The sequence below is a fragment of the Artibeus jamaicensis genome, unplaced genomic scaffold, assembly GCF_021234435.1.
Source record: "Artibeus jamaicensis isolate MK-2021 breed Jamaican fruit bat unplaced genomic scaffold, CSHL_Jam_final contig_414, whole genome shotgun sequence".
Classification (NCBI taxonomy): Eukaryota; Metazoa; Chordata; class Mammalia; order Chiroptera; family Phyllostomidae; genus Artibeus; species Artibeus jamaicensis.
The window spans coordinates 2,149,528-2,253,227 of NW_026521822.1; the positions used below are offsets into that span (position 1 = coordinate 2,149,528).

Sequence of the window (103,700 nt, forward strand, 5' to 3'; positions counted from 1 at the left end):
ACTGGACCCACCAGTTCTCCCATGCTTTGCCAATGGTCAAAATGTGGAAGGAAAAATGGACACAACAGAAAGAGACACCCTCCCTCTATGCCTTGCAGTGTTCCTCCAGCACCCAACAAAGCCTAATATTGCACCAGCTGCCAGAGGCGATGTGTTTTCAGGGCCCAGCTCCGGAATCTCAATGTAGGGCCCCAAAAAAGTGGATTTGGAGCACATAGGCGATAAACCAGTAGCCAGCACAGAGATCGTCCTCCTCGCTCCAGCACTATATTAAGGCATGGAAAATCACACACACACACACACACACACACACACACACACACACACACACGCTTCATGGGGAGCCTGGCCAAGGTGAAAGCTGTTGAGTGATACACAGCCAGTCCAGGACTCTACCACAGCAGTGGAGGCTGAACCAACTCTTTCTGCTTCGAAAAAACAATGCATCTGTGATGCTTCCTGTTCTTATACCTCTGCTCCTCCAGCCTGTCTGTTCCCCAGGCCCGCATTTCCTTCCCATAAAGCCATTCCTGCTCCCATTAGACAATGATGTCTTCTGTTGCTTGTTCTCAAGGACCCTGATAGACGCAGAAGATGACTAGTGAGGGTTTGGGCAGGAGTTGATTGTGACGGCCACATGTACCACAGGAGTTAAAGTTTTATATTCTGAAACCAAGAGGAGGGAGAGTGTTAAACAGACTGGGCTCTTATAGTAAAGATATTTCAATATTCCAAACAAGGATATTGAAAACAAGGGCCTTGACTCAGGGAAGGGCACTGGAAATACAGAGAAGGGGAGGAAATAAAGAACTATGTAAGATAGGAAATAGGTAGGACTGGGTAGCACTAGGACAGGGTAGGGAAGACTACATGACTTGGGCAACAGAGTGGATTCTTTCATTCATTCAGCAAAAGCTAAGTACCTACTGCAGGCACTGTTCTAGGCGCTAGATATTCGGCAACAAACAAAGCAAAGGTCCTGCCATGCCCTTAAAGTCTGGGTTGGGGGAAGAAAAAAAAAACATATAAGCAAAATATCTCGTGTTGCACAAAGACAAGTAAGCCACGTGAGGGGAATAAAAATTGCTGGGGATTGGGGGTCCCTAAAGTATACATACAGCAGGTTTTGTAGTAGAAAATTATTTGTTGTGGGAGACTGTCCTGTGAATTGTAAGATATTTAGCAGTTCTGGTTGACTTCTACCAACTAGGAGCCAGTAATACCCACAAACAGACTAGTCATAACAACCAAATATATCTTTAGATGTTACCTTGTCCCGTAGTGGGGAGAAAGGGAAGGTCATTCCATGCTGAGAACTACTGATGTTAGGTCAGGTTTGGGTTTATGTCCCAGTATATGTCTACCTTGGAAAATGTTTCATATTACTTCAAAAGGATATATTCTGCTATTGTTAGGTATTCTGAACTTAATGAGGAAACTCAAGCATGTCCAGACTGTAGGTTATTCTATAACTAGGTTACACTTAAATAAAATGCAATGCCATGAAAACAAGAAAACAAAACCTTAAGAGTTATCAAAATTAAAAGGGCTAAAGAGCCCTGGCCACTTGTGGTTCAGTTGGTTGGAATGTTGTCCAGTAAACCAAAAGGCTGCAAGTACGATTCCCCATCAGGGCAATCAAACTTATGCTTTCTACTTAGCTGCTTCCATCAAGTCAGGGAGTGCCCGAGAGGCAACCAAACAGTGTTTCTCTCTCATATTGATATTTCTCTCCCTCTCTCCTTCCCTTCCCCTCTAAAGATAAATAAAATCTTTGAAAAGATTCGAGACTTCTGGCCAAGATGGAGGCGTAGATAGACAGACATACTGTGCCTCCTCCAACCACCAAAATAAAGACAATTCAGAAACAAAGTAACAACCAAAACTGACAGAAAATTGAACTGTATGGAAGTCCGACAACCAAGGAGTTAAAATAGACACATTCATTCAGACCCATAGGTGGGGCGGAGTTGGACTGCAAGCAGAGAGAGGGCACAGCACAGGGAGCCGTGACACCGGGCATGCAAGGCACTCCGCGGACCCCAGGCAGCACCGGGCAGACCTTGGGCACCCAGGCAGTGGCTGGCAGACCCTGGGCGTGGGGTGGCAACGGGCAGACCCAGCAAGGCAGCAATTGAGAAGCAGGGCATCATGCACGAGGTGGCTGGCTGACCAGGCAGCAGTCCCGCATTCGCACACAGATAACTGGGGAGCGAGACAGATCGCGCAACCCAGGGTCCTAGCATCGGGAAATAAAGCCTCAAAACATCGATTGAAAACACTTGTGGGGGTTGAGGCACAAAGAGAGACTCCCACCCTCACAGGAAAGTTTGTTGGAGAAACCCACAGGGTCCTAGAATGCACACAAGCCCACCCACACAGGAATCAGCACCAGAAAGGCCCAGTTTGCTTGGAGGAAGTGGTGGAAGGGACTGAGGTGCAACAGAGAGCAAAGAGCCATTTTTTCCCTCTCGGGAAAAAATGTAAGTGGGGAAAATTTTTTCCCCGCCCCCACATATAGCGTCACAAACCAGCGACCTGAGTTGACCCACCCTGGTGCACGCCTAAGGCTCTGCCCCTCATACATAATAAATGCAAACAGACCAAAACATTATGGCTCAAGCAGAAAAACAGCTCAAAGCCCCAGAGCCAATACTTCTAAGAGACAAAGAGCCAACCTATCAGATGCACAGTTCAAAACACTGGTGATCAGGATGCTCACAGAACTGGTGAATTTTAATCACAAATTATATGAACAAATGAAGGCTAAACTAAGTGAAATGAAGGAAAATGCACAGGGAACCAATAGTGATGGGAAGGAAACTGGTACTCAAATCAATGGAGTGGACTAGAAAAAAGAAAGAAACATTAACCCAGAACAGAATGAAGAAACAAGAATTCAAAACAATGAGGAGAGGCTTAGGAACATCCAGGACATCTTTAAACATTCCAACATCCAAATTATAGGAGCACCAGAAGAGGAAGAGGAAGAGCCACAAGTGAAAAAGTTATTTGAACAAATAATAAAGGAGAACTTCCCCAATCTGGTAAAGGAAATAGACTTCCAGGAAGTCCAGGAAGCTCAGAAAGTCCCAAAAAAGTTGGACCCAAAGAGGAATACAGTAAGGCACATCATAATCACATTAGCCAAGATTAAAATGAAGGGGAGAATCCTGGAAGCAGCAAGAGATAAGGGGACAGTCACCTACAAAGGAGTTCCCATCAGACTGTCAGCTAATATCTCAAAAGAGACCTTATAGGCAAGAAGGGGTTGGAAAGAAGTATTCCAAGTCATCAAAGGCAAGGACCTACATCCAAGATTGCTCTATTCAGCAAAGATTTCATTTAGAATGGAAGGACAGATAAAGTGCTTCTCAGATAAGGTCAAGTTGAAGGAGTTCATCATCAGCAAGCCCTTATTTTATGAAATCTTAAAGGGACTTACTTAAGAAAAAGAAGGTAAAAAACATGTATACTAAAATGACAGCACACTCACAAATACTAACAACCACACCTAAAATAAAAACAAACTAAGTAAACGACTAGAACAGGAACAGAACCACAGAAATGAAGATTACATGGCAGTTTAGCAACAGGGGGTAGGAGAAGGGGGGGAGGTACAGCGAATAAATAGCATAGATGGCAGGCAGAAAATAGACAGGGGGAGGGCAAGAATAGTATGGGAAATGTAAAAGCTAAAAAACTTAAAACACATGGACATGACTAAAGGGGGGGAATGTGGGAGGGAGAGAGTGTGCAGAATGGAGAGGAATGAAGGGGGTAAATGGGACAACTGTAATAGCATAATCAATAAAATATATTTTAAAGATTATTTTTAAAAAATAAAATAAAATATTAACTACATATTAGATATTACTGAAATTTTTATGTATGAGCATAATATTAAAGTTATGTAGGAGAATGTCCTTAGTGTTTGGATATGTAAAAGTATTTCAGGATAAGTGTCCTGATGTCTTCAACTTACTTTCAAATCATTTATGTGTGCATGTATAACACACTGATACTAAACCCATTTGACTAAATGTATGTGAAAGAGTCTGATTTTCTAAGAAAAACTATTTTAGAATATACATAGAAAAGTGCAGAAGCTATATGCCAAATATTTAATAGTACTTTACCTTTCTGGGTTCATTTATGAAAGACTTGCACAGTCTTTTTTAAATATATTTTATTGATTATGCTGTTACAGTTGCCCCATTTCCCCCCTTCATTCCCCTCCACCCTGCATACCCCTCCTCCAAATTCCCCTTTAGTTCATGTCCATATGTCACATTTAGTTTCTACATTTCCCATATTATTCTTGCCCTCCCCCTGTCTATTTTCTACCTACCATGTATGCTACTTATTCTTTGCACCTTCTCCCCCCCTTCTCCTCCTCCCACTCCCCTGTTGCTAACCCTCCATGTGATCTCCATTTCTATGGTTCTGCTCCTGATTTTAAGTATGGTTGTTAATAACTGTGAGTTTGCTGTCCTTTCACTGTTCATCTTTTTTGAAAGATGTTCATCTTTTTTGAGAGGGAACAATAGCGCTTGCTCCCACTCTGTCGGATTTCAGTCCCTTCCACCACTTCCCCCAAGCAAACTGGGTCTTTCTGGTGCTGATTTCCATGTGGAGGCTTGTGTGCATTGGAGGACCCTGTTGGTCTCTCCAACGAACTCCCCTGTGAGGCTGGGAGTCTCTCCCTGCGCCTCAACCCCTCACCGCCTCGCTGGGTCAGCCCACTGCCATCTGTGCACCTAGGGTTTGTCAGCTGCTGCCTTGTGCACCCAATGCCACCACTTTTTTTTGCCCCCGAAACCCCTCTCCACCCTGCTGCCCTACTCCCCCCCTCCTAACAGTCTGGATGAATGTATCTATTTTAACTCCTTGGTTGTTGGACTTCCATACAGTTCAACCTTCTGTCAGTTCTGGTTCTTATTTTGTTTCTCAATTGTTGTCTTTATTTTGGTTGCTCGAGGAAGCACAGTTTGTCTATCTATGCCTCCACCTTGGCCAGAAACCAGATTTTCACATTTTATGTTAAAATTCAAACACTACAGAAATGTCTAATAGTTAACATTTTTTATAATCATAAAAAATTTTAAAACCTTTTCCTTCTAAAAGGAAAAATATATATTTACCAGATCACTATTTAGTGGATGCCACTATTTTTAAGTTTCCAGCAGCTGCTGGGCTGGGTGCTGAGAGGGTAAGACAGACAAACCAGTCAGAAGAGTGCTCCAGAAAGGAAGCGATGATGTTAGCTCCTCCTTTTGAGTAATGTTCTCTCATCAACGTACCTGGGTTCCTTTAATGAATGGCCCCTTGTGACAGAGTAAGGCTGACTATTCTTTCCCACTGCCAAGGTTATAGCAGAGGAGGACTGAAAGATACAGAGTTGTTAAAACAGGGAAAAATACAAATTTGTTTTTATTGCTACTTCACTAACACTAAATTTCAGCACAACTCTTTGTGCTGACAGTATTTAGGAAATTGGCAGTTTTGTAAACAACAACAAAAAATTAAATTCTTCCAACTAGCGGGGCATTAAGATACCTCAGAAGTGTCTTTCCACGGAAATTATCTTGCCAAAAGAATCCAGAGTGCAGGTAAAACTGGAACAATCTGAATAGAATTGGCAGAATGCACCAATGTCAATATCCTGCTTATCAAAATGTGTTACAGTTTGCAAGATATTACCACTGGAAGAAACTAAATATAGGTACAAGGGATCTCTCTGTATTTTTTCTTACAACTGCATATAAATCTACAAATTGGAGCAATAAAAATTTCATTTACAACATTTTTTAAAAAGAATCCACACACATAACAGACATGTAAAGACAAAGTAGGAAGCAAAAGTCTTTATTTTTTAAAAAATTCACATTTATTAAAAACAGCAATTTCTAGGCAAATAATACAAAGCTTTTTAAGTTATTTGAAAGTATGTACACTCTTTATATGAGTAAACACTTGAAACTGTACAGATATAAACAAATACTCATTTAGCAAATAAGTTGGACCACTATCACCTACTCAGCACTTTGTAAGGTATTTGAGTGTTTCAGAAATAAAAGATTCAACACAAGGCCAAGTGCTGTCAAATATTTTTCTCCCTAAGAACACACTCTGCTCCATACATCATATTAAATCAATCATACTATAGTACAATAATCATACCCTCACGTCTTTGGAAAGGCCTCTTAAAAATCAAATATACAATATAATACACCAAAATGGGTATTCTACAGTTTCATTAAACTTGCATTTTAAATACTAGGTGGAAGTAAATCCAATATTTCTATTTCATTTGTTTCATGTCAATGAATGAGTATAAACCCTCTCTTTACCTTCCACCTTCCCAAAATAGAGTATTAAGCTCTATCAAACAACATCCAACACCAATTTAAAGTGATCTGAAAAGCAAGTGACCTGTTTAAAATGAGACATGTAACCCGTCTACACACTCAGGGTCTGCTTTAAGGGGATGAGAAAAGCTGCAAGTCACATAGAATGAGGTCTGCTGGCTACATTTCAGAACACTCACCAATGTTCCCTCTCTAGGTTAGTGTTGGAATTACTCAAAATTCCTTTTGAACCAAAAACCAAGTTACATTTTTAATGATGTCAGAGGCAAAACCAACCCAATCAGGAAATAGCTATTTGTACGACAACTCACAGAAATGCATAATTTATTTGGTGATCCCGAATATAGTTTAGGGGTGGGCCATCTTCATTTTCCTTGACTTTCTTAGTAAAATTTATTCACTGTAGCAGGCACACAGCATAGCCACTGAATATACAGGACTTGAAAGTGTTTGCTCTTCAAAGAACTACTAAAACTGAAGGCAGTGTACAGAAGGCTGGCAACCCTGACCTTCACACAGGAGATATACTAGTTATCAGGTTTCCTTCTCTCCTTTATGTACCAGATTAACACACCTTAACTGGTACTTTCCAATCACAAACACCAACTGCAGCACCATGAAGATTCTTACTAGACACTGCCCATGAAGAGGTTGCAGCTTCCTGCTCTTAAACATTCTATAACTAAACAATTCAAAAAAATACAGACACTGGGAATACAGTATCTGTATTCCTTGGGAACTTTACATGAAGTCCTTGCATCTTGAAACTAACTCACATCAAAAAAAAAAAAACAAAAAACAGGAAATAGAGGTTGGGGGAAGTAGAAGAGGGCAAAAGGGGGATAAATGGTGGCAAAAAGGGACCTCATTTTGGGTGGTGAGAACACAATGCAGTTTGCAGATATATTACAGAACTGCATACTTGAAACCTATTATTAACCATTGTCACCCCGATATATCCAAACAATAATAAAATAAATGTTTTAAAGACACAGGAAGATAACACCCCAAATTCCCAGGAAGCCAGAATGTGTTCTCAAAAGTATCCAATCTACTCCAAACTAAACTTCAAAGTGATAGGAGAAACATTATATTGAGTGTAAAAATAACATTTCTGGAAGTAAAAAAACAGTCACTGGGGAATGCTTGCTCAGTGGTTAGAAGTGTTACAGTGTTGTATACTTTAACAAACCTTACTCGAGAACCTTTCTAATTAACTGTGTTTCCATAAAATTTTCTGCTCTACCTACCGCAACTTATTTTCATTGCACATCTTTTACTAAGAACCATCTCACTGCATGCTCACCAAAGTTACCTTTTAGAAACTTACATTTCTTGAAACCATTTAATGAGGCAGTTATTGCTGCTCATACATTGATCTTTGGCATTTTGATGTTTTAAAAGCGAAACACCAATTTTTTAACACTCTCTTTATATTTCATTCTGCATTCATTCAGCAACGAGTAGCACACTTGTGTGGTTCTCAGGGACATTCCTACATACAAGTCCTCAAGTGTCCTGCAGGTCGCATGACTTTTCAGCCACTCCTGCCAGACAGACCATTTTCAAGCACTGCCTGACTGGCCTGGTTATTTAGAAACTGATAGCAGGAGGTTCACCTGAAAAGCAATGTGAAAAGCTATGTTAGTTCTGCTGTGGAATACCATAAGAAAAGTTGTTTATCTTAAACACAGAATGAGAGGAAAGTCTAAGATCTTTAGGAGACCCAGGAAACATGACATAAACTGGACCCACAATGCTGATCTGATTTCTGAAGCTGCCACTGGGCAGTGAGTTTTGTGGAGGCCTGTGGAAGGGTACTTACTACACTCCATTATGTAATCTAGACCTTTAAGTCATCTGGAATCCAATGAGGATAACAGAAAAAAACTATATACCAACACAAATAAAAGACAGAACTACATCTAAATAATCAATTTTACCTTTTTCTATGTAGAGTGTGTTTTGAGAAAAGTTGTAAGTCAGTCCAATTTTTAAATGACTCTTAAAAGCATAAGAACAGGCATGACAAGGGAATTTCAGCTCACACACTCTAACTGAACCCAGGGCCACCCTCACTCAGTAGAGAAGTTGTGACACAGAGCCAGCCAGAAAACCAGAGCAACCCACCATGGTGACAAGGGTGGGGGAAATGGCAGCCTGCACACCACAAATTATTACCCAGGCCCTAGAAAGATTTGCAGTTAAATAAAGATGACAGTGAGCCCTTCTATAAAATACAAACCATTTTGATAATAAAAATAACCACCTCATAACCTCCTTTATCAATTTATACTTCCAGTAAGAGGGATACAAAATCACCTTTGTTTTCCCTGGCCAAAACACGAAACCTAGATCTAGTGATAAGAAAAAAGACAACTCCAAATTGAGGGACAGTCTACAAAACAACTGGCCTGTCAAAGTAAAAAAAGCCCAAAAAAGGCTGAAGAACTTCTCCAGAGTAAAAGAAACTAGAGATGTGACATTTAACAGTAGCTCCAGGACTGGATCCTGGCCTGGGGAAATGTTATCTACCTGTAAAGGACACTAATGGGAAAATTAAGGAAATTTAAATATAGACTGTCGATTAGGTAATAGTGACAATGTTACCCTTCCTGTTTAGATAATTGTGCTGGCGTACAATAACAGAATTCCTTGTTCTCAGGAAGTACACCAAAATATTTCTAAGGAGTGGGGCATAAGTTTCTCCCAACTTCCTTTCAAATAACTTAAAAGAAGGGCAGGGAGGGAGAAGAAAGGGAGAAAGGAACAAAATGGGGCAATCATAATTAAAATGCCAAAGCTTTTAAAGACAAAAAGAGAATTTTAAAAGCAGGAAGGAAAAAGCAGTAAGTTACCTACAAGGGAGCTCTCATAAGACTGTCAGCTGACTTCTCAAAAGAAACTTTGCAGGCTAGAAGAGACTGGCAAGAAACATTCAAAGTGATGTAAAGCAGGGACTTACAACCAAGAATATTCCACCCCACGAAGCTATCATTTAAAATCAAATGACAGATAAGAGCTTCCCAAACAAGAAAAAGTTAAAGGAGTTCATTACCACCAAACCAGTATTATATGAAATGTTAAAGGGTCTTCTTTAAGAAGATCAAAACTATGAACAATAAAATGACAATGCATATCTACCAACACTTGAGTGTTCATAAATAAACAAGCACAACAGTAACAGAATCATAGATACAAAGTTTTGATGGTTGCCAAATGGGAAGGGGATGGGGAGGTTGGGTGAAAAAGGTGAAGGGATTAAGAGTACAAATTGGTTACAAAAGAGTCACAGAGATGTAAGTACAGAATAGGGAATAAAGTAGCCAAAGAACATACCGTATTTTGCTGTGTATAATGAATACCCATATTTTTGGCCCAAACAGTCAGAAAAAAACATTTCATTTTAATTTTTTCATTCCATTTTTTAATTATTTACTTTTAGAAACAAAACTGATTAACATATTACAGGATAATATTTTATATATGGATATAATTATTGCTTTCTAGAGCTATACTTTTAACACATAAGCATAAATGAAAGAATTAAAAACATTTATGCAGATACAGTGTTAGTACTACCCATGAATAATGTGTATCCTTATCTTTCCCTCAAAAATTTGGGCAACAAAGTGTGCAGCAAAATATGATGTATGCAGGACCAATGGACATGGACAACAGTGTGGGGATTGACTGAGGGAGTTTGTGGGGAGCTGGGTGGAGGGGAGTTAAAGGGGAAAAATGAAACACTTGTAACAGCATAACAATAAAATATAATTTTTAAAAAAATTCCAACTATAGTTTCTCCTGAATGCATATTACTTGCACACTATCATGAAGCCAAACCTTTATAAGTCAGAACTCATCTGTATTGCCATATATTGGATCTTAAGAAACTGGTTCATTGAAAGGAGACTTGACTTGGGATGATAAACACGCAATACAATATACAGTTGACGTCTTATAAAGCTGTACACCTGAAACCTATATAATTTCATTAACCAATGTTACCCCAATAAATTCAATATTAAAAAAAAAAAAAGAAAATGAGTCACAAACACTCACTTTCCAGGAAAATTTAAAATGGAAGAGAAATCCATGAAGTGGAAATACAAGATTCTGGTTCCTACCATATAGCTGTTGGCAAAGTGACTTAAATAACTCTCAAGGCCACAGTGAGGCCACAGTTTCTTCATCAGTAAAATGGCACAAATATAGAAGGGTCAAGTGAAGACTGAGTGAGATAAGCCCTGGCTGGTGTGGCTCAGTGGCCTGAGTGCTGGCTCATGAATCAAAAGGTCACTGGTCCAAATCCCAGTCAGGGCACATGCCTGGGTTGCCCTCCAGGTACCCAGGAGGGGGTGCACGAGAGGCAATCACACATTGATATTTCTCTTCCCTCTATTTCTCCCTACCTTCCCCCCTCTCTAAAAATAAATAAAATCTTTTAAAAAAAGAGCGAGTGAGATGATACATGTCAAATGCTTAGAAGAGCACTCGGCAGCAGTGAATAATACCAGCTATTACTATTTAGAAAATGTAACAGTTCTAAAAGATATTCAAGGCACAGAAAGAATGATGTTGTCTGTTAGTATTTCTCTTATTTTTTATATTTTATTGCTATGCTATTACAGTTGTGCCAATTTTTTCCCCTTTACCACCCTCCACCCAGGACCCCCTTTTCAGGCAATCCACACATTTTTCATGTACATGAAGCATGTGTATAAATTCTTTGGCTACTCCATTTCCCATACTGTACTTTACATCCTCATGGCTATTTTGTAACTACATATTTGTATTTCTTAATCCTCTCACTTCTTCACCCATTGCACCATTCACCCATTAAAAACACTCTCCATGATTATGTCTCTGTTCTTGTTTGCTTAGGTTTTTAGATTAAGTTGTTGACAGATATGTATTTATTGCCACTTTATTGTTCACAGTTTTGATCTTCTTTTTCTTAAGTCCCTTTAACATTTCATATAATAATTTCATGACAATGAACTCCTCAGTTTTTTCTTATCTGAGAAGTTCTTTATTGCTCTTTGATTCTAAGTGACAGCTTTGCTGGGTAGAGCAATCTTGGCTGTAGGTCGCTGCTTTTCATGACTTTGAACATTTCTTGCCAATCCCTTCTAGCCTGCAAAGATTCTTTTGAGCAATCAACTGACAATCTTATGGTAACTCACCCATAGGTAACTAACTGCTTTTCTCTTGCTGCTTTTAAGATTCTCTCTTTATCTTTAACCTTCACCATTTTAAGTATGATGTGTCTTGAATGGGCCCCTTTGCATCTGTCCTGTTTGGGACTTTCTGTGTTTCCTGGATTCGCATGACTGTTTCCTTCACCAAATTAGGGAAGTTTCCTTTAATTATTTTTTCTAATAGTTTTCCAATGTCTTACTCTTTCTCTTCTCCTTCTGGCACACCTATAATGTGAATGCTGGTATGCTTGAAATTGTCCCAGAAACTGCCAACATTACCCTGGTTTTTTTGGATTCTTTTTTCTCTTGTGGTTCTAAATGGTTGTTTTTTGCTTCCTCATGTTCTAATTCATTGATTTCATTCTTGGCTTCATTCGCTGTACTGTTGATGTCCTGTAAATTGTTCTTTATTTCAATTAATATATCCTTCATTTCTGACTAGATCTTTTTTACACTGTTGAGGTTCCTGCTAACTTCCCTGAGCATCCTTATAACCAGTGTTTTCAACTCTGTATCTGATGAAATGCTCATCTCCCTTTTGTTTAGTTACTTTTCTGCAGTTTTGATCTATTCTTTCATTTGGACCTTTTTTTTCCTTTTAAATGTATTTTATTATGTTATTACAGTTGTCCCTTTCTCCTCCTCTGCCCTGCAACCCCCTCCCAGCTGCTTAGTTCAGGGTCCATGATTCATACATGTAAGTTCTTTGACTTCTACATTTTCTATACTATTCTTAATCTTCCCCTGTCTATTTTGTATCTACCAATTATGCTTATTTCCTGTGGGCCATGTTTCTTGTCTTTTCATTTTGGCAGCCTCCCTTTGTTTGTTTCTATGTATTAGGTACAGATGCTATGATTCCCTGTCTTGGTAGCACAGCCTAACGAGGTAGGCGTCCTCACGATCCAGTGGCACAGCCTCCACTTTCACCCAAGCTGGGTTCTTGAGGTGCTCCCTTTGTAGGAGCTGAGTACGTCCTCTTCTACTTGAAGCTTGATTATTGTTGAGAGATCATTGGGTGGTATTTACACAGGCCAGTAAGCTGCACTGACTGGCTAGGACACTGACCACCAATCTCCACCCTCTGTGGCAGATCAGCTGTGCAGTGGCAGTGTGGTGGTGCTCTGACGTGGTCTGTAGCTATCAACTGGTGTGCAGGCTCTTCAGTTTCTGGGTTGGTACAGGCCAAGGTCAGCCCCTACCTGTGTTCTGCCTTGGGCCACCCTGCATGAGCTACAAAGCAATCTGTGATGGCTGCTACTTTTGCTGGACTTGAAAATTCCCAGGTGAAGCCGAGCTGTGAATTTAGATTGGCTGCTGCTAGTGCCGGGCCTGGGGCCACTTAGCAAGAGCTACTGGGGCTGGGGGCTCACTGAGGCTGGCTGTTGCTTGTTTGAGAGAATTTAGGAAATTGCGAAGCATGAGCCAAGACCAGCCATTCATATGGAAAAGCCATGTTACAGTTCAGGTGGGCCTGCATGTTGGGTGGGACAGAGTCTGAGGGGATCTCCAAGGCAGGGCAAACAGTGTCAGCGAGGTTGATGGAGTCTTTGATGTGGCACCCGCCTTCTGGTTCTGTGGGTCTTTGGGAAGAGGGTTCAGACAAGGGGCAGTGGTCTCTCTTGCCTCTCTGTCTAGGAGGGAGAAAGCTAGCCCCCAGTTCTCACCTGGATGTCAGATGCTTCAGTTCCTCAATGTATGCCACTGCTGCCTTTCAAGCTGCTACTGCAGTGCTTGAGCTCCGTGGGAGTGAGTCTGTAAGTATGTGTGGGGTTGTTTATGAAGAACTGCTTGGGACGTCAGCAGTTTTTTCTACTGATTCAATCTGTGCTGGGTTTTGCGGCTAGAAGTTATGGGGTGCCTGGTGTGAGCCTGAGACTCCTCTGTACTGAGATATTCCTCCTATATTTTATCCACCACACATGGATTTGGGCCCAGCCTGTTCTACATCTCTGCCCCTCCTATCAGTCTGGATGAATGTGGTTTCTTTAATTCTACAGTTGTCAGACTTCCATTCAGCTTGATTCCTGATGGTTCTGAGTGATGATTGTTCTTCAGTTGTAATTTTGATGTGGTTGTGTGAGGAAGTGAACTGTGTTTACCTATGCCCCCATCTTGACTGGCTCTACTAGCATTTTTTCAAAGTGTAGGTTGCAACCCATTGGTACATCAAGAAAATAATTAGTGGTTCAGAAGAACAAAGAACAGAAACACAAAGCAAAGCAACTTTGTTGCACATACTATAAACCTTTTAAGTTACAGATCTATATCTTTATGCACATACACAGACATTCAGCAAAATATGTATCTCCCTAGCAACAGTCAAGTTGGAGCTCTGAAACTCTGCCCTACCTAGGCAGAGTAAGCCCTACCCTGCTATTCATGCAACTTACTATGACTGGAGAAAAAAATTAGACAAGTATGTTGAATGATCTTTCTTGGATTGTAATCACTGAACTCACTGATATGAGCCTTCCTCCTCATATCAGTAGCAACTTTTCACTTTCAGTGATGACCTTCCTTCCTGTTTCATTCACATATGTGAAGGAGGCTAATGACAGCTTCTATGAGCTCTCATCACATTCACTACCTCCCCTCATGGGTGCCCCCCACTCAGCTCTCACTCCTTTTCCATAACTGAACCACCATACACCAACCAAAGGCTCCACCCTCAAACTGTTCCTGAGATTCTATCCCCCTTCTGTACTCCAGGATATTTTTCCAGCGTCAATTTTTCCCATTCTTTGAATCTTCCCCTTGAACATACAAAAATGCATTTTCTGCCTATCTTTAAAAATAAAAAAGAGGGTAATAGCAATCACAAATAAAAAGTTATCTATAATCCAGTGACAAAAATTGTTATCTCTCCCTGTAGGGAGAGAACTGTAATGAGAAAAAAGACATCTCAGAAAATGGGTAAATCTAGTTCTAAATTTTGAAAATAAACCTAAGTATATTATAGTTAACAGCATGATCACAGAATACAATTACTTCAAATGACTTATTAAAAAGTCTATTAACTGTACAACCCTAGAACTACAGGGATATCTTTTTAAAGTATGACACATATAGCCATACAAATGATTATATACAGCCATAAAAAAAGAACATGGATAAGCTTTTGAACACATTATGCTATGAGAAAAAAGCCAGTCTTAAAAGGCCAATGTTAGAGATTCCATATAACAAAATATTCAGAATAGGCAAATCCACAGAGACATAAAGTAGATTAGTAGACAAGTGGAGAATGGAGAATCTACTAATGGGTATGGGATTTCTTTTGGGGGGGAATTAAAATATTCTGGAATTAGACAGTGGTGATGCTTGCATAATTTAGTGAATATACTAAAAACCAATGAACTATCCACTTTCAATGGTGGATTTTATGGCCTATGAATTATATCCCAATAAAAACACGACTCATTTCTCCTCCAGCTAACACTCCATCTTTTCTCTCCACATATAGAAAAACCCTTCAAAAGACTTAGCCACACTCTCTACCTCAAGTATCTCTTGTCCCACTCTCCACTCCTTCTAATTAGGCTCTCATCAACCTTATCACTTTTCCCCAAATTCTCTAGTTCTGACCATATACTAAACTTAAATATTACCCATAGCACCAGCCTACTTACTCATAATACATAATAGGTTCTCATAAAAGCCTGCTGACTGAATTGAATTAATTAATAATATTAAACACAAACTGAGCTCTATATTCAGTGTTTTACACTTAGGAAGAAGAGAGAACACTAACACTTCTAACATCTTATCTCTAAAATAACTCTTTTTTTTTCATTTGAAATGTGGGCCTCAAATCATGCATTTTTCAGCAACCTAAACACCATTATTTGAATCTTTCAAACAGTTTTTTCATCTTAAACACAGCAACCTGCAATATTAGAAAAAATTAAAATGCAAGTACAAATTCTAAAACCATCACCAAAAATTTGACAAAGTTTGAATATCAGAATACAATATTGTACAATTTTTTTAATTAAAACTAAAAATATAATTACTCAAATACATTACTCAAGTAAAATAAGAGGTTATAAAAGTAACAAGGATCTTAAGACTATGGATTACCTGTTCCATAGTAGGACAAGCAATAATGTGGATATCTTCAGGACTGAACTCTTCCTTTAACAAAACATGGAACTTCTGGAAGACTTGCTGAACATTATTCTTAGAAAGAGAAGAGGCAATCATATTAAATGAGCCACTAAAAACATATGCAGTCACCTTAAACATGAAGCATTAAGAATGTTAAATCATAATAACTGACAAAACAAGTGGAGGAAATGTATCTTTCATGGGATTACCAAAGACATATATAGTTTGCACTTAATATTTCACATGCTAGCAAAACCCAACTAAGACTCACACAACACTTCCTGGAAAAACCAAACCACGGCAAGCCCTGCCTCACCAGAAAGTCTTCAGCCACACAAAAGATAATTAAGTTTCTAGATACATAAAATGTACTTTTAAAAAATCAACCAACACTTTAGGTAAGGATGTGAGCTCAACACAGAGTTGAAAGTTATAAGTTCTAAATTTGCTCTGACATTTAATACTTTAGTGGCTGCTACGAGCCATTTATTTCCACTACTCACCAGGAATACTCTACAGGGTGTAATTCCTGAAATGCTAGTCTCTCAAGTGTTGGGCCACAAATCCAATGCCAGGGTCTAACTATTAATTTATTTACTAATTTCTACTTTTACATATAAGATAACTTAGTGCCAAAGGCATTTAAGACAAAGTGAGGGTGGCGAAAAAGGTGCAATCAGACAAATGCCGGGTTTATAAGCCTTTCAAGAATAACAATGACTATCAGCCAAGTTCACTAGAATAGTATAGCAACAGAGAGAGGTGTATAATTTTTAAATATCCGTAGGAAAAGTAAGATGATAGACAAGGTCAGATTAGTTGAAGAGGATGGCAAACATTCAAATAAATTATCATGATACTTACCCTAACAGGTTTAAACAAGATGAACTCGGTATCTTTATTGGATAGGTATAATGACATACTTCTCAAAGTCAGAGGCAGCTTTACTTTTATTGTCTTATAGACATTTGTCACAAGGTCACTGACCTTTGCTGGAAAGAAATTAACCTCATCAGTGTCACAAAGAAAGAGAAGAAACATTTCCATTTTAATTCAGAGGGGAATAAAGAGAGAGGAAAAACAGCAAAAGAAAAGACTATTTCCCCAAAGAATTCTTTCACTTTATTTATTTATTTATTCAAGTTTAATAACAAGCTCTATAAACCAGTATCTTCTAAATACAAAATTCTAATCCCTAGGGCTAAGGCAGAAAAAAGAATTCCCCCGCATGCTTCAGAACATTCACTGGGCCTTTAATGTGGTTCGTGCCTTTGAAATTTGGAGATAAGTGTTAAGGTAAACTAAAAAACCATTTGCAGAGAGACATTGGTAAGAATTACTTCACAATGATTGAGCTTATTCATTTGCAGAAATGGCTCTCAGCACGAGATGCCTCACAAGATCATTCAGAAAATATCCAAACATATTTAATGGGAACTAAAAATTCATTTGTTACATTCTTATACTGTATCATCAGGAAAGAAATCGAATTCCAAAAGACTGTAACTGAAATAATTCTGTAGCCCAAATGTAGTGTCTGAAAAGAAGATAAAAATGAAAAATAGTAGTAATCTGTATTAAGTATTTAAAAGGAAAATACCTAAAAAACTACAAAGGGAAAGACTGATTAATAATTTTAAAGATGTTCAACCTCACTCATAATTAAAGGCATATTAAGATATTTTCAGATTGGCAAAAATTATTAAGATTGTAAATATCCATACTTGACAGGGGTATAGAGACCTCATCCACTGATGATGGAAGTACAAATTGGTTCAACTTCTTTGGAAGGGTATTAGGCAATGTCTAGTGAAATCGAAAATATACATACTCTTTTACTTAACATTTCTACTGCTAGAAATTTACTTTGATGTACTCACAAAACACCAAAATATGGGTGTACAGGGACATTTATTAAAGTGTATGGACTTCTGGCCAAGAAGGAGGTGTTGGTAGACACACTGTGCCTCCTCGCACAACCAAGATAAGAACAACAAAAATTTAGATACAAAATAACAACCAGAACCGACAGAAAATTGAACTGTATGGAAGGTACAGCCAAGGAGCTGAAATAGACACATTCATCCAGACCGGTTGGCAGGGTGGGGGCAGGCAGCAAAGCAGAGAGGGGTTGCGGCACAAGAAGCAGTGACACCCGGCACACCAGGCACCCGGGAGCACAGGAAGGCACTGGGCAGACCCTGGGTACCCAAGCAGCGGTTAGAAGATCCCAGGTGCAGGGTGGCAACAGGCAAACCCAGCAAGGGGGCAAGTGTGAAGCGAGGCACTGAGCTCAAGACAGCTGGCTGACAGGGCGGTCCCGTATTTGCACACATATAACTGGGGAGCAAGACGGACCAAGCAACCCAGGGTCCCAGCACCAGGAAATAAAGCCTCAAACACCGACTGAAAACACCTGTGGGGGTTGAAATGCAGGGACAGACTCCCAGCCGCACAGGAGAGTTTGTTGGAGAGACCCACAGGGTCCTAGAACATACACAAGCCCATGCACCCAGGAACCAGCACCAGAAAGACCCCGTTTGCTTGGAGGAAGCAGTGGAGGGGACTGAGATCCACCAGAGTAGAGTAAGTGCCATTGTTCCCTCTCTGACCCTGCCCCCACATACAGCCTCACAACACAGGGACTGGGTTGATCCACCCTGTGAATACCTAAGGCTCCATCCACCATTCTCTATGTAACAGGCGGGACAAGACAAAAAAAATAGCCGAAACAGAAGAACAGATCAAAGCTCCAGAAATAATACAACTAAGCAATGAAGAGATAGCCAACCTATCAGATGCACAGTTCAAAGCACTGGTGATCAGGATGCTCACAGAATTGGTTGAATCTGGTCACAAATTTTAGATGAAAAAAATGAAGGCTACACTAAGTGAAATGAAGGAAAATGCACAGGGAACCAATACTAATGGGACGAAAACTGGGACTCAAATCAACAGTGTGGACCAGAAGGAAGAAAGAAACAACCAAACAGAAAAGAATGAAGAAACAAGAATTCAAAAAAATGAGGAGAGGCTTAGGAACCTCCAGGACATCTTTAAACATTCCAACATCCAAATTATAGGGGTACCACAAGGGGAACAGGAAGAGCCACAAGTGGAAAAGTTATCTGAACAAATAATAAAGGAGAACTTCCCCAATCTGGCAAAGGAAATAGACTTCCAGGAAGTCCAGGAAGCTCAGAGTCCCAAACAAAGTGGACCCAAGGAGGAATACACCAAGGCACATCATCATTACATTAGCCAAGATTAAAATGAAGGAGAGAATCCTACAAGCAGCAAGAGATAAGGGGACAGTCACCTACAAAGGAGTTCCCATCAGACTGTCAGCTGATTTCTCAAAAGAGACCTTACAGGCAAGAAGGGGCTGGAAAGAAGTATTCCAAGTCATCAAAGGCAAGGACCTACATCCGAGATTGCTCTATCCAGCAAAGATTTCATTTAGAATGGAAGGACAGATAAAGTGCTTCTCAGAATAAGGTCAAGTTGAAGGAGTTCATCATCACCAAGCCCTTATTTTATGAAATGTTAAAGGGACTTACCTAAGAAAAAGAAGATAAAAAAACATGTATAGTAAAATGACAGCAAACTCAAAATTATTAACAACCACAACTAAAACAAAAACAAACTAGGCAAACCACTAGAACGGGAACAGAACCATAGAAATGGAGATCACATGGAGGGTTAGCAACAGGGGAGTGGGAAGAGGAGAGAGGGGGAAAGGTACAGAGAATAAGTAGCATATATGGTAGGTAGAAAATGGAGGGCAAGAATAGTATGGGAAATATAAACACTAAAGTACTTAAGACACATGGCCATGAACTAAAGGTGGGGAATGTGGGGGGAGGGGTATACAGGGTGGAGTGGAATGAAGGGGGGGAAATGGGACAACAGTAATAGCATAATCAATAAAATACATTTTTAAAAAGTATATGGAAAACAAAAACTAGAAATAATTCAAATATCATTAGTAAAATGACTATATGAAATAGTAATTTTAGAAATATATTCTATGCATCTATTGAACAGAATGGGTACACCTGGATAGGCTAGTACAGAAAGGACTCGAAGATACAGAATAAAGTTTAAAAAGGGAGGACTTCAGTATAATCTTATTTGTACCACCTGTTTTAAGTCCATATATGCTGCTAGATACATAAATAATTTGGGGAGAGAAACCATTACTAGCGGTTACCTTTGAAAGAACTAGTTCTGAAGTGGAGAATGGAATTACCTTTCATTTTATACTTTTTCGCAATTCAAATTTTATATCATGTTAAAAAAACTTTTATTTTAATTGAGGAGAGATGTGGTACAGCAGGGTAAGACAGTGCCAATGCTCTCAAGAAGACGGAACAAATAATACAGAAATTGCTTACTTTTCATAAAATGCATGAAAGTGCCTTTAAGACAATTAATTCTATAGGCTTTAGTTCTATCATCACTAACACACTTCAAGAATCAGTAAGACAGTTTTCAGAGCCCTTGATCACCAAAAGGTGTGTGCAGAGACCAATAAAAAAAAGTACACTAATCCTCCCTTATCCAAGGTTTTACTTTCCACAGTTTTAGCTACCCCTAGTCAACCTCAGTCCAAAAATATTAAAGGAAAGAATCCAAAAATAAATAATTCATAACTTTTAAATTGTACACCATTTTGTGTGATAAACTCTCACCATTGTAGCCAGGAAGTGAACCATCCCTTTGTCCCCTGTATTCACTTGTCAGTTACTTAGTAGCCATCCCAATTATCAATTTGACTACTGCAGTATCACAATGCTCATATTCAAGTAACCTTTATTTTATCTAATAATGAATGGCCTGAAAGCACGAGAGCAGTGATGCTGGCAATTCAGATATACTAAAGAGGAGCCATAAGTGCATGTATATGTAGGAAAAGCATAGTATTTACAGGGTTTAGTACCATCCTCGGTTTCAGGCATCTACTGGGCAAGGGTTGGGAGTCTTGCACTGTATCCCCTGTGGGTAAAGAGGACTGCTATCTCCTCTAATTCCTGAAAAGACATATTTCCCAGAGTAAAATAACAAAATGGCATCCATATTTTAACTCAATCTCCTGTGAGTTTATCATGAAATAACCCCCAGAAACCTGATCAAATCTGCAAGAACCAGTAACCCTGAGTTTCTAGAGGCCCAATATAAGTTTCTCAATTGTTTTTGATGTTCTCACCTCAAAAGCCCAAAAATCTCTCTGATATTACATGGGGGCTTCTTTTTTTTTTTTTAAGTACTTGCCCAAGGATATGTTCATTGATTTTTAGAGAAAGAGAGGAAGAGGGAAAGAGAAAGAGAGAGAACCATTGATATGAGAGAGAAACATCAACTGGTTGCCTCCTGGATGCATCCTGATCAAGGACTGAACTTGCAGCCTATGTCTGTGTCCTGACCAGGAATCGAACCTGCAACCTTTTGGTTGCATGGAACAACACTCCAACCAACTGAGCAACGTGGCCAGGGCCAAGTTGTGGGTCTGCTATATTACAGATCAAGAAAAAGCAGCTCCACAGGCCCAACCAGTTAAGCAGAAAATACAAGTAGGTAAACCGAAGTGCCATCACCAAGATCTTCTTAGTTACAAAAAAAAAAATGAGTTAAGTAAGAAAACAGCAAGCCCTATCTCAATCTGTCCTTTTGTTAATTTCCTTTCATCTTTACTAACAATTCTAGTAATGCTTATGAGCACAACACACCCAACACTGGGTGTTCTATTAGGGTTCCACTTGAACCCTAATATTTTATTTTAAGTGAAAGAGGATCTTTCCAAAGGGCCAATATGCATCAAGGCCCTGGGCTTAGCTGTACTAAATATAAATATGCCCATGCCTATTTGTTGGTTACTACCTATTTTAAGAAAGATTATACCCACGAGTTTCATTTACATAACATTCAAAATAAAATCAGCTCCTATTTCTAAATAAGCTTTATAAGACTAAAATGTTGAGCCCAAGGCCCAATTAACCCAAAGATGATTCGAATTCTTTCTGGAACCATGCTGAATTATGAACATAAAGTCTGCTCCTAACTTTAAGGGATCAAATCAGTGATCATCACCAAGCCAGTATTGTCAGTAAAAGAATCTGGTTTTCTGTATTCTGATAGAATGTACTACAGCAACAAGTATGTTCTCTGTCCTTTAGTAAGGTGGCAAAGATTCCAATCTCATACAGTAAACAAAAGGCCTAAAGCGTGCATGTCGCAAAGTTACTTCCAATAAAGCAAATCAATGCAAACCTATATTGACATCAACAAAGTTCACATGACAAATTTTTGAAATAAAATCCTGCCTTCCTTTCAAATACAACTGATAATTCTCTGCATTTACAAATTTTTCTAAGACATACAGAGCTACTCTTTCAACTTCTTAGTTCTAATTCAACTTCAAATTAACATGAGGCGTTAAATAATCACTAAAAATTTTAGAATGGCATCAATTCTTTCTCCCAAAAGAAATACCTGACAGATATAACATTCTTTTATATGGAAAACCGATCACATTAGAAACTTAATTTCAGATTACATGCCTATCAACAGTTAATTTTTTACTAATGCTAAGCCAGAATCATCCTTTGGATCTCCTTCACTATCAGCAAAAAGCTTCCCTACCAACTTGGACACAGCTTACTCACACTAAATTAAAACACTGATTCTTTCACCATTTTGCCCAAATTAGTTTCAGAGAATCATGACCACAATATGAGTCAGGAGAAGGCCAAAAATACCAATCTAACAAAACTATTTATTCTTGGTTTAATGGCAACTTAAAATGTCACAAAATGTACCTAAATAACCCACAAAGTTAGTCATGATTTTAAAGGCCTAACGTCTAAAGCTAAAGCCAAAAAAAAAAAAAAAAAAAAACCAAACCCCTTTGCCCTGGCTGGAATGGCTCAGTGGATTGAGTGCTGACCTGAGAACCACAGGGTCGTCAGTTCAATTTCCAGTCAGGGCACATTCCTGGGTTGCAGGCTAGGTCCCAGTTGGGGGCATGCAAGATGCAACTGACTGATTCATCTCACACATCAATGTTTCTCTCTTTCTTTCTCCCTCCCTTCCCCTCTCTCTAAAAATAAACAAAAATTTTTTTAAATAAAAACTTTTTAGCACACAAAAAAACATATACTTAGGAAAGAGTAAGACTGGGAACATCTTACGCATATCTGCCAATGAGACAATAATACTACCTGCCCACTCCAAACTGACACCACAGTTTTTATAACTTTTTTCAAACACTCTAAAACATTAAACAGAGGGTTTAATTTACATAAAATGAGGAACAAATAATGTACAATATCCCTTTATATAATACTTGAAAATAGTAGCATTCTCTCCATATGATACAAATACTCATATACAGTATGTATCAAAGCCATGTAACAGTGAAAAGCGGGTATACAGAAACCAGCAGCCTCAAAGTGTTTCCATCTAAGCCACATTTTAACTGTGTGTGTATTTTTAAAATGCTTCTGTTGTTGAAATTCAAGTAGTGTTGGCCAATAAAGACCTGCCAGCTCCAAACTGCATCTTGTACCAACCCAAAACACAGTTAAGAGTAGAAAACCAATTCCAACCTGTCAGAGCAAGGTTCCTAATTGATTAATTAGAAAATTAATCAATATCCTAATAAAAGAAATGCCAAGTAGTAAAATGTGAATACCTGGTTGTGCCCAAGGCTGCTGTGAGAGACTGTACTTGGGTCCTCCCTGACTGGCCATTGTTTTTAATGCTGAAACCTAGTAGAAGAGACAAAAAGTTTCATTTCACTGATGACATATTAAATGAGTACTTCTCTCAAGATACATACCATCATTTGAACCTACTAAAACATAATGATAATCATACAATGCTAAAAGAAAGTACATCATATCTCATAGTCCTTTACAACTAATAAAACATTTTAGCAAAACTTCTTTTGTGATTTCAAGGCATATATTATCTTGAAAAAAATCATAATAATATCCTGGGACATCCAACCAAAAACTCTGAGACAAAAATGAGAATGTAGAAAAATGTTAACACAAAACAAGCCTCTCTTTTAAGTGGAATGATGTTAATATTAAATGATTATCATATGTTGTTAGAAAAATGTCAAGAGCTGGACAAAATCTCCTTATATACCAAGAGGATCCTTTCTTTATTACATCACAGGCAGAGAAAGTATTATTTAAAAGAATAAGATTTTCAAATGGCATCGAAAGGCACACTTAACCAATTAGTGTTACAGGTACAGAGTTGGATGCCCACCCTCTCTTCATCTCTCTTTTCATTCCTCAGCAACAGTATACAGAAGCAAAACCAAAAAAAGTAGTTAGCTTCCTGGACAAGACTGTTCTTAAGATGGCAAATTATGGTGGGGCTAAGGTGTAGCTGGGAAGGGTGAAGGGCAGAAACTGCATAAAATATTTCTTAATAAATAGATTGTTACACGTCAAGGTCCAGGCCATGACCATGACATTACATAATCTCAGAAAAATGTGAGCACCAACTCTTTACATTTCTCATACAGGGCACAAATATTTAGGCAGAGGATAAACACAGACAGCCTATAAATGTTAGCTCAGAGCTCTCCAGCCTTCTATTTCTACCAAGTTCCTATTTTCTTTGCTCATACTGCCTTAAATATAAAATCATCCCTTTCCTACCATTATTCAACTTTTCTTCATGTCTTTACTTTTCATTTTGAGATGTGACTTTAAAAGTCACAGCCAGCTTGGTCTTGGTTTGGGCTGCTATTTCAGATTTGACTGTTAGATCATTATGACCATGTAATCTTGGAGAGGCCGTATAGTGACTACTTGTGGTCTCCTGAGCTTGCCTCTGGAAAGGCTAAAGTAAGGTGATGTGCATATAAACTATGCAGTTGACTACCTCAAAAAAAATCTACATATGATTATAGATTAGACAATGCTAAGAGAAAAACATGATTGTGTTTAATGCTGGTATAGGGGTTCATATGAAAACATTTGGGTCAGATATTTTCTCTCAAACTCAAAAACCCATCCTTGTTGTTGCAAATGGCAAGATTTCATTCTTTTTTAAACTGCTGTGTAATATTCCATTGTAAATACATACCACATCTTCTTTATTCTTCATCCATTCATCAATCAATGAACACCTATGTTGTTTTCCTATCTTGGCTATTGTAAATAATGCTGTAATGAATGTAGAGGTACACATATCTTTTTAAATTACTGTTTTCATTTTCTTTGGATAAATACCCAGAATTGGAATTGCTGGGTCATGTGTAGACCCATTTTTAGTTTTTTAAGGAATACCCACACTGTTTTCCATAGGAGCGGTACCATTTGCAGTCTTTTTTTTTTTTTTGCAGTCATCTTGAGACAAACTTTTAAGAAGGACTTGGATGGTCAGGGGTATAACAGAAGAATACAGCATTTTGAGTCAGGAAAACTGAGCTCTGGACCCCTCTGACTGAAACAGTAATAAGCAAGTCACTGAGTTTTTAGCACTGCTCCCAAGAAATTTCAAACATAAATATATAAACATACTGATCTGTATACACTTACAAAATAGAAACACAGTGCTCTGAAAACTTTTACCCCATTTAAATATAAATTCTAGACATTTTTCTGTATCCAACAGTTATCTTTTAACAGTAATGGCTGCCTGTTATTGCACTGATTATTCCAGAATTTAACCAATTTCATAGTGACTTTGTAAATTATTTGTATATTAAAAACAAATACAAACATGTATAGGCATCTCTATTTACTATCTAATTAATGTACTTCTCTTTACATTAAACCTCAAGGAATATTTTCTTCAAAAGTTTTCCCCAATTACCCCTATCTTTAACAAATAAAACCCTACAGGATGAACACAGGCCTGTTGTCTCACAATGGCACTGCTGTAGACATCTTAATACTTACATATTTTCTACCCTGATTTCCCATTAGGTTATAACTCCTGGAGAAAAGGAATTAAGTTTATTGGTCAAATTCTATTGAACACACCACACCAAGAAAAACATTTTAATTTATAGTCTTGCTGAGGAAATTAAAAACACTTCAGAAGGAATATTAAAAATAAACTTGCAATACTTCAGCAAATTGCTTGAAAAATTAGTATTGCTAAAAACAAATCTGTGTTTTTAGTATAAACTGGTTTCTAAAACACCCACAACCAGTCTGAGTCCTACTTAGTTTCTTTTTTTTTTTTAATTTAATTTATTTATCTTTAGAGAGGAAGGGAAGGAGAGAAATATCAATGTATGGTTGCCTCTCATATGTCCCCTGCTGGGAACTGGCCTGCAACTCAGGCATGTGCCCTGACTGGGAATCAAACCATGATTGTGTGGTTCACAGGCCTGCGCTCAATCCACTGAGCTACACCAGCCAGGGCCTACTTAGTTTCTTTTAAACAATATTCGATATGATGAAATTCTAGAACACTAAAAAAGTACCAACAGTTTGTGAGTTTGAGAAAAAATATCTGACCCAAATGTTTTTGTATGAACCTCTATCCCGAACACTTAGAACAATATTACATTCCCTAGGGCCATATACTTAAGAGAAAAGATTGTTTTCCGAGGATAGAAAATGAGGCAATAGAGCATGTATGTTCTCCTAGAACTTACTCTACTTTTCTCAAGAAATTTCATGAATTTTATCCCCAAATCAGGGTGTTTATACTAGACATATAAAGTCTGTCCAGAAAAATTCCAGCCATTGTTCACATAACAAGAATGGTTTAAGCAACATCAGTGTAACCTGGCAGCCAAGGAGAGTGGACTAGAAAGCACGTGTGTGAACAATGATGACCTCACTGTACTAGTCAGTGGGGGTAGTATACACTGTTGAGCTAGCATGTCTACTGTGTAGCTATCACATCCAAAGTGATTAAGAGAGCAAGATGCACTCACAGGAGTGGGGACAGTGACTCAGGCAATCCTGTCTGGAGGCACATTTCTTACAGGGGCAGTGTACCAACCACACGGAACAAGTTTTCACGGACAAGCTAAATTGGAATTCAAGAGCAAGGTTCCTGGCTTCAAGTTTAATATGGCAAAGTAGGAAGATCCAAAGCTCACCTCCCTCTCATTAACACCAAAAATACAACTACATATAGAGCGGCTATCTCTGAGAACCAACTGAAGACTAGGAAAACAGATTTTCTACAACTACAGATATAAAGTAAAAGCCACACTGTAAAGGGTAGGAAGAGCAGAGACAAAGCCTAGTCAGCACCTACCTTACTCCTTACTCCTCATGCAGTGACTCACAAGTGGAAGGGTTATCGTGCCTGCAGAGGTCGTCCCTGAAGACCAAAGGGCTTAAACTCTACCTGGTAGATCTGAACCAGGAAGTAGAGCCCTCATAACATCTGTCTTAAAAAACCACCAAGGCTTAAGTCTGGGAGAGCCAAAGGGCTGTAGGAAACCCAGGTTGCTCTCTTTCTGAGTTCTGGCACAGAGGGAATACTTTGAAAAGCAGCTAGGTCATACATGAAGGTGATACATTTACTAATTTTAGGGTGTGTGCTGGAGGGACAGGGATCTGTTGGAACTTGCTCGTGCCACAGGTGCTGGTGGGTACTGTTTTCCCCCTTCCTTTAACCTGACTGGTCTGACACCATCCACTAACCTTGCTAACACTGTTTGCCCCACCCTGGCATTTCCCTGAGGACCTAGCCATGGTAGCACCCCTCCAAAGCACCTCTTGCCCTGTCACACCCAGTGGGTGGCATCACTCAGCACCAACACACAGCACTGTGTCTGTAACAGTGGGGGTGAGCTTTGTAGCTAGCCACATCAAAGCCTTGTCCTGCATTCCAGTGACCCTGCAACAGTTGTAGCCAGGCTTCACAGCTAGCAGGCCACATACCAGCCTCGCCTGCTGGTGTATCCATAGAAGTTTTGGCCCAGCCATAACAGGAGGCTACCCTCTAGAGCACCTGGCTCTGGTGACAAGGGGGACATAGGAATAAGGGTCCCACAGGAAAGTAAGGCCACTATTTCAAGACCAGGAGATTTAGCTTACCTACCTAATATAATACAAAGAAAAAAACAAGCAAGATGAGGATAGAAAAGAATATGTTCCAAATAAAAACCCCAGGTTTTTAAGGACAAAACCCCAGAAAAAGAATTAAATGAAACTGAAGTGAGTTGTCTACTAGACCAGTAATCAGGAAAACAGGATAGTGGAAGTCACCCAACTGGAAGATCAAAAAGAAAAAACAATTAAAAAGAATGAAGATAGCATAAGGTCCCTTATGGGAACAACATCAATCATACTAACATTAGAATCATAGGGGTCCCAGAAGGAGAAGAGGGAGAAATAGACAGAAAATCTATTTGAAGAAACAATGGCTGAAAACCAGACAAAGAAAACAGACATACAAGTCCAGGAAGCACAGACAAGATGAACCCAAAGAGACCCACACCATGACACATTATAATTAAGTTGTTGAACGTTAAAGATAAAAAGAGAATCTTAAAAGCAGCAAGAGAAAAACAACTAGTTACATATAAGGGTATTCCCATAAGACTGTCAGCTAACTTTTCAACAGAAACTTTGCAGGCCAGAAGGGAGTGGCATGATATAATAGATATAATGAAAGAAAAAAACTTACAACAAAGAATACTCTACCCAGCAAGGTTATCATTCAGAATTGAGAGATCAAGATTTTCTTAGACAAACAACAGTTAAAGGGGTTCATCACCACTAAACCAGCATTATAAGAAATGTTAAAGGGGAGACTTCTGCCAAGATGGAGGCGTAGGTGGAAGCACTGACCTTCTCACACAACCAAGTTTAAAAACAACAAAGTTTTAGCAACAAAAACGCAGCCAAACCACAGAAAATTGAACTATATGGAAGTCTGACAATAATCAACCCTTCAGCCAAACCGGTAAGAGGGGCAGAGCCAGCAGCAGAGCAGGGTCAGGCAGGAAAGATCCACCAGACTTACCTGGGCGGGCAACCCAGGTACACAGGCAGCCGTGGGCGGATCCCAGGTGTGGACTAGCAGCGGGCAGACCCACTGAGAGCTGACGGAGGTCATACATTCGCGCACAGATAAATCGGTGGAGGAGCGACCAGTGAGATGGAATGTGCAGGCCCCAGTGGCAGGAAGCAGTAGAAGGGACCGCCACTGTCCCTCTCTGACCCTGCCCCCACATACAGTGTCATAAACCAGCAACCTGGGTAGTCTCTCTCTGACCCACCCCCACATACAGCATCACAAACCAGGGACTGGGTCACCCCGCCCTGGTGAAGAACTAAGGCTCCGCTTCTCATATGTAACAGGCATAAACAGATCAAAACATGGCTCAAGAACAACTCAGAGCCCCAGAGCCCATAAATCTAAGTGATGAAGAAATAGCAAAACTTTCAGATGCACAGTTCAAAACACTGGTGATCAGGATCCTCACAGAACTGGTTGATTTTAGTCACAAATTAGAGGAACATATGAAGGCCAAACTACCTGAAGTGAATGGAAATGCACAGGAAACCAAAAGTAGTGGAAAGGAAACTGGGACTCAAATCAAAGGAGTGGACCAGAAAGAGGAAAAAAATGACCAAACAGAAAAGAATGAAGAAACAAGAATTCAAAACAATGAGGAGAAGCTTAGGAACCTTCAGGACATCTTGAAACGTTCCAACATCCGAATTATAGGGGTACCAGAAGGGGAAGAGGAACAGCCATGAGTGGAAAACTTATTTGAACAAATAATAAAGGAGAATTTCCCCAATCTGGCAAAGGAAATAGACTTCCAGGAAATCCAGGAAGCTCAGAGAGTCCCAAAGAAGTTGGACCCAAGAAGGAACACACCAAGGCACATCATCATTACATTAGCCAAGATGAAAATGAAGAAGAGAATCCTGGAAGCAGCAAGAGATAAGGGGACAGTCACCTACAAAGGAGTTCCCATCAGACTGTCAGCTGGTTTCTCAAAAGAGACCTTACAGGCAACAAGGGGCTGCAAAGAAGTATTCCAAGTCATGAAGTCCAAAGACCTACATCCAAGATTGCTCTATCCAGCAAAGCTTTCATTTAGAATGGAAGGGCAGATAAAGTGCTTCTCAGATAAGATCAAGTTCAAAGAGTTCATCATCACCAAGCTGCAGATAAAGTGCTTCTCAGATAAGATCAAGTTCAAAGAGTTCATCATCACGAAGCCCTTATTATATGAAATGATAAAGGGACTTACCTTAGAAAAAGAAGATAAAAAAGATGAACAATGAAAGGACAGCAAACTCAGAGTTATTAACAACCACACCTAAAACAAAAGCAAACTAAGAGGACAGCTAGATCAGGAGCAGAACCATAGAAATAAAGATCACATGGAGGGTCAGCAACAGGGGAGTGGGAGAAGGAGAAGGCGGGGGAGGTACAGAAAATAAGTAGCATAGAAAATGGTAGGTAGAAAATCGATAGGGGGAGGGCAAGAATAGTATGGGAAATATAGAATCTAAAGAACTTGAGACAAGTGGTCATAAACTAAAGGGGGGGAATGGTGGGGGAGGGGGTGTGCAGGGTGGAGAGGAAGGAAGGGGGGAAATAGAACTGTAATGGAATAATCAATAAAATGTATTTTTTTAAAAAAAGAAATGTTAAAGGTAATTCTTTAAGTGGAAAGGGCCAAAACTAGAAATAAGATGAAAAAATATGTCACTGGTAAAGGCAAACATACAGTAAAGATAACAGACCAACCACTTTTAATGTAGTATGAAAACAATTAAAATGGCAATAAGCACATACCTATCAATAATTACTTCAACTGAAGTTGACTAAGTGCTCCATTGCAAAAGCAGGATAACTAAAGTGTTAAAAAAAAATGACCCCTACATATACTGCCTACATGAGACTCCAGATTCAAAGACCCACAGAGGCTGCAAATAAATAAATGGAAAAAATATTTCATGCAAATGGAAATTAAAAAAAAGAGAAGCTGGGATAGCAATACTTGTATCAGACAAAAAAACACTTTAAAACAAAGGCTATATAATGAGAGACAAAGAAGGACCCAGCAAGTGTTTTCTTCAGATAAGCCCCCAGAAGTCGAACGATTCAAAAAGATATATGCACCTCGATGTTAACTGCTGCATCATCCACAATAGCCAAGTTATTGAAGCAACCCAGGGGTTCATCACTAGATGAATGGATAAAGAAGTGGATGAGTAGAGGATTCCACTTCCCCCCACACATGGGAGAAAAACCTGGCCGATCTGAGGAGGAACTCAGCAAATAGCCAACAGTGCCCCAGCATATAGGAAAATAGAAGTCTAGAAATTTTAGTGGACACTGAAAGACCAGACGTGCTACACATCAGAGGCCTGGGCCGGGTATGCTGCAGACTCTTTGGGAGCCGAGGGCCAGCAGCAGGGTCCTTGGGAGAGCTGGGTCATCAGCTCCCTCCCTACCCAGCCAGGTGCTGTTTGAAAAACACTGGGAGAGACCTATTTGCTTGAAGTATCAGAGAGAGAGGAATGGGCACTAGGAGGCAAACATGGGGGCCTTGATTACCCATGGAGTCTGTGGTTGCAGGCTTGGGAGAATTGAAAGTCTTGGTGTTGGGCTCTGACCCCAACTGTAACCAATCTGGCTGGAGAATTGGCTGAGCTGTGCGGCAGGACTGAGTGGGAGAAATTTCTTTAAAAGTAAACTGCCTACTACCCACCTAGCCTGGCACAGTTCCTGAGGTTATAGGCGGAAGGTCTTACATTCCCCCAAAGAACTGGGACAAGTTCCCGCCCAAGCCTGCGGGACCAGAAAAGCTTGGCCAGGCCCACGCACCCACACCCGAGCCAACGGAGGTAACTCCCAGGAAAAGAGTGCTCTGAAGAGGACGTGGGGCGCTGCGGAGATTCGCCAGTCTGGATTTGGGGAGACTGCTCGTGACACTAACTGAGTAGACCGAGAAGGGAGAAAGGCCACACCAACTGCCCCTCAGCTGCTGCAACCAGTGAGACCAGAAAACTCAGTATGGCCAGCTGAAAAACCAACAAGAAGTTTGGTTTTTTTTTTTAAGTAATCTTTAATTTTTTTAACTTTATTGTTGTTTTATCTTTTAATACCTTTTTCCTCTTTCCTTCTTTCTTCTTTTATTCCTTCTTCCTTTCTTTCCAAACTTATCACTTTTTCCTCCCTTCTGCTGCCTTCCCCCGCCCCACAAGTGAGACAAAACAACTTGAAACTGCAAGAAGAACAGAGTTGGACCCAAAGAGGGAGAATCCCAACAGTACAGACAGAGAGACAAATTTCACTTTGTTATAGCAAAGAAACTACAAGTTACTGCATATTAGTCCTATTTTTTTCATTATTCTTACATCTTTTATTTTCATAGTATCTTTCCATTCCTCCTCTTTCTGTATAATCTTCTTTGCCATGGCCGGTTATATTGTATCATTTGACAGGTTTCCCCTGTACTCTCATTCATAGTGTACTGCTAATTTACTGTCCTTTGCTTCACCTGTCCTCCATTAGCACACTATTGAAGGTCCAATACAGCCTATTATTGATATCTCATAGATTCTCTCATATGATTGTTGCTCTAGTATTATTGTAAATAATAGCTGTTCCATACTGTTGTAAACATTACACAATACTCTTCCTGGATCTTAATCCACTTCACAGTTTCCTGAACAATATCACTGTAGTGGTTAACTCTCTTCTCTCTCACACTACACCTATTTACCATCCTTTATTCTCACCTTACTTGAGAATCTGACCTCCCACAACCTCACTGCTTTCTAGATCCAACTCACAAACCTTCCCTCCCAAACAAGATTCTTATATTCTGTCCAGCATTTCTAAAAAGTGGCTAGTTGGGTGGAAGATCACAGTTAAAACTATACATAGCCAAAGGATCTCCTATCTCTTCTCTACCGACTACTACTGTAAATATCATAGAATACTCTCCTGCTGTCATAAATCATTTTGCCTTCTCTTCTAACTGATCACAAAAACAAAAAGAGTAGTTGGAAGCAGTTAACACCAGGATACCCACTGGAAGAGGAAACCCAACAACAAAGGAACCACCAACAGATAACAGAAGAAGGTGAAGGAGGAAGGGGAAACCACACAAACGTCCATCCAAGACCTATGTGTAAATAAAACTAAATAGTGGAGAAACCTACCCAATGCAAACAACTGAACAGGAGCAAAACACAATCCTCAAAACCTTGCACACACAGAAGAACTAACTTCAACACAACCTGCCCTCACAAGCACAACAAATTAACATGGGTGGTGAACAGAGGGACCTCAGTTCACCAGCTGGTAGGAAGGACCCACAAAAGAAAGACCCCAAAACAATCAAAGCCTAAAGACAAACTCGAAGCCAATGTAAACGACAGCCCGAGACCAGTGAGCTGGGGAGATCAAGGAGACTACACAACTGAATCTCAAAGATATTATACTACAGAAGTTCACACCATAAACCCAAGAAGCCAGAATAAATCAATTTCAGAAACTGAAGCTAACAAGAAGAGTCTCACAAACAGCGAGACAAACATGGGAAGAAAAAAAAACAATCCCAAAACGAAACAAAAGGAGGAAGCCTCAGAAAGACCGCTAGATGAAATACAGGCAAGTCAGCTACCAGATATTGAATTCAAAGCACTTGTTATAAGGAAGTTCAAAGAGCTCACAATGAGCTACCAGAAACTACAGGGGAATTACAATGAATTCACTGCAAACTATATCAACATGAAATAGGAAACAGAAATTATCAGCAAGGGCAAAGAGGAAATGAAAAAGACAATTTCTGAACTGAAGAACACAATGGAAGGAATCAAAAGCAGAATCAATGAAGCAGAAGATCAGATCAGCGAGTTAGAGGACAAAGTAGGAAAAAACTGCCAGGAAGAACAAGAAAAGGAAAAGAGGCTCAGAAAGAATGAAGAGGAATTAAGAGAAATGCAAGACAATATGAAATGTAATAATATCCAAATAATAGGGATACCAGAATGAGGAGAAGAAGAAGAGCAAGGAACAGAAAACCTATTTGAAAAAGTAATGATGGAAAACTTCCCTAATTTGATTAGAGAAAAAGGCAAACAAATCCAGGAAACACAGAGAGTCCCAATCAACAGGAACCCAAAGAGGCCCACTTCAAGACACATCATCATTAAAATGGCAAAATTCCAAGACAAAGAGAGAATCTTAAAGGCAGCAAGGGAGAAAAAGAAAGTAATATGCAAAGGAGCCCCAATAAAGTCAACTATTGACTTCTCAATGTAAAGGCTCCAAGCAAGAAGACAATGGCAAGAAATATTTCAAGTAATGAGAACCAGAGGCCTGCAACCAAGGCTACTTTATTCAGCAAGGCGCTTAATCAAGATACAAGGCCAAATAAATAGCTTCCAAGGCAAAAGAAATCTAAAAGAATACACCTCCACCAAACCACCTCTATAAGAAATACTAAAAGGACTGCTTTAAGGAAAGAAAGAAAAAAGAGAGAGACAAAGAGAACCACAGGTAGAAAAATGGTAATGAATAAGTACCCATCGATCATAACCTTAAATGTAAATGGGTTAAATGCTCCAATCAAAAGACATAGAATAGCTGAATTGATAAGAAAGCATGACCCTCATATATGCTGCCTACAAGAGACCCACCTCAAGACAAAAGACCTACAGAGACTAAAAGTGAAAGGCTGGAAACAAATTTTCCAAGCAAACAAACAAGAAAAAAAAGCCAGGGCAGCAATCCTCATATGTGACAAAACAGACTTCAGAAAAAGGGCCATAAAGAGAAACCCAGGAGGTCACTTCATAATACTCAAGGGAAGAATCCACCAAAAAGACATAAACATTGTAAATATATAAGCACCCAACACAGGAACACCCAAACACACAAAGAAAATCTTAGAGGACTTCAAGAAAGATATTGACAGCAACACAATTATAGTAGGGGATTTTAACACCCCACTGTCAAGAATGGACAGATCTTCCAGCCAAAATACCAACAAAGATACTGTGGCATTGAACAACGTCCTAGATGAAATGGACTTAACTGATATATAGAGACCCCTTCATCCCAAAAAAGCTAAATACACATTCTTTTCAAATGCACATGAAACATTTTCAAAGATAGACCACATGATAGGACACAAAACAAGCCTCAACAAATTCAAGAAAATTCAAATCATACCAAGCACTTTCTCTGACCACAAGGGACTGAATCTGGAAACCAATCCCCCCCCCAAAAAAACCCCAAACACTCAAAATCATGGACATTGAATATCATGCTCTTAAACAACAAATGGGTCAAGAATCAAATTAGGGAAGAAATCAAAAAGTTTCTGGAAACAAATGAAAATGAAGTCATGAAAACCCAAAATTTATGGGACATAGCGAAGGCAGTCCTGAGAGGGAAGTTCATAGCCATACAGGACTACATAAATCAGATATAAACATTTAAAACTAACACCTTAACCTTATGCCTACAAAAACTGGAAGAACAACAGACAGCCCAGAGCAAGTAGAAGAAAGGAAATAACCAAGATCAGAGCAGAATTAAATGACAGAGACAAAAAGCACAATTGTAAGGATCAATGAATCCAGGAGCTGTTTTTTTGAAAAGATAAACAAAATAGACAAGCCTTTAAGCAGGCTCATCAAGAAGAGAGAGGACCCAAGTAAACACAATCAGAAATGAAAGAGGAGAGATTACAACTGACACCACATAAATAGAAGAAATTGTAAGAAATTACTATGAAGAAATGTATAACAAGAAATTTGAAAACCTAGGAAAAATGGACACATTTCTAGAAAAATATAATCTTCCAAAACTCACTGAAGAAGCAGAAAGCCTGAACAGACCAGTAACAGCAGATGAAATTGAAGCAGTAATAAAAAAATTCCCATCACACAAAAGCCCTGCACCAGATGGTTTCAAAGAATTCTACAAAGCATTTAAGGAAGAGCTAACCCCTATTCCCCACAGACTATTCCAAAAAATCCAGAAGGATGGAAAATTCCCAAATTCTTTTTATGAAGCCAGCATCATCCTAATTCCAAAACAGAGATGACTTCCGCCAAGATGGAGGCATAGCTGGAGAGGCCATGCTTCCTCACACAACCAAGTTTAGAGACAACTACATCATAGCAACAGAAAACACAGCCAGAACACAGAAAATTGAACATTTCGGAAGTATGATAACAACAAATTCTCCAGCCTGACCGGTAAGAGAGGTGAAACCAGCAGCTGGCAGAGCAGGGTTGCACAGGAAAACTCGGTAGGACGGACTCAGGCACGCGGAACCCAGGCCCAGGGTTGGACCTAGTGAGCAACCCAGCAAGCGACCGTGGGGAAACAGCGAGGGAGCACGGCTGCGGGTTGACTGTGGTCACGCATTTGTGTGTGGATAGACAAGCGAGGGAGTGGCCGACTGGACGAGAGCCAGCAGCCTCAGCGGCAAGCAGAGGCGGAGGGCGCCGCCATCTCCCTGCTCTGACCCCGTCTCCACATACAGCGTCATAATCCAGCGACCTAAGTGGCCCTGCCTGGGTGAACCACCTAAGGTTCTGAACCTCACCCAGCTGGGAGAAACGACAGAGGGGGCCCCCATTTCCCCGCTCTGACCATGCCCCCACATACAGAGTCACAACCCAGCGACCTGGGAGTCCAAGGCTCCGCTCCTCAGACTTAACAGGCGCAAACAGACCAAAAATGGCTCAAGAAGATCTCAAAGCCCCAGAGCCTATAAATCTCAGTGATGAAGAAATAGCAAAACTCTCAGATGCACAGTTTAAAACACTGGTGATCAGAATCTTCACAGAACTGGTTGATTATAGCAACAAATTAGACAAACACATGAAGGCGAAACTAATTGGAATGAAGGGAACTGCACAGGAAACCAATAGCAATGAAAAGGAAACTGGGACTCAAATAAATGGAGTGGACAAGAAGAAAGCAAATAATGGCCAAACAGAAAAGAGTCAAGAAGCAAGAATTCAAAGAAATGAGGAGAGTCTTAGGAACCTCCAGGACATCTTTAAACGCTCCAACATCCGAATTATAGGGGTACCAGAAGGGGGAAAGGCACAGCCACCAGTGGAAAACTTATTTGAACAAATAATAAAGGAGAATTTCCCCAATCTGGCAAAGGAAATAGACTTCCAGGAAATCCAGGAACCTCAGAGAGTCCCAAAGAAGTTGGACCCATGAAGGAACACACCAAGGCACATCATCATTACATTAACCAAGATTCAAATGAAGGAGAGAATCCTAGAAGCAGCAAGAGATAAGGGGACTGTCACCTACAAAGGAGTTCCCATTAGACTGTCAGCTGATATATCAAAAGAGACCTTACAGGCAAGAAGGGGCTGGAAAGAGGTATTCCAAGTCATGAAATCCAAAGACCTACAACCAAGATTGCTCTATCCAGCAAATCTTTCATTTAGAATGGAAGGACAGATAAAGTGCTTCTCAGATAAGATCAAATTCAAGGAGTTCATCATCACCAAGCCCTTATTATATGAAATGTTAAAGGGACTTATCTAAGAAAAAGAAGTTAAAGAAACATGAACAGTGAAAGGACAGCACACTCACAGTTATTAACAACCACACCTAAAACGAAAGCAAACTAAAAGGACAGCTAGATCAGGAGTGGAAACATAGAAATGAAGATCTCAAGGAGGGTTAGCAACAGGGGAGTGGGAGGAGGAGAAGGGGGGAGAAGATACAGAAAATAAGTAGCATAGACGATAGATAGAAAATAGATGGGGGGCAAGAATTGTATGGGAAATATAGAATCTAAAGAACTGGAGACACATGGTCATAAACTAAAGGTGGGGTAATGGTGGGGACGAGGGGGTTGGGTGGAGGGGAATGAAGGGGGGAATAGAACAACTGTAACAGCATAATCAATAAAAAAATAAATTAAAAAAAAAAAAACAGAGAGAGACACAACAAAGAAAGAAAACTTCAGGCCAATATCACTGATGTACATAGACACTTAAATCCTCAACAAAATATTGGCAAATTGCATCCAACAATACATTAAAAAAATCATACACCATGACCAGGGATGCAAGGATGGTTCAACATTCACAAATCAGTAAATGTAATATGCCACATAAACAAAAGCAAAGACAAAAATCACATGATCATATCAATAGATGCGGAAATAGCTTTTGATAAAGTACAACACCCATTTATGTTAAAACACTCAGCAAAGTGGGAATAGAGGAAGCATTCCTCAATATAATTAAGGCCATATATGAGAGACCTACAGCCAACGTCATACTCAATGGGCAAAAACTGAAATCTTTTCCACTAAGATCAGGAACAAGACAAGGGTGTCCACTCTCACCACTCCTATTCAATACAGTATTGGAAGTTTTAGCCACAGCGATCAGACAAGAAAAGGAAATAAAATGCATCCAAATCAGAAAGAAGGAAACAAAACCGTCACTGTTTGCGGATAACATGATAGTGTACATAGAAAATCCTATAGACTCTAACCAAAAACTGCTCGACCTAATAAATGAATTTGGCAAAACAGCGGGATACAAAGTCAACATCCAGAAATCAAAGGCATTTTTGTATACCAACAGTGAAACAGCAGAAGCAGAAATCAAGAAAAAAACCCCATTCAATATAGCAAAAAGAAAAACTAAATACCTAGAAAGAAATCTAACCAAGGAGGTAAAAGACCTGTATGCAGAAAACTACACAACACTGAAAAAAAAAAATCACGGAAGACACAAACAAATGGAAACAAACATATACTGTGTTCATGGATTGGAAGAATTAACATCATCAAAATGTCCATACTACCCAAAGCAATTTACAGATTCAATACAATACCTATTAAAATACCAATGATATATTTCACAGACATAAAACAAACACTTCAAAAATTTATGTGGAACTATAAGCGACCCTGAATAGCAGCTGCAATTTTGAGAAAGAAGAGCAAAGTAGGAGGGATCACAATACCTGATATCAAACTGTATTACAAGGCCACTGTAATCAAAACAGCCTGGTACTGGCATAAAAACAGGCACATAGACCAATGGAACAGAACAGAGAGCCCAGAAATAAACCCAAGTCTCTATAGTCAATTAATATTCGACAAAGGGAGAAGCAACATAAAATGGACTAAAAATAGCCTCTTCAACAAATGGTGTTGGGAGAACTGGACAACTACATGCAAAAAAATGAAACTCAAGCACCAACTTACAACATACACCAAAATAAATTCAAGGTTGATAAAAGACTTAAATATAAGCCGTGACACCATTAAAATCCTAGTGGAGAACATTGGCAGGAAAATCTCAGATATCTCACGCTGCAACATTTTTACTGATATGTCCCCTAGAGCAAGGGACATAAAGGAAAGAATAAACAAATGGAATCTTGTCAAAATTAAAAGCTTGGCCTTGGCTGGTGTAGCTCAGTGGATTGAGCATGGGCCTGTGAAGCAAAGGGTCACTGGTTCAATTCCACTCAGGGCACATGCCTGGGTTGCAGGCCAATTCCCTAGTAGGGGAAACATGAGAGGCAACCACACACTGATTTTTCTCTCCCACTCTTTCTCCTTCCCTTCCCCTCTCTCTAAAAATAAGTAAGTATTTTTTTTAATTTAAAAGCTTGTGCATGGTTAAAAAAAAACAGTATTAAAATAAAAAGAGAACCAACTATATGGGAAAACATATTTGCCAATGATATCTCAGAGAAGGGTTTAATCTCCAAAATACACAAAGAACTTAAACGACTCCACTCTAAGAAAACAAGCAACCCAATTAAAAAATGGGCAAAGGACTTGAACAGACATTTCTCCAAGGAGGACATACGGAAGATCCAAAGACACATGAGAAGATGCTCAATATCGCTAGCTATCGGAGAGATGCAACTTAAAACCACAAATTAAAACTGGTCACAATGGCCATCATAAACAAAGCAACAAACAACAAATGTTGGAGAGCTGTGGAGAAAGGGGGACCCTAATCCATTGTTGGTGGGATTGCAGACTGGTACAACCACTATGGAAAACAGTATGGAATTTTCTCAGAAAAGTAAAAATGAATCTGCCTTTTGACCCAGCAATTCCACTGTTAGAATTATACCCTAAGAACCCTGAAACACCAATCCAAAGCAACTTATGCACTCTAATGTTTATAGCAGCACAATTTACAATAGCCAAGAGTTGGAAGCAACCTAGGTGCCCAGCAGTAAATGAATGGATCCAAAAACATATACACAATGGAATTCTATCCAGCAGAGAAAAGGAAGGAGCTCCTACTACCCTTTGCAACAGCATGGATGGAACTGGAAAGCATTATGCTAATTGAAATAAGCCAGGTGTTGAAAGACAAATACCATATGATCTCACCTTTAACAGGAAACTAAACAACTAAACAAACAAGCAAGCAAAATATAACCAAAGACACTGAAATAAAGAACAGGCAGACAGTGACCGGAGGGGAGAGGGGAGGGAATTTCTGGGGAAAAGGGGAAGGATTTACAGGAATTAGTGTAAAGAACACATGGACAACAACTAAGGGGGGTGGAAATGGGAGGGAGGTGGGGAGCACTGGGGGTAAGGGGTGGGATGGGAGTAAAAGACAGAAAATTGTCTTTCACTTAGGGGTGGAATCGAAAAAAGTAAAATGAACAAACAAAACAAACTCACCCAGAGATACAGAAAAACTGCTAATTTACAGAGAGTTGGGCAATAGGGGTATGGGCAAAAAGGCTAAGGGGATTAGGAGGTGCAAACTTATAAATAAGTCATGAGGATGTAAAGTACAACATAGGGAATATTAATATCAGTATCACAATAACTTTGTATGGTGACAAATGGATAGTGGACTTTTTGTGGTGATCACTTTGTAAGGTATGTAAATGTGAAATCTCACTATGTTCTAAACCTGAAACAAACACAATATTGTATGTCAACTGTACTTTAATTCAGAAAAGCTTTATATTTCAGAATAAAAATCAGACATGGAAAAAAACGACTGAGCAAGTAGAGCAAGAAATCTACATAAAATTTTGCGTAAAGCTTGACCATTCCTCCATGGAAACTATTCAGATGATTCAGAAGGCTTTCGGGGATGATGCAATGAGTGCAGCACAAATAAAAGTGTGGCACAAATGCTTCAAAGATGGTTGAGAATCTGTTGAAAGTGATCCATGTTCTAGAAGGCCTGCAACAAACAGAACATCTGAGAACACTGAATGTGTGCAGGCCACAATCAATGAACATCGACAACTGATAGTTGGAGAACCAGAAGCTGATCTGTGGATTCCAAAAACGACTGTGTCTGAGATTTTGACACAGGATCTTGGCCTGAAACATGTCATGGCAAAATCTGTTCCATGGTTTCTGCTACCAGAGTAGAAGGATCATCGTGGTGCAGTTGCTAATGACTTGATTCAAACTGCTACCAATGAACCAGATTTGGCACCCTGTGACTTCTGGCTTTTCCCAAAACTAAAATCACCTTGAATGGGAAAATATTTTAGAGTCTCAATGAGATACAGAAAAATATGATGGAACAGGTGATAGCAATTTCAACAAAGAATTTTGCAGAGTGTTTTGAACCGTAGAAGATATGCTGGGAGAACTGTGGGAGGTCCCAGAGTGCCTACTTTGAAAGGGACTGAGGCATCACTGTCCTATGTCCAATGTTTCTTATATCTTCTTCAATAAATGTCTCTATTTTTCATATTACATGGCTGGATACCTTCTAAAAAGACCTCATATTAAGATGAAAAATGTTTATCTCATGTATGCTAGGTCATTCTGCAAAACTTTAGGTCCTTGATCTGTGAAATGAAGTTGTACTTTACTCCAGGTGCCAAGGATGTAATGGGAATTAATGAAAAGGAAGCATTTCAACAAGAGCCCAAAGGAGGAGCTTCATAAACAAAAGAGCCAATTTACAACATGAGACAGGGGATCACATTCAAACCCTGAGTCTTTAGGTTCAAAACAAGAGTTCTGACAACCTAAGAATGTTCTCTACACACTCAGAGTTTGCTTGACTATGCAAACCCATATATATTTACCAAATCAGTCCAAACTTAGAAACAAGCTGAGGACATTCTGTTGATGAGACTTACATCCAAATGGTAAATACTAAGATCTATAAGCATACATGTAAATGAAAGATAGAATACTATTTCTTTTCTGTATCTATGGAGGCTGTTTTACTTAGAATCATCTATCAAGGTATAAGCACTGGTTGCCAATATAAAATGCCAACTGTAATAAAAGAGGCACAAGATTCTGTACTTGCAGATTTACCTTTAAAAAAATCACTTTAAAGTTTTTAAATCCTTTATCCTGTCTCTTCTATTCAGAAAAGTAGTAACATTCACCAGGAAAAAGTGAAAATGTTTGGTCCACAAATTCTGAGGAGCCATGTCTTAAAAGATCATATATATCTCTATGAACTCTAGTGATTACAACATGTGCTTGCGCATGTATGGGCACAGTACGTATCTTTGTCTCTGACTCACTCTAGGCTCCATAAATAAAAGGGATGCTCAGTCCTCTACTAAATACATTGCCTGCAAACTCAATGAGAAGTAGTGAAGGACCAGGGGTGAAAAAGTAAAAATGAGGCAACTGATTTCTCAGTGCCGATTAGAGGGCCTTTCCCTCACCAATCCCACAGTGAGGGGAGAATAAAAGAAATGCATGAACAGCTTAGCCCTACATAGATGCCTACTAGAGACATGTAGCATGTTCATGTTATTTAATTATATATAAGAACAGTTACATAATTCACACTTGGAATACATATTTTCTACATATGCCTCTAAATTTTAAAAAATGTTCATAGCATCCAGTGTTCCAAAATGCACAATTGTACCATTCTACCAGATTTATCTACTTATATAAGGTCAGCTTGGACAAGTATATCAGTAAATTTTCATTCTGTTGATTTTTAAGGAAACTGTGCTTTTCTGGAAAAACCTTTTAATCCTAGATTTCATTATCGACTTGTTTCTACAGGAAGTTTCACTCTGCTGCTCTGTTACTGCAAAATATGATGCTACAATATGTCTCAACAACATTAATATGGATGCTGTCCCAAAAATACAGGGTGGGGCGAAAGTAGGCTTATAGTTGTAAGTACACAAAACACAGAGGTTATTCTTGTATGATTATTTATTAATGATTGTATTATTTTCCCTGTGAACAACTGTAAACCTACTTTTCTTCCACCTTGTACATACTATAATCTACAAGCTGGTTTTCCATCAGTAAAAACTATGATAAATGAATAATAAATAACAAAGTATCAATATCTGTACCATTTTTAAAAATTAAAATCTGGGAGAAAACATTTCTACCACCCTCTTTTAAAATTTATGTAGTAGGAAAAAAACATATAAGCACACTCTAAATATATATTGACATGAATAGGCTAAAATCCACTAAACAATTAATACAATCCAATAACATTTCTGTACTTGCTTTTCTGATATTTTATTATTTAAAACTGATACATTCCACTTTCATCACAGGCTTCTGGTATTAGTATTGTTGGACCCAGCAACAAGTTACAAATGAACAATTTGCTTATCTCCCCAGTTAAGACTTAGATAAGTACATTTGAGAAAAAGGTCTCTGATATGTTTAATCTTTTTATAATGTCTTCTAATACAAGTCTACACAAGCAGTAGAGGTTTAATAAATTAAAGTTAATTTCAAGATTTTTTAAATTAAACATCTTTATTAGAAAAGTCCTTAGTAACAACATGTAAATTTTTTTAATGATTAGTTTGGAAAAGGAAAGTCAAAATAACCATGATCTGTATTTTTCTTGTTTTTTAAAGATTTTATTTATTTAGTTTTAGACAGTAGGCAAGGGAGGGAGAAAGTGAGGAACAGAGACATCAGTGTGTGGTTGCTTCTCACGCACCTCCTACTGGGGACCTGGTCCAAAACCCAGGCATGCGCCCTGACTAGGAAACCGATGACCTTTGGGTTTGCAGGATGACACCGAACCCACTAAGCCACACTAGTCAGGGCAAGTTTTTGTCTTTTTTTTTAATCCTCACTAAAAGATATGTTTGTATTAATTTGAGAGACAGAGAGAGAGACACACACACACACAGATTCATTTGAGTGAGAAACATTGATCAGTTGCCTCACATATGCGCACAACCTTTTGCTGTATATGATAATGCTCCAACCAATTGACCCGCCTGGCCAGGTTTTTGCCAGAGTTTTCACATGACAGTAATTAACTGAAAAGAAAATCCAGGGAAAAATTCAAAATCACTTTACCAAATATGCACCAAGGTCTGTACCTTTGTTATGAACTCCTCCAGCTGTTCTACAAACTGCTTAGTCTGCTGCTGAATAAACTGCTCACAGGCCAATTTCAGATGACGGTCCACATCTTTTTTGGAGTCAAGAAAATGTTCTCTTATCTCAGGAGTACCCTAAAAAAGACGACAATTTCCTCCCGTTTTTACATGCATAACAATTACCAGACATGTACAGAATATAGTTTACCTCCCACCACCAATGAAAAGGATTTCTTCTCACCTCCAACAAGAACTCTATCAAGGCATTGTTGCTATTCAGCCTAAAAAATCTTGGAACAGTCATAGGGTTCAGGATTTTAAATGCTGCATCTGTGAAACAAAATTACTCATCCAATAAAAATGGACAGTTGCAACAGAAAAGCTGAGTCACTATTTCAGTGTGTTAACATATACTAGTTTTGTATTACCACAAAGCAAGAACAGTTTCATTTCAGCAACTCATCTCCATGATAGTGAGATCTGTGCCAAGAAGGCCACAGCACCCGGTTACTTTCTAAAAGTAAGAACTGCAAAGTGACTACTAAACATAATTATTCACTTATAGAAAAAATGACAAATAATAATTGATACCTTAAAATTTCATGGTTTTACTTTTTCGCTAGTTTTTTTAAATATTCATATACTTACCCAGTTTCTTTTGTTAAGATCCCAGCTGGCACAGAAATTTATTCATTTAAAGCAGAGTGTATAAACTAATGTGTCAGCCAGAAAGAAAACACCAAAAGGACATATTTACCCCTTAACCTCCAGACTAACTAGAATCTATGTAAGTTATTAATTGAGGTCTCATTGATGTTCAAATGCAATAAGATATAACATTAGTCATGAGAAGTTAGAACTTAAAAGTTAAGACAAGTATTATTATGGATAGTCAGAAAAGCCCATTTCTTCACTTTGCTTTGCTTTGCCTTGCCAGACTGGAGAAAACAAAGCATGCAAGGCTTTCAACCCTGGTTTTACCACAAGAGTACTTACTGACCTGACCCTGATCTTACTGAAAAAGAACCTCACTATCAGACTCAGTGTTCTGAGTAAGGCTTTAGTAAATGGCTCTCTGCTTTTGTTCTCTTTTCTACAAAATACCTGAAAGAGTGTCTAGTAAGATTACAGAGGATAATGTTTTAGGGAAAATATACTTTAAACCAGTATTTGCCAAAATTTTAGGTATTTCATTTTCTCACACCTCAGTGGAGCTATACTAGAACCTAACAGCAACAAATTATGAATTTTTGAAAAACGGAAAGAAAGTAGATCAGCCCTGCTTTATCCCATCAATAAAATAAAGGACTATCAGCACCTGGCATGCTTCAAGGGTAAGACCAATAGTCTCATTCCAACTGAAAAGAAAGAAGAAAATCAACTAGAATGGTTAAAAGAGAGAAGCCTCTGATGGGAATGAACTCTAAAAGAAATTATGCATTCTCTCAGGTCAAAAGCCAGGAAATCTGGCTACTGTTAAAATCACTAAGTATATGAATAACACGTAAGTTTACTATCCAAATTCCAACAGAACCAAAAAGCATTCTCTGTGGTGGAAAGAAGAAAGCATTAGGAAAAGAAGAAGAGCAGAGTGTTTTCATATGACTCATGATGAGACCATGTTGGCTCTCAGGTAAGTTACATCAAGTCTACTAATTTATAGGCACAGTCATTAGGGAACAACATACTACCCCTGGAAATCCTCTATTTGGAGTTTCACTGAACCACAGAATACAGAAAATGTAATTTGAGTAACTATGAGTTTTCTCAATTCTCCCAAGATATGAGATAGTTTTTCATTACACAAATGAATGACTTAAGTCCTCAGAATTTAATTCTCTTGAAAATGATTAAATAAAGTTTTAGATAATTTTGTTAAATACTTAAGAAAAATGAGGGGTATTTGTGGTATACTCTTCACTGCTTAAGATTAGTATCTTAGAAAATAACTACTTTGATCTTTTCAAATCATTAGAACAGATAAGTATCTTTCCCAAAATGATCTTACATCTATTACCAACTCAAAGACACTATCTATCTACATGATCACCTAACCACCAACATAATACACTTACATTCACTGACACACCTTAAGTTTACAAAGCACTTTAACATACATTTTCATTCTTAATTGATCTTGGTAACACCCATCCAAGATCACACAAGAGCCAAGAAATGGTAAGCCAGGAATAGACAGACTTTTTCAGACTGTAAAGTACTCTTCCCCTTTCACCCAACTGGCTTTCTAAATTTTCATGAACTGACAAACTGAATGTTTAAAACCATCGCAGCTAGCTAACACTGTAAGTAGTTGGTATGCTGATTTTTCATTTTTTAACTGGTTATGGTAATATGTGGTAGAGTCTAAGAGAGGTGATGCTATATTACAAATTGAAATGCTCCGATAAAGTTCCTTCCATAAAGAAAATACAGCAAGTTAGATGTAATAAGATGCTGACAGCTCAGCTTAGTAGAAACAAGTAACATGCTTAGCAGGCACAGCATGCAAAAAAAAATTGCAGATGAACATAAAATAAACCTGTAACCTGTGCTGACACATTTGGACAGGTCCAACACACCCAACTGTGCCAGCCAGGAAAATAAAGTACCTCTAGTTTTCTTGAGGTCCAGGGAAATTTCCTTAATGGTGAATTCAGTGTGAAATGGAGCAATCTGTTCACGAAGAATCAAAAGATGCTTTATTAAGAAAAGTTGTCCATCAATCTGAGTCTAAATGATAAGAAAGAAAAATGAATATTGTCAAAGATTAAACATATGTATGAACATATAGAACACATACATTATTAATCAACATTAAGTTTATGATGCCTGAACCTTTTTTTACTCTTAACATAACTTTATGGCACCAACACTCCCCTTTGGTGTGAATTCTTCCCATATTATCCAGATGAGAATTATCTGAAAAAAATCTTGCTTCAAACTCTTACTAACACTGTCACCTTAGTAAATCTAAGAAAATGAATCAGACAAAAGGTTGCAAAGCAACACAGAAAGAGAAAGCAAATCAACTTTAACTTGGTGCAAAAGCAGAAGACAGCATGCGGCCTAACATCGGCACAGAGAAGGAAGTAAAAGATGTTCAAAGTGTGAGCATGATTCTGACTTCTCGTGCCTTCGTAGTTTCTCTTGAGTAACACAGTTTTAGCTATTTGGTCAAAGTGGTTTCAAAATCCAGAATATCTGATATATTCATATTTACATAAAAGTACAAAAGGAATCTCCAAGTGTACAATTATTTAGGCTTACTATTTTGGATCATCCTGCCACCAACAGAGCACTAGCCACCTATACCTCTGAGAGTCTCTGTATTTCTTTGTGCCCTCTCATGACCCATCCATAAAAGTCTTGTGATTTAAGCTTAGTTCTCATAGTTCTGACCCAAACAGTGAATAATCATAACTCCCATTTTGGAAGAGTCTATATATTAACAAAAACAAAGCTGTTTATTTGCTCCTTCTACCTTGAACATATTTCAAATGAATTATACTACATTAGGAAAAGAATAAAAAGGCTATGAAACAAAGTGACTACTCTCTGGCCTCTCCCTATTTTCTAAATAAACACATAATCAATACATAAGAGGCTGATGGAAACTAACTTTGCATTCTGGATCACAGAGCATTAGGTAAGTACGGAATGCTATACATTTTGAATACTTACTCTGCTTTTAACAGAACTAGCAACTCCAATAGGCAAAACAGTATAACGTAGATTCAATTTACTTTACTAAAGCTGTTATGATCCAGCAAATAGTATCATTTCAGTTTAATGATATACTAGGTGCTCAATTTAAGTATGTAAGAACTATTTCTTGCCTTAAAAAAGCCTCTAAAACATTGAGTAATTATTTTCATGGATCACTTTTTTAAATGTAGAGGAAGCATTTGAGATTAGTTTCCAGGCACATGTTATCAGTTTGGCTAAAATAAACACATATAAAAATTCTCTACAAGTATGGACATTTTTACATCAACATCTATTTGATGTAGTCCACAGGATTTTCAAAGTCCACCCAGGACTCTCTGTAGACCTATACCCAGTGCTGGGTACATCATGCCCTGCCTAGCTTCCCACTGTGTACTGGCTGAACTTGGGTGAGTTTGTCTCAGAATTCTGGGCCTCCTTGTTTCAAGCAGCGGGCCATGACTTTATTTGAGTTGTTCTTAGAAACAATTTGAGGTGGATAAAGGTTGAGATAATCCAGAGAAAGGAGGGGGAAAATGAGTAACTGCTTTTAATCTCATTCATCTATCTATCTATCTATCTATCTATCTATCTATCTATCTATCTATCTATCTAGGAAGGGAAAGAGAAAGAAAGGGAGAGAAACATCAATGTGTGGTTGCTTCTCATGCACCTCCTACTGGGGACCCAGGCAGCAACCCAGGCATGTGTCCTGACTGGGAATCAAACCTGAGATCCTTTGGTTCACGGGTCAACACTCAATCCACTGAGCCACACCAGGCAGGGGTAATCAGCTTTTTCACTGGATTGCTAACTGAGTATCTGAACAAAATCTTTCCTGGTTAAATGAGTGACTGAACTCCCTTTAGTTCCAAAAGAGAAAGGGCACTTACTTCCTTAACCCAAATAGCCAATGGGGTAACAATGGTTGCTCAGATCCCCAAATTTGGAGTGGTGGAGATGAGTACCAGGAGTCATCCAGTGCAGTAGTGTAGCTTATCCCAGAGATGCCAATGGAAGCCCTGGGGAGAAGGGCAGGACACCCTGCAATGGGTTCAACCTGAGAGAGGAGACTTGAGAAAGGGGCTTATGTCTAAGAAAGAGTCCCTCCCTGTTATGGTGGCATCTGGTAAGCTCTCTCTGGCCCTTGATCAGAATATTCTTAGGTGACTAAGAAATTCTGTGGGTTTGCCTGAGGAAAATTTCCTCTAAGGCAGTAATTTTGAACCTTTTTTATCTCGTGGCACACATAAACTATTTATTACTAAAATTCTGCAGCATAAAATATATATTTTTTGCTGACCAGACAAAAAATAGGTATAATTTTGATTCACTCACACCAGATGGCTAATATTGTACTGGCTGTTCTCATTTTTTTTATTTGACAATCTAAGGGAAGACAGGTCAGTACTTCTGACTAAATAGTCAGGTATTGCATGTTTAAAAAATTCTTGTGGCACACTGGTTGAAAATCGCTGCTCTAGAGTATAGAGCAGTCCTACAAGGATATTTACTGCATTTGGCTCATATGGAAATGTGTACATAAGGACTGGCTTTTCCTAGAATACACACCTCAAGATTAATAAGGGAAATCATGTCTTTGAGACCATCAAGGCCCACAATAGTCAGCCTCCGGTTAATGCTAAGATAACCAAGATGAGAATCCTGTGATACTTCTAAATTAATCTTTTGTGCACACAATTAGAAAAAAAAGGGCTATAATATAAGGAAGAAAGAAAAGCACATTTAATTAGTTTCTTGAAGCTTCAAAATGAGGATTTACACACAAGGGGGCACACAAAAAAAAACTGAATTATCTTCTGGAGGGTGGGTCCCTTGTTACTACAAGCTTCCTTCGCTGAGTGTTCTAAGAGCCCATGTGTCTATCTGCAACAGTGGACCACATGGCACCGTTGTGAGGGGATGTGTCCAGCTTCAGTAAATTTTTTTGAAGACTCTTTCAACATGTTTGCCCATTTCATGATGGGTGACTATGTTGAGTGTTCAGTAGTTTTTGACCAAAAATGGCATGACCCTGATGCCCCACCCTCCCTATTCACACAATCCAGCCCTGAGTGACTTTTTTTTTGTTTGTTTCCCTGGATAAAAAAAGTCCTCAAAGCGAAATGTGGGAGGTGAAACAAAAGCAACCAAAGTACTAAAAGGCATCAAAATCAATGAGTTCAAAAACTGTTTTGAGCAGTGGAAAAAAAATGTCTCAACAGGTGTACTTATTCAAATGGCGAGTACTCTGAATGTGACTGAAGTTTAAACATGTAAAAATAAATATACAATTTTTTATAAATAAATTCTGGTTATTTTTGAGGCTCCCCTATAAATGGATCAACCTATGATGTTGTTTAGGTGTCAACCCAATCCTCTGACATATTAAAACTACCTGTCCTTTTTTAAAAAAGGGAAGGTCATTTGGATCTTAAGTTGTTAAGGACAGCTACAAATTGTAAATTTCTCCAAAACAAAATTTGGATCCAACTGTTCTCTATTTGTGTCTGTCTTTGTATGTCTATATAGATATGTTGTAAATGTTAGATAATTTTCTACCTCTGAATGGTACTGTTAAAATAAATTTAAAGACAAGTGCTTGTAAGGATTTTAGAATTCTCAGAAATACAGAAACTAACTCAAATGCCTTTCAAATTCACAGGATCAAAGATTAATCCTTAATAAATAAAACTAATTTGTTGGCTTACTTAAGCAAAACAGACATACCTTTATTTTACCTAAGTTTTACAAAATTAAATCCATATTAATAACTGACATTGATGTCTATGAAATATGTTTCTAGGTTATAAAATATCTTCATAAATCTACCAAGTTAAAGAATTCAAATTGTTTTTTTCATACTTTTCATTAGAAATTGAGGTTTTAAGGGTTAAAATCTCAATATATGTAGGAATAATTTCATGGTATTCCAGAAGGGATCCTGGAACACCTCAAAAGGATTTGTTCTTTATGCTAAAATGCATAAGAAACATTGTAAAATAAATGATGAAAAGTTTCTAGGGTATATTATAAGGGTAAACAATGACTAATGTAAATATTTAGGACTACAGGAAGCCCACAATGGCTGCTTGGTTCTTTTCCTGGCTCCCTGGTGAACTCATTTTTTGGTTTTTACATTCCTTTATGCATCATAGTGCATTTAAACTGAACTTAGATGAAGGAACTTATGAGCTGAACTTACGAACTTATGGACATTATTGAAAGAAGGCATCTTACACTATTGCTGAAGTCTGATAGAATCATTTAAAGAAAATGTCAAGATGGTAACTGCTTCCTTTCACAACAAACTCCCAGGAGACAAAGACTTCAAGTATTTTTATCTGAAAAGATCATCAAATAAAAGACATTCTCCAATCTCACTGGAGGAAAACTGATCAGGCACATAAGCACAAATGGACCTCCACCCTTGTCTCTGACACTTGCCACTGTCTACAACAGCCATCAAAGAGTCCTAGAGGATGAGAAGTTATTGACATCAGAGGTAGACATCCCAAGACATTGACAAGGCCTGTGTACCTACTGACAGATATTGAAAACTGAATCCATTTTTTTTGTCATTATTTGTTTATTAATGATATTAGTTGTAATAATAGTTGTCCTTGTTCTTTGGGTTTCTATATATAATCCAACTGTTCATGATTACTGAACATGTATAACTGTTACTACACTTTTCATGTCTTCTACAAATGTTGAATTATCGATAGATGCGAAATAAAGAAAAATAGAGATAACTTGGCAATTAGACAAAACTTGAACATGACAGTTCACAGTATAGAAATGACCCGGAGTGCTTTATTCACAATGAAGGCCAGAAGACCTGACTGCCTTCCATTTATTTCCCTGTCCTTCCTTTTCTGGGGAAAATTCAGCCTCAACTCTGAGTCCCTTGATTACAGTATTGCCTCATCCCCACTAGTCAACAAGACAAGGTCAATACTGAGCATCCCTAGGAATAAGCCTTCCTAGTGCTGTGAGACCACACTATCTGACCAAAATGTTGGTCATCAATGCATCCTCTCAATTAATATATAACCAAAACAAGGAACTGAGGATGAAAAAAGGGGTTCTATGAAAAGTAACCTCAAGGTTGTCTGATCATAAATTTCTAACCAGGTAGGTCAAGATGGGTAGTTATGTCCTAGGAATACAACTTCTTTACAAAAAGGTTTATCTTTGCCTTAAGAAAGCCCTGTCTATGGTTACTGTGAATCTAGGTTAACACACCTTTAATATGCCTCTTTTCAGACCCCTCTATCTAAAATGTAAACACCCTCAAGAGACCAAATAATCTTAACTATCTTATAATCCAACTGACACCTATTTCCCTTAGGTACACTCCTTAATTTCAAATGCATAAAAGAAACCACAACTATTATTCTGCACAGCATTTGAAAAATTACTCCCTGACATGTCATCAGTTTGTCTCAAAAGAAGCTGAAAGGTACACTGGCCAGAAGGGTCAATTAGGTAGAGTGTCATCCCGTATACCAAAAGGTTATTAGTTTGATCCCTGGCCAGGGTACACACCAAGGTTATGGCTTCAACCTCTAATCGGGGTCCATATGAGAGGCAACTATTAGATGTTTCTTTTTCTCCCTTTCTCTCTCTCTCAAATCAATAAACATATCATTGGATGAGGTTTAAAAACAAAGCTAAAAGTCAAAAGTATACAAACTCAGCCATGAAAATAAATGGTCACTTATGGTGACGAAATTGAGAGCTTCCTTATACATACTTAAACCCCTTATAATATGTAAGAAATACATAAAAGAGGCAATGAGGGCAAAGACTGAATTATCAAAAGGCTCTTCACTCCTACCTTAAAAAAAGACAGTGGTATAAGAGGACATAAGCACATCAACTATTTTTTAATTAGGACAATTCTTTACCTCCTGATGATCTAAGAAATACGTGTTCACTGAAGAAAATCTAAAAAATTAAAAGTGTAGGGACGTCCAGTGAAAATGGTGGCACAGGTAAACACAGTTCACTTCCTCACACAACCACATCAAAATTACAACTGAAGAACAATCATCACTCAGAACCATCAGGAATCAAGCTGAATGGAAGTCTGACAACTGTAGAATTAAAGAAACCACATTCATCCAGACTGATAGGAGGGGCAGAGATGTAGAACAGGCTGGGCCCAAATCCATGTGTGGTGGATAAAATATAGGAGGAATATCTCAGTACAGAGGAGTCTCAGGCTCACACCAGGCACCCCATAACTTCTAGCCGCAAAACCCAGCACAGATTGAATCAGTAGAAAAAACTGCTGACGTCCCAAGCAGTTCTTCATAAACAACCCCACACACACTTACAGACTCACTCCCACGGAGCTCAAGCACTGCAGTAGCAGCTTGAAAGGCAGCAGTGGCATACATTGAGGAACTGAAGCATCTGACATCCAGGTGAGAACTGGGGGATAGCTTTCTCCCTCCTAGACAGAGAGGCAAGAGAGACCACTGCCCCTTGTCTGAACCCTCCTCCCAAAGACCCACAGAACCAGAAGGCGGGTGCCACATCAAAGACTCCATCAACCTCGCTGACACTGTTTGCCCTGCCTTGGAGATCCCCTCAGACTCTGTCCCACCCAACATGCAGGCCCACCTGAACTGTAACATGGCTTTTCCATATGAATGACTGGTCTTGGCTCATGCTTCGCAATTTCCTAAATTCTCTCAAACAAGCAACAGCCAGCCTCAGTGAGCCCCCAGCCCCAGTAGCTCTTGCTAAGTGGCCCCAGGCCAATCTAGATTCACAGCTTGGCTTTACCTGGGTTATCTCCAAACCCAGCACAATTAGCAGCCATCACAGATTACTTTATAGCTCATGCAGGTTGGCCCCAAGCAAAACACAGGTGAGGACTGACCTTGGCAGCACTATCATGGAAACTGCAAAGCCTGTGCAACTAGTGGATAGCCACAGACCACGTCAAATCACCACATGCTGCCCTGTACAGCTGACCCTCCATGGAAGGTGGAGGTTGGCAGTCAGTGGTCACAGCCAGTCCTCAAAGGTGACTGGCCTAAGCAAATCCTTCCCATTGACCTGCCAATAGCAATCAAGGCTTTACTACAAGATTGTGTCCTCAGCCCACACGAACAGAATACCTCGAGTGCCCAGCTTGGGTGATAGATGAAACTGTGCCATTGGACCCTACAGGATACCTACTACATCAGGCCACCCTACCAACACAGGGAGTCATAGCAGTTCTACCTACTGCATAGAAACAAATGGGAGGCTGTCTAAATGAGGACACAAAGAAACACAAAGGACCAATCAAAACTCCAAAAAAAAAGCTAAATGAAATGGAGATAAGCAATTTATCAGATGCAGAGTTCATGACACTGGTTATAGGGAAGTTAGTGTGGACCTGAAAAGAATAAAAAAGATCTTGTCATAAACAAAGGATACACTAACTGAAATAAAGAGCAATTTAAAGGGAAACAACAGTACAGTGGATGCAGCGAAAAATCAAATCAATAATGTGGAACATAAGGAAGCAAAAAAACAACCAATCAGAAGAAGAAGAAAAAAGAATCCAAAAAAGAGAGACCAGAGTAAGCAGCCTCCATGACTTCAAGCAGTCCAACACTCACATCATAAGGGTGACATAAAAAGAAAGAGGAAGAAACTGGAAATCTATTTTAAAAAACAGTGAAAGAAAACTTCCTTCTTAGTGAAGGAAATAAGACATGCAAGTCCAGGAAGCACAAAGCCCCACACAAGGTAGATAGATGTAAAGGGGCCCACTCCAAGACACATCATACTTAAAATGCCAAAGGTTAAAGATAAAGAAAAAAATCTTAAAAGCAGCAAGACAAAAGAAGTTAGTTACCTACAAGGAGTTCCCATAAGACTGTCAGCTGATTTCTCAAAAGAAACTTTGTATGCTTAAAGGGACTGGAAAGAAATATTCAAAGTCATGAAAAGCAGGGACCTATATTCAAGATTGCTCTACCCAGCAAAGCTATCATTTAGAATGGAAGGCTAATAAAATGCTTCCCAGACAAGGCAAAACTAAAGGAGTTTATCACCTCTAAGCCATTATTATAGGAAATGTAAAGAAGCATATTAAAGAAAAAGATCAAAACCATGAACATTAAAAAGGGAACAAATTCACAACTATTAACAACTGAGTCTAAAACAAACAAACAAACCAATTAAGCAAAGAACCACAACAAGAACAAAATCATAAATACGGAGATCATTTGGAGGGTTATCAGCTGGGTAGGGGAAGGGGAAGAATGGGTAAATGGCGCAGGAATTAAGAAGCATAACTGAAAAAAAAAGGAAGTGTAACTGGTAGTAATAAATAGAGGGAAGGTAAAAATAGTATAGGAAATAAAGAAGCCAAAGAACTTACATGCACAACCTATGGACATGAACTATGGAGGGTAGCTGCTAGAGAGAAGGGGTATATTAGGTGGATGGGAGCAAAGGTAGAAAAACCTTTCTACCTTTGGACAACTATAATAGCATAATCAATAAAATACTTTTTAAAAAAAGAACAAGCCCTGTCTGGTGCAGCTCAGTGGACTGAGCACCAGCCTGAGAACCAAAGGGTTGCTGGCACATGCTTGGGCTGTGGGCCAGGTCCCCAGTAGGGGGCACACAAGAGGCAACCACACACTGATGTTTCTCTCCCTCTCTTCTAACCTCCTTTCCCCTCTCTCTAAAAATTTAAAAAAAACAACTAAATAACGAGAGAGAAACAGAGACAGAATCATAGATATGTAGGGCGTTTTCATAGTTGCCAGATGGGAGGGGGTATGAGGAATGGGTGAAGAGATGAGAGGATTAAGAAGTACAAACAGGTAACAGAATAGCCTTGGGGATGTAAAGTACAGTATAGGAAATGAAGTAGCCAAAGAACTTCTATACGTGACCCGCCAATATGAACAATGGTGTTGGACTGCCTGAGGGAGTGGGGGGGCGGTGCTGGGCAGAGGGGAGCAAATGGGGAAAAACTGAGATAACTGTAATAGCATAATCAAAAAATAATAATAAAAAATAAATAAATATGTAGGCAAAAGTAGGAAAAATGATTCATTCAGTCACCCAAAAGCTTTCAAAGTTACATTTTCCTTTTTCAAATCCTCACCTGAGAATATGTTTATTGATCTGAGAGAGAAAGGAAGGGAAAGACAGAGAAATATCAGTTGTCTTCCATAGGTGCCCAACTGGGGACCGAACCTATAAACCTGGACATCTACCCTGACCAGGAATTAAACCTGCAATGTTTCAGTGTATGGCATGATGCTCCAACCAACTTATTCACCCAGCCAGGACATCAATTTTACATCTTTTAATGTATCTTTTAATTACATAGTTATGTATATTTTGCCTACTATAAAAAAGGAAAGTTCAACTTGCAAATACTTTTTAAGCCCTGGCTGGTGTGGCTCAATGGATTGAGTTTGCAGCCTGCAAACCAAAAGGTCACTAGTCAGGGTACAAGCCTGAGTTGAGGGCCAGGTTCCCAGTTAGGGGCCTGTGAGATGCCATAGATATTTCTCTCCCTTTCTTTCTCCCTCCCTGTCCCTCTCTCTTAAAATAAGTAAATAAAATCTTTAAAAAAATACTTTTTAAAATTTAAATCTGCTTATCTATAACTTGACTTTCTATCTTCTTCTAGTCCCCATATCAAAATTATATTTCAACTCTCCATTCTATACAGAAGACACAGTGATCACAAACCAAGGTGGAATTTTTCCAGCAATAGGACCCAAAATTCTTTTGTAAAGTTTTTTTTTAATTTGTTTAAAGTCTTGAAGTCAGAAATCAAGTTTGTAAATCTGAAAATCCAGAAAGGTTAACAAGGTTTGAACACTCCAAGCAGCGAAGAAATCTGGCCTGAAACAGCCCAACTGGCGGCAAGTATTTTCAGTGAAGAGTTAGCAAAGCAACACTTTCAACCATGCTGTATTTCCAGAAAAAGAATCACAGGGGTCTTGGGAGAAGCACATGGCAGCAGTATTCAGCTCCAGATCCCTTCCTGATTAAAAGCTGTACATCACAAAGTCAGGGTAACTACTTCTAGTCATACAACCCATGGTGACAACTGCCAGTCCTCCAAACTGACTGGCTTATTTCCTCAAAGTGAGGCCATTCAACTATTTAAAAAATCATTGTATATTAAATAAAATTAGATTAAATTAAATTAAAACAAAACATCATAGTAAGGATGATTATAATTTGCTATGTTTTCTTGAGATCCCTGTTTTGGTATTCTAAGGAAATAGCAGTCCAATACCTTCCCCACTTGCTAAGGCTATAACAGGAAAATCTTCTCCTATAGAATTTATAACCTAAATATTATTTCTTGTACTTCAGCAAACTTAGCACTACAGTGAAATCCTAACTTCTCTCAAAGGGCCTCAAAATCAAGTCATTAAACAAATCCTATTGTTAAAATGGCTTTAAATTTTTGTGCCTATAAATAAATAACTATACTCCACAATATTATTATAGGTAACAAGATTTCATGTGACACTTTATCAAACCTTGTTTTTACTGATAGATTCTGATGCTCCAAGTAACGACTGAATGCAGGCAGATAAGGCTTCCTGTGATAATCCTTGGAACACTGCCCTCTGGTGAAATAAAAGAGAAACATCACCCTGTAACACCACAAACCAAAAAAAAGGTCATAGGTTGAGTACAGGGACCGACTTCTTGCCCTCATCCATTGGATTAATTTATGTTACTAGCAATATTCCTCCTGGAATTCCCTATTTCATTACAATCTGTCTAGACTAATACATAGTTTCATAATTTGCATCTCTCAAACCACTTAAGGACCCTTTAATAATACTTCCTGAGCACCTATCTCATGTCAAAACTTTGTGCTAGATGCTACGACAGTGGTGGGTAGACAAGGCTAATATATTCTGACCTCATAAAGCTCTCACTCCAATAATATCTCATGCTAGAGGCTGTTTTTTAAATATATAAAACGGACTTTAAAACAAACCCTCAGAAATCCACTTCTAAAAATGTATCCTAAGTAATTTAGTCAGTAGTATATAAGATTCACCAATGTGGCTCTTAATCCCAGTATTATTTAAAACATCAAAAAACTGGAAATAAAATGTTTAGTGATGAAGGGGATATGTTGGGAACCACTCTGCCTGGTTTCAGGAGCTGTAACACCCGACCTTCAGACCATAAGCCACTAAGGAGACAAAGCTTATCTCCCTGGCAGGAGCTTCACTTCTGCTCCTTTTTCCATAACTGGCCTCCAGTGCTTGGTCAGTTAGCCAATGACAGGTACAATTCCTCAAGGGAGGATTGACCTAAGACAGGCACAATTACATGGAGGCCCCAGGGAAGGACTTGGGGGACTACAGAGAAAGGGGGTGATGGACCCTCGCCCCTCGGCTTTGACGAAGCCTAACTCCTGAGTCCAGAGAAGTCTCCGAGAATTCCTTGGCTATTTGCCTCCTCTGCCTGATTTAAGCCTGAAACAATGACAGAGGTGCAGCCCTGTGCTGGAATGGCCGGATCCCCAGGGCAATTAGGCCTGAGAAAGGATATATAAAATCCTGTGAAGCCTGCTTTGGTAAGAATGCTCTTAATTAAATGATAATGGCCCGGGCAGAAAATGAGTTTGTTTTCCCAAAGTTTTGTAGCCTTAGAGCTGATAAGACCCTGACTTAGAAGAAGTCCCAATAGTTCTTTGTATGCTATCTACTGTTTACTGCCTGACAGTGATTAAGAAGTTGTACCTCAACTCCTACCCCCCCAAAAAAAACAATAAAAGCCTGTCTAGGCAAGGGCCCCTTGAAAGGGTGGCCAGGCCATTCTGAGGAGCTCCCCCCTTGAGGGAGTAGCTGTGCCGTCCCTTTTCCTCCACAGGACTTGGTAGTCCATGTGAATTTGTCCTGATTTTCCATCCATGACACCGTGGGCACTGCAGGCCAGTGCACACATCAGGATGACAAATAATATACTAGTAACCTAAGTTACAGAACGCTGCGTGAAATCAAAAAATGCTAAAGGAGGTGATGAAAACCTATAAAATGTAACTAGGTGAAACAAATCAGGTTATAAAATGGTATATTAAGTATGATTCTTAAATTAATTGTCATTTCTATGTCTTCCCAGAGGTGTCACATGTTGGTCTGGGCAGACACTCCTGTCAACCCTCTTTCTTTCCTCCCTGTGTCCATCCCACCCAAGATAGAATTGTTAAGAATAAGCACGAGCAAGATATTTATTATTAGGGTACAGTCCTGGGCCGTGGTCTCATACTTGATGCTATTTTCTTTTGGTTCCCTTTCTCTTATTTTCCATGAGGTTACTACAGTAAGAAAAGACTAGGGTCGCCTCTTGTTAGGTTACTGACTACTTTAGGAAGCCTGAAGATGGCAGCTTAGACTAAGACCCTCTCTTTCTCCTGGTCAGCCTTAATGGGTTTTTCACGGGATTTGTCTTTCCTCTCCTTTGATGGATAAGAGAGAAGGTTAAGACATGAATGTAAGTTAAGTGAAAAAATAATAAACAGGCCTAGGGCATAAAATAAATACAGGCACAGTGACATCCTTAAGCCTATCTACTGTTTGGCTAAAATCCATGTTAACAACCTAAGAGGCTTCACTAGGGTCTCTGATGACAATGGGTTCTATATGGAATATGCCCCCTGCACATTTCTCTTGGAATCCTGGCTCCACTGTAGGAAGTTTCTGAATCCCAGCATAATACCATCATTCAATACATCTGCTGGGGAACCTGGGGAAAAGTAATGCCAATGTCCAAAACTCCCTCTGGAAGAGACCTCATCAGCTGGGCAAAAAGACTGATGCTAACTCTGTAGAGGTGAAGTGGCCCCTCCTCAAAAAGTCCCAAAACTGGGCAAAAAGCACTTTGTGGATGAATTTCACAATCTCCAAGCACAAAATCCAGTAAGTATACAGTTTAAAATAGATACTGAGCAGTGTGTAGTCTACTGAGTCAATGAAACAACTGTGCAACCTTGTTCAGGCCTCAGGACTCTGAGCCAGAGCATCTCCATAGGGAGAGGGGATGCACATACCCCTTTGACCTATATTCTTAAGAAACAGTGGCATCTAGACAGTTAATTACATGACTTGTATTTAATCACTTCTCTCTTTACATGCTAACTGGGTTATAATAATCAAATTAATTTTTAAAAGGTGAATTAAATTCACTGAATTTTATAAACTGTTTTGGATCAGCAGCAAACCACTAACTGTAAATGAATGTAGACAAATCTGATCTTTCAGGGATTAATAATTGTAAATTGGAATGCTCAAAGTAACTATTACCTGAAATAAATGCACAGTATAAGTTGGGGCTAAAAAAACAAAGCAGGGGCAGGGGAGAAGGGATATTGCTAATTTCAGCAAATAAGTAAAATCAGTCCATGGTTAGAAATACATGTAAATATGACTTGTTAAGGAAGCTGATTTAAACTGAGTGCAAAACTAAATTAAAGTAATTGCATTTAATATTAAATTTAAATACTAAATGTATATTATACCTATGTGACATTGGATATTTCACTTAAACTTTCTGCCTCTCTTTTTCTTCATCTATAAACTAAGACAAATGAATTAATCTACAGTTCTAAATTTATTTGTGGTCATAGATCCCCATGAAATCAAATACAAGCTACAGCCCACCTCCTCAGAAAGATACAAATATAATCACGCATACACGATTTTACCAAAAATATTAAGGTGTTCACAGACTACCCAGAGCCCAGTAGTGGATTCTAAGGATCTACAAAATGGTTGGGTTAAGAATCCATAAATCTAATTGATCTTAAAATTATATCTCTCTATAAAAACCATATGATTCTTAACTAATACCAAATAAAATATTGTATCAATATCATAAAATTTAAATTTAAAAACATTTCAAGTTAAATGGCAAGCAATTTACAGTAAAGATATAAAAATTTACATACGTACATCTATGCATCTGTACAATTTGGAGAGACACACAAGAGTTCGCCGAACAGTAGGATACCACATTCCATGAAGATCTGCTGGAGAAATTGTGGTCTGTGTTCTAGGATTTAAAGATTCCATTGAACCTAAAAACCAAAATGGAAAAGAAAACACATTTCGCATACGCGTAGATTTATCTTACTTGCACAGAAACTATAAACTGTTCTTGCTAACTGCCATGTGCTGGAGGCATCCACTTTCTCTAGTCCCACCTTTAATCAGGAATGCCGTAAGAAACTTAGTGACAGATGAGCTATAACACAGTATGCATGTATGTGTGCATTTATGTGTGTTCTCACATACTCAACCTAATTGCTTTTCCCAAACTGTGATCAATAATCTTTATGCAATAAATGAATAGTATACACATGTTATAGTATACCATGCTGCTATTAAAAAGGAGGCAGATCTATATGTAGTCACATGGAAGCAAGTGAGAGCCAGTGCCGGAGGGGGATGACAAGCAAACAAAGCAATGTTAAACAGGGAGATCAATCAAAGCTGGTTTGTCTGACAGCCTGCCTTCCATGCTCTAAGCCACAGGCGGCAAACACGAGGCCCACAGGCCAAATCTGGCCCTCCATCTTGTTTTATGCAGCCCAGCACCTTGTTTCTACCCAGCAGCAGCACCGAGCTCTCGCTTAACTGTTAAGGAGCAGTTACATTTATACAGTCTTAAAATTACATTTGGCCCTTTGAAGGCAACTGTGAGGCTGATGTGCCCCAAGTGAAAATGAGTTTGACACCCCTGCTCTAAGATAGATCATTCGTAGACCTTCCCAACTCTAAAGACTTTATTTCCACACCTCAACCCCTACCCCACAGATTTCCTTATGACTTCCTTTCAGAATGACTTTCTTATTATTTTCTACAGACTTTCTTATTACTATTTCACCTCCTAATTATTAAATCTTAGAATCCCACTCTCTGACAATCGTATCTTCGTGATTTCCCATTCTCACCTGTTTACTCAAAATACACTGCCAACTTCTCTTTCTTGGCTTCAATCATATCCTAGCCCCTTGCCTACTTCTGATCTCTCTAGCCGTTCTCAGTGAACCCACTCCACTTCTCTACCTCATTTGCTAAGGCACTCTCCCCAGACTTCTGCTCTCACGACTCTACTCTCTGTCCTGGGGTGATCTTATATAATAAGCCCAAAGCATCAACTACTCCTCTACCTTTATCTCTAAACCAGTCCCTCTTTATAGCTCTAGAGTCACAATGTCCAACAGAAATATAATGTGACCTATAGATATAACATTAAAATGCCACATGATAAAAAGTAAAACAAAACAAATAAATTTTAATATACTTTATTTAATCCAATATATCCAAAACATCATCACTGTAACATGTAATCAACATAGAAATTACTAAGATATTTTCCATTCTTTAGTTCATATTAAGTCTTTGAAATCTGGTGTGTATTTTACACAGTCATGGCACATTTAGACTAGCTATAATTCACATACTCAATGACAGATGGCTACCATACTGGACAACACAGCTTTAGATTCATATAACACGGATGCGCTCTGTAGTTCCACATGGACCATACTCAATCTTTCTCAGCCCCCAACCTAGTGTATCATTAAAGTCTGTTGATTCAAACTTCAACCATATCCTTCATCTATACACTTCTCTCCCCCAGTCACACCTTGGTTCAAACCACCTCTCTTTCAAAAGAAACAATCTCCTAATCAGTCTCTATAGTTCTGCTAACATTACCCTATTCTAAAGCCAGGTATCAGTTAAAGAATAGGCTTTGGGGAGGAAAGGGAAAATGTGCAGGGCCCTGGCAAGGGCTGGTAAGGGAAAAATGTACTCTAGTCTCTCCAACAACTCTTCAAGAGATTTACTAGGATTAAGATATATACTAGGACTAAGATATACACTAGAACTATGATACATACTAGTACCAAGATGTACTCTGGGACATGGCATGGATTCTATTTCAGAAGACAAAACTTCAACCTCCTATGAGTCTCTCTTCCTAGCAAGTATAATAAAATGGCTTTGTCAGATGGGGAATACCCAGGCTGCTTGACAATCTGTATTTGGGGTACCAAATGTGTATAGAATTGACTCAATATTTGATGATGCCCTAAACCTGAGGATTTGGGTGTAGCTAGGTCTCTTTAAAAGTCCATGGAGTTCCAGTGCCCCCACTCCTAGCCAGTCCTATGGGGAGCTGAGCATTAGTGTTACCTTTAGAGGTGGGGGGTGTGGGGGGAGAAAGGATGCCATACTTCCCATCTAGCTTTTTGTCTAGGTAGGGTTATTTCTGGACAAGTTTATTCTTTGTATAACATGCACGCCAGTCCAAGTTATCCCATACCTTTCTGTTATTTTTTTAACACCAGTCCCAGGCACTTAATACATTTATACAATGCAAATCCAATGGTGTAGTTACCCTGGTACACTAAATTATATTAACTAGAAGTTCAAAGTGCAAGAGACACCTATCATAATATGAGCTGTTTTACCTGTTCCTACTACAATATAAACAACCTATGCCCAAGCACACCAAACAGCTTGATTTCCCCAAAGCAGTCAGTCTTCAAATCCTACATGCCATCCGCCATGCTATTCTATCTTAACCTTACTTCACCTGACTTTCTCAAACTCACCTTCATAACCTCTACGGCTTTCAGACAACATACCTCGCACTGAATCCACCTTCTTGTACTCAAATTTCATCTACCTTAATAATTTTGATGCCCCTCTTCCATGGTCCAAAAGTGCCTTGTGCATACCTTTATCATGTCACCACTGAATTATGCCTGTGGTTTGTCAATCTCCCCTGATTAAAGTGTGGGCTCCACAAAAGCACAAGCTGTTTTTCACACCTGGTATATGACAAGTCCTCAATATAAGTTTTTCTAAAAGAATAAATAAAAGTTGGAAGTTAAAACATTATAACATACCAGGTTTTGTCAGATTATCAGACTTTGTTTCTTCTAACCGAACATCTGAAAAAGAAGCTTCTGAAGGTACCTTCTTCTGTTCATCTTTTAAACTCTGTGCAATTTGCTATACAGAGAAATCAGAAGAAACATTAAACTGTAGTTTTTAGCTATTTGGCAATATGAACATATTCTTCCCTTAAAGTTAAAAAATAATAATTAATCAATGAACTAATTAAGAGAACTATGCCAAAACAGCAAATGGAGATGAAAAAGTTAAATTATTATAGAGTGTCTATATTCTAAGCCACCCAAAATAAAATAAATTTAAATAGAAGTCAGGAGAGACAAAGTTTAGGGAAACATTCTAAAAACAGTAAGTAAGGGCATAAACTAAATAGGCTGCCATATTTCAAGCCTGTTAGCTTTTATACCTATCCCCACACATTTATCAGTGCAGGCACTGAAACAGGTTAAGGTAAAATGATGGTGAGGATTTGGAGCAACAGGAAGGGGCTGGTACACACACATGTACCTCCTTGCTATGTCAGCTGAGAAGTCCCAGAGGCACCAAGAGCCCATAGTAACGAGTACACTTAGCACCCAGATCTTGGTCTCTAATACTATTCTCCAACAAAAGGAGTCAGGATTCCTTGAAGAAATGGCCAATTCTAGAGCTGAAGCAAGAAAAAGTAAAGATGAACCTGGAGTATCTTGTAGCACCAGGAAGTGAGAAAGTATACAAAAGAAAAAAAAAAGAAAGTAAAAGAAACACTACATTGAAGGGATATGTCAAAGCAACATAAGAACCAAGTAAAAGAGTTCCAAATGACCAAAGGTGGAACTATTTGAGCAACAAAATAAAGGAACAGTGAACTATAATCCCAAATATAAATCTCCATGAGTTCACACTGATATCAAGAGAATGAGTGAATAAATAAATACAATCTCCCTTGAGGAAAAATTCCAAATACTTTGTATAGATATTCTGCCCTCAAGGAGAGCATAACTCCTCACTCCTTAAGTAGGGCCTGAACACAGAGCTTTCTTCTACAGAGGGGAGTATAGAAGAGGAGGAAAAAGAGCAACTTCCCAGTAGAGCCAGACAACACTGCCTCAGCTAGGTGATCAAGGTCAACATAAACAGTGTTAAGTCATGCTGACGGTATTTACCCTTCATATGATGTGTTGAAAATGGTAATTTACCTCTATAGTTATCCTCTTAAAAAACCCATGACAGCAGTTTAATCATGAGGAAAACATCAGACAAACTCCAACAGAGAGGTAGGTACAAAACACTCTAGAAGTTCTACTCTAAACCGTTAAAAATATCAAAAACAAGGAAACTCTGAAAAATTGTCACAACCAAGAAGATCCTAAGAAGATATGAAAAATAAATGTAAAAGTATTATAAATGGGATACTGGAACAGAGAAAGTCATTAGATAAAAAACTAAGGAAATCTGAATAAACTATGGACTTTAGTTAATACCACTGTATTATTACTGGTTCATTAACTGTGTCAAATGCACCATATTAATATGTTAATTAACATATCAGAATGGATATTGGTATACTTGAACTCTTCTCAAGTGTAGTATCTTCTCAATTTTTCTGTAAATCTAAAACTGTTCAAAAAATAAAATGTATTTTTAAAAAAGAAGAGAGAATCAAGATGTGTGCCATCCAGGAGAAGCAGTCTAAACAGAAACAGGATAATAACAGGATGATAACTTAACAATTGTGACTATTACAACTTGGTAACAAAAAGTATGTTGATAAATATAAGCTACACTTAGGAAGAAATAGACTTTAATGTAGTTCTCGCTGACAAAACAAATTTAAGTATAGCAGCACTCCTGCTATAAACCAATAATAATTAAGCAAGGATAGTTTATAAGTGTGGCAAAACTTAGGTTACATTTTTTTAAATGTTAAAAACACATGATGACATAGCAGAGTTATTATTCGAACAAACTGGAACAAGTAATTTGTTTTTTAAAAGATGTTATTTATTTTTAGAGTGACAGGAAGGGAAGGAGAAAGAAAGGGAGAGAAACACTTCCCTCCCCTCTGTGAGAGAAATACTGATTGGCTGCCTCTTGCACACCCCCCCACTGGGGACCTGGCCTACAACCCAAGCAAATGCCCTGACCAGGAATCAAACCAGCAACCTTTCCCTTGCGGGGCAATGCTCCACACATGGAGCCATGCTAGTCAAGGCTGGATCAAGTAATGTGTTTTAATTGCTTAAGAAATAGTTACTTTCTTATAGGCTAAGTGAACCTGCAAAAATAACACCCTTCATATTAAATTTTAATGTAGAAAAGCAGACCATCAAAAATCACCTTTACTAACAAGCCAAATGTCTTATTTAAAAAAAAAAAACCTCAAAATCATAGAAACAGAGAACAGACAGGTGATTGCCGGGTTGGGGGGGGGGGGTTTAGATGGGGAAAATGAGGAAAGGTAGTCAAAGGATATAAACTTGCAGTAAAAAGTAAGTTCTGGGGATCTAATGTACAGCATGGTGACTATAATTAGCAATACTGTACTTTATATTTGGAAGTTACTAAGACAGCAGATTTTTAAATTCCTCACTACACACGCAAAAAATACTGTTACTCTGTGCGGTAATGGATATGTTAATTAACCTTATTGTGGTAAATATTTCACAATGCACACATAGCAAATAATGACACTGTATACCTTAAACTTATATAATGTTACATGTCAATTATATCTCAATCAAGCTGAAAAACAATAAAATAAAAAATTTTAATTGTAAAGTTATATTGTACTTTCAGTCAAATGTTATGTTTCTAAATATTTCAAAGGTTAAACAATAACAGCCACTGTCTACTGTATGACTACTAAGTTAAGTGCTTCCTAGCCATTATCTCTACTCTCACAACCCTCCATGGTCAGTACTGTTATGCCTATTTTACCAATAATGAAACATTCATAGCAGCTAAGTAACAGAAATTGACTGACAGAGCTAGAATTTGAACCTGTATCTGCCTTACTCTATACTTCTCTGCATGTCATGCAAATGGCACCCTTATATGGGCAAAACCTCTAGTCTACAGAAATTAGCTCTTAATATAAAATCTTCAGATCTATAGTTAACAGTTATCTGATGGTACAGAGTGGGGCCACTTTGGAAAATAGGTCAGCAAATGAAGAAACACAAAGTTACTATATGACCCAGCAATTCTACTCCTCTGTGTATACACAAAGAAATAAAAATAGCCACACAAAAATGTGCATATCAATATGTATAGCAGTATTTTTATAACAGCCAACCCAAGTGTCCACTGATGGACAAATAAACAAACAAAAGGTAACATATCCATACAATGGAATGTTATCTAGCCATAAAAAGGAATGAAGTACTAATACATTCTACAACATAGATGAACCATGAAAACATCATACTAAATGAAAGATGTCACAAAAGACCACACAGTGTATGATTCCATTCATATGAAATGTCCAGAACAGGACAATCTATGGAGAGAAATTAGTGTTTACCTAGGGCTGGTGTAGGAACATGATTACTAAAGGTTACAAGGTTTCTTTCTGAGATGATGAAAATGGTCTAAAAATGGTAATGGTTGCATGTATCTGTGAACCTATTAAAAACCACTGAATTATAAACCCTAAATGAGTGAATTATAAACTGTACTTCTATAAAGCTGATGAAGAAAAAAGAAAGAAGTACTCAAAGATTAGAGCTACATGTTGAAAGGACAAAGAAACCAATCTAAAGGGGCTTCCACTCATCAAACTTGGGACAATTTTAAGCATCAAAAAGAATAATTATGGCAATGAATTATAATGACTTTTTAAAAGTCCACAACTATACAGAGACAGGGGTAGGAAAAAGAGGGAGAAAGGGAAAAATAAGTCTTAACAGGAGAAAGCTAACTAATATATATAGAGGAAATGGCAGGTATGAAAATAACCATTTGCTACCCTCAAAGTAGTATCAAGGGTATCCAACCTTTTGGCATCTCTGTGCCACACTGGAAAAAGAAGAGTTGTCTAGGCCACACACATTGCAACATGTAATCACAAAATAAAAGAAAAATCTCATGTTTTAAGTAAATTTACAATTTTTGTCAGGCCACATTCCCAGCCATCCAGGGCTGCATACAGCCTGCGAGCCACAGGTTGGACACCCTAACTGGTTCAGTCAAGAATTGTTAATAGTTGCAAAAACCACTGTACGAAAAGATGTTGGGGAATTTGTATAATCTCAAAATATGATCCCATCATTTCTTACTAACTACAAAGGAATGAACTTTTATAATGAAGAGTTAGCAGTCACTACCGTAACCAATACTGGAATAACCCAACATTACATAGCTCTCATACAATGAAGTTAGAAGTACACATCAACTATGTAGTATCCTTACCACTGGTATCCTTACCAGTGTTTAACCTGAACCTCAACATAAGGAAAACAGATCCTGAGTGTACTACATTCTACAATAAAACTGGCTTCATTTCTTCAAAAATGTCTTATGTCCCAGGTGGTGGGGGCAGGGGAGGTAGACAATGGGGAGGCAGGAGAAAAGAGAAAAAATTCTAGTTTTGATTTAAGGAGAAATAACATTCAAATGCAATATAGTAACCTTGACTAGAGTTCATCTTTTTTATTTTTCCTTCAAAAAAGTCTATGTCGAGAATTTCCAGGCCCCCCAGCCAACTTGGGGGTGTAGGTAGATAAACTTTGCCTCCTCGCACAACCAAAAGAAGGACAACAAATTTAAAAACAAAATATAACCAGAACTGCTGAAAATTGAACTGTATGGAAGTCCAACAACCACAGAGTTAAAGAAGAAACATTCATCCAGACCTGTAGGAGGGGCAGAGACAAGAAGCCAGGGTGGAGAGCACTTGCCTCAAGGCAGTGGCTGGAGAACCAGGGTGCACAAGGCGGCAGAGCTGACAGAGCAGGTGGTCCCATATTTGCGTGCAGATAAACCAAAAGGAACAACTGGGAGCAAGAAAGACCGTGCACCCCAGGGTTCCAGTACGGGGAAATAAAGCCTCAAAACCTCTGACTGAAATGACCTGTGGGGGCTGTGGCAGCAAGAGAAACTCCCAGCCTCACAGGAGAGTTCATTGGAGAGGCCTACAGGGTCCTAGAATGTAAAAAAACCCATGCACCTGGGAATCAGCAGTAGAAGGGCCCAATTTGTTTGTGGGTAGTGGCAGAAGTGACTGAAAGCTGACAGCTGAACAAGCAGCACTGTTCCCTTAGACCACTCCACTTATACCCAGCACCGTAAGGCAGCAACATGGGTTGCCCCTCCCCAGTGAATACATAAGGCTCTGACCCTTACTATGTAACAGTTGCACCAAGGCAAAAAAAAAAAAGACCCAAATGAAAGAACAAAGTTCCAGAAAAAAAATACAACTAAGCAATGACGAGATAGCCAACCTATCATATGCACAGTTCAAAACACTGCTAAATCAGGATGCTCACAGAAATGGTTGAGAATGGTTGCAAAAGAGAAAAAAGTGAAGGCTATAAGAAGTGAAATAAAAAAAATATACAGGCAATCAACAGTGAAGGGAAGGAACCCAGGACTTGAATCAACGGTTTCAACCAGAAGGAAGAAATAAACATCTGACCAGGACAGAATAAGGAAACAAGAATTCAAAAATACAAGGAGAGGCTTAGAAACCCTGGGGACAACTTACAATGTTCCCACATCCAACTCATAGGGAAGCCAGAAGGAAAAGAGGAAGAGCAAGAAACTGAAAACATAATGAAGGAGAACTTCCCTAATCTGGCAAAGGAAATTGACTTCCAGGAAGACCAGGAAGCTCACAGAGCCCCGAAGTAGTTGGACCCAAGAAAGCACACACCAAGGCATATCATAATTACATTACCCAAGATTAAAGATAAGGAGAGAATCTTAAAAGCAAAAAGAAAAAAGGAGACAGTTACTTACAAAGGAGTTCCCATAAGACTATCAGCTGATTTCTTAAAAGAAACCTTGCAGGAAGGGGCTGAAAAGAAGTATTCCCAGTCATAAAAGACAAGGACCTATACTCAAGATTACTCTATCCAGCAAAGCTATCATCTAGAATGGAAGGGCAAATAAAGTGCTTCCCAGATAAGATCCAGTTAAAGGAGTTCATCATCACCAAGTCTTTATTATATGAAATGTTAAAGGGACTTAGAAAAAGAAGAAAATCAAAAATATGAACAGTAAAATGTTAAGAAACTCACAACTACCAACAACCAAACCTAAAAACAAAAACACAAAAACTAAGCAAACAACTAGAACAGAAGAGATTCACGGAAATGGAAATTACAGGGAGGGTGATCAGTGGGGGGGGGGCTGGGGGAAAATGAGGGAAAAGGTACAGGGAATAAGAAGCATAAATGGTAGTACAAAATAGACAAGGGGAGGTTAAGAATAGTATGGGAAATGGAAAGGCAAAAAAACTTGTATGTATGACCCATGGACATGAACTAAGGTGGGGAAATGATGGTGGGAGGGAGGGTACAGGGCAGTGGGGAATAAAGGGGAGAAATAAATGGGACAAGCATAATCAATAAAATATATTTTTATAAAAAGGTCTACGTCCCAGGTAGGGGGTAGGAGGTGGGTTGCAGGGGAAAAGAGGAGGAAAAACTCTGGTTTTGATTTAAGGAGACTTAAATTCAAATGCAACATAGTAACCTTGACTGGATTCCACCTTTTAAATTTTGGGGTCCAGTAAGAAGGACAACAAGGGAAATCTGAATATGAACTGTATATAAATAATACTCTTGAATAAATGTTAATTTTCTTAGATGTAAAATCTCCATTCTGATTATGTGGAGAATGTTTTCATTCTTAGGAGAATAATAGAAGTACGCAGGAGTGAAGTATCATAATGTTTCTCAATTATTTTCAAATAGTTAAGCAAAAAACACAAAAAGAATTTCAGTCAATGTGTTAAGACATTAACTAGTGAATCTGAATAAATTTGAGATTCAATAGAATATTAATGATATTAGGGAACTATAAGTAATGTTTTTAGGTGTGACTATTGTGTTATGGTTGTGCTTAAATAAAAAAATAAAAGTGCCCCTACCATACAGTTACCTACTAAAATATTTACTAATGAAATGATATTTAGAATTTGCTCTAAAATAACTAATGGAGAGGAAGTAAGAGCACATGTTTCTAAGTGAAACAAGATTGGCCATGTTGAAGCTGGGGTAATGATATATAGTAGTTCATTATGATATTCTATTTTTGCTTATATTTGTAAATTTCCTTTAAAAATTCTCAGATCATATTCTGTTTTAGCACTAATATCGTAGGCATTTATTTAAACTCAGTCCGACACTCAAAAAGTGGAAGATTAGTGAGGTAAACCTAAGTCTTCAAACTATAAATTAAACATCAGTACTACATAGTTTTAAGGATGTGGTCACTATATTACCATCAATTACAGTGGCTCCCATTTTATCAAACTTCATCAATGGCACTTACAAAGAAAAAAGAGAAATCACAGGAAGCACTAATTCAATTAAAAAATTCAGAATGCCTATTTCCTGAAAAAGGGAAGAGAACTGAATAGAATGTTTATAAAATGTAACTTGAAGGAGAGACAACCTAACAAACTTTTTCTGTTCAATTTTTTTAATATTTTATGTCCAATGATTTTTGTGGCAAGTTTATCTTGACTGTACATTTTGAATGAGAATAAAAAGAAAAATCCTATTGTATCTAGTACAAAACATCCAACAGTTGTTAGGGGTGGGGGCGAGCGAGATCAGTGAGCAGAACCCACCTCCATCATTACTAACTTATCAGGATAGGCCAGATCTCCAGGAGCTGGTTTGTAGCCAGTGATGTCTGTCTGAATGTAGATGTGGGTTCGGTAGACAAGCCGCTCTTGTACATCTTCCAACATCTGCTTTACTCCAGCTGCAAATGCCCCTAGTTGTTCAGCTGATTAAAAAAAGTGCAATTATCCATTCCTTTAAGATTTAGAAAAATACTCTCTTTAAAAAAGCAAAAATATTATTAAATTATTTAGTAATAGTATGAACCACTTTTGCTTCATGGACTGTGGTTGTACATATCCTATTTCAGTATGACTCAATGACCTTAGAATAATTCAGTGTCTCTCAATTTCCTCAAATTTAAAATTAGAAAATAAATTTTCCCTTATACCTTCTTCTGGGACTCTATGAAATTATTTCTATTATTAGTATGTATGAATAATATCTGACTTTTAGAGTACTTTGTGCTTTTTAAGTTATACAGCTTCAGACCAATCCTGAGATACAGTAAGGCAATTTATTAATTGGATTGTCATCCCCATTTAAAAAATAAATTGAGTCCCATATATTAAATAATTTGCTAATGTTTTCACAAACAAAAATTATTTAAAAATAAGGTATTGCCCTGGCTGGTGTGGCTCAGTGGACTGAGCACTGGCCTATAAGCCAAAGGGTCACTGGTTCAATTCTCAATCAGGGCACATGCCTGGGTTGCTGTCCAGGTCCCCAGTAGGGACAACCACATATTGATGTTTCTCTCACTTTCTTTCTCCCTCCCTTCCCCTCTGTCTAAAAATAAATAAAGAAAAAAAAATAAGGTGATTTTATATAGAATTTCTTCATTTCTAAGATGCCATCGATGTTCAGACACAACCAGTAATTCAATAACAGCAACCCAAGGGCTAGGGAGTTGGAGACACTACAAAATCACGTAAATAGTCATATTAATTTTAAAAATCATGTTTATCTGCTTAACAATAACCCACAACCTTCGGACCAACTATATGATCTCACCTTTAACAGGAAGCTAAACAACGAAACAAACAAGCAAGCAAAATAAAAACAAAGACACTGAAATAGAGAACAGGGGGACAGTGACCAGAGGGAAGAGGGGAAGGAATTTCAGGGGAAAGGGGGAAGGATTCATAGGAACAAGTATAAAGGACACATGGACAACAACTAAGGGGGGCGGAAATGGGAGGGAGGTGGGGAGCACTAGTGGGGTGGGCTGGGATGGGAGTAAAAGTTAGAAAACTGTACTTAAACAATAATTAAATAAATTTTTTTAAAAATCATGTTTAACTCAGAAACATTAAAATGTGAGAAAATGCCCTTCTTAATTTCAAATGAAGAAAAGAAACTGCAAAACTTGTTATTTTCTGGAGCACTGGAGATCTTGTTTCCTGGAATATGTCATCAGTTGGCTCAAATAAACTCACATAAAAATTCAAAAAAATGATAATGTATGTCTTTGAATGAACTAAATGCAGTAGAATAAGAAACATCTGGAAGAGCAACAAACCTACAGTATCTCTTAAGGAAAGTCAATAATCTCTGCCAGTAAAATGATTACTTGAAGGGTATTTTTTAAAGGTACCTAAGTATCATTAGGAAAATCATTTTTATGACAATCAAATCAAATAGTGAGGAATGTATCACATGGATAAAGCAAAACCATTACAGAGAACTGCTTTTATTTTTAATTTCAAAAAGACGAATCATTACTACATACGTATGTTGAATTAATTCCTGTTTTTTAATCAAGAACATACAATATAGTCTATTACTTTATGTATTCTGGTAACAGTGTACTAGAAATGCCTAACACAAAACTGATGGTCCATTCTCTCAATATTTCAGAAGCCAGAAAGAAAAGTAACTATAGTTGATTACTAATTTTGCCCAGTTTTTTAATGCTTTCCCCATTTAATTTGTACATTTAGTCATATTTAGAATAAGGTACATCTTGATTCAAAAAAAGGACAAGGCATCAACCCAGGCTTCAAAAATATTAAATTTATATAGGTGGTAGGTAGGGGGAGAAAGAGCTAATCTTTTTCAAATTCACTGAGCCACAAATATACTTTAAAAGGCCTTTGAAATTATCACTTCTACTTATCATTTACCATTGTTCTGTACATGATCTTCAAGCACCTCATTTTTAAGAATCCCACAAAGTTCCGAAAGAGTTTCTAAGTGAATAACATGAATGATCAATGGCCTGAAGACATCATACAATGACACACATAGTTTCTCCAAAAGTTCACTAAAATAAAGAAACAGAACACAGTTCAGTAGTAAGCTTTTCAGTTTAAAAGGCATCTCTGATTTCTTCCAGGCAATAAACATAGTAAAAATCTACTGGAAAAATTGTGTAAGGAACATTATACAGTGTCCAGCAGAAATAATGCCTGCCTCAGTGTGGTTGATAGGGTAATAATATGCGTGTAATAATTTAGTTTTAATTTGAATATTTCACCTTAAATGTCATATATTTGAGTATAATATTGTTATGTTACAGAATTACATGCTTATGATTTTGTAATAAAGGATTTGTAATAAAAAGGGGCATTATTTGTGCCAGATCCTGCATATTAAGGAGTTAAAGGCTAAAATTCTGTAAAGTGTTGTTTTCAAAGCCAAGAATCAATAAACCATCAGCAATCAACTCAAATTAACTGCCCCCAACCAAATGTCAATTCATTACAACTTTTACTTACTTCAGTAATAACTTTGTATATGTCCTTTCAAAAATAATAAAAAGTATTTCAATAGATTTATTTATCCTTTTATATTCTACATCACTGTGAATCAAATGGTTACATTTTCCCCAGGAAAGATTATGTTCAGAATTCTTGAAAACTTACAGATTTAGAGAAACAAAATTCAAAGCACTCTGGACATACAAATATTTTGGCATAAACACTTGAAAAGTTACATTGTCTATATTCTTCATATTGTCAATAGTATTCCTCTATATGCACTATTTCATCCAAAGTGATCAACCCAATCAAAATCATAAAATACATTTGTCTGTTCTCCATTATGAGGGTCATAGTCTTGGAATTGCCAATATGAAAAAGCCAAAAGTTACTAACAGTGGATCTGAAAGACACTTTGAGAAAAAATTTTTAAAAGGACATTAAATAGTGTCTGTATTCTTAAATGTCTTTTGTTAGTTACAAATACAGAACTTTTTAACTACAAGGATTTATATGGTTGGTGGAAATAAAGGAATCTGGATCCCAAAACTTATTAGTTCCCTACACAGGATTTTTATTATCATACCATACTGTCTCCATAATTACATTATAAGCACTATGAAAGCATGTTGGCCTTTAAATTGCACATTTATCTTAAAATAAATAAGTACTGTCTCAGTCAGCAATATTCTGTTCACATGCCTACAAAAATTAGAATAGTCTGCCAGCTAATTTAAGAATACTCCAGTAATATAATAAGCCATTATGATCATTAGCAAATTGAATCTTAAAAATAAGAGTTAAACTCTGTGTACTACCTACTCTAATTTCGATGTTGGTTTTGTGAAAAATTCATTGTAAAGTTGGTGCTCATCCTGGCATACATGGACCATAAAGGCACAGCCACTGCGAATCTACAGGAAACAAATACAGACCACCTACGGTTAAAGGCACACAACAATTCTAGCATTTAGGAAATAAAGCAAACATTTTATTTGCAAAGAAACTATGTATACATTTTCATAAAACAACTTGCTAAAGCATAAAACAACTTACTGAAGCACAGAATGAAAAATGTGAATATAGATTATTTTTATTTTTTATGCTTTATTTTTTAAACTTTTGACAATGAAAATAAATCACTTTTCTATTTGAATATGGACTATTTAAAGAATTTTTACATATTTTTCTATAGTATAAATTAAAGTCACACTAAACAAGAAAGCACAAAACCTAAGATAAATCCATACACTTTGAAACTTCACCTTTCAGCAAACAATACTTATTTGTGATTCTTCATACCTCAAAAAATAAATTAAAATGAGAATATTTTGTCCAACTGAATGCTAATTACTAAATTAGGTTTGTCATAACTGAAAAAAAATCCTTTAAGCTAGTTGATATGGAAACCAGAACTCATTTAGCCAGTATAGCTTCTAGGGTATCAAAATATTTCATAGGAAGTTTAACATTAAACCAAAACAAGCAGAAACTTACCAAGGCACAGTGATCTCTGTTATTCTGGCTGGTTAACTCTGTTACAGTACTAGTAATACTAGGACCCAAAAGGAGCTGCCGCTGATCAAGATAACACTGGTGGATATCATTTAGTAGTTGTTGGTATCTGATGAAAAGCAAGTGAGATGGGAGCATAACCTTTTGATTTCAGATATGTAAATTAAATCTGATCTTAAACCCCAGAAGAGGATGCCAAACCTCTAAAGATTTATTGTTGGGAACTGCCCTGCCTGGTTTCAGGAGCTATAACCCCCCCATCGCTAAGGCTGAGTGAGTGACCGTCAGACCATAAGCCACTAAGGAGACAACGCTTATCTCCCTGGCAGGAGCACCGCTTCTGCTCCTTTTTTCATAATTGGCCCTCAATGCTTGATCAGTTAGCCAATGACGGGTAAGATTCCCCAAGGTGAGAACAACCTAAGACAGGCATGATCATGTGGAGGCCCCAGGGAAGGACTTGGGGGGGCTATGGAGAAAGGGGGTGATGGACCCTCACCCCTCAGCCTTGACAAAGCCTGAGTCTTCATTCTGCATGTGAGAAGTCTCCTAATTTCTTAGCTATCTTGCCTCCTCTGCCTGACTTAAGCCTGAAACAATGACAGAGGGCGGTGCAACCCTGTGCTGGAAAGGCCAGGCTCCCCTGGGAGATCAGGCCTGAGGAAGAATATGTAAAATCCCATGAAGCCTGCTTTGCTAAGAATGCTTTAATTAAATTATAAAGGTCCAAGCAGGAAATGAGTTTGTTTCCCAAAGTTTTTTTTTTTAATTTTTTTATTGATTATGCTGTTACAGTTGTTCTATTCCCCCCCTTCATTCCCCTCCACCCTACCCCCCGTCCCCACCATTACCCCCCTTTACTTTATGACCATGTGTCTCAAGTCCTTTAGATTCTATATTTCCCATGCTATTCTTGCCCCCCCCATCTATTTTCTATCTACTGTCTATGCTACTTATTTTCTGTACCTTCTCCCCCCCTTCTCCTCCTCCCACTCCCCTGTTGCTAACCCTCCATGTGATCTTCATTTCTATGTTTCCACTCCTGATCTAGCTGTCCTCTTAGTTTGCTTTTGTTTTAGGTGTGGTTGTTAATAACTGTGAGTTTGTTGTCCTTTCACTGTTCATGTTTCTTTAACTTCTTTTTCTTAGATAAGTCCCTTTAACATTTCATATAATAAGGGCTTGGTGATGATGAACTCCTTGAAGTTGATCTTATCTGAGAAGCACTTCATCTGTCCTTCCATTCTAAATGAAAGTTTTGCTGGATAGAGCAATCTTGGTTGTAGGTCTTTGGATTTCATGATATGGAATACCTCTTTCCAGCCCCTTGTTGCCTGTAAGGTCTCTTTTGAGAAATCCGCTGACAGTCTGATGGGAACTCCTTTGTAGGTGACTGTCCCCTTAGCTCTTGCTGCTTCTAGGATTCTTTCATTTTAATTTTGGCTAATGTAATTATGATGTGCCTTGGTGTGTTCCTTCTTGGGTCCAACTTCTTTGGGACTCTCTGAGCTTCCTGGATTTCCTGGAAGTCTATTTCCTTTGCCAGATTGGGGAAATTCTCCTTTATTATTTGTTCAAATTTGCCTTTCCCCCTTCTGGTACCCCTATAATTCGGATGTTGGAGCGTTTAAAGATGTCATGGAGGTTCCTAAGACTCTCCTCATTTCTTTGAATTCTTGCTTCTTCACTCTTTTCTGTTTGGCCATTATTTGCTTTCTTCTGGTCCACTCCATTGATTTGAGTCCCAGTTTCCTTTTCATCGCTATTGGTGTCCTGTGCAATTCCATTCATTTCAATTAGTTCTGCCTTCATATATTTGTCTAATTTGTGGGTATAATCAACCAGTTCTGTGAGGATCCTGATCACCAGTGTTTTAAACTGTGCATCTGAGAGTTTTGCTATTTCTTCATTGCTTAGATTTATAGGCTCTGGGGCTTTGAGATCTTCTTGAGCCATTTTTCGTTTGTTCGTGCCCCTTAAGTACGCGGATCGGCGCCTTGGACTCCCAGGTCGCTGGGTTGTGACGCTTATGTGGGGGCGTGGTCAGAGCGGGGAAATGGCGGCACCCTCTGTTGTTTCAGCGCTGCTGGGTGAGGAGCAAAGCCTTAGGTGGTTCACCAGGGCCAGGCCACTCAGAGTCGCTGGGTTATGATGCTGTATGTGGAGGTGGGGTCAGAGCAGGGAAATGGCGGCGCCCACCCTGCAGCTTGCTGTGGGGACCCGCTGGGTCCCGGTCCAATCACCCACTCCCTCGCTTGTCTATCCGCACACAAATGCGCGACCACAGTCAACCCGCAGCCCTGCTTTCTCGCTGTTTCCCCCGCGGTCGCTTGCTCGCTTGGTCGCTCACTAGGTCCAACCCTGCGCCTGGGTTCCGCGCGCCTGAGTCCGTCTGACCAAGTTTTGCTGTGCAACCCCACTCCACCAGCTGCTGGTTTCACCCCTCTTACGGGTCAGGCTGAAGAATTTGTTAACAGACTTCCGAAAAGTTCAATTTTCTGTGTTCTGGCTGTGTTTTCTGTTGCTGGTATTTAGTTGTCTCTAAACTTGGTTGTGTGAGAAGGCACAGCACATCCACCTATGCCTCCATCTTGGCGGAAGTCCTGTTTCCCAAAGTTTTGTAGCCTTTTAGCTGATAGACCTGACTCAGAATAAACCCTAATAGTTCTTTTTATACTGTCTATCATTTGATCCTTACTGCCTAACAATGATTAATGAGCTGTACCTGTATTCCTACTCAAATTAAACCCAATAAAAGCCTGTCTAGGCAAGGGTGTGCACTGCTCTCCCCTTGAGAGAGTGGCCAGGCTGCTCTGAGGCTCTCCCTCCTTGAGGGAGTAACCATGCCATCCCTTTTCCCCCGCAGGACTTGGTAGTCCATGTGAATTTGTCTCATATCTCATCCATGACACCACGGGGACTTCGAGCCGGTGCGCATGTCAATTTATGGTCACCTCTCATTTACCCACATTAAACACCAGAAATATTTATATAACCTTTACTCTTTAACGAAAGATTTATCTACCAAAAGTAGACATATTACATCTACCCAAATGCAAAGAAAATCCTGCTATGAGGAAGGAGAGGTACCTTGCTGAAATGTACAGCATGGCAATTATAATTAATGATATTCATTGCATATTGGAAAGTTGCTAAAAGAAAAAATCTTATAAGTTCTCATCACAGGAAAAAATAGTTCTCTAACAATGCATGGTAATAGATTTAAATAGACTTACAGTGGTGATTATATTGAATCATTATATTGTATACCTGAAACTAGTAAGTTATACTTCATTATATCTCAATAAACATAAGTAAGTAAATAAATAGAGATGCCTCGCACACTCACTACATCAGGTCCACAACCTTGCTTCTGAAAGTAAGTTACGTACTATATGAAAAGGTTTGCATAGTACATGAGGTAATTGCTCAGAAAATATCTGGTATATAACAGACCAGGGAAACCAGTAGTACTACAAGGGGAAAGTAATTTGGAAACTGAAGAACTTCTAAGTACTCACTCGGGTATTTTTTCAGATCTCTGTTCTATTTGTTCAATAAGAGTCTGTAGGATAAAGAAAAACACAGTAAAAGTCCATCTGTTTTAGTTATACTTTTAAGTACTTTCTGATTATAACACACGCTATCAGAAAATCTGTAAATATAAAAAAAGTTGAAACATAAAAATTACTTCAAATACCACAAAATAATCACAATCAAAATGAATATTTTCAGTTTTTTTGTATACATACACTATAGTTGCTATATTTTTCTTTATAAACAAAACTGGAATTATACTACACATTCAGCTTTATAATCTACTTTTGAAAAATTAGCATTATTTATAAACATTTTACTACTATTAAGTAATTCTCAATATCAAATGAAAATGTAAATAGAAAGCACTAGCATAATACCTGGGTGCCTAGTAAACAACACTCAATGAACCATCATTATAAATATTATTTATGGGTACACAATATATCCCCTAGGTAGATATACCATAAATCAACCATTCTTCTACTGTTAAGACATCTTGGCTCTTTCTTACGAATAAGAGCCCAGTGGTTAAGGGCTTTGGGCCTGGAACAAAACTGAAGGGTTTGAGAGCCAGCTCCCAGTAGGTGTCTTGAGCCCAGGAGAGCTGGTTCACTTCTCTGAGATTGCACTTTCTGACATGTAAAGCTGATAAAATAGTCACCTACTTCCCAGTTGGGAATCCCCAACACTGGGTCATAAGAGATATATATATATATATTTTTTTTAAATATATTTTATTGATTATGCCATTACAGTTCTATTTCCCCCTTCATTCCCTTCCACCCTGCACACCCCTCCCCCATCATTCCCTCCCTTTAGTTTATGACCACGTGTTGAGATACATATTTTTATACACTTCTGATTCACACTCCTAAAATGTTTTTGAGAAATTGTTTTACATCCCCATCAGCAGTATTTCCTGTCTTACTATAACTCAAAAGCATTATTGCATCTTAATCTGCCAGTTTCTAACAGACAAAAAAGATGCTACCTAACCTTCAATTGAATGTATTCTCCACTGAAGCTAAACATGAGCTCATACTTATTAACCATTTGTATTTTCTTTAAGTAATCAATTCCTTCAAGTCCACTATAAATCTGAATGGTGTAAACTCAAATATCACCTTCACCTAGAAACATTGCCTCAGCACCTTAGGAAGAGCTACCTGTTTCCTGCTCTTTGATCTTAAGGCACCTCAAGGATATTATCACATAACATGGAAGGACAATGCCTACCTTTCTTTCATATTCATTCTCCTGGTATAAGCAAAGGGCCTAACGTACAGTAGTACTTCAAAAAGCTTGCTAAATACATTTCATAGCAATATCCTATTTACATCAACAGACTTACTCTGACTTTGGGGGCAGCAGCACGAAATTTCACATAAAACAGTGTGAAGGCATTGTCTGCATTAGGTACAGATAAAGGATCCTAAAGAAACATGGGGGAGGATAGGGAAGGAAGATAATTAGCAAACAATTAAGTATTTAGAAAATGTGATACACACCATTTCAAATAGCTACTGCTTGGCCTATACACCAACCAAAAGCATAGGGACAAAAATCTCAAAGATTAATATTATTATTGCTATAAATAAGATGCAATTATGAAGTATCATCACTTCTCTCTTTATAATTAAAATTTACACTACATTACATGAATTTTGGTGGTAAACAGACCTGAATTCAGCTTCATACTCAAGTCATTTACTAAGAGTAGGACATTTACCAAATAACAAGCTCTCTGAGATTCAGAACACCAATTTAAATGGTGATGACATATAAAGCCATTATGCAGCTCAATAGTAAAGCACTGTACAGTCAACAGAAGTACTTATTAGGTATCAGTTTCCTAAACTTATCAAAAATTTTACAAAACAGAAAAGTTTATAGTCTGTTAATGTCAGCTAAGAGCAATGTGAATGGTAAAAATGCAATACAAGAATCAGTGGCTTTGAACTGAAAACTAAAAAGATATTCCATGTTCATTAGAAAACATGCTTTAAAAATAAAATATAATCTTTATGGTTTTATCGTCTTAGCAAAGAAATGTGCTCAATGACTATCTGAGCTAGCTCCACTCATTTTCTAACTTAACACTCTGCTAATTTCCTACCTAGCATCTACTAGTCTGCAAAGGAGTAATTTGTTTGGCTTCTTCTTTACCAAGATTTCTCCTGAATATAAGCTCCATGAGGGCAGAGACCTTGCCAGCTCTTTTTCACCACTGTGTAATTCCTAGTACAATGCCAAGAATTTAGGAGGCACTCATTAAAAATACATTTGCTGCCATGGATGGTGTGGCTCAGTAGATTGAGCACAGGACTGCAGAGCCATGTGTCAACAGTTCAATTCCCAGTCAGAGCACATACCTGGGTTGCAGGGCAGGCCTCCAATAGGGGACGCTCAAGAAGCAACCACACACTGATGTTTCCCTCCCCCTCTCCAAATAATAAATAAATGACATCTTTAAAAAAATACATTTGCTAAACATAGAAAATTTAATTATCCATCGAATGTAAAGAAAAAATTTCAAATTATCCATCATATGAAGGTCTGTCCAGAAAGTATCCAGCCACGTATTACCGGGGGGGGGGGGGAGACATTTATTGAAGATACAAGAAACAGTGTACAAAGGATAATGACACCTCAGTCCCCTTCAAAGTCAGCACCTTGGAACCTCCAATAGTTCTTCCAATCGCCATCAGCTGGCCCATCCTATTTTCCTGAATCTCACTGATGGTCTGAAATGTGTTCCCTTTCAAAGGTGCTTTTAGTTTTGGGAAAAGCCAGAAGTTGCTGGGCACCAAAACTGCCCTGTAGTGGAGATGAGTCACTTTAGTGATTTGATGTTTCACCAAAAACCGCTGAAAGAGATGCGATGCATGATCAGGCACATTGAGATGAAGCTGCCAATCATGTTGCCCATAGCTTCCATTTTCATCGTATTGCATCTCTCAACCAACGAAGAACATTCAGATAGCACCTGTTCATTATTTGGCCTAGAGGGGCGTACTCGTGATGGACAATACTCAAATCAAAAATCAGTTTACACGGTCCTGATCTTGCTCCAATTTTGCCACACCTTCTTCAGGTGTGGAAAACCAGGTGACTTCCATTCTAACAACTGGGTCTTCATTTCAGGATCATAGGTATAGACCCACAATGCACTTCCCGAGAAAATCTGGTTCATCAGTAGTGGTTTGAATCAAGTCATTAGCAACTGCAGCACAATGTTCTCTCTACTCTGGTAGCGGAAGCCACAGAACATACTTGACCACAACACGATTCATGTCAAGATCCTCTATCAAAGTCTCAGGCACAGTAGTTTTTGGTAGTTTATGATCCCCAGATCAGCTTCTAGTTCCTGCACTCTCAGTTACTGATCTGTGTTGATTGCAGCCTGGACACGTTCAACGTTCTCACCTGTTCTGCTTGTTGCAGGCCTTCTAGAACATGGGTCACTTTCAACAGATTCTCAACCATCTTTGAAGTGCTTATGCCACACTTTTATTTGTGCTGCATCATCCCAAAAGCCTTCTGAATCATCCAAATAGTTTCTGCAGAGGAATGGCCAAGCTTTACACAAAACTTGATATAAATTCGTTGCTCTACTCGCTCAATCATTTGAATGCCATGGCCACACAGTACACATGCTCACTCAATGGCACCTACCACACCACTGACTAGTACAGTGAGGTCATCATTGTTCACACATGTGCATTCCAGTCCACTCTCTTTGGCTGCCAGGTTATATTAATGTTGCAAAAACTGCTCTCACTTTATAAACAATGGCTGGACTTTTTCCAGACAGACCTTATATGTAATCCCACCATTCAGGCAGAACCACTTTTATTATTTTCATGTATTTCCTTCCAATTTTTTCATGAAAAAGGTAAGAAAATATTTTAAGGGACAAATACTTTGAATTTTATTTTATTACTTATCATTAGTATTGAATATTTCCCACAATGTTATGTATTCTTTGAAGGTAAGATTCAAATGGACAAGATACAACCATTTTTCCTACTATAAATAAAACTGCAATGCATACTCAAATGGAGGAAAAAAATTTTTGGAGTTTCTAAGGACTACTATCACACTAAGATTATAGTAGATAAATGAATTAAAAAACCTCTCCAGATAACTCACCCTTTTTAATAACTGATTTGTGAGGTTCTGCAGTGTGTTCACAGTGTATATCTTCATGAGGTGCAAAGCTTTAGAAAGACATTGCTTAAACTTCAGTAAATATACAGAATAATCTTTAAAATTCGGCTATAAAGGAAAGGGAAAGATTTACAAAGAGGAAACAAACACTGCCAAAGCAAACTTTCTTGAAAACAAACATGTCCTTTATGTAAAGTTATATACAAAATAGACTGAAAGTTCCATGAAGACAAATATTGTGACTGTCCTGGTCACAGCCAAATCACCTGTGCCTGGCATAAAGCAGGGGCTCAATAAATATTTGCAGTTTGCCCTGCCCGGTGTGCTCAGTTGGTTGGAGCGTCATCCTGTAAACCAAAAGACTGCAGGTTTAATTCTCAGTCAGGGCACATGCCTCACTTGTGGGTTCAGTCCCAGTCGGGGTGCATTCAAGAGGAAAAGCAATTGATGTTTCTCTCCCTCTTTATCTCAGTCCCTTCCCCCCTCTCTAAAAATCAATAAGCACGTCCTCAAATGGGAGATATATGTACATATACAGTGCGGTTTATAGCAAACTATATATTCAGTACTCCACAGACTTAGAGGCTCTACATCAGGCTCAACTAGGAAAAGAATACAAGTAGGGGAAATAAATACAGCTATAAGTCCTTGGGGAATAATATCTAGGACAACAGGAACTCAATAGCCTAAAAACTGCTCGTCCTTTCAAAAGGAATAAAGTTGTGTCAGTCAGGACCTCATTCGACTCCATGGGCTGCCTCAGCAACTGAAAGTAACTTTTACATCACTATCAATAATAACTAAGAATTTACCACACTTTTTCAAGTATGCTAGAAAATATATTTTTCCCTTCAGAAAGAATAATTACTTTACAACCTAAGAAGCAAATCAATAGGGATGTTAAGATTTCTTGAAAACATACAGAAATACCGTAACTTACATGAGATGAGATATATGTTATACAATCATCTAACTTCGCCAGCATAGGTATAAATCCTTCACTATTCACAGACAATGTAGGAGAATTCAATTTCTTTAAGGGAAAAAATATTAATTCATTAAAAAAATATAAGTAAAACTTGATCATTATGTATTATAATTAGCATATTTCCCTTTAGGATATAACAGTTATACTAATATCTTCATATTTTGAGTGACCAAAATATCTTCAAATGTAGCCCATGTGGAACAATAAAGGACAACTAAAAAAGAATAATGAGTTAATTCTGTTTACTGCTAATCAGTTTAATGGGGCTCTTGATGACATGAATATTTTATATTACTCCATTGTACTCCATAGACTTACCATTTACTAGTACTTTACAACATACATAAATTTTCTACTTTCAAACCCTGGCTATTTCCCCAAGGTTAAAGAATTAACTTGTGTGTCATACCATGTTTAGCAGTCATACTTTGAAAGTAAAATATAATGAAGTATATGAGTAACAATATTAATAATTTAAGTATAACTATAGGTATTATATATAAGTGTGATATTTAACATTTAATAATACATAACATTATATACTAAAACTTAAAGCAATATAATATGCAATATTTAATGTAATATAAATATACATAAAACCTAAGGAAAAACAGTCAATTATTTCTTATCTTGATATACAAGTAGCTTCACAATGAACTATTTTCCATTGTATTCCACTGTTAACTAGCTACGAGTTTTACTCCCATCTCTTTAGTAAATTATAATTGTGATTTAGTATTTTCATAACATGATGTATATACAGCTATGATTAATTTATGAACCAGAAATATCATTTGCACAGTGGTCTTTATTGATATTACTTTAGAACACAAGTATGCATTACAGGACTACACTTTTCCTCAAACCAAATATAAAATTAGTTTTAAAGATTTTTTTATTATTATAGTTTAACCACAGCAAGATTTAAAATTTAATATTTCTTACATGGTTTAAAAATAAGACACTATAAGAGGTAACTAACAAAGAGAATTTTAATAATAATACAATTTAAACATAACTATTACTTAAATCATATTTGAAAAAATCTGAGCTGGTAAATGGTTATGTCCATTGGCCACAAACAGGAACAGTCAGCAAGCAAACTATTAAGTTAAAATATCACTCACAAAGTAACTAACTTTACAGAAAGTAAAAAAAGATGCTTACTGTGTTAATAGTTTCCAATTCATTAAAATAGGACAGCTTTTGTTGAATGTTTTCAGCCAGATCAACAAGTTCTGACTTGCATTTTTTAAAAGAGAAAAATCAGTTATTATAAGAATACGAAAACACTCCAGTCTCAAAATTACACTGAATTGTTATATATTAGACATAAGATTTCAGAATAAGGTTCAAAGATTTTTGCAATCATGGACTAAAACAAGTAATGATTATTATAGTAAATTACATATAATCTTATAAAAAAGTAAATGATTGCCTTTTTCAAACAGAACACTGAAAAAACTCATATATCAGTGAGTTTTAGAACTCAAAAAACAAAAAAAACTCAAAAACAACCTGTATCAGTTCATCTTTTCTTAAATCCCAGCATTACTACAATCACTATGCTTATTTCAAAAGTATCAATAATAAAGAATGAACAGAACAAACTATTATATCCTCTTCAGTCTGAAATTGTCTGATGCCTGGCAGTTCAAAACACAGGAAAGCTCACCCGTGCCCCTGTTCACATAAGCTTATTTAGAATGAAAGCAGGTTGTCATAATATTTTGCGTGCTCAGCACAGGACCTCATACAGAGTAGTGTTTAATATGTAGTTAGAGAAATTAAGGAAACTAGAATTACATTCATCTGTTTTAAAATAAAAACGATAAATATAATCACTGACCCTCTCTCCTACTCCAAGTTACCTGTTCTTTTAGAAGTTGTTCACAGGCTTCGTGTAGGGTTCCTGTCTTATTGGACACAAAAAGATACTGTTTCTGCAATGATTCCAGATGCTGAAGAGCACTGTTTACATCATTCAAAATAGCATCACACTGCTCCTGAAACCCAGACAAGTAATCCCTCATCTGTCTAGAAAACAGAACCAAAAGGGGATTGGCAATAATATTTTCCCCCAATAAGCACAGAAAATAAACAAAGTTTTATTTTTTTTCCCCAATGCTTGAATTTCAGGAGGAAAGTCAGACCTATTCACTATAGTTCATCATATCCAGAAATGTACCAAAAGCTATGTTACAAACTATTTTAATAATTAAGGAAAATTACTGAAACTAAAAGGAACTACAAAATGAATCAGCCTTGAAGTCATAAACTGGCTTCTCGAATGGAAGACAACATGATCTCGCATGGAAATCACCAGTTCAGCTTTCAAAGAATAGGAAACCAGAGCCATCCCATGTATCAAGTAGGTCAATCCTTCAGGTCACTTTCACCGTAGACAGATAATTCTACCATGGGAAGAATTCTGGACTCGAAATTAGAAAACCTAAATCCAAATCCCAGCTCCGCCCAAGTCTCCATGACATTAGGCAAGTTACTTAATATTTCTAGGGCTCAGTTTGCTCATTTGTAAAAGGGGAATATTACCTTTCCTCACAGAGCTACTATAAAGATTAAACAGAATTATACATCGAACAGCCTAACACAACACACAGCAATTATAGTCACTTAATAAATGTTCCATGAATGCAAATGCTCATGCCATAGTCCCCAAATCATCCAGAAACTGTAAACCATCATTTCTCCCATGGTATCACTATACACAAACAGAACAACATAGTTACACCCTGTAATCTAGGTGGCCATCCCTAAAGTCTCTTGGGCCTCTCCTAAAAAAAGGCCACGAATACCTCTAAGAGGTCCTGTAAAATTTCCACTTCAACCCAAACCTTTGTAGAGTTATGGAAAAACCAACGTCTGTCCCCCTAACATATTAATTACAATGCTGTTTTTTAATTACACATCTTCTAATACCAGTTGACCCAAATCTTCTCCCTAGCTATTTTTAAAGAAAATATTGCTGTTGAGGTTTTCTTTGTATCTTAATTTTGTTTATTAGGAGACACAGATTATTACAAAATGCTTCAGGTGACTGTGACCTAACAATAAGGATAGCCAATAAATCCAAGAGCCACATACCTATATTTAGTTTCTTCACCCTGATTCATTTGAGTTTGAAGCTTTGCAAACCATGAGAAAAACTGGAAAACAAAGATTATTATATTGTAATAAATAACAAAACTAAAACAGACAAAATGAAAAGTTGCTATATGCTAAACAGCAAGTTAAAAGGGTAACACTAATTTTTGTTAAAAGGGTAACACTAATTCTTGTCTTAGAACTAAGCCATTAATAGTTTTAAACCAGGAGAAAATTTAATTGCATGTTCAATGTCTACATGCTAGAAAAAGCAAAGGATAGGTAGAATTGAGGGTGGGAGGTAGGGGTGGGTGGGGGAGGGTGACGGAGGGAAAGTAGAGACAACTGTGCTTGAACACAATAAAACAAAAATAAAAATAAAATAAAAAATAAAAATGGGCCATTTTCAAAGTTAATTAAGGAAGAGTATTAAATATACAATATATAAGAAATGTTTCTACCTGAGAGGCTGGAGCCTATCTGCTAGTTTGCCAAATCTGAGTAGGTAACACAGGGCTTTGAGTAAATATTAATATTATCTAGCACAGGGGTGTCAAACTCATTTTCACTGGGGGCCACATCAGCCTCATGATTGCCTTCAAATGGCTGAAATGATTTTAGGACTGTATAAATGTAACTACTCCTTAACTGTTAAGGAGTTGAAATTACATTCAGCCCTCTGAGGGCAACCTCGAGGTGGATGTGGCCTCCGGTGAAAATGAGTTTGACACCCCTGATATAGCAGGAATTGTGAGAATATAACCTCATAAATAATATAACAGACTGATTTAAGAATATGGACTTCCGAATCAGCTAAACTTAGTTTGAATTCTGGCCCTATATTATGAAAATATCTATTATTAAAAAGAGATTGGGCCCTGGCTGGAGTGGCTCAGTTGGTTGGTGTCATCTTGTAAACAGAAAGTCACAGGTTCAATTCCTAGTCAGGACACATGCCCAGGCTGTAGATTCAGTCCGCATTCAGGGCACGTGCAGGAGGCAACCAATCAAATGTTTCTCTCTCAAATCAATGTTTCTCTCCCTTATGGATATTTCTTTCCCTCTCTTTCTCCCTCCCTTCCCCTTTCTTTGGAATTAATAAAAGAGAAAATAAAGATTTTTTTAATGTTTTTTTAAAAAAGAGATGGGGTAGGCTGACCTTAAACAAGCATGCAGGTACTTTTTGAACTAATGGAAATGCTTTATATCTTGATCACAGTGACAGTTTCACAGGTCTATACACTTGTCAAAACTCATCAAGCTGTACACCTAAAGTGATTATATTTTATCAGATAGAATTTAACTTAATATTAGATTTTTCTACCTTTAAAAAGAGATGTGCAAATTTAATTCAAAACATTTATTTAATAGTCCTAATAAGTTCACAGACCTGGTACAAGATTGTCTTCTGTAATTCTCAAGTGGGATTTAAGTCAAAGTACACTTTATTCTCTAAAGATACTAAATTTGACAAGTACAGTACTTTAGCTATCATCTGCTGAACAATGATTATGTGTCTGCCACACAATGCATTTACAGGTATTATCTTATTTTATTTAATTCTCACAAAATGCCTATGATATAAGTATATAATTATCATTGTTTTACTAGTAAGAAAACTAAAGACCTGAAAAGATGAAGTAATTTTCCTAAGCTTACAAAGATACTAAGCGATGTAGGCGACTTTCTGATCCAGGGCCTAACTCCACAGCTAGAACTCTTACTCTGCAGTGCTGCTTCTCGACTTATTATATATACAAGTCAGCACATCCGCTTTACATTTTACTCAGTAAATGCCTCAGCTTTGATTCTTCACAGTACAGAAAGAAGAACAGAGGAAGTGGCAGATGAAACTACTGTATATTTAGGTTTATAATCAGTAATAAGCAAAAGCCAAGAAAAGATTACACATGCTATTATGCAAAATAGCTATGGGAGTTATCTGAAGAAAATATTTAGATTTTTGAAAAAGAAATTACTTAGCAATAGGCAGAGAGGGGTACGGGAATATGTCTCTGTACAGGCACATGCATACACACAGGCACACTGGCAGGGACATAACATAGACATACACTGAAGAAAGTAAAAACTACATAAAATATTGTAACCTTAATAAATATAATAACCTATCAGCATCCAAACTTGAAATATCATATTTTTATCTCTATTAAAAATATAATTGGGCAACAGGTTCATCTAAAATACTTAATAGCCACAACTGATACAAAATCAAAAATGTTAAACTTCTAGCCAAGATGGAGGTGTAGGTGGAAACACTGTGCCTCCTCACACAACCAAATTTAAGGACAACAGAGAGTTAGAAACAAAAACACAACCAGAACAGACAGAAAACTGAACTGTAGAGAAGTCCAACAAGGAACCATTCATCCAGACCAGAAAGAAGGGCAGATCCAGTGGCCAGCAGATAGGGATTGCAGCAGGAAAAACCAGTGGTTGGCAGTCCGGGGCACACAGGCAGTACGGGGCTAGCAGACCCGGGCATGGGGAGAAAAGAAGCAGACCCAGTGAGGAGAGCAAGGTGGTTGGCTGACCGAGGACACACATTCGTGTGCAGATAAACCAGGCAAAAACGGGCAGTGGGACAGACCTTGTAACCCATGGCCCCAGCAATGGGAAATAAAGCCTAAAAGCACCAATTGAAAACATTTGTGGGGGTTGAGGTGCAGGGAGAGACTCCCGGCCTCACAGGGGAGTTCGTTGGAGAGACCCACAGAGTCCTAGAACGAATATAAACCCACCTACCTGGGAAACAGCACCAGAGGGCCCAATTTGCTTGTAGGAAGTGGCAGAGAGAACTGAAATCTGAGAGAGAGTAGAGGAAGCACCACTGTTCCCTCTCCGACCCCGCCCCGACATACAGCTTCACAACCCAGGGACTGGGTTGACCTGCCCTAGTGAACACCTAAGGCTCCACCCCTCATACATAACAGGCAGGACCAGACCAAAAATTATGGCTCAAACGGAAGCACAAATCAAAGCCCCAGAGCCAATACTTTTAAGTGACCAAGAGAAGATGCGCAGTTCAAAACACTGGTGATCAGGATGCTCACAGAACTAGTTGATTTGGGTCACAAATTAGATGAAAAAATGAAGGCTACACTAAGTGAAATGAAGAAAAATGCACAAGGAACCAATAGTGATGGAAAGGAAACTGGGACTCAAATCAAGGAAGTGAACCAGAGGGAAGAAAAAAACAACCAAACAGAAAAGAATGAAGAAACAAGAATTCAAAAATATGAGGAGAAGCTTAGGAATCTCCAGGACATCTTTAAATGTTCCAACATACTAATCATAGGGGTACCAGAAGGGGAAGAGGAAGAGCAACAAGTGGAAAAGTTATTTGAACAAATAATAAAGGAGAACTTCCCCAATCTGACAAAGGCAACAGACTTCGAGGAAGTCCAGGAAGCTCAGAGTCCCAAACAAGGTGGATCCAAGGAGGAACACACCAAGGCACATCATAATTACATTAGCCAAGATTAAAATGAAGGAGAGAATCCTAGAAGCAGCAAGAGATAAGGGGACAGTTACCTACAAAGGAATTCCCATCAGACTGTCAGCTGATTTCTCAAAAGAGACCTTATAGGCAAGAAGGGGCTGGAAAGAAGTATTCCAAATCAAGAAAGGCAAGGACTTACATCCAAGATTGTTCTACCCAGCAAAGCTTTCATTTAGAATGGAAGGGCAGATAAAGAGCTTCTCAGATAAGGTCAAGTTCAAGGAGTTCATCATCACCAAGACTTTAGTATATGAAATGTTAAAGGGACTTATCTAAGAAAAAGATTAAAAAAGTATGAACAGTGAAAGGACAGCAAACTCACAGTTATTAACAACCACACCTAAAACAAAAGCAAACTAAGAGGATAGCTAGATCAGGAGTGGAACCATAGAAATGGAGATCACATGGAGGGTTAGCAACAGGGGAGTGGAAGGAGGAGAGGCGGTGAGAAGGTACAGACAATAAGTAGCATAGACGGTGGGGAGAAAATAGACAGGGGGGTGGGCAAGAATAGTATGGGAAATGTAGAAGCTAAAGCACTTATGACACATGGACATGAATTAAATGGGGGGAGTGTGGGGGGGCTATGCAAGATAGAGGGGAATGAAGGGGGGAAATGGAACAACTATAATGGCATAATCAATAAAATACATTTTAAAAAATCAAGAATGGTCTAAAAAGATTAGATGTTAGCTACAGGGAGGGGCAAAAGCAGGTTTACAGTTGTGAGTGCATAGAACAGTTTATTCTTACATTATTATTTATTAATTACTGTATTATTTCCCATATGAAAAACTATAAATCCACTTTTGCCCCACGCTGTATAGTTTCAAATGTTCACGACTTTTAATTAGGACCTTTTTTATTAATCCAGTCTCAAAACATTTAAAATCATCAAATATCCTTAGAAATAATATTGCCACTCACCTCCTGTGCAGTTTCGATTTTTTCTTCTTCCATTCCTAATGAAATGAAGCCATTCAAGAGAATATCTTCTGTAGATTCAGGTACTATTGAAGTCTGTGAAATGGGCAGGGGCTGGGATGTCAAACTGCACAAGTCTTCAATTGGGAGCTTGAAAAAAGAGAGCCACAAAGATTTTTGAATAACTTGAAAATTCTCTTAACTCAAGACTGAAACTACATCTCAGTTGTTCTGAAAGAGAAATGAATGTTTTCTATTAAAGAGTTTGAAGTTAATAAATGCAACATTAACATTTATGACTAAACCATCTCTATATTAAATGGTAGTTTTGAAATGTAAACATGACACTGATCTCAGTATTAGTTACATATGGCTTTTGAGTTACCTTTCTAATACTGGTGGTGAATTTGTGCTAATCCATACACATTTTCTTTTTTTTTAAAATTATTTATCTTTAGAGGGGAAGGAGAGAGGGAGAGAAATATCATTGTATGGTTGCCTCTCATGTGTCGCCTGCTGGGAACTGGCCTGCAACCCAGGCATGTGTCCTGACTGGGAATCGAACCACGATCCTTTGGTTCGCGGGCCAGGGCTCAATCCACTGAGCTGCACCAGCCAGGGTTATACACATTTTCTTAACTGAATCTCCTATGAACTAGCACCAGACAAAGGAAAAAACCTGTGTACTGTTGAAAGTAACTTGCCCTCCCCATTATATAACACGAAAGCCTGACCTCATTAATACCAACAAACAGAAAACAAATCACAACCAAGAAGTACCAGTAAACATTAATTCCTTCTACCACTTCCACTGCTGGCACACTTCACCCACACCTTCTTGCTGACAAATTTTGAAATCAGAAATAAACAAAAAGAATTTCAGAGTTTCCCATCAGTTTCAGAACAACTCCACCTACAAGACCTCAACTTTGATGCCGTGAGACCTACAATACTTTCTAGTTCTCCACTGCTCCTAAAGATACTCCAGGGGTCAATTTAATCAGTAGTCATACAGATAAGCTATTTTTAGACCTAAAAGAAAGAGAGTGTGGATGCTGGAAGTTGTAAAAGAGCCCAACTGTTTTGTTTCCATTCATTTTCAGCCCTGAGGGCATGACATTTAAGTTCCAGCAATATTAAAATATTGATCCAAAGCCTTTTATGATCAGGTCTTAGGAAACTGCTTTCCTGTCTATTTTTCTAGATACAGAAATTTCATTGGAAGACAGTATTTTTTCTTTAAATCAAAAATAAGCTAGATGCAAAATACACCATCACTAATTTAGAAATAGGACCCTTGAGATTGATTTTTTTTTAAATAATAGCACATGATTCCTGACTTCCATAAATTTACCAAAACTGCAGGGTCACTGAAAACATCTGTTTTTGGTGTGCAACACATATTACTGTCATATTAAATGGATCCAGGAGTGTCATACATGTGCTCGGTCTGTCATTTGAAACAAAAAAATCTTATCTTCTACTGTATTTTAAAAGTAAGATCATATGAAAACCCTGGATACCTAAGAAGGTACTTACTATAAATACTCCAGATATAATTTGTAACCTAGCTGCTGTGAGTAAATATAATATTTTGAATGTATAAAAGAGCATTCTATTTGCACAAATGCTAACCACTTTTCAATCATAAGGACTGCCAAATACCAGAAGCAGGAGGAGTCTTCCTGTCCTGTTCCCTTGTTCTCACTAACACAAAACATTTTCTCTCAAACCACACAAGACAGAAGCCACACTGCAGTACTTCTAAGAAATAAAAGCATATGAGAAAATTTCCCATTTAGGCATCTTTACTAAGCTGTCTTCTTTTCTCAAAGCACCTGGAATAGAATGGCAAATCAGAACTGTGTGTGTGTGGGGGGGGGGGGGTCACAAACCTTCCTGTTGAGACCTCTCATTCGCTCCTTAAATGAAAAAGGACTGAAAGCATCTAACTCACACTGTCCTGGATTCCAGATGGAGTAGATAGACATTTACTACCAGCGAGAGAAAAGCACAGATCTAGGCTCCTGATCTGCAATCCTAGAATGCTACTGTAGAGTTTATGCAAATAGGGACACTAACATATTAAATATTAATTACAATAATCTATCAAGCCTTGCCTGACCAGCTGAACAAGTACAGGAAAAAACAAGCAAATACACCTTTCTCTCCCAAACTTTATTTCTTGCACAATTCTGGGTTGGAGAAAATCACTTTTATAAACAATTTTATCAATTTATTCCCTAAATGAAATCTGATGTTACTTTCTCTGTAGCAAATCATGAAGAGGTATAGATTGAGTCTTAGAACCTTCTTCAAGGAAGCTAACCTCTTCTTACCTTAGGTCTAAGTGACACCTATACCAGCTCAGTGTGGTAAGATTCTAACGTATTCTTAATAGATTAAAGATGTTAAACATTTGGAGGGGAGAGGTACATGAAAAATACTATCAGGTAACTTGCCATGTGCATTTTATGTACATGATTTCATTTCATTATCACAGCTTCCAGTAAGATAAGAACTATTATAATTCCCATTTTATAAAGAATAAAACAGGTTCAGAAAAATTATACATCATGACTAAAGTCACACAGCCTTTAGAAAAACAACTGTAACAGGAAAAATTATTTTAGCATTTTATCAAGAATTACTAAGTACACCTGGCTGGTGTAGCTCAGTGAATTGAGCACAGGCCTGGGAACCAAAGGGTCACCAGTTCAATTCACAGTCAAGGCACATGCCTTGGTTGGGGGCCAGGTCCCCAGTTGGGAACACATGAGGGGCGACCATGCATTGATGTTTCTCTCCCTCTTTTTCTCCCTCCCTTTACCTCTCTCAAAAAAATTAATAAATAAAAATTTTTAAAAAGAATTACTAAGTCCAGCAGGAATAAAATGGCTGGCCTTTACCACTAAAAGAAATTGCCCTGACTATAAGAAACCAGTCTACCTAATATTCTACTACAAATATTCTACCGAAAATTCCCTTATCTAACACCAAATAAAAAGGTACAACTCCTTTCCAAGATAACACTAGTTCTCTTTCATAAAAGAGAAAGCTATTTTCTTACAAAGTTAAAGGCTTTATATTTGCTAAGCACTAGCTGGACTCTTGCTATACAACAAACATGCCCAATTCCAGCTGTCTGGGATGTAATTTACTTGTGAAAATTGTGAAACACTACAGAAAATCATTTAGAGATATAATGCTTGGACAAAACAAAAATTGAGGCATTCTTTTCAGCACCACTGTTAAAAGCGTGGTAAGGGGGGGGGGAAGAAAATTCGATTTCAAAGTCTTCTCACCAGACATATAAACACTTTAGTAAAGAGAAACAAAGGCTACAGAAAGCTGAAGAGCAATGAGAACTTTCCCCTGAAAGGGTCCAGGTTGGGTAAATAGCAGGTTATTTCATTCTCACAGAATGAAATACCAAGTCTATTACCAAGTCTGCATGTACCAGAGACCTTCACTCCATGCTTGAACTTGTCAAGCTCACCCCCTACCCATGACCGCACTGCTTTTTCCTCCACTTAAATGCTTTATCTCTAGCCTTACATGGCTGGCTTCTTGTTTTCTATCATGAGTTCTCACCTTAAACTATTACTTTCTTAGAAAGGCCTTCCCTACTTATCCAAGGGCACACCTCATCCCTTTGTGTCATACCATGCTGGGTTTTGGTTTTTTTTCCTTATATCACAGATCACCACCTAAACTTACCTTCCTTCTTTTTTTACATGCTCATGGTCATCATAATTATATCAGCTCCATGAACCTAGGGATCTTGACTACTTATCTTTCTATCCTCAATTCCTAGTCCAGAGTAGCCACATAAATATGTTCAATAACTGCATGAGACTAATGATAGGTACTGTATTGTATAAATGTGAAAGAACGGTAAAAATGAAGATTCTACTTACTTCGCTCCAAACCCTTTCTTTTAAGTTCACTGAGAATAAGAAATAATAGTTTATGACCCATGACAGTAAAACAAATTGGGTTATATTTCTTGTGAAATATCTCTGCTCCCCTCACCTCCCACCATGATGTCCAAGCATCCTGCTTCAGTATCAGGCCAAATTAATGACACACAGACTGGAATATTTATAGAGCAAACAACTTCTATTATCCAGAGCACAAAAGACTTTAACAGCCAAGCCAAAGGAACTTCCACTTCCTCATTTATTCCAAACCCACTTCCAGAAGAGCATGCTAGAGTTGAAACCCAAGAAAGAACACCTCTATTTTATGGCAAAGCAAGAAACCGTAAAAGTGAAGGAACTTTCAAATCAAAGTTCTTAACCTCTAAATTTTGAGGGCAGAAAAGAAAAAGTTTAAGTCTCTAGATTTAATCTGCCTATGGACACAATTCCAAATCATATAAAAAGAATTCCTGCATCCTTACTTGCCACAGACAATCTGCCTCACAGCTCACATGCCCTGCTCTGCTGATGCACCACAGAAATGCTTCAATTACACAAAGTCCTTTGCCAGATTGGGGCACTGGCTCCTCACCACACTCGGGCTTATGCCAAAGATATAAAACTTGGTACAGATGCTCAAGCCTTAATGTTTCAAGGTGTAAACCTTTTAGTTAATGCTGTAGTCATTACTATGGAGCCAAAAGGAAAAAAGAGTGATTTTATTTTTAATCCTAACTCAGAGACACTTTTTCACTGCTCTTAAGGAAGAGGAAAGGACAAGCAGTGCCAGAGAGAAGCACCAATCAGCTTCCTCTGACACTCCTGGGCCTGGAATCTACACTCCCAGACCAGGTATCGAACACACAATCGAGGTGTGTGCCCTAACCAGGAATTGAACCTACAACCTTTCAGTTACGAGATGACACTCCAACCACCTGAGCCACACTGGCCAGGATGAGAACAGTGATTACCAAACAGTTAGGGAAGTCCCAAAGTAACAAAAGATGGTGTGACTGTTGCAAAGTCCACTGACTTAAAAGATAAATAAAAAAATATTAGCACTAAACTGGTTCAAGATGTTGCCAACAATACAAATAAGGAGGCTCAGGATGGCACCACTCCTGCTCCTGTACTAGCACACTCTACTGTCAAGGAAGGCTTTGAAAAGATTAGCAGAGGTACTAAACCACTGAAAATCCAGAGGGGGCAATGTTAGCTGTTGATGCTGTAATTGCTGAACTTAAGAAGCTGCCTAAACTTGTGACAACCCCTGAAGAAATTGCTCAGGTTGCTATGATTTCTGCGGTTGGAGACGAAGAAATTAGCAACATCATTTCTGAGGCAATGAAAAATGTTGGAAGAAAGGGCATCATCACAATAAAGAATGAAAAAATGCTAAAAGATAAATTACTATATTTTGCCATATATAATGCACTCCCATGTATAATGTATACCCATGTTTTAGCACTGCCCATGTATAATGTGCATCCTTATTTTCCCCCTCAAAAATCTGGGCAAAAAAGTAAGCATTATACACAGCAAAATATGGTAGAAATTACTGAAGGCATGAAGTTTGATCAAGGTTACATTTCTCCGTACTTTATTAAAACAGTGAAAGGCCAGAAATGTGAATTCCAAAATTGTTCTACTAAGTAAAAGTAAAATTTGCAGTGTTCAGTCCATTGTACTTGCTCTTGATATTGCTGATGGTCACTGTAAGCCCTTGGTAGTGATGTGGCATGTTCTAATCCTAGAAGAGTGCTCATCATTATGAATGATAACTGTGAGAGGGTGCTCAAGGGAATGCTCCTCACCTATAACTTCAGAGAAGTCACCTGAAGGAAATGACTAAAGAAAAGGGTGGCTGACATATAAGAAAAACACTATAACCATCAGCCACTGGTTTCCACTTGACAACATATAATGGTTTACTGCTGTCATTGTCTATGCCTACATGTATTTTTTTCTGTATTTTTAAATAAAGATTTTTGTACATTCCAGGTAACTAAGTGCAAGAGCCATGTACCAATGTAGTGCTTTTAACTTAAATCATGAAGCAGTTTTACTACTCTCCTGTTAAAATCAGGATTTTAGTGCTTGTCATCATCAAATGAAAAGTTAACAAGCAGCTTTCTGTGGGAAGCAAGAATAACTACAAAGTAGAGAAATATCCAATTATGTGACAACCTTTATGTTATAACAATCTGTTTAAAGTTTTTTTTTAAGATTTTATTTATTTATCTTTTAGAGGGAAAGGGAAGGAGAGAGGGAGAGAAACATCAATGTATGGTTGCTTTTCGTGCATCCCCTGCTGGGAATTGGCCTGCAGGGAACTGGCCTGCAACCCAGGAATGTGCCCTGACTGGGAATCGAACCGCGATTGTCTGGTTAGCAGGCCCGGGCTCAATCCACTGAGCTACACCAGCCAGGGCCATGTTTAAAGTTTTAAAGAAAGTGCTTCCAACATCAAAAATAACTATCATCCCTAATAAAATAATCCTACTAAACCTGGTCTCACAACTACAAAAAAGTTGTCAAATATCTGACAATTCATAAAGTGTATTTCTTGCTATTATAACTAGATTGAATCACACAAGCAGTAATATGAATAATATCCCATTTTAATTAGGATTAAAACCTTGACATTAAAACCAAAAACCAGCCTTATCTAATAATGTACTGACCTAGCTTTCAAAAAATTCATTTTAATTGCTTTGCAATTGGTCAACTAAGTCGATCTCCCACAACCTGCACTTGATGGGAGAGCTCAATGCTCAACAGCGATGAAACTGTCACTCAGGATCAAGTTTCGGTCCCCCCCCCCCACCCCGGGGAAAAGGATGCTAGGTTATTCATTAAGGTGATAAACGAATACCAATAGGAAGCTGCCTACTGCTATTCCCTAATAGGAGTAACACCAATACTGTGCCTCGGCTGACATCAGGAACACCCGGAGCAGTAATAAGCCCAGGGCAAAGCTCCGGGGCCAACGCTCCTGGACAACGGTCCCATGCAGCAAAGTGGACACCAGCCACTGGATGCCCTAGCAGCTGACCCCGCGCGGGAAGGGAGAGTCGGCAATCGCCGGCAGAGGCCTGACAGCCAGGGAAGGTAAAGGTGAGGGGCCTCTTCTACCCTAACAGCCACTACGATGAAGGACCGGTGAAGAGTCCCTAAACAGGAGTCAACGAGGCCAAGGTCCGCCCGCACCCCAGAGGCGAACGCCCCAGCCAGTTCCCGCGCGTCACCTCACCTCGAGTGGAACTGGAAGGTTCTCCACAGCCGCCTGCAGTTCCAGCACAGAGTCCACCTGCCTGTCGGTGAGCGGCGCCGTGGTGTCTGGTCTCCGATCCCAGAGAGCTAGCCTCTCCCGAGAGTCCCGCTCCGTCGCCGCCTCCGCCATAGCCGCCACCCTAAGCAGCAAAGGGATGGTGCGGACCCCAAAAGACAGGCCCAGGCCACTTTCCGGAGTGCCAGGGCTTCTAGCAAAGCCAGGGAAGCCGTGCTGGGAGAGCGGACACGGAAAAACCGGAGACGGAAACACTTCCACAGCGTGTGGGCGGGGCTGAAGTCAGGACAGACGTGGCTTTAAAAGGGTGCAGACATTTCCGGTTGCAACGTAGACGTATAGGGAGGCTACATTACCCTGACGGAAATAGAAATGCCCCTACCGGAACTCTCTTCTTCAACATCAATAACTTTATTGCTACGTGTTCCGACAATTGTACTAACTGACGCGGGCCGGGAGGTGTTTTCTTTAACTTCCGGGCTTACTGCCTAGGCTTTATTGCTGGGTAGTCTGGGTGGAGTGTATTATTACTACGTGATTGCCTTGCTGACCTGTTGACTGTTTAGACTGCTAGGATCAAAATCACGCATACAAACTTTTCCAAGGTCCAATAACTCCACCGTTAGAAAACTAACATAAAAACACATAAAAATTCAAAGATTTTGTGTGCATCAGATATTATTAATAGTATTGTCAAGTAATCAGAAAAAACCTAAATATCCGATATTGAAAAATTCAATCAGTAATTCATGGCACAGACATGTAATTGGAATACTATTCTGCCATTTAAATCATGTTGTAGACTTGAGCAACATAAATATACTATGGGATAACATAAATACCCATGAATCCATACTAACATAAATAAATGATTGAATTAGTAAGTGGGAGAGAAGAAACAACTCTATCTCACAGAAGAATTCCAAAAAAATGTGGAATGAGGGAAATAGTATTAATTGTAGCAGGCAAACTCTAAGGATGAGTGCTAAAATCAGTGGGTGAAAGTTTGAGAACAGAAATTAGTGTTATGATCTCCCCAAGTTACCTATTAATAGCAAGGAAGCCTACTAACTTCAGGTTGGAAGCACCTGGCAGACATCACCTTAACCAAGTGATCAAGTCAACATTATCATCATAAAATTCCTAACATGATAGATCTAGGACACACAATGTCATTTCTGTGGTATTCTTGCCAAAAATGCAAAAACCACATTCTAAACATTAGAAAACATCAAGCAAACTCAAATTGAGGGATGTCCTACAAAACAACTCACGAGTATTCTTCAAGTGTCAAGGTCATGAAACATTAGGAAAGACTGAAGAACTGTTGTATATTGGAGATGAGAGAGACATGACAACTAGATGCAGTTGGAACCTGCTTGCATCCTAGGATAGAAAAATGTAAAACTGTGTAGATATTTCAATAAGGTCTGTAGTTTAGGTAATAGTATTATGCCAATGTTAATTTCCCAGTTTTTATTATTATACATAGTTATGTAAGGTAATTAATAACATTAGAAGAATATAAATGAAGGGCACACCTGAACTCTATACTTTTGCAACTGTCCTAAAGTTGAAATTTATCTCAAAGTCAAAAATTGAAACTCTAATGTTGTAGAAAATATTTATCTCTTTGGAAAAATGGTTTTGATGTAATTAAGAAGAATGATACAGTATATGAGCCTATTGCCCAACAGAAACACTCCCAAAACATTAACAGATAGTTGGGATTACTAATAGGTAATTTTTTCTCTTCTTCTTCCTCTTCCTTCTTCTCCTTCTCCTTCTTATTTTGCAATGAATTCTGCATTTAAGAGTAAGGTTTTTGTTTAATTATTTAACCCAGCTTCAGAGCACTGTTTGCCCCTTCACATCAATTCACCACTATTTCCTAAAGAAAGTCATCTTGTAGATATGCACGGATATGTAGATCTGTATGTCTAAGTACCTAAAAGATACTTGGCTCTTCTTCAGACCAATTTCTAGTTTCAAAAATCTCAGAAATGAAATTAATCCTGTTGAGTTTTGTGATGACAGTTCTTCAGCAAGCACCTTCTTTCAAGGGCCAAATATAAACTGTCTCTCCCAAATGCGTTTCTATTGCAGATTTTCCCAAATTCATGATCACTCTACTTTCTTCTAAAATTACGTTTAATTAAGATATTTTCACCAACCAGTGATTCACCACGCTAAAGGGTTGCAGTATAGGTCATGGTACCTTTGGAAAAGATCTGGGCCAAGGCTGAATGTTTAATCAGTTACCGTGAAATCAAATGAGGGAAGAGGAAGATAGCTATGCAACACAATAATGCTTGGATTATTCCTGGACTGAAGAATTGAGAGAGCTAAGGAAATATAATTGTGCCTAGTCCCCAGCTAGTTCTGTAGGGATGAGGAAGAGACAAGAACAGTGAAACAGTGTAACAGCAGTTTTTAGGGGTGTTTTAATTTTGCAAAATACTAGCACAGAAGTACATACATTTAAATGATGAAGCAGTTGCTCACAATATAGTAGAAAGTGTGTTATACAATATACTGAATTTTCTGCTTCAGATTCTAGTGCTCTTTTCTATATGGATAAATATTATCTAGCACCCCTAGCCCCCACCAAAATTTCCTATAATGGACAATTTCTTCCTGTTTACAGCTGGTGATTAGCTTATTCCCCAAACCATTAGATGACATGGCAAATACAATTGTAGTTTTAATTTTTTACTATAATCCTTACAATATATTTATTTAATTCAAGTCTTGGTAATTGTTCCCATATATTAATTCAAACTGATATAGTAAACATTCATATTGCATGTATCTGTGCCTATGTACACAAAGATACAAACACATATTCATATCGTGTGTGCAGAGGATAGAATGAGAAGACACTTGCATAGGCTATTTTGTGAAAAGTACAGAGATGATGTCAAAGTTGTCTCATCCCTAAATGATCAGTGTCCCCATCTCACAGTAGATAACATTTTGTTAGTAAGGGGTTATTCACAATTCTCTTTTAATCACTAAATTGTAACATTGTAAGGTAGGTTAGGGGTGATTCTTTTTCATTTAGACATAAGTAAACAAAACACATGAAGATGAAGTGAGTCAGCAAAGATATTCTGAGAATGAAGAGAAAAGGTCACCTTTACATGCTCTTTCTAGAGGGAAATTTGCCAACACTAATTAAAAAAGAAGCTGGAGAAATAAAAGGAAAAGATAGCACTATTATCCAGGAATTCTCTTTCTGAAAATTTATCCTAGAGAAATTTCTTAAATATGCAAAATAGTACATGTACATTATAGTTTGTAATGGATAAAAATGGGCACAACCTAAATATTTTTTGATAGGCAAATGGTTTTGTTCCTATTATCTATTGCTACCTAACAAACTAACCCAAAAATCATCCCCTAAAAGAACTACCATTTTGTTTTCTTTCATAATTTTGTGGGTCAGGAATTTCTTCAGGGCACATAAGAAGAGAATCATCTTAGACTGCAGGTCAACATGGAGGCACAGATAAACATGGCTCACCTCCTCTCACAGCCATATCAAAATTACAACTAAACTTCAGAACAACCACCACTCAGAACCATTAGAAATCAAGTTAATAGGAAGTCCAACAACTACAGAATTTAAAAAAAAACATCCATCCAGATTGGTAGGACATGTAGAGATGTGGAGACATGGAGACACTGAACAGACTGGTCCCACACCCACATGTGATAGATAAAAATTTGGGAGGAATATCTTGGAAGAAGGAGTCAGCCCCACACCGGATGCCCAAGCCCAGGGTTCCAGTGACAGGAAGATAAGCTCTCATAACTTCTGGCTGCAAAAAAAAAAAAAAGTAGAAATTGACATGGTAGAACTATTGGAGTCCCAAGCAGTTCCTTTTAAAGAACCCACACATGCACTTACTCAGACTCACTCCCTCTGAGCTCAAGCACCACGGTAGCTAGCAGCTTGAAAGGCACCAGTGGTATATGGGGAGGAACTGAAGTAGCTGGTTACGATGTGGGAGCTGGGGGACAGCTTTCACTCAGACAGAAAGTGGGCAGAGGACACTGTCACATTTCTGAAGCCTCTCCCAACAAAGTCACCGGGCCAGCAGACTGGTGCTATATCTGAGGCTCCATCAACCTGGCCACCACTGTTTGCCTGGCCCTGCGGATCCCCTGAAACTCTGCCCCACCCAAGTAACAGGCCACCAAACTGTTAATAGTGGCTTTTCCATATGAATGCTGATGTTGGCTCATGTTTCACAACCTAAATTCTCAAAAAAGCAACAGCCAGCCTCAGTGAGCCCCCACCCTCCTTACCTCTTGCTAAGTGGCCCTAGACATAGCACCAGCAGCAGCCAGCCTAGGTTCACACCTTGGCTTTGCCTAGTAATCTCCAAACCCAGCACAAGTAGGAGCCATCTCAGATTGCTTTATAGCTCATGCAGGGTAGCCCTGAGCAGAACACAGGTAGGGGCTGACCTTGGTCTGCATCACCTGGGAAATCTTAGAGCCTGCACACAGTGGACAACTACAAACCACGTCAGGGCACCACCACCCTGTCCCTGTACAGCTGATCCTTCACAGAGGACGGAGGTTGGTGGTCAGTAGTCACAGCTGTCCTTACACAGCTGACTAGC

General features: G+C 38.3%; 1 protein-coding gene across 1 annotated transcript; it reads right to left on the reverse strand.

Moving 5' to 3' along the window:
- Positions 1 to 5,873: 5,873 nt before the first annotated feature.
- COG3 (component of oligomeric golgi complex 3) lies at positions 5,874 to 99,354 on the reverse strand. The gene is made up of 23 exons (XM_037147371.2): positions 99,031 to 99,354; positions 91,858 to 92,004; positions 87,411 to 87,472; positions 86,177 to 86,342; positions 85,473 to 85,547; positions 84,258 to 84,350; positions 83,300 to 83,425; positions 80,499 to 80,579; positions 79,129 to 79,172; positions 75,590 to 75,716; positions 74,915 to 75,006; positions 73,517 to 73,656; positions 71,396 to 71,556; positions 63,609 to 63,714; positions 60,640 to 60,764; positions 57,208 to 57,297; positions 46,579 to 46,699; positions 44,211 to 44,299; positions 43,970 to 44,104; positions 23,379 to 23,454; positions 16,550 to 16,677; positions 15,659 to 15,757; positions 5,874 to 7,990 (listed from the first exon to the last, which is right to left on the reverse strand). The coding sequence occupies exons 1-23, from the start codon at positions 99,178 to 99,180 to the stop codon at positions 7,961 to 7,963; spliced, it is 2,463 nt and encodes an 820-aa protein (XP_037003266.2). The 5' UTR covers positions 99,181 to 99,354; the 3' UTR covers positions 5,874 to 7,960.
- Positions 99,355 to 103,700: the final 4,346 nt, after the last annotated feature.

Coding starts and splice junctions, on each gene's coding strand:
- COG3 (XM_037147371.2), bottom strand. CDS start 99,180: ATGGCGGAGGCGGCGACGGAGCGGGACTCTCGGGAGAGGCTAGCTCTC. Junction 84,351..85,472: donor AATTGGAAACTATTAACACA/GTAAGCATCTTT, acceptor TTTCCCTTAAAG/AAATTGAATTCTCCTACATT. Junction 73,657..74,914: donor AAACCAACATCGAAATTAGA/GTAGGTAGTACA, acceptor TCTTTATTTTAG/TGAACTTTTGGAGAAACTAT.